The following is a 144,179-nucleotide window of genomic DNA, read 5'->3' on the forward strand; positions in this document are numbered from 1 at the left end:
CCAGTCAGAAAGGTAACCACTATTCTGACTTCTGTCTCTGTAGTTTGGTTTTACCTGTTAACACCTGTGTGATGTACCTCTATGTACATTTTATTTAACAATTTAATAAAAAGTTTTGCTTAATAAAAAGGATTATCATAGAGCCAGTCAGAAATAACCATGCAGTGTCATGATTTCCAACTGACAGAGGGCTAAGTGAGTAGGGTCAGGCTGGAGACAGACTCAGATTTTGTGTGTGGATGGACTCAAACTTCAAACTCTCTCCTCCAGGTCTGTCCAGGTTCTTGAATCTCTGTGTGTGCATGCATGTGTGCATGTTTTAAGACTTTACTTATTAGAGAGAGAGAGTTCGAGCAGGCATGAGTGGGGGCTGGGCAAAGGGAGAGGGAGAAGCAGGTTCCCCATTGAGCAGGGCTCTATCCCAGGACTCTGGGATCATGACCTGAGCAGAAGACAGATGCTTAACAGACTGAGCCACCCAGGTGCCTCTTGGATGTGTTTTTAGATTAAAATTTTTTTCATCAAATTTGGGGAAGTTTTCAGCCATTCTTAAAATGTTTTCTTTTTCTGTCTGCTTTCTCTCTCCTCCTGATGCTTCCATTCATTATACATACGTTAGTTCACTTAAGGGTATCTCACATTGCTTTGAGGTTGTTAATTTTTCTTCATTTTCCCTGTTTTTCAAATTATAATCTCAGTTGGTCTTTATTCAAGTTTACTGTTTTTTTCTTTTTTCTTCCCTCAACTCAAATGTATGATCCCCTCCAGTGCTTTTTCTGTTTGGTGATTGTACTTTTCAATTCCAGAATTTCCATTTGCTCTTTTTATAACATTTATCCCTTTATTGGTGTTCTCTGTTTGGTGAGCATTGCTGTCATACACGTTCCTTTAATTCTTTGAACATGTTTATATGTTTGGCCAGTGTTGGAGATTTGTTAGAGGTTCTGTCTAAGCTCTTTGAGCTAATTAGACTTCTGCTCTTTGCCAATGATCTGCATGTGGCGTAGAGAATGCTTTCAGGTCCGCTCCATGTCCCACTCTTTGCTCCTGAGTGGGTGTGACCCAGTCCCTCCCCACAGTCTCCTGGACCCCAGCAATAAATGGGATCCCAGGACAGCTCTTCCTATCTCTCTTTCCCTGATTCTCAGTTAAACTTCTGGCTGGTCTGCCATTTTGCCTTTTGCAGCTCCTATCACGTTGCTAGCCACTGCTTGCCACCAGAATCCCCACTGTCTTTCATAATCCCCGTAGCACAGATTCTTCCGTTCTTGGTACCAAACAGTCCCTTCCTGCAGAGATGCGAGCTACTAGTTTACAGAGCTGCCCCTCCAACCCACACCTTGGGCTTGGACAGTGTCCTGCTTGTCCTGGAGCAACACTCCTCCATGAGTTAAATGCTGGATAGGGAAGACTGGTATTCTTAGCAGAACGTGCCAATATCATTGTGATAAATGTCTTCACGCAATCCTACTCCTAGAAGCATGGTAGCCTCAGATAGCCCCTCTTAATTGGAGACCCCACCCTATGGGCAGTGTGGTTCAGGAGTGATCAGAGCCCCAGGATTTGCAGACTGTCATGCTTGGGGCATAGCCCTAGACCAGTAGGAGGAGCCCTTCCCTTCTTGACTGCACTTGCCCAGAGTAGAGCTGCTGTCTCAGGAAACTGGGAAGGGGTGGGGAATGGGATTAGTCCATGGCTCAAGTGCCATAGACCCTCTCTCTTCTTCTTAACATGTAGATTTTCCCAAATGTTTCTCCATTTGCTGCACACCTTTAGGGTGATTTTCCAAGATTTGAACATATTTATTTGGTATGCATATATACCCACCCCCCCAACACACACACAGTTTTCCCAGTTAAATGGTTGTCACACTGGGAAGACAGTCACTGACTTCTGCACACCACCATCCTGCAGCCCCCCAACTTTGTTCTTTGAGCCTTGGCTGGGCTGCTTGGGGTCTAGCCTCTTAATGTGTGGTTCAGGTGTCAGCCAGAGATGGATAGGGTTTTCATACAAAGAACTTGGGTTTCTTTTTCATACCATTTCTCCCCTTAACTTTCCAGATGTTATTTGTCCCAAGCTCTGGCCTCTGGCTGTTCAAGCCAGTAAGACTGCAGACTTTCTAACAGAGTTTTAGCTCCCCCTTTTGGGGCCTGCTTTTGGCTAAAAGCCATAAAAATGGGAAACCTACCCATTGCCTTTCCCTTCTTCAGGTGTCCACTGCTCTCTCAAGTATTCCTGTCTTGGATCATACTCTGGTGTTTTCAAAAGTCTTAAAATACTTTGTCCAGAAGATTACTGGAGTCCAGTAGGAGCTACTTACTAGAAATGGAGATCCCCCTTCTATTAATTTAAGGTCAGGTGTGTTCAGTGTATCTGTGGTTCTTATGAGGAACAGGTAAGGTGTTCCACAATGACATTTCCAAAGCTTTCACCTTTTTGTCTTAGATTTTGTTATTTTCACTTTAAAAAGCACAACTCCAAGAATGCTTTCATTTTTATAATATGATGTAGAAGGCAAGAGAACTACTGAGCCATGGAGTTCTCAGAAGGCCTGTCTCAGACATCACCATACACTTCTTATGTGGTCCAGCACTCAGATTAAGAAACTGACTTCACACATGCTCAGCATGGCTGGGACGTTGGTGGAAATCAAGTCCCAGCCATGCTGAGCATGTGTGAAGTCGTTTTATGTACTACACCACCTTAGAAAACTAAGGACAAAAGTCACTATTGTTAGCATTCTAGAAAGGGGCACAGGCAATGCCCTAGCTCACAAATTGGCTCAGTGCTTTCCAACTGTACACCGTGACTTCACAGATGGTTTTACAGATGAATGCCAAGCTAGGAGCTTAAATCATTAAGATTTGAGAGCTGGGAGTTTCTCTCTTTTTCTCTCTCTTTCCTCTCCTTTCAGAAACAACAGAGGCTTCCAAAGCAATGCCCTAAATTACTGGGGTAGTGGGAATACACAGATGAGCAAGAGGTCATCTCTGACCTCGAGGTGCTTGTATCCTTTCATGATCCTTCACTTTATGGACGAGAGGGCAGGTTGGGGTAGGATAGGGACCCATGGCAATGGGAAAGCCTTGAGCTCTTTTTAAAAGAAGTGACCCCCCAACTGCCTTCACTGTCATTAGCTCATATTCTGCTGCTCACATTCTGGAGTTTCTGTTACTGCATCCAATGCAGAGCATTAAATTCTGAGAGAGAGAGTTTGGGAGAGAGAAACAAAGAGAAGGGAGCCCAGAAGAGGTTGTGGTACTGATGGAAGGCTTTCTTTGAAATGAAAGGTGTGATGGATCTACGTGAATGCTGCCCCAGCCTGTCTGAACTTGTCCTTCATATAGTGATCAGTGGAACATACAATAACGTGCCTTATACCGCAATGCTCAGAACTTCGATGTTTAATCATTATTTCACGCACTGTGTGTGGCCAAGGATTTTGTTCTGGATAACTTTATTGTAAGCTATATTATCTTGCTCTAGGTCTTACATGACAGGAAGCTACACAGTTGTAAATGCCCACTCTTCATTATCTCATGTAGTTTGGGAAACTCAAGATCGTGATGTGTTAATTGCACTTAAAAATTAAATACGTAGTGAAAGAAAGGTACATGTATAAAGATGTCATTCAAAAGGATTTTTACACTTGGAATTGCCCTGCTTGATTATGAAAATTCAACATCATCTTCCCACCACGGGTTTACAGAAGGGTTCCCTCCTTCCCTGGGACTGAGCTAGTACAAAGGATTAAAGGGTTTAAACAAATGCAAACATCACTGAGAAGCACAAGAGGAAAATTTCAGCATGGCCGGTGGAGACCAGACACAACACTGCCTGGTGGAGAATGAGAGTGTCTAAATCCGTGTGTGTCACAAGCAGCCGTGTGGGCTTCAGATGTCTTTCCCGCAGTCAGGGCACAGGATGTCATCTCTTTCTGTGAGGAAGCCTCGCCCCACCAGTGAGAGGGAGCACTTCTTACAGTTAAAACAGTCGTTATGCCACTGCCGTTCCTCAAAGGAGATGTACTTTGTGCCACCAAGTCCTGTTAACAGAGAAGAAAGAACACCAGGGTGGAAAGAGAAAGGGACCGTGGCTGGGGAGAACCAGGCCTCTGGGACCAACGAAGGAATTCTGGTTTGAGCCATTTCAAAGCTGGATTTTGTAGTCTGGAGAGTGTGAGTTTCTAATGGCTGGCGATCCACAGGTCAATCAGACACCCTGCGGAGCTCGTACTATGCGCAGGAACAGATACACAAACCAGCTCCAAAACGACATGATCAGAGCTCTAATTATGGAGGGACGATTGTGTCTGTCTGTCTGTCCGTCCCACCAGAATGAAACTCTAGGAGATCTGGAGCTGGTGTCTCTTATTTCTTCCCTGGGTGCCTCGTGTCCGGCGCTCAATTATTTCGTGATTTCATGAATGAAGTGCAGAAGGGACCTAAGAGGTAAATACGCACTTTCTCTGGAATGGCCAGGAAGGGCCTCACTAAAGAAATGGCATGTGGATGTGGGGGGTGGCCATTCTTGAAGAGCGAATATCATGAGATAGGCCATAAAGTATGAACTTAAGTGTGAGAAGGGGAAGGTGGGCTGCTAGGGTGTGTGGGAGCTCATTCCGGTGTGTGGGCAGTAGAGAGGACCAGCTTATTATATTTTAAACAAGAGAAGTAATAACTCGGTTCGGTGCTTGATTCTTGTTTGATGACGAATTCTCATCAAATGCTTAAGGTACACCGGCCGCCTATTACCACATGGTTGCTTGGTCCCGCCCCTGAGCCACCTGAAATCAACTGGAATCAAATACCCAGGGTTATTAGGAGTCATGATCCATTCCGCTGAACTCTGGATCATGAATTCCAATTACAAAGAGTTCTTTCCAGAAATAGTGGTTCAATCTGCCACAGTAAAAAGAAAGCAACCGCCTTGACTGCTCCATTTATAAGGGCTTAAAGTCTCAAGCTATCCACATGCTAGCCTGAAAAGTCTGTTATGCACCAATCAGGTAGTTCCTTTTGTAATAGCGCTGGCTAGGTTGACGTGGGGCTTTCAGTCTTTCACCTAGGGGAGACCTGCAAGCTAGCCAACCCCCCCAACTCCCCAGCTAGTTAGAAAATGCTTCAGTTCAAGTTCAGTGCTCCTTCCACTGTCACCCTAGCCCTGGGGCTGGTGGGGTATGCACTAGCACAGCTTTTCGACTCTCTTTTCCCACAGCTTGAAAAGCAGAGATACCCTCAATATTCACTAAAACACTGACTGCCTTTACGCATCCCGGACCCCTAAGGGCTGTGGTCACATAGCTTCTGCGCTGGGCCTGCAGCGGCACCAAACCTGTGATTTAGGCCCATGGGTCTCAAACTTTCCTGCAGATCTGAATCACCTGGGGAAGATTTTCAGGCTTCAACTATCACCCAGGTCATAGCCCCTGCCAATTAAATCGAGACCCAGGCAGCAGTCATTTTTTTAAGCTCCCCAAGGTGTTTCGAATATGTAGCCAAGTCTGAAAACCAGAGGTTTTTGGCAACACTTGATTTAGCGGCAGGGACTGCAGAACAGTTGAAAGGTCATTTTTTGTTTTTTGTTTTTTTGTTTTCTCAGCACTGAGCAAACTGAAAAGCCAAGAAGCAGCTGGGATGCCCCAGCATTTCTGCCATTCCATGTCTCTCCTTTGTCTCACCTCTGATTAAATCCTGCTACACTGGAGATCTGGGGCCAGGAAGAGCCCTGGCAGGGACAGGATAAAGAAGGATGTTAGTGGGAGGTGCTATGTCGGGTGACGTCCCAGGGGATAGCCTCCTTTTAGAAACTCCACTGTTTCCTTGAAATAACAATCAATGGGGCAAGTCACAGAAATGAGAATCAAAAACAGCCCAAGGAGGACGAATGCTCCTAAAGGGGAGAGGCATACACAGTCAACTATTGTCATTTGAGGTTTATGGCCAATGGCCCCAGAACTCCAGCCTGAACAGAGCTCACCTAACAGGTGCATTTTCTCCATAAGGCACCTCACAACCTGCCTGTGCTTAGGAACACAGACAGCCTGTCCGCACTGCCCCTTGGGAGCCACTTTCAGCAGCGAAACTGCCAACAAAAAGCACAAAAATGCAAACAACGTGGCAGTAAATAGTCCGTGAAGAGGACCCTTGGTTATAAGATGAGAATCGAAATGAGGAGGCAGAGTGTCCCCTCACCTCACCTCCGCCGGGATTGTATGTGTCAGACGACTCAAAATGTTTTGCCATTCTGTGCGTGTCTGGGAATGACCACGAAAGCAACTCGAGTGCTGATTTTGGAGTTACAAATAAATGTTAGTGAGTAGGTGAATTTGTAGGTCTGGACTCTGAGTAATGAAGACTGACTGTATTTGTGTGTGGATTTTGCATCACTGTGCACAGAATGCGGGAAAGTAGAACTTCAGATTTACTTACAAAAATCATTTAAATTGTTGCTAAAGAGAAAATGCTAAGTAAGGATCTATTAAAAATCCAATCTAAAGTCACAATCTCATACAATTGTTTGGGGATTTGGCTACAAGTACATTTTAACTGCAATTTCAAAATTCCTCTGTAGGTTCCAGAACATTAATCTCTGCGTTCCAGAGAAGTAACTTTCCTCTTTTGAAGGAAAGTGTCCATTGTTTTCTTTCTTCTTCTTCTTTTAAAATTTTTTTTAGTGCTACCATGGGAATAACACATATCTGATACTTTACATTTAAAAGTGCTTTTATCTAAATTACATTGCTTTATAAGGTTTAATTTTATAAACATTTACTTTCATAGGCATTACCATGAAAACAGCATATGTTAGGGGAAAAGACTGCATTCCTTCTCCGTGAATGATTCCAGTCTGGTATATAAATGGCTGGAATCAGGCTAACGGAAAAATTTAAATGCTGTGCTTCTTTTCTTTGTATTTTAATTCCTTATGGAAATACGAGCTCTGGATTACCCAGGAAAGGATGATTTTAGTGACCTGGGGCTTCCTACATCAGGGGCATTGGCTGAGGTGAGTGCGCTCAACTCTAGAACCCAGGAAAAGGAAAGTCAGGGACAAGCACACACGGGCTGTAAAATGTCTTTGTGACCACACAGTGGCGCCACACAGGGATTCCAGGCTGCGGTGCTTAGATGACACGTGTCGGCCACCTGCCATTGACAGGGATCAGCCAGTCACCTGAAAGTGGCAGAGCTGGGAATCCCATGGCCCAGAACTCTTCCTGTGTCCTCACGGAATTCTCTTTCCCTTCTGGCCCAGTCACGGATTTGTGTGGTGATGCGTGGTGCACGTTTACAGGGCTGGAGTCTGACCAGCTGTCGGCCCTCCACGATCGATTTCTTGGCAAGTCCAAGAGTTTGGTGCAATGCCGGTCTGCAACCAGACTGCAACCAACCAGGCTTTGGGCTCTCGGTCTGCCCCAGCCTTTGGGGGTAAGAAAGAACCGCCTAGAATGTTGTATTCTGCCCTCATGTAGCTATGGCCTTATGGTTGACAAGTCCCTCTAAGATGCCAGGGAGCACCTTTATTATCCTTTTTTTAAAGATTTACTCATTGATTTTGAGAGCAAAGAGAGAAGGGGAGCACAAATGGGAGAGAGAATCTCAAGCAGACTCCGCACCGTGGCGGGGGGGGGGGGTTATGGAGCCCCACATGGGGCTTGATCTCACCACCATGAGATCGCCAAAAGCAGGAGGCAGTGCCCCTAGAAAGCCCCTTTAGAAACGCAGCCTGGCGGCTCAGCCCGGAAATGCCAGTTGCGGGGTGCTTACCCGCAGGCCATATGCGCACGGACCGCGGTTTTGGAGAAAATCCAGCTGAGGGCAGAAACAAGACCCCTTGAGAACAGGCCACGTGGTTCCCAGGAACCGGCTGAGCTGCAAGGGCAGTGCTACCTGCGGCGGCGGTCCCCGCCCGTGTCACAAGGCCAGGCGAGCGCGGCCGCAAAAACACCGGCTCCGTCCGGGAACCTCAGGGAGGCCCCCCGAGTCTCAGTTTCGGAGGGGAGGCAAAGTCAGGGGCCGCAGTCGTGCCCCTGGTCCAACCCTGACGGTGGCCCCGTGGGGAGGGGCTGCTGCCTCGCGCGCGCCCAGCGGGAACCCTTGCCCGGGAGCCCGATCGGGACACTCACCGCTGATGGGGTGGGTGCAGCCGGCACACTTCTTGGCATACAGGTCGCAGAAGCAGCTCAGGCAGTAGGGGAACTCCTCGCGGGACGTGAAGCGCTGGCCCGACAGCGGCTTCTTGCACGCGGTGCACACGAAGCACTCCCGGTGCCACGGCTGCTCCCGGTATGTGACGCCCCCGGTGGTGATGGGCTGGAGGAGGCAAGGAAGCCACAGTCAGCGTTCCAGGGCCACCCCGGGGAAGGGTGGTTCTGGGTGGCGCGAGATCCCCCTCCTGAACCCGACGGGCGTGTGTGGGAGAAGGCACGGAGAAATGGCATGGCCGCCCCCAGCGCATACAGAAGGTGCCGGGGGCACCGCGAGGGCCGTGTCTGCGCCTGCGCGCACTTCTGCTAAGCACAGCGTGGGACTGCCTGGTGGTTTTCCTCTTATAATTTCCTAACGTTTTCTTTGTTCTAGCTTACTGTACTGTAAGGAGACAGTACAGGATACACAGAACCTACCACATACGCGAGCACTGATTATTTATGCCATCAGCGAGGCCTCTGGTCAATCGCCTGCTCTTACTTACTCAAGCCCAGCTCCCTGGGATCATGACCGGAGCTGAAGGCAGTCACTTAACCAACTGAGCCACCGAGGCGCCCCAACAGCCTGCTCTTAGTAGGTAAGCTTTCCGGGAGTCCAAAATTCAATGTGGATTTTCAAGTGCGCAGGGGGCTTGGTACCCCTGGCCCCCCTGTTGTTCAAGGATTGACTATATAAAGGCCCTTACATTTTATAGACATGATTTCCATTCTACAGGTGAGTAAACTGAGACCCAGAGAAATGCAGGGACTTGCCTAAGAATTCATAGCTAAAGAAAAAGCAGGTGCCAGGGTTCAGGACTCTTTCTCTTATATTCTTTTCATTAAACTATAAAGTAATAATGATCATCCTATAAATATCCCCCTTGGATCAGAATGTATGCAAAATAAACTCGGCTGTAAAGTATCTGCTGGATACAGAGGGCAGGTATAATAAGAGGTTTGCTCTGCCTGGCACACGCCCTTGTCTTCCCTGTGTCTGGATTCCATGTCCCCCGGCTAGCTCAGACCTGCTCCTGGGTGTTACTGTCTCAGAGCATCTCTTCCTAAACACCAGCCTGGCTCCCACTCCCAAGTTCATTCAGATCATGCCCGTATACACTCTGCTGACTCTGTTCTCCTCCAAGGCACACTTGTCGATAAGCATTTGAATGTTGCCATTGGACTGCATTTCCCCCCAGACCCTAGTAGCCCCAAGGGCCTCCCTCCCTTAGCGGGTAATGGATGTTTCTGGCATGAAGGCTTTCTTGCGTGAACACACACAAGGCCATGCTTCTCAGAGGATGGGCTACCTTCACTTCCGCGGCCAAACAAGGCAGCCGTAAGGTTGGGAGGAGCACAGTGGAAGAAAAGCAAATGACATGAACTTTCCTTGGCTCTTGATGACAACAGGCAGACCAAACAGAGGGAGTGAGAGGAGAAGAGGTTTGCTGACATAAACACAGGAGGTTTCTCGAAGGAGGCAGTAGATAAACAGCAGATAAACAGTATAATCTTAGCGCAGGAACTGGGAGAAGGGGAATTTAAGATTGTAGTTAGTGTGCCACTCTGCCCTTTGAAGAGGTGCTGGCAGGACGGGCACTTGACGCCCCACTGACCTTCGCACGGAACAGCAGCCAGAGGCCAGACTGGGCCCCCACAGGCCCAACAGCAGAGTCCGTAATAGAGCCGGAGCCAAATAGTGTGCAATTGCTCTACAGTGGGCTCCTTTTCCCTCTGTAACCCAACAGCCAAGACAGGAGGTCACCGGACCGAGGGGGCAAGTGTGCAGCTAGCAACCTGTCCATGGGGCACAGCCTCCCTTTGCTCCTCACATCCCTCCCTGGAGTTTTCCTGTTCACTGATGGAGTGCAAGGGTAACGGGATCGCTTTGGGATAATAAGTTTTCCTTGCCTTTAACATATGTCACAAACAGGAGCAAGTATTTGGCAATGTTCTAGAAGGAGGGAGGGACACAGGATTTTATCTCTGGTCGCGTTGTGGGAAGAAGGCCTGGAGTGGGGGGTCCGTCCGGGGTAAATGCACACGCGCACAAGAGAATTTTGGGATGGGGGGCCAGCCCGGCAAGACTCCTGTGCCCTTCAGGTACCACAGGTGTCGTCACTTGGGGGAAGGAGGCCTGAAGCCAAGGGCTGTGGAGGCAAATGGACTGGAACGGATAAGGTCCAAGGGAGGATGAGAGATACCTTTTGGCACTGAACGCACTGCAAGGCGTACTGTTTTTCATAGCATGGCACGCAGAAGTTCTGGTTGTCCTTTGGGATGAAGCTCTTGGTGCCGATGGGCTGCTGGCAGCGGCGGCAGACAAAGCAGGTCTCATGCCAGCTGCTGTCTTTGTACTCCATCTTGCGGGTACCTGTCATGAGAGTTGGGAAGAAGCAGCAAAGGGCAGAGCTGACGACACGGCTGGCTCGGAGTCCCTGCTGTCCACGTGGAGAACCTGCCCCCGGGCTAGTTTGGTGACTCCAGCAAGTCACTTTAGCTCTCAAAGGCTCGCCTCGAAATGGGTCTGTTTTGGAGAGGGCAGGGACTCTGTGTTTCTGGGTTCGCTGCTGTACACCCAGCTTCCAGAACAATCTCTGTGCATACTCAGTATGTAATTTGTCCCGAAGGAGGCTAGGAACATGAAGTAGAAAAAGTATCTGTCTCTGTCTCTCCGGACTGCAAAACAGAGAATTCTGGCAGGGCTCAGACTATCTGGACAGAGTGGGAATTCCAGAGCTCAGTGGCCCATTAATGAATACTCTTCTGTTTTGCAGTGGGATGGAAATTGGTGGCGCGTACATGAACCTGGAGTCTCAAGCCGGAGTCCGCGAGGAGCCTCCATGGCACTCGCTTCATGTGACCTGCCGTGGAAACCAAGCCGTGATATGTCGTAGCTCTACCATTAAAAGTGATGACTGAGTGCTATCATTAAAAGCCACATGTGGGGCACCTGGGGGGGCTCAGTCTGTTAAGCGTCTGCCTTCATCTCCGGTCCTGATCCCAATCTCCTGGGATTGAGCCCCCGTGTCGGGCTCCCTGCTCAGCAGAGAGTCTGCTTCTCCCTCTCCCTCTGCCCCTCCCCTTGCTTGCGTGCACTCTCTCTCTCTCAAATAAATACATTCTTAAAAAAAATAAATAAAATCCACATGTGACACTCAGACATCCCATTTAGCAATTTTCTGATCTGATCTCGCATTTCCTTTCGAGTAACTTATCATTTGATATGTTTACATGATTTCTTCAAGGAGCTCAGGAAGTCCTAGAGAACCAGAAACACTGTTTGGCTCATCCCATCCCCCACCACCAAGCCGGAGTCACAGTATTCAGTATTTGTTAATGATTTTCCATACTTTTTCAAGAGAATAAAAGTATGTGTATTTATAGAAAGAAATGGTTCAAGACAGGTCGGTGTGCAAACCCCCTTTGCATGCAACACAAGGCAAGTTTGCGGGGAAAGGAGGGTAAGGAGTGAAAAAAAACCCCAAAATTCTCCAAATACTTGAGTGGGCTCCAGGCTGGGCACCCCGCCTGCAGCCCATGCATGGTCTGCACTACCTAGTGTTACAATCAGGGTTTTCCTGGGGCACAGCTCCACCTGTTCCCTTACTTCAATTGTCTGCGGCTGCTTTCACACTACAATGGCAGAATGGGTCATTGGGACAGAAACCATGGCCCTCGAGACCCCAAATATTTGTCTGGTTCTTTCTGGAAACATCTTAGCCAACCCTGGGCTCACTGCAAGTCTGGGGCTGAGGCATATAGGATGCAACGGTTAGACGTCACAGTGGGATCAGGCCATGGGGAAGTGAGGGTGCAAGCAGGAGCGCCGGCTTCGAACCAGGGCTGCCTGGCATAATGCAGGCAGCCAAAGAGTCTAGAAACGCGCCAAACTTTAGCTTAAGTCCAAAGATGATATATATAGTCAAAATGATGGGCTTAAGGGCTGCACTTTGTCTGCTTGCAAGGTTGACAAAGAGCTGTCCATCTCTTGAGAAATGAGGATATGTGCAGAGAATCGTCGCATGATTATTTATTCGCTGTCACTTTCGGGTCACTTTATCCGCTTCCTATACTTCCAAGCCAGGGCATTTGGGCACCACCTCCCGTAGAGTACGTACAATACTCAGGTTGTGTGCAGGTGCTGGAAGCTAGGGATGGGGGGTATACATGGTGGGGGAGGCACATAACAGTCTTCAAAGCTGCAGAGTCTAGTCGTGGGGTGATGAGCCCTGACACAGGGAGAATTACACTGAGCAACAGAATGTCAGGTAAAAATAGTGGAAGATTGGTGATCTAAACCTAGAATGATTTTCTTTGTCTCCAGGGGTTTATCTTCCCACGCGTATTTTTGCCCCTTGCTCTTTTACTCTCCCACCTTCCCTTGATAAAGCCGCTCAAAAACCAAAGGATCTTGTCAATGAACACAGGGCAACCGTATGCTCACTGAAGACGGCAAGCAAGACCACGTGAGTTCGTTCTTGGCGTGGTGGGGAATAATGGTCTTTTATTATCACCAGTCAGGAACCCTGGGGAGCAGGAGGTGGGGTGAGGGGCGGCACTTGCAGCCCTTTTGGGTGGTTTCCAGCAGCCTCCAGACACCTGCCGAGTTTATTGTACAACATGGCCAGCAGGGGGCAGCAAAGGTCCTTCTTCTACCAGACCTTGCTGCTTCTCCGGCAGATGGGAGTACAAGGTCCTGAGGAAGGGGTGTCTTTTTTCTCTTTCAAACAAACAAGTGAGGAACCGACAACAGTGGTAAAGGGTGAGTTCCTGTGAGTCTGCTCAGAGGCAGTGGTGCTCCTGCAAGGGTCCTCTGCAAACAGAGGCTCATTTAGTAGCCGAGAAGCCGGGGAGCCTCAACCGTATGGCTTGTGGCGGTCTCTAGGTTCCTGGCTACTTCTGGGGGCTTTTGTCAGGTTTGAGTTTGTCAGTCAGCACAGGCCTCATGTTTTGTTTTACTTAAATTCATTGCCACAGCCAAGCCGACGACCTGCACGCCCACACATCGTGATTTCCTGGTAGCACTTCCAAAAATCAGACCAAAGAAAAGTAGCACATGCTATGATTCAGCACATTTTTTTCCTTTTTTTTTTTCCTTTCTTTTCTTTCCCATCCCTTCCTTCTCCATTCCCCGCTCCTGCCCTCCCCTGTCCTTCCCTCCCCTGCCCAACTTCTCTCCATCTCAATCTGTCTCACCAGGCATCTACACACACTGCCTTTGGTGCTGAGCCCATGTCCTCTGCCAGAGGGCCCTCCTTTTTGAGACTTCTCCATTGGTCGAAGAAACCCAGCTCATCCTCTAAGACTGGTCTAATGTGACCTCCCCAGGGTCCCTTCCCGACCCTGCCCTGGGCCCATGCCTCCATCATGGCGGGTACAAGACGGGCTTCTCTAGTCAAGTCTCAGTGAGGGGCAACGACTGGTGAAAAGTCACAGCCAGGAAACAGGAAGGCTGAAACCCCAAGCTGTCAGTTTCTAGGTTTTCCCTGAGAAATGGTTCAGGGAAGGAGTGCCACAGTGAGGGGGGAGCCAGGACAGACACCACAGGGCGGGAAAATGGCTTCTGTAGGACTGCTTTTGAATTTAAAGCGACGCAGACCAGCAGGGGTCGGGGTGGGGAAACCAAGACTCCCCCAGCTCCCAAGTGGTTGTGCTCACCCAGCTACTGCTCAGCAAAGAGGGACACCCCACCCCCTTCCCATCTGCGTCCAACTCACTCGGGCTACACGAAGATGTTGAACAGGACATGATGCCAACACTGCTGTTCTGTCCTCCTCCTAGGAAGGCCCTGAGCATCCCATTCCGTGAAGGTTTATCCTGGGTGTCCTATTACCCCACCTTGTGAATGAACCACCATTCACACCCGCCAGCTCCTGGTCCACCTCCACCTTCTCTTATCTAGTTGAGAAGGTAGCTCAAAGCTCTGAGACCGGAGTTCTGGACAAGGTCCTAATCCTGGCTGGGCCACTGACAATAGCCCAGGGGTCCGCCCCAGAACTTCCTGGTCTCTTCACTGCGGAGACAAGACAGGTGAACTTTAAGGTCCTTTAAGTGCAAAACTGTCAATGCTCTTACAATTTCTTTTTTAAAAAAAAAAAAAAAAACACAAAAAACTTTTCATCTGAACAGGTGGTAAAACCAGGAACAGTCAAACCGTTACCAAATTAGACCCACCCATAGAAATATACTATCCACCCACATATTTTCCATCAAAAGCTTTGTCTGTTTTAATCTCTGAATCTTTGAGGCGCATTTGGTCACAATATGTTACAAATATCTGTGTGTGTGTGTCTATGTGCGTGTCTGTGCGTGTTGTGTTTTTACACCATGATATCATATGTTTGTGGGGCACTATCCTAAAGCTAGTTGATAGATGAGGATGACACAGAAACAACCCAGTGCCCGTAGGACAAATGCACGCACTGGGTAGAAATGAGAGAGGAGGGAGGAGTTCAGTTCTACCGAGGTGGGGGTGGGGGGGGTCCACACTGATCACTGATCACCAGTCCCACTTCTGACGGTTCATTTTCGTCCCGCTCCTCGTCACTGTCGAAATCACGCACGACAGGCTTGGCTTTTCCCCGATGCGGCCTCTTCTTGCCTTTGCCTTTGTCCCGGGCTTTCTCGTCTTCCTTATTGAGCTTGATTTTCACCTTAACAGATTTGGCCTCTGACTCGGACTCCTCCTCCTCTCCCTCCTCCTCCTCTTCATGCTGTCGTCCTCACTCTCTTCCTCTTTGGCGATTTTCTGCCGATTTCCATGCCCTTCCACACCTCCCTGGGTCCCCGGCTGCCAGAGACTTCTGCTCCCCAACAGCGGGCTCTTAGGGCCCACTTTCTTCTTGCTCACTGTTTGCCTTTTGTTTGGTTTTGCTTGCTGGCCCGTTTGCTCCCCCTCAGCAGTGCACTGGCCTTTGGCAAGGAACCCTTCCGTCTCACCTGCCTCCCTTTCTCTCATTGGCAGACCTGGAGGACCAGGTGGGGACAGGGTCCCACTGCACTAGAGCTCTGGGAGGCTGTGGGAGTTCACGAGTATCCCTGACACCCGCACCTGTGGGGCTGGCCCAGGACCCTTCAGACACCTGAAGGAGCTTACTGTTTGGATAGTTCACCATGGAGAACTGAAGCCCGCCCCCACTCCCAAACTCAGGCACTTGTTACCAGAAGCAGCTAAATCACACACCACAAAACTGTAAGCTTGGGTTCCTTATCCAACTTATCTCCCTAAAATAATACTTCCCGCACATCAATCTCTTGCTCAAAAACCCTTCAGCATCTCTTCACTGCAAAACACCAAGCAAACCAAAAATCAAAGGAAAATTCTGGGCCGTGGCAAGGAGGCTTCCGCTAAAGAGTTTGGCTCTAAGTGACCAGGGAAACCCTAATTCCTGTCGCACGTCGGCGTGAACAGAGCTACTGCGTGAAATACTGTGACTCCGCTGGCTGCCAGGGTTCTAAAAAATCAACACTCAATCTGTTGATGCAACCAGCTCAAAACCCTCAACCCCAGCTCCTCTGACACATCTCATCACGGCATGCACAAATACGGTGAATTTTTAAAAATCACTCCTAAGGGACCTCTGTGTTTACTTCTATTTATTAAGGTACAGACCTCAAGTCCTTTTTCTTTTTCTTAATTTAATTTTTTTAAGGTTTATTTATTTATTTTAGAGAGAGAGAGATTGAGAGAGCAGGCACAGAGCGAGAGAGAGAGTGCATGCGCTCACATGGGGAGGGGCACAGGGAGAAAGAGAAGCTCCCGCAGACTTCCCGTTGAGCTTGGAGCCTGACGTAGGGCTCAACGCCACAACTCTGAGACCATGACCTGAGCCCAAACCAAGAAATGGACATTAAACCGACCGATAAAATCAGGTGTCCCTGATTTTATTTTTTGAGAGAGAGAGAGAGAGAGAGTGTGTGTGTGTGTGTACACATGCATGAGTGGGGGAGGAGGGCAGAGGACAAGGGAGAAAGAGAATCTTATGGGGGCTCGATCTCATCACCTTGAGATCAGGACCTGAGCCCAAATCAAGGGTCAGATGCTCAGCTGACTGAGCCACTCAGGTGCCTCCAGACCTCAACTCCTTTAGAACAACACTTGAAAGCTTCACGTGTTTGATCCCCTTTTAAAAAAACCTCAACCAACAAACCAAACCTCAAGGTCTTAAGTGATTGTTGTTGAAACGAGTTAAGCTTGTGAATAGGACAAATCATCAGATACCCTGAGCACCACGATAGGCGATAAATTAAGGAAATTCCCATTCGAAATCACAAGCCTAAATCACGTACACTCTAATTTACTCCTTAGACCACTTTTTTTTTTTTTTAAACCTTCACACCTGCTTCATCAGATTGAACACACTATTACTGTGGGGTTGATGTCTTCCTACATCGGCCCTTAATTCCAGACCTCCTTGGGATGAAGGATGCTTCCCCGCTGCATCCTCAGGGACGGTCCTGTGAGTGGGCACCCCCCGCCCCATCCCTGGGGGAGCTGGCTGGAGCTTCTCAGCAGCTGGAAGGCTGGGCCTGACCAGTGCCCCTCCCGCTCCCTGAGCCTGATATGGGAGAAGCTTGGTCGGCACCCACCGACCAGAGGCCTCAGGGCCGCATCTCTCCAAGCCCTCCGTTTACTCACTGCAGGCTGGGTCCCCAGCCACCTGACTGGACTCCAGGGGCCTGGCCAATGCTTCATGCGACTCTGCCTTCAGCGAGGGCCACATCTCTAGCAGACGTGCACTGCATAGTGTTTTCTCCTGGGTCCCTAGGACTCTCTGGTAGGGATGACAGCTTCAAAACGTCCCACGTGGGCCAGAGACTAAAAAATTACCTATAACTCAGACTGAACCGCGAGTCTGTATTTTTGTTTTCTGACTCCGGCAAATCTCCCCTCTGGAGCATTAACTGGTCACGCAGACGACAGAGACCATGGGTCGTCCGCGGCCTGTAAGCCAGGTGTAGCCGTCATGCCTATCTCTCACCTGCCCACGGTCCACATCTCAGGCCCTCCTCTGGGTGGTTAGTCACCTTGCCCTCACTTTTGGATGTGCCTATCAAGACTTTTTGCTGCCGGATTTAAAAATTCTATACACTTTCAATCACCCAGCTTTTTAAAATAAAAGCTTCCTGTCTCCCACAGAACAGAACCAGCTAACTTCGCCCAAGAAACAAAGGACACCATGCCATCTACCCCGTAACAGCCATCTCCCCCGTAACAGCCAAGCTCCTTATTACTTAACACTTGACCCGGCTGCGATCAAGTCTGCATGCGTGCCAAATGAACATCGTCTGGCACACAGAGTCCAGGAGGACGGGGGACGGGGTGAGCCTCCTGGGTTCACTACTCCGAGACTGCCCAGCTCCCAGCCCAGCGCCAGGCATGCAGCGGGGCCCAGTGCCTCTTTGCTGAAATAGCCCAGCGAGGACGAATTCAGCAAGTGGAAGGGAAGAAAAGAGTAAGCATGCACTGTGGCACCGTGAGGAAGGAGGGCGCGTTCCTGACCTGGCATGATGGTCTTCTTGCATTCCTGGCACTTGGAGGAGTACTCGTGGGAGTAGCAGTCCGTGCACAGCAGCTGGTCCTCCTTGGCAGCGAAGGGCTTGTCCACCAGCGAGCTCTTGCACCGAGAGCACTGGAAACAGGCCTCATGCCAGTGTCGGTCCTTGTAGGACAAGTCCTGTAGACCCAGAGCATGCGACACAGTGAGAGGGTGGGGGAGGGGATCGAAGCTGCTCAGCTCGACCCACAGCCCCGGCGAGTCCTACACATCCCGGGGCAGAGAGGGAGCAGAGAGGGGCCGAGGCCGGTGGGCATGCCTGGACCGTGACCTTGCTTGTGAAACGTGGAGGGCTGGGCTTTCCTCTGGCTGCATTTTGGAACAACCATTGAGATGTGGGAAGGTGTGTATCTATGTCTCAGAAAGACGTGCTTTCCAGAAACACATGGGTTTCCCTGAGGTATGTGGAGGTATGTGTCTATGTGTCAGAAAGACGTGCTTTCCAGAAACACATGGGTTTCCCTGAGGTGTGGTCTGTAAGAAAGAGGAACATAGAACATGTGACTCATTACTGCTTCTCATTGGCAAAACTGGTGAGAGAGAAACAGAGCACAGGGCTTAGCTCAGAAGGAACTCAGCAAAACCAAGTATGAGAGCAGAATCACAGGGACACCGGGCAGGCAGAGAAACAGCTGTGAGGACAGAGACAGGACTCTGGTTTCAGATGGAGTGAAGGGGATCAGAAGAGACTTCTGGTACACCAGCTGAGTGTGTATGGCCCATGGACAGCAGGGAGGTGGGCGGAGGGGCTGGAGAGGGACTTTCAGACAGAGACAGAGCATGAACACAGCAGAGAGGTGAGAGAGAGGGGTCCCTAACAGAGGTGTGGTCAGGCTGGAGGGACAGCCCAAGGCCCAGCAGGGGAATCCAAGCCCAGACTGGGGCCAGAGGGCCCTTATAATTCTGTACAGAGATTAAAATGGTCCTGAAGGCAGCAGAGAGGGGATGAACTATTTAAATGGGAGGGGGGAAAATCACCCTGTGCCTGACTGGTTATTTTGACAAATGAAACAAAGTATAAACTGCTATAATTCCAGTTAGAGACTATATAGGCAAACTCATTATAAACCATGAAGCCTGTATTTTTCCAGGAAGAAATCATTATTTTTCTCTTTCTGACACCAGTCAGGGATACTCATTGCCAGGCTGTGAGTTTGGGCACTTTGCAGCCCTGCAAGGTAAGTATTATTTTGGAAGCTCAGAGGAGCTCAGTGACAGGCACACAGTCACACATGGGCACGTAGCTGAGCCAAGCAGGTTCAAGTTCACGTCCCTTTGATTCAGAAGCTATTGGCAGTGCGCTACTCCAGGTAAACTCCTGGTTGAACCTGTGTTCGACCTTTCAAAAACCGCACCCTTGATGAGATCTATACATATCCATTGAAAACATTCAGAAATAATGCCACATTTTTGTATGTAATGAATGCAGCTCAGCATTGCCTTATGTTGAGACTTTGAATAAAGTCAAACAAGCCATTAACTCCTTGTGCGATAGGAACGGGAGTCAGCCTCCTGTGAGAAGAGTTGGGAGGTTTTGATCGTTATCACTGTGATACTGCTGAACTACGGAATAAAGGCATTTAACATTTTTTTGTTACAGAAGATGGTACTGACAGTTCCTCAAAAAATTAAAAATAGGATTACCATATGATCCAGCAATTCCACATCTGGGCATTTGCATAAAGAATCAGACCTGTAGCCATAGTAGCATTATTCGCCGTCATCAAAGAAGAGGAAGCAACCCAAATGTTCATCAAGGGATGCACGGATAAGAAAAAGGTGGCACGTACCCACGAGGGAATATTATTCAGCCCCCAAAAGGAGAGGAAATTCTGACGTGCAGGAGGCCTAAGGACATTACACTCAGTCAACTAAGCCAGACGCAAGAGGACAAGTGCTCTATGAAGACACTCATACAGTGGGAGCCAGAGGCTGGGGGACGGGGACAGAGAAGTAGTGTTTCCCGGGGACAGAGTTTCAAAAGCAAGGTGAAGACTCCGGGAGGTTGGCCACAGGACAACGTGAATGCATGTGGCACTACTGTCCTGCGCTCTTCAGAAGGGTGAAGTTAGTATGTTTCAGGTTATGTGTATTTCACCACAATTAAAAAAATAGGTTTTGACTATTATGCAGCAGGTGGGAAAGCCTTTGCCGATGTTAGGTGGGTTCCCTCTGTGCAGACCAGACACCTCGGAAGGACAGCCCTTGTGGAAAAGCTGCTAGCATTTTCCATGCTGTGACTCGCAAACCACCTGGCTGAGTGGAGAAGCCTAGGAAGGGCCTGAGGGCTGAGGGGAGACAGTCCCAGGCCCAGCCCTGCGTGTGGGCTCTGACCAGGACATCGGCATCGACAGACAGTGGCTACACAACGTGTTAGTGAAACAAGAAGGAAAGGAAATATGGGTTCAAGGAAACTAGACTTCCTAGGCTGATCTTCAAAAAAACGGAGAGAGGAAGCTCAGCGAGCGATATGGTGACAGCAAAGCCACCAGACGTCACCACAGTCTCCACCCTGCTCAGTCAGGCCCCAGATGGAAGGAAAGAGTAGCCGAGGGTCGGCAGTGTGCATGGACAGTCGTGGAGAAGCTCGTCTCAATGCTCCCATGGGTGAGAAGCACTGCAGAAACCCATTTTTTCGCCAGCGAACCTGAGCACATGGCAGCTACAGGTAAACGGATGGGTTGACAGTCATGAGACACTAAAACGTGCTCCTTTCCACGCGGGGGACCAGCCACATGGCTTCACTAGACCTCAGGCATCAACGCAAGACTTCTGGACCTTCCAAAACCTGGTGCCCAACCCATCACACCACTGAGCCCTCGCCCATGCCCGGCCTGGCCTTGGAAGGCCCTTCGCCTCCTCTCCAGCTGGCAGAACCCTGCTCAGCTGTATGGCCCAGCTGGCGGGCCACCTCCTCTGCGAGCTGCCCCAGCCAGGACAGGGGGGGATGTCACACACCGTCCCCAGCGAGCACGCTGCGACCACCAGCCTGTGTCCACACCGTTTTCAAAATCATGCATGGAAACCCTTATCTAACTCATTATGCTATCAGGTTTCCCTGTAATTCTCCTTGGGCTCTCGGCTTGGGCTCTCTTTGGAAGTCAGAGCTAAGCTAATAAACTCAGGTCACAGCTTCCTCTTGGACTCACTTCTTAAGAAAGCCCACAATACATAGGAAGTGAGAAAAGATTTTATGGCAAGAGGAAGGTAACTCAACACTGCCGGCTTGGCTTTCTGAGGGCACGCTGAGGTTTCTAGCCAAGACGACATTCTCCTCTGACTCTTGGCATGGGGCAGGATTTTAGCTACAGGGGTCCCCAGAGCTGAGAGGTGGGCTGGCAACTACCACCCAAAGACCCGGATCACTTCTGTGTGCCTGGCCCTGAGCTTCACGTCACACTGAATCCTTCTCTCAAAGTCTTGGTACCCGAAGGCCCGTCTCCTTTCCTGTGTGCGCAGCTTCAAAGAGATAGTTTTGGTTCTTAGGACCGACCTAGTCCATCCAGCTTAATTCTGTTATGTATGGAGCACGTTGTGAGGTCCCCAAAGGACACGGTTTCGATGCTGGTGGTACAAGATTAAGAAGTATAGACTCACTGACTTTGAACCTCAAAATGTCCTAGAAATATCATAGTTCTAAAGTCCTCTAGGAAGAGTGAAGGAGAAGGAAAGACAGAGTAAAAGAGAGCAAAAGAGAGAGAGAAAGTAAGAAGGATAGATCTTTTACACATCCCAGAAAACATACCAAGGCTAATTTTGTGCTCACGGAAATGTCATAAATTGCAGTAAAATGTTGATAAACAATGTAAGATTAGGCCCAAACACTTCCTTTGTGATTTCATTATTTTTCCACGTCGGAAACATTCCTAATATGGGAAGCGCTCCTTGGCTCTGAACTTGCCCTCTCTGACACTCCAGCTGAACCCGCGGGAGGGGCTGGTGGCCTGGCTGGACCCTTGCCCCCTCGACTGGCTCTAGGTGGCCCCAGGCAGCACAGTGGCTCTCCCTGAGGATGGTGCTGGCGCCACCCCTCCGGGCTGGGGCGGGGGGTAGTTCAGAGGCAGATTTCCCAAATCCAAGAGATTTCACTTGATAGATGGATTTTCAGAGCCCTTCACACTCTGCAGTTTGAACAGACGTCCTATGCTTTGAGACCACCAGGGTGTCATGTTTTCAAGTGAATGTTCCTTCAATTACTTAAGAACAAAGGTCCCGAAGAATGGACGGTGGCAGAAAGGACAGCACTCGCTGTGCAGAACCCCATCTCAGGTGTCCCAACCGTGGTAACTCACTCAATTCCTGCCACAGTCGCAAAGCAGGCAACCCCGTTTTCGGAAGGGGGAAAAGAGGCTCATAGGCGACATAAATGTCTCCACATCTCAACTGGCGGAAGGTGAACCCAGGCACGTGTGGCTCGAGACCCCCCTTGGGAGGGGGTGGTGTTGCTGCTGAGTGTGGGGTGCCTTCGGGAGTGTGCCTCCCTGGTACCCCTTTGGTTTTTTCAGGGCCTGAGCGGTCCTTTCTCCGTGATCCACCTGGTCAGCCTTGTTCCCAGCTCTGAGGATGCTGCTTCCTTCATTTCCCTCTAGAAATAGATTTGTCTCTTATGGGAGGAAATCCAAATACATAGACATATTTTCAGTGTTCATTACAAACTCTGCGGACAAATTACATGGAAACTCTACAAAGATGATTCATTCACTAAGCACTTAAAAATCACCTTAACAAATAAAAAAGTGCTGGGTGTGGGAGTTGGACAGTGAGGACGTGTCTGGAACATGTCTGGAAGAGTAGCCCTTCCCACATCGGTGGGCGGGGGAGGCCTGCATCCTGCTCCAGGGCAGGACGAACAGGTGTTTCCAATCAGACCTCATGCTTCCTACACTGGCTGTGGTCAGGAGCCTTCTAGAAGTACAGCACAGACAGTTAGATTTCCTGTGGAGGAGTAAGAGTCCTCTCTCAGTGCCCTGGCTGCTTTCTGCCCAAGGAACCCAGAGATTTTCTGATCTTTGAGAACTTTATAGATGTCCACTGAGAAACTTATAGTTTGGTGGGTGGGCGTGTGCCAAATTGAGTATCCATTCCATGTTTCCCATGTAATGATGCAAAAGCTGGAAAGTATGTTCCAGAAACACACTGAGCTAGCCACGCATCCCAGAGTTTGTTCAAGTCTCTGATTTGTGAAGCTCACAGTATGGGCAGCCATCTCTGGGTTATGGGCCCCCCATACATGGTCCTTAGTTTCTTGACTTTTTTTAAAGCCCAGAACATAAGTAGACCCATCCAAAAATATCTGTCATTAGACCAATTTTTTTTTCTTTTGCTCGTATCTACAAATGTCCAAGAAAAATTTAAGGAGCAGGGTAATGTTAGGGGAGCATGAAATTTTATTTGCATGACCTGTTCTCCCCTTTTCCACTGGTCCTAAAATGAATGATTTCTCCACTTTGAGAGGACATTTCCTCAGAGTTACTAAATAGAAATAGCAAATACAACAGAATGAGTGCGTAGAAACGTTTTCAAACCTATGTGAGCTAACTACTGAAATGGGTCCTAAAGTCCCATCTATATAACATAAAAGTCTCTCGATGCCAGCAAATTGAGCCTGATTCCATCGGCATGCCAAGATTTCAAATCTCTACGCATGCGCGTATCCTTCAGAAGAGGAGCTGAGCGGGGTTCCCGGTGCCTCTGCTGCTTTAAGCCAAGGGAAGGGCCAACAGATCTGACAGCTCCATGGCCCCATGGAGGGCCCTCCTGCCAGGACTTTCGGCTTTGCTTCCTGACATAACAGGAATGTTTTTCCTATCCTTGCTTCCTCCCCAAAGTCAACAACATCATTACTTCTGAAAGTCAAGCAAACCATCCCAAATATTCAAGAGCCCCAAAGAGCCAAGTCAAAAAAGCATCTCTTTTCCTTCCACAGTGCAGAAAACCACAAGGCATAACTCCATGCATAGTAACCGTGCATCAGGGTTGAAAAGTTCAGCACGATTAATGCCTGGCTTTGCAACAGTCTTGTTGATTTTGGCCCCGCTCATGGGATTCTTGTTTATCTGCTCATCAAGTGTGTGTTGAAGGGTAACTAGTTTTCAGGGTCTTTGCACTAAATCATATTGGAGAAATGAGAAGGGACTGCTGCTTTGTTTTTACTTTAGCCGCTGGTCAAGGATGACTAGCCCCAAATATCCAAATCGTGTCCTCTAAACCAGCCTCATTCTTTGTCCAAATTATACATGAGCCTCTCACCTACTTAAGCCCATTCCAGGTTAAATTTTTATATAAGGGATCATTTCTCCCCCCTCTGTCTCTCAGTTCTTCCTCCAACCGGACATTTTTATTGATGTTCCCATAATGCAAACAGATCGAGAGACAGGGCGAGGCTTCCAGGGGGTGTGTGTGGAGGGAACGTGCTGCAGAAAGAATAGGGAAGTAGTCCGATGGCGTTTACGAGATCATCAGCTGCTATTCAGAGTGCGGAGGCTCCTATCCAGAATGTAACAACCTCATCATGCTGGCACCTGTTTTATCTGCCTTTCCTAAAGGGGAAGATGGGCACAGAGGGGTCAAGTAATCAGCGCAAGCTCACACAGCTAGTGAGACACAGAGCCGGGACTGAACGGGGCAGTTTGGGGTCGGAACACTTATGCCTGGCCTCGTAAATAAAGAAACAGGCACTAAGAGCCTTCAAAGAACCCATGAGGGAGAGCGAATCATTTATCAGACAATGCTAGAGACAGGACGGTACCTCCTTTTTAGACAAGCAAGATCGGCCTCCTCTTTTTCAGGGGGCCTTGCCTCTGCACCTTCTGAAGTTTAGGCAGGCCTGCTGCCACTCGGTTTCTTTTAGCCAGGCCGCCCCAATTCCATAGCCAAAAGTTCCGTGGCTGCAGCCTGGTTGCTGGTGGCCCGTTCTGCAGATGCTTTGTCTCTGCTCAGGGCAAAGGCTTCCCTCTGCACAGGATGGAAGTCATTCCCCAACCATCACCAAATACCCAGTAGCACAAACGGGACTGTACTGCCTTCTGCTTCCCGCCTTTCCTGGGAATGACGTAATAGAGGAAAGAAATGTCACACCCGTGCACTGGCTGGATCACCACCCGCTTCCCGGTGGCAGGCATGGCCCGACATGATCGGGCAGCAGCTACGAACTGATGTTCGTAACCACGGGGGAGACAGGCAAAGCCTCCCGCAGAGTGCAAGGGAAGAAAGTGGAAGAGAGACCCCAAGATGTCCCGCATCACCTTGAAGTCCGTAAGCTTCAAATTCCTTTGGAGGTCCCCAAGGGACCCCAGTATGTACCAATTCCACGGCTCTGAGGAGGACAGTCCCTTAAAGTCTTGTCAAGTGTGTTTTAGCAACTGGTTAGCAGGTGAAGATGTCAGAGAACTTAGCAACATGGGTGAAGCTCTAGGGGGATTTCTGGGTGGTCCAGGTTGGAATAAGAGGTGCTGAGAAGCAAGGACCAGGGTCCTCAGCGCTCAGCCCCGGCTACTCAGCATGAATGACCTGTGGCCTCCTCTGAACCTGTTGATGTCATCCACAGTGGGAAAGTTGGTCATCATCCCTCAAGCATGAGCTTTTCCCCTTGAAAAAGAAACACTACTAATCCTGATCTTCTCCCATTGAGAAGAAAAGAGCCCCTAAGTTTCCAATGAAGTTAGTGCTTTACAAGCCCATTTATCTGGGAATCAGTCCCGGGCCACTCATGTGCCCATTCACTCACCCAGTGCACAGGCAAACACGAGCAAGACAGCACTGCCGTCTGGAAAGCCACAGTACTGGGAGGTGGTGTGGGGGTGGGGGTGTGCAGTGTTTGATCAGGACACCAACAGCCACAATGTAAGAAGTATGCTCAGGACACAGCAGGGATGTCCTGGAAATGCACTCACCATGCATTATGGGATTAGGAGTGGGCACAGAGCAGCTAGAGGGAGGAGGCTCGGAAAGGCTTCTTGGCTGGAGGAGACAAGCCCATCAGAGGAGGCTCAAGACACGGAATTTCAATGGGCACTAAGGGTCAGAGCTCTGGCACACACCACACACAAGCCCGTGGTTTCTGGGGTGCACGGAGGGACCCCGGAGTAATGGGCACTGCCTGGGGGAGGCCCCGGGGGTACCTTGCAGTCACAGCCGATGGGCTTCCCGCACTCCTCGCAAGTGCTGGCATAGAGGGCCTCAAAGCACGCCACACAGTAGGGGCTGTCCTCCCTGAGGATATACTTCTTGCCGAAGAGAGATTCTTCGCAATGGTGGCAGTCAAAGCGCTCGGTCATCCTGACGCCCAGCCCTTCAACAGCCTATCAGCAAGAAGAGAAAGAACATTCCAGTGAGCACACAGGGATGCTGTCCTGCTGTCTGCTGTCATCTTTAGCCAAGGGGTGGGATCCCCTCTGGGTGAAGAACTGAAACTCACCTTTTCATTAGCTGTGATTTTTCAGTGCTACTTACCAAAAAAAAAAAAAAAAAAAAAAAAAAAATTTAGCCTGGGGGCAGTTTTGTGGTTTGCATGCATTTCACTTCCTTAAAAGTTCATCCCCTGCCTGGCTGTTGTTCACGGTGTCACAAAAAGCCATGTGGACTTTGGATACAAGGAGAACCAGGAGCAGAGCTCTCATCCTGGCAAGGGCTTTGTGTCTTCTTCAAACATGTGACCCTGCCTTACATCTTCCCTTTCTCCCTGTCCCCAAAATAGAAAGGCCGGGATAGAAACAATATGTTCATTTCTATAAAAAGATTTTCCATGAGCTCCCCTTTATGATGCAGAAGTTTGAAGAGTAAAAAACCACAGTGTCCAGAGGGAGGGGGTATTGGAGTTGGTAAACCTGAGAGGCCAAAAGAACATTACCCTTGACCTTGATGTGACATTGGGAAGTGCAACCTACACTTGCACTAGAAAAACTGCTGTATGTCCCTGGGGGCGGGTCACTTCTTCTCTATGAAGAGATGACCCTTCAGCTGCCCAGGTGTCCAAATACAGGATAAAGGGGAAGGCTGGCTTCCAAGAACAGAGATTATCACACAGGGGGAAATGCAGTGACCACGGTCAATGGCTCTTGAGGCAACACCTCAAGCCTTCCAGAGAGGAACAGGAATGCATCTCCGTGCTAGTCACCCTGCATTTTTCCCAGGGTGCACATGGAGTGTGCACCGGCTGGGTGGGGAGGGGATATGAGAAGGAGGTGAAGGGAAGGGGGAGGAGCTTCTCAGTCTCAGGTACTGTCCCCATACAAACATGCTGGAACTGGTGGAAAGAATGAGGCCACCATGGGCGTACCTGGTATGGAAACCTGCCTCCGCGGTGCTGAAAACACGGACTCGGTCTTCTTCAGGAATATGTTCTCAAGTGGCAATATTTCATTTGCTAAAAGTGAAAATTTTTAGAACCTGTTAACTAGGGACACTGACTCTGTAACTCTGAGCCATGTTTTGCGAACTCTAAATACACTCGGCTCGATGTTCGGTGCTTTCAAACCATTTAAGAGTGAATTCCAGGATAGCCCAAGGTGCAAATAAAGTATGGCTGCCTGGTTTATGACAACAGCAAATTTGATAGTGTTTATTAATTGTGTGCTCTTTTGTATACAAGGTCCTGACAACGGTAAGCAAAGAAAGAAACATCCTTCAGGCTTTGGTACTTGGTGATTTCTGTGTTTACAGAAGAATTTTTTTCTTTTCCAGGAGTATTAAACATGCGGCTGGACCCATGTGGCAGGATCCAGCCTTCTAAATTGCTCTTCCCGGAGTTAAAGAAAACATTGTCTGGATATTCTTGTGATAACATTACAAGATGAGGCTCTTGTGCATTTGAATTATCCTTCTGAAACCCAATGTATAAATATCCTTTGTACTCAGGCCATCTTGGGTTGCTGCAGCTATATTGTCAGAAGATGCAAACGTTTTCCTGTAATTCCCTAGTTATTGGCCCTTGAAAGTCGCAATTGTTTATGTCATCACAATCCAGAGCTGTTTTTCCACCATATATATGTTTCCAATAAAGATCGCCATATACCTGCTGGGGAACAGGACGCTGATTGGCTGTTCTTCTCACAAAATATGTATGAATAATGATTTGAGAATGTGAACTATGACTAACAAAAGGAGACAGAACTATAAAGTAGAATTTTAAAAGCTGGAAACCATTCCCAAGATTATCCATGACAACCGCCTCGTTTTATGGATGGAGAAATCAGAGCCCAAGAATATTAGTGGAAAAAAGAAGATCCACGTGAGCATTCCCCCAGAAGTCATCTTATTTAGAGAACACAAAGCCGAGATCTAACAAGTGGTTCCGTGGAGACCCGGACAAAGCGCAAATCCTGCTAGGGGAAGGATACAGATTGTACAGGGTCATCTCTTCAGAGACCATTTCTATGTTCTCGAGCCAGTGAAACGGGGAACTTTTTCCATCAATGTCATGATCACGATGTTACTCATGTACCTGGCATACGTGTGTTTTCTACCTCCTTGTTCCATGGGGCCGGGATAGAAATAATCTAAGGGAGTAAACTCTGAGAACAAGGAAGGCTCTGTGTCTGGTCAAAGTATGACAGAGTCTCTCTGGGGACCAATGTCATCAGCCCTGACAGGACAAGGTGTTGTGGTGGCCTCCTGCCCAGAGGAGCTGAATGAGATTCTCATGATGGTGGCTCTCTCCCCCATCTGGTTCCTTGTCTTCTCCAAGAAGTCACGGCAACTCTAAGGATTAGGAGAGCGCTCCTGCCAAACCAAAGGGTTAAGGTGTAAAATGAGCACCCATTCCTGAGGAGGAACAGAGTAGAATACGCTTGATCGGAGAAGGTCCTTTTCCGGATTCCTAGAGACTTTACAAAGCACAGACCCTGAGGGTCAAAAGAAGTAGACTAAAAGCTAAAAAGAAAATGAAGGGTTTCCCTTCCCTTCTATCACAAAGTATTAAACACCAAGTCTCCCTTAAGTAGATGCTACCAAACAGAATATTCCTTTTTCAAAAAGTGTGTATGGGAAGGCAGGGCAGGCTCCCCCGGGGGTGTCTGCCTGTGCTGGACAAGGATAAGCCAGGCGAAACTGCGGGCCAGCAGGCAGACGGCGGAGGCCTGATGACGAGCAGAGGAAGATGAGCCTGGGAAGCTGAGAAGGTAGTCAAAGTCAAAGAAAAGAGGGCCTGTACTCTTGACCGTGGACTTGGCTCTGCCCTGTAGGTGGCGGGTGTCATCATGAGTGAGGCTCAGCTGAGAGTCTACTGGGTGAAGCTCCAGTTTTGCCATGTGGAGGTGAGGAAGACAAAACTCAGGGTGTTTCCAGGCTGTCGGGGTCTACGTCTGAGTCATTTCTTTCAATAAAAATCAGACCTCTTGGCTCTGTAAAGATTCTCTTTCAGCCTACTCGAGTGCTATGGCCTCCCCCGTCTGAAGCTCCGCCTCCTCCTCTCGGGTTAGACCTGGCTCCTGGCCATCAGTGGCCATCACTGGCCATCACCTGGGACCCAGAAGGGCTTCGAGAAGTGAGCAGGCGCCCTCCGGCAAGGAGCCACCTGAGGGCGAGGCGTGGCTGCTGACTTGCTATTTCCTTGAACTGGCTCCAAATGACTGTGTCCAGGAATTCTCCTCCCCCAACTCCCTGCACAGGACTAACTCATTCTCTGATGTCATTCCCCCTTCGGCTCTGAGCGAGCAGGATATTTGACAAAGCTGGCTGGTAGGGGACAGGCTTGGTTCCGGTCTGGATGAGATGAGTGGGGGTGGGAGGGGTGGGAGGGGGGGGAGGGTGGGGTGGGGGAGGGGGGGGGGGGGGGGGGGGGGGGGGGGGGGTGGGAGAGTGATGGGGTGGGGGGGTGGGTACTGAGAACGGGGCTGCAGGCAGGGAGGCGCCTGTCTCAGGGTCTCCTGCGGGCCCAGCTTTGGGGCAGGTAGGAAAAGAAAGGCTCTCTGAGCCCTGGAGCTGTGATGCATAGGCTCACCTACAGACATTACTATTATTTTAAGTCCTCAGGCTAATAAATGACGGTTATTTTTATCTCTGCAGATTTAAAAACCGCAAAATTTGTTTTGAGAGGGAGGAAGTGTCAGAGCTGGGAACAGGGAAGAGAAACACAGAGAAGGGGAGGGGAAGGAGAGAGGAAGAAGTTGAGAGATGGGAAGAGGCAGGAGAAAGAAAGGAGGGTAAAGAAGGTAGAAAGACACAAGGACACTAAGGAGCCAGGAAGCTCATGCATTTTCTTTTTCTTTCTTTCTTCTTTTTTTTTAACCCAAGAGATAGAGAGATGTCTTGGGTATACAGGGAAGAGGCTAGCAAACTGGCCAGCCCATGACTGTGAGGTACCTGCCCTGTTCTTCCCAGAGGGAAGCCCGATGGGTCCCAGGGGCTTGCCTAAAGAGGCCAGAGTTGCAAAGGGATCTCCCTTAAGCATCGTCTTCACAGCTCCCTTTATTCAGCTCCCTATATTTGATCTGAGCCCAGAGAGGCCATTTTCTCCTCCTTCTCCTCAAGATGCAAGTATTTCTCTATATCAACCCTGCTTTACAAGCCATTTCTAACGTAGTCAGTTCTTAAAGAGAAATCTGCAAATACTCCCAACTCCTTCCCACAATACAAGCAGCAGAACCCGTCAGTCTCTGCTGAAACCACAACCATCTTTTTTTTTTTTTTAAGATTTTATTTATTTATTTGACAGAGAGAGATCACAAGTAGGCAGAGAGGCAGGCAGAGAGAGAGGGGGAAGCAGGCTTCCTGCAGAGCAGGGAGCCTGATGCGGGGTGATCCCAGGACCCTAGGATCATGACCTGAGCCGAAGGCAGAGGCTTTAACCCACTGAACCACCCAGGTGCCCCAAACCACAACCATCTTTAAATGACCCCCGTGAGGGGCACCTGGTGGCTCAGTGGGTTGAGCATCTGCCTTCAGCTCAGGTCATGATCCCAGGGTCCTGAATTGAGCTCCACATCGGGCTCCTTGCTTGGCAAGGAGCCTGCTTCTCCCTCTTCCTTTGCCTTTCCCCCCACCTTGTGCTCACTCTCTCTCAATCTGTCAAATAAATAAATAAAAATCTTTAAAAATAAATAAATGACCCAGGTGGAAAATTCCATTGCTTATCAATAGTCAGGACTTTTCAGAGAGAATTCAGATAATCAGCCTGCTGCACGTGGGCTCTTTTCAAAGAATGTATTTAAAAAGGCAACGTTTTCACAACACCGTGAGACACGGCGACCGCCTGTGTCCCCCACGGAACCAGAAGCCCTGTGAAGGTGGGCACATTGCTGTGGCCTCACCACCCGCTGACAAACACAGGGTCAGCCGCTTGACAAATACTTGGGGAATGAACGGACAAATGGAGGAGGAGTACAAACATGTGGGCAAAAATCAAGAATGAAAACGAGGCATGTTTTATGGGTACCGTCCCCACTGCATACCAAACCCGCAATGTAATGTGGTTTGGCGTCCGACCTTCTGCAGATTCCTCATGTAACAGTTCCCGAGCTTCATTTCTTCTCCTGTGTCTCTGGCCTCTTCCCTCATCCAGATAAATTGCTGCTTCCATAGCAGATAGACTCTCTCTTATTGTGTTTGGACTCTGCACCCTGGGGAACACACAGCTGCACCATCCACAAGAGGCCAGGTCGGCCCAAGGAGCAAAAACCAACCAGATGCTTCCAAGCATCTCTGCAAAGAATGTGCTAGAGCCCCCGACACAGGCTCCAGGTATTTGGGACAGGCCCTGCACGGACACAGCTTGCCTAGAAGTCCAAGACCCTCTGTCTCAGTGCTTGGGCTCTCCCCTCTGTGACTGTTGCCAGAGAGCACCCTACATACTTTGCTTTCCTGTGCAGAGAAGTATGGACACACACACATACGGCTCACCACTAACACTCCATTAGTCTAGCTCAACTGTTTCTTTTAAACAAAAATTCTGGTGAATGAAAGAGAGGTGCAAGTTCAAGGAGTTTGCTATTTGAAAGAATACAGGTATGCACTTAGAATCAATTCAAAATGGATTTTTAAAAAAATTTATTTATTTATTTGAGAGAGAGAGGGAGAGGGAGTATGAGTGGGGGAAGAGGCAGAGGGAGAAAGGAGAGGCAGTCTCCCCGCTAAGTAGGGAGCCCAACACAGGATCTCAGGACCCTGAGATCATGATCTGGGCCGAAGGCAGATAAGCTTAACAGACTGAGCCACCCAGGTGCCCCTAGAAGTTGATTTTTTGGTGTTTGGTAAGGTGCAAGATTGGTTAGGCCTACTACTATGTGTTAAATTTCTGGATTGATTTAATGAGCCTTTAACGAGTATATGGGCAGGAGTCTGGGATGTTTCATAATCTGATGCAGAAAAACAGGTAACTTTCAAAACCTTAAAAAAAAAAATCTTAATTTGTCTCTGATGGTTTTATGAAACGTTCTGTGAGAGGGGCGCCTGGGTTGCTCGGTTAGTTGGGCCGCCTGCTCTTGATTTCGGCTGAGGTCATGATCTCCGGGTTCCGGGATGCAGCCACAGCATCGCTGGGCTCTGCTCTCAGCAGGGAGTCTGCTCAGGGATTCTGTCTCTCCCTCTCCTTCTGTCCCCCACCCTGCTTGAGTGCCCCCCCTTTCTAAAATAAATAAATAGATCTTTAAAAAAAAAAAAAGGAATGTTCTGTATAAGAGACAATGCTTGACTAATGTAAACCGCTATCTTCCAAATTATCTTTGGAACACTGAATAATGACAAGAAATGGGAAAATAATAAATGTAAGGTTTCCCACCTTAAGTCCATGAATACAAGAATGATGATACTGGTTTGATGTCCTATAGGCTTTTAAAACCAGTCAGTAAGAAGGTATTGAGTAACCACTATTCTCTGCATATTGTTCTAGGCCCTGGGAGATTGGGAAAAAACAGAGGATCTCTAAAAGGATACCAGAATAGTTCTAGCTCCAAAGAATTTCAATCACCTTTAAGAGACTCTCTTGTCATTTAATCTCAAAACATGTCAACTCAGTCAACGCAAGATAAGTATAATTATGTGGGCTAGCATGGCGGGCTGACCTGTGTGGGGGCTTTAGTGAAGCCCTCCCCCACCCTATAGCTCTACCCACCACCTTCCTGGGAACATGGGAACACATTATTTATGCTTTGTTTCCACAGGAACAAAATGAAATCGGCTCACTCTTTCTCAGCAGTCTCCCCCAGTCTCTGAAAGGCAGCTCATTGTTTACTTTCTGTCTGCCTGGCCTTCCATCAAGAGCCCCAACCGGCCTCTTCCTATGGCAACGCCCAACATCCCTGAGGGACTGGCCCCTTCTCTCTCCCGGTCCTGTTCCTTCATGGTGTTGCTTTAGCGTGCTGCTTTGGGATCCTGTCAGGACCATCTTGCTTATCCCTGGCTTCCTTCTTCATTGACTCGCTAATTGTCTGTGGTTCCAAAAGTTGTATCATCGAGCATGGACAGATCCATTTTCTTTTTGATTAGAAAACTAAGTATCTCCAGACTTCAAGGATGCCCTGTGACATTCATTTTCTTTACCCATAAAAACAGGGCAGCTGCTTCTCTCACTGGCGCAGACATCACCTGCCTCACTTAGTACCATAGCCTGAGGGTCTTTAAGCCACAGACTGACTCAGGGAAGTAAACACACGGTGTGTGAGGGCCAAGGACAAGTGTGATGACACAGGATGTTCAAGTTCAGACTTGGTGTGAGAACCACTCAGGACAACGGAACTGATGGCAGACACACCAGATGCTGCCCCAGGCCTCTCAGTAGATCTCCGGGAAGGCAGCTGTATTTCTTAAACTTAAAAGGAAAGGCAATACCACCAGTGGCAAAGCAGTCATGGCATCTTTAAAAGGCAAGACTGATTGCTGGTGGGAGAATTTCTTTTAAAAGATTTTATTTATTTATTTATTTGAGAGAGAGAGAGAGAGTAAGCGAGGGGCAGAGGGGTGCAGGGACAGAGAATCGAAAGCAGAATCCGTGCTGAGAGCGGAGCCGGACATGGGGCTCAAATTCACGACCCTGAAATCATGGCCTGAGACAAAACCAAGAGTTAGGCACTTAACTGACTGAGCCACCCAGGTGCCCTGTTGACAGGAGAATTTTTAAACGAGGTTATTAGAGAACTGTATTAGGTCCTCCAGAGAAATAGAGCCAATAGGATATATACATATGTATACATATATACACACATACATATATATATATATATATAGAGAGAGAGAGAGAGATTTATCACAAGGCATTGGTTCACACTCTTACGGAAGCTAAGAAGTCCCCAGATCTGCAGAAGGTCAGAGAACCGGAAGAGCCAATAGTGTAAATTAGCAGTTCAAAAGCCAGCAGGCCCAAGACCTAAGAAGAGCTGAGTTTCAGTTCGAGCTCAAAGGCTGGAAAGGACCGATGTCCCCGCTTTGCAATCAGGCTGGGGGAGTGCCCTCTTACTTAGTTTTCCTTTTCAGTCTGAGGCTAAAGGCTATAAAAGGCTGATATCCCAGCCCAACGGTCAGGAAAGAGGAACTCCCAGTTGCTTGGCCTTTATGGTCAGATCTTCAACTGATTGGATGAGGCCCACCCATATTGGGAAGGGCAATCTGCTTCACTCAGTCTACAGATTCAGATGTTTTGTCATCCAGAAACCCTCTCACAGATATACCTAGAAGTAATATCTGAGCAATTGTCTAGACATCCTGCAGCCCAGTCAAACTGACATAAAATTAACCATCACAGGGGCCAAAGTAGAATTCCACAGTTCAAGACAACAGAGGTGCCTGGTGACTCGCCCCAAAGTCACAATGCCTGCATGGTCTCCTGGAAGACCAGGCTCTTGGTCACCAAGAGATGATCCTGGGCATTTTGCTCAAGGTGGTTGTGTTCAAGAAATGGCTTCTCAGTATAATTCCACAGGATCAATGGGCTTTGATGGAATTCTCCTAAGAAAACTACACAGGAAGTATCCAATAGCTCTACCTGTTCACTCAAGCTCAAGGAACTTCATATCTCCTGGCCTCTGAGGCAGAGAGAAGCTTACCTATTCCAGCCCCCTTGTTGACAAATGAAGCTGCCCTAGCCCTAGAGGCTGGGTAGTACATCCTTAGATGCAGAACAGGGATAGAACCCGGGCCTCCTAGGACACCTGGGGGGCTCAGTCAAACATCAGACTCTTGATTTCAGCATAGGTCATGATCTCATGGATCATGAGATCAGCCCCATGTCAGGCTCCTGGCTCAGCAGGGAATCTGCTTGAGATTCTTTCCATTTCCTTTTGTCCCTCCCTCCTCCCCTCATTCTCTCTCTAATAAATAAATAAATCTTGGGGGCGGGGGGGACTCCAGACGTACAGCCTAATTATTTTCCGATATCCTATAGGGTTTTGTTTGTTTGCAACTCAGACAAACTCAGACAAACTCTTTCCATACCAGAGGAGGTTCAACAAGCAATTGTGGGTCAAAATATGCAGCAGAAGGCCTCTGTGAAATATTCAGTTATGTCCCCAGTATTTTAGTGATCAGCACTGAGGCTCTCCAGTCAAGCTGCCATTTACTGGCTGGGAAACCTTGAACAAAAGTTACTTTTGTTGTGCTTCAGTTTCTCTGCAAAGACAAGGATGGTATCAATATGTATACTACTTATGACATGCAGGCTTGATGACAACCCTTCAAGCAAGCCATGATCACCTCCCTGTTTCCCAACTGAAACGCAGGTACCCGGAGATCAGGTGACTGAGTTCAGGCTGCACAGCTAGACGTGAAGGAATGTGACGTCAGGCATCCTTGCTCCAGGCACACATGCCCACTAGCCTCTCACACCTGTCTCATAGAGTATTTGTGAGGATTAAATGAGACTGTGAATTTAAGTGCCCCAAACAGTGCCTGGTCTATAAGAAGCCGATTCAGCCGTTATTAATATGCTGCTGTGTAAAAAGCATTTTAAAGCACGGCATGATAATAAAAATTGTGGAAACCCGGTTCTGTATACAGATGGCCCTCCAACAACTCAGGTTTGAACTGCGCAGGTCCACATGCAAATTTTTTTTACATAAATACATCACTGTGATGAATGTATTTTATGATTTTCTGAATAACGCTTTCTTTTCTCTATTGTAAGAATAGTGTACAATACATATAACATAAAATATGTCTTGATTAACTTTATACGATCAGTAAGGCTTCCTGTCAACAGTGATTACATTTCTGGGGAGTAAAGACTTATACTTGGATTTCCAACTGCTCAGGGTAGGGGGCGGTGGGCATCCCTAAACCCCACATTGTTCAAGGGTCAAATGTATTAATTGATAATCCTTAAAAATTCAGAGAGAGCAAATTCAGAGGAAAACATTGAAAAAATTTTACAAAAATGCACAATGAGGGGCGCCTGGGTGGCTCAGTGGGTTAAGCCGCTGCCTTCGGCTCAGGTCATGATCTCAGGTTCCTGGGATCAAGTCCCGCGTCGGGCTCTCTGCTCAGCAGGGAGCCTGCTTCCCCCTCTCTCTCTCTCTGCCTGCCTCTCTGTCTAGTTGTGATCTCTCTCTCTGTCAAATAAATAAATAAATAAATCTTTTAAAAAAAATGCACAATGAACTGTTCTTCATTGTGTTTGATTCTATGGAAGTTTAAGAGTCAGACTAGAAATCCCGGTACTTGCCTCAGATGTGGCTTGGTGTAAATCACCTTCAGGACATCAGAGCTTTCCCCCTCTAACATATTATTACAAAACACAGGTAGGTAGAGCTAGCCAAAGTTGCAAGAAGCATATTGCCTGTGTTTCAAACACAGTTTTCCTGATTATAAGCCCCATCTGTGATTTATTTCCTCCCAAAGTGCAAGGAAGTCCACACGGTAGGCGCACATCGCACATCATGGAAGGCAGCCTTATACATTTCATTTAACCTAGGTTAGACTAGTTCCGAAGGAAACCCAAACTGGGATCTGAAAAGAAGCATGACTGATTCTTTTTTTTTTTTTTTTTTAAGACTTTATTTGACAGAGAGAGATCACAAGTAGACAGAGAGGCAGGCAGAGAGAGAGAGAGAGAGAGAGAGAGAGAGAGAGAAGCAGGCTCCCTGCCGAGCAGAGAGCCCTATGTGCGACTCGATCCTAGGACCCTGAGATCATGACCTGAGCCGAAGGCAGCTGCTTAACCCACTGAGCCACCCAGGCGCCCGCATGACTGATTCTTGATTTTAATAGGAAACGACAGGGGTGCCTGGGTGGCTCAGTGGGTTAAAGCCTCTGCCTTTGGGTCATGATCCCAGGGTACTGGGATGGAGCCCCACATTGGGCTCTCTGCTCTGCAGGGAGCCTGCTTCCTCCTCTCTCTCTCTGCCTACTTGTGATCTCCGTCTGTCAAATAAATAAATAAAATCTTTAAAAAAAAAAAATAGGAAACGACATTTAACACTTTCTTCCCCAAACCGCAGGTATGTTAAAATATCACCCATCTATCACTTAAGAAGATCAGAATTTCTCTCCTTTAAAATAAGCCCAAATTTTAAAATCTGGTAGTTTAGTCTTTTAAGTTCTACACCAGTCAATGCCCAAGGCCACATGCGGAGCTCCATAGGGAAATGCTCCCACATGGCCCACAGGCAGATGGCAACCTGGTGTTCACACACTCCCAAGTCCTGGCCCCCAGGAAGGACAGGGGCGGTCACCTTCCCATTCTTGGACCCTTGGCCAGCCTTCGCCCAGGGCTCTCCTGTGGGTGGCAGTGACCCTGTTCCCACCCCGAGGTGACCAGCCTGGCCAAGACTCAGGCTTCGGTCTTCTCTCCCGGCATGGGGTGGTGTGTCCCTCCTGATTCACAGCGCTCCCCCTTCCCCCACCCCCCCCAGCTGAGCTCTCCCCAACATGGTTTGGCTCCCCTCCCCATCGCTCACCCCCAAGGCTCGGCTCCCTTCTCCCCGAGTGTCCCCAAGGCTAGTTCCCCTCTCCCAGGTGTCCTATCAGTTCGGGTCCCTTTCCCCCTGCCTTTTAGGGGTATCCCCCTTGGCTCTGGGTCTTCCCTTCTCCCTGGGTATCCCCAAGGTTCTGTTCCCCTCTCCCTCGTGTCCTCGGGGTTCTACACCCCTTGCCCGGGTCACCTCTCAGCTGCGCTCCCCTCTCCCCGGATCTCTCCAAAGGTTCAGCTTCCCTCTCTCGGGTCTCCCCGGTCTCCGGGTCGCCTCCAAGGCCTGGCTCCCCCTCCCAAGTGTCCCCACGGTTCTGTTCCCCTCCGTCCCCGTCGTCCCTAGGCTCCGTCCCCCTTTCCCGGGGTCTCGCCCGCATCTCCTCTCCCCTCTCCTGGGTCTCTCCCACGTCTCGGCTCCAGTCTCCCCGGCTCTCCCGGGGCTAGCTCTCCCCCGGTCCCCAAGGTGTCGGCTTCCCGCGGGGGGCGCGGGCGGAGGGCACTCACCGCGCGGCGCGGGCGGGCTCTGGGGACCGGGCGGGCGGCGGGCGGGCGTCCCGGGCCGGCGGTGGCGGCGGCGCAGGGCTGCGGCGGGGAGGCGGGCCGGGTGGAGCGCGGCGGCTCCCGCCCGAGAGAACCCCCGCCGTGTCATTTGACCATATAAGGAGACGCACGCCTCCGAGACGCCGGCGGCGCGGGCTCGGCGCGCGGGCAGCGGCGTGGGGGCGCGGGGGGCGGGCGCCCGTTGGCCTCCAGGTGGCCCGGGCCCTCGCGGACCCCGACCCTTTGTGTGCTTTGGGCTCGGATCCCCCTGGGTCTCTAATGCGCAGGGGTTACCGGAGCTCCGTGCCCGGCGTGGGCTCACAGGGCCGAGTTGGGGGCAAGGGCCTCCCCACGCCAAGGCGGAGTGACAGGGGTCTCCACGCCCGCACTCTCCGCTGGGGGTCCGGGGAACGCGACGCCAGCCAAAGCCTGAAAAGCGGTTGGGGGGTGGGCTGGAGTGCGGATCCCGGACCGCTGATCGGGTCTGGCAGCGGCGGGAGCCACGCGTCTGGGATCTATTTGCACAGTGGGCTTTTTCTCCTTACCCCGCGGACCCCTCTGCGTAACGAAATGAGCGGAGCAGATGGCCAGAAAGAATGGATAATGCCAGGCTCTTTGTTCCACTAGGCAGGGGCCGGGAGACTGTTTAAATGATTCTGTTGTTCCCTTCAGGGCGAAAAACAAAGGTGAGCTGGAGAGAGTGCCTCCCGCCTTGAAAGCCCAGCCCCTGTGCCTGAAATCCACACTTAGTGGGGACAGATGGCACAGGGATAGAAATGTTTGCTCTTGAGTGGGTGGCAGGCTCCCCTGCGGACTGGGGACAGGGGAGAGATGAGCTGATGGGACGACAGCAAGAGAGAGAGCTAGGATACCGTGGGCCGGCATGTTATATTTAACAATCAGTGGGCCTCAGAAAGGAAGAGCTGTTTGAGTCTTTTCTCTGGGTTGACGCTCAGTGTCTGGGGTATCAGAGACTCTCGGTCTCCGTCATGGCATCACAGGACTGGACAGTCATATTAGCTACACTCATTGAGCACTAGCTCTACATATTGTATTGTTTGATTCTCACTCCTTGAAGATAAGGATTAATACTCAGTTTTAAGGTGAGGACATTTCAGCTTAGAGAGATTGGCTCTAGGCCTCCTGAGACTAACTATACCAGCTGAGATCTGACCTGGAGTGTGTCGGATGGCAAAGCCATGCCAGGTGCTTGCAGGACAGGAAATGCTCCTCATCCCACCAGTCACTCTACTGCCCTCCAGAAGGCTGAGACCGGCCACAGCAGTGAGCCCAGTCAGAACTGGATGTGGGGAATCCAGCCTTCTCTGCCACCCCCCCATTCCTCCCTGAACCTGACAGGTTCTCACCAAGAACAGAAGTAGAAGTGTGGGTTTCAGACCTGTACTCCCACAGATAGTCAAAGCAGGCCAGTATCTTGAGCAAAGTGTGTGGAGACAAGCCTCTTCCCTCTGACAGTTCTCTGGATTTGTTGTCTGTATAGTTGCAAGTTATAGAATGATCTCCCAGAGAGAGAGCTGCGGGGAGGAAATCCAAAGACTGGACTAGCTGCTATGAATAAGATGGACTTAAATAGATTCTGAAACAAAGAACACACTATTTCAAAAATAAATTCTAGTGAGGCAGTTTGGGGAAGTATGACACTAACAAGGTAGTAGAAGACACAGATAAGTTATTATGAATTTATTTGAGGTGTGATAATGAAATGGTACACACACACACACATGCACACACATATTCTTAAAGCCCTTAGCTTTCAGAAATAATGCCAAAATATTTACCAATAAGATAACATTGTTTGAAATCATTGCAAAATAATTTGAGGTGGGGGAATGAATAGGGCCGATATATTTACGAAATAGTATCAGCCATGGAGTAATGGTGTGTGCAAGCTGGGTGATGGGCGTGCAGGGGTTCATTATACTGGTCTCTTTCCTTTTGTAATGCTTGAAAAATTCTGGAATGGAACATTTTTTAAATTACAAATGCACATACCATTTGATTTTGACCTGCCACTTCCCTTACAGGAAATCATCTTACCAATAGACTTGCTCACATGTAAATTGATATACATACAAGGGCAGTCCTTGTGGAATTCTAAATCATAGCGAAATATTGGAGCGTGTTATATGTTCATCAACAGGGACCAGTTAAATATCATATGGTCATTTTAGAGTTATTTCTATATGCAGCTATTAAAAAGAAGGTAACTATATTTATTGATTTGGCATGATCTCCAAGTTATGTCCATGGAAAAAAAAAAGTAGATAGTAACCAAAGATTTGTGTTGAGAAAGGAAGGGAGGAAGACAATGTATACATATAATAGTAGTTGCGTCTGGGAGAACTGGGGAGCTGGGGGCCAGGAGTGGAAGGGAGATTAAGTTTTACTCTATACCCTTTTGTTTCTTTTAAATTTTGAGCTATGTATCATTCATTCAAAAAATAAAAATATTTTAAAAATTAAAGCAACACATGCTCCTTCAGGACAAATAAGAAACAAAGTTTGTTAAACTGACTATATAGAAAATCGAGGAAGTTTGCTAGAAATAGAAGCAGGAGGAATACGATTCTGAGCTGAATGGATGTACTTTTTGGAAGACTTTGAATCAGATGACAAACTTTTTTTTAAGGTTTTATTTATTTATTTGATAGACAGAGATTACAAGTAGACAGAGAGACAGGCAGAGAGAGGAGGAAGCAGGCTCCCCGCTGAGCAGAGAGCCGGATGTGGGGCTCCATCGCAGGACCCTGGGATCATGATCTGAGCGGAAGGCAGAGGCTTTAACCCACTGAGCCATCCAGGCACCCCGAGGACAAACTATTTTAAAGTTACAATTTGGGGGCACCTAGGTAACTCAGTTGGTTAAGCATCTGCTTTCAGCTCAGGTCATGGCTCAGGTCAGGATCTCAGGGTTCTGGGATGGAGCCCCTGTGGGCTCCTCACTCAGAGGGGAGTCAGCTGGAGAATTCTTTCTCTCCCTCTTCCTCTGCTCCCTCCCCCATGCTCTCTCTTTGTCTCTCAAATAAATAAAGAAAATCTTTAAAAAACCAAATTTTTAGGAGCATCTGGGTAGCTCATTTGGTTGAGTGTCGGGTTCTTGATTTCAGCTCAGGTTCTGATCTCTAGGTAGTGGGATCAAGCCCCATTACAGACTCCTCCTGCTCAGCCAGGAGTCTGTTTGTCCCTCTCCCTCTGCTTTTCCCTCTCCCACTGTTCTCTCTCTCTCAAACAAATGAAAATATACATAAAATCTTTAAAGTAAAATAAAAACTATTTTTATAAGATAATCTGGTAAAATGTATTTTGAAAAGTTCTGTCTTTTATACCATTGTATTTGCAGGGCCAAACTATAAAGCATGACACATAGTATGTGTTTAATAAGAACAGGTGATAAATGGATGGATCACAGAAGACTTGTTTAATATATGGCAAGTCTTTCATTTTGTAACTGACTATTTTGTAGTATAGCAGATAGAATATTATAGAAAATAGAACCCTATGACAATATAACTTGATCTCTGGAATCAGGTCTGGATTTTAATCCCTGTCCTACCTAGGACTTACTGAGGTGACCTTGGGCAACCACAAAATCTCCTTAACCTTTAATCTTTACTCACATGTAAAATGTACTTCGCAAAATTCTTGGAAAAGATCCTTTGAGATGGCTCATGTAAATCATTGAATGGCACATTCGTAGGCCCTCAGTAAATATGAGCTTTTATTCCATGGTATTTTGTTTGATGGTAAAGGGGAGATGAATTCAGAATAAGAGGAAAATATCAAGGTGGTGAAAAGGTACAATTTTCCAGTTATAAGTAAGTCCTGGGGAGGTGATGTACAACATGGTGATTGTAGTTAATAAATCGGTATTGTATATTTGAAAGTGGCAAAGAGAGTAAATCATAAAAGTTCTCATTACAAGAAAAAAAAGGAACGGTGATAGATGTTAACTAGACTGACTGTGGTGATCATTTAGCAAAATCTATGATTATCAAATCATCATGGTGTGTACCTGAAACTAACATAATATTATATGTTCACTGTATCTCAATAAAAAAGGGAAGGAAACAGACTTAATTCTCATCAGAAGGAAGGGTTAATGTTGAGATTGTATTCCAAAGATAAAAGATTGTCTTTTTGACAGATGAATTCTCTGCTATGGGTAAGAGGTTGATTCGTGGAAGCACAGAAATTAAGAAATCCTATTTCCTAGGAAATGAATAGAGGCAACTCTGATAGGAAATTCAAGTAATCCAAGCTTCTCTTGTTAATTTCAGTTCTGTAATTCCCTCACCAGCCAGCGCCACCCTGACTTTGTCCTCTCTTATGTGGGGCAGTTTCAGGGATGGGGTAGCTAGGAAGCAGGGAAAGAAAGGGATGGCTATATGGCATAGGCTGGTGGTTCTCTAAGTGTGGTCCTGGACCAGCAGCATCAAGATCACCCAGAAACTTATTAAAGTAAAACATTCCCTGTGTTTTAACAAGCCCTGCAGGTAATTCTGATGACTAGTAGTGCTTTGAGGTAAAATACTCCCCAGGGATACCAACTCTGGACTCAGTAATTTACCAGCAACCTAAAATGTTAGTTTCTAGGGAGGATGGGGGAATGGAAACAGATACACTAAACACAGACTGGGCTACAGAACTGTAAAATCCAATTATAAGTATTACTTACTCTCCCAGGTAATTCACCAGAGGGAAGCACAGGTAGAAATGAACTCTAAAATCCAATCCCAAGTATTACTCTGCCCTGTACTTCATGGGAGGGAAGCACCAATTAGAAAACTTAAAAGGCAAATCCTTGCAGCCCGTGTCTCTGTGGTACCAATGCTGAAAACTTATTCTCTCCTCCGAGAAGCCCAGAGAGGAAAGCGGAGTTTCTAGAAGTGTGGTCAGACCTGGTGGTGGGGGAGCTGGTGGGCAAGAGGGAGGTCAGGCCGGGGTCTCCTCCTGACCTTGGCCACCTCACCAACATCCGGAAAGAAAGGGAACCCGTGAAAACAGGGGTGGAAGTTCAGACCTCCCTACGTCCCTTACCCTAACTGACCATTTCAATGAGGCTCTTTTACAGTCCTCCTCCCATTTCAGAAGCAGAACTTCTCACGGGCAGTTCTGCCCACTCAAACCCTGGGCAGGAAGCTGTTGGATGATTTGCCCTTGATTCAGAGGTAATCATTCTTAATTGCCTCAAATGGTTGGAGGGTGAGTGTCTAAGATCGTAAAAACTGGTGGTAAACCCTGAGTTATTGCTCTGTTCCCGGGAAGGGATCAGGGTGGGGAGCAGGCCTGTGCACGCCTCCCCATGATATAGCACCACCCCAGTATGTTGTCTCAGACAACCTGGGCTCACTTTTTCTAAAAGCACGATTTGCCTGGATGGAGAAGGAACACTTCTATCAAAGATGATGACCCTGCAGATAGGGTGCTCACTTCCTGGGCCCCTGAGCTTGGTGCCCACGTCTCCTGGAGCAAACCAGAGGAGTTTGGTCCGGGTACAGCTTTGTTCCTGTAGGTGCCCAAACGTTGCCCCTGTGCCTGTTAAGACTTTCAGGAAAAGTCCAGCCCTTCAGGATAAGCAAACTCTTTTCCTTCCCCTCCCTGCCTGCCCTCCCCTCCAACCCCTTACTCTAGTTAGGGGGGGAAAGCTTGGCTCTTTCTTAAGACTCGGAGTTCCCATATCCCATTTCTTTGTTCTCTCTTTTTCACAAACTGATTTAATAGATGCAAATAGTCACCGTGTTCAAAACCTAAGAAACATGCCTGATTTTGAGCCAAATCCACAAAAAACTCCATGATTTTCTGAGTTTACCAGCACTGGTGAAAACTGATTTGGAGCGTTTCATACAAGTTTCCATTGCGGCTTTGATAACTCATTTAAGAAAGGTTCTCTTTGGCAGCCTCACGGCCAAGGAAATGAAACCGTTCACACTGCGGTGCATTTCTGGGAGGCTGGGAGGCCAGTTGCGGATCATAAAACGTTGCTGGACTGTTGGAGATGAAAACTATTTCTCATGGGGTCCCTGGAAATATTTGCTTCTTCTCTGAGATCCTTTTGTCTCTGATGTCTGCCCTTGTCTGCAATAATCCAGTCGTTTCTCTGTTTGCCAACAGTTTTACTCTATTTTCCCTCTGTCTGCTCTTCCAAAACCCATTGAAAAGAAGTGCGAAATGCCCGAGGTCTGCGCAAAATAGCAAAATCCCATTTTGGATGAACCGTGTTTGGTGCCTGTAAAGTCCCCGAAGCGCTTTTCCGGGTGACCTCCGCTAGTTCTTCCCGGAGCGCCTAAAATGGGAGCATCTCATGCCCACTTGGTTCTCAGAATGTGGGTTTTGAACCACGCTGAAGTCACAAGTATTCTTTGTGAATTAACTTAATGAGTCAGCACTGTAACTTTTAAATCCCCATGGCGCCCTCCCTGCCACTCAAGTCCTCTCAGTGCTATTTCCACTTTGATCAGGGTCCTTAACAGAAAATCCTGTGGTCTAGCTAGGAGGAGTCTGGGCAGCCAGGAGGGGAGGGAAGGACTCCTGCCCAGGCGCTCCTTACACCACCTGGGTATGTCCTCTTTACTTAACCTCTGAAACAGAGGATGGCCTCTCCTCTCACCTTAAAGGGTTATTTGAAATTATTTAATCCTTCTTCAAGTTATTTTTATGGTTCATCCATCCCATCCCTGAAAAATTCCTAAAATTTCCCATACCACGAAAATGATTGTGCAAATGTGGTATGTGACGGTAGTGTGTGACGATGAGCTGTATTTTATGCGGCTTTATGCTCTCCTAAAAACACGACTGAAAGGCTGGTCTTCTACCTGTTTCAAAAGGTGCTTTAACATGGGGCCTGAGAGTTACGACAGGGCTTTCTGGGACAGCCAGGCTTTGTCGGACAGCATTGCAATGGTTCTTGACTGCTGGGACACATGTTCCTAAAACGTCTGACCTTCGCAGGATGCCGGCAATACTCTTTGCCCCCCCGAAGAATCTTTTCAAATTGTGGGCCATCCTAACCGCACATATTTTTGGAACTTCTGCACAGTTAGAGATGCTGAGGAATGACTCTGTAACTGTTCCAGATTAGTCATTGCCTCCTGCAGGGATGGAGGGGCTCCAGGGGCAAATCATTGTCAGAAACCCAAATTGTTCATTAGCTGTCCTTAAACTCAGTAAATACCTCTTCCTTTCCCTTCCTGCCTGCCTGCCGCCTTCCTTTCTCTCTCCCTCCTTCTCTCCCATTCTCTCTCTCTTTCCTTCTTTCTTCCATCCTGCCTTCCTCCTGTCTTTCTCTGCTTTCATATCAAGTATCAATAATCTGAAATTACTCTTTCCTCTTGCTGATGGCCTTACCACAACATGGCTCCCTGACCTTGTTAGCATGTTAGGGACCTGGTTCTGTCTCCCACCCTATCTGTGTGGCATGCCTATTTCCCTACATTGTCACGGGTCCCTTGAGTTCCCAGGTCAGGCTGAAAGCAGAGGAAGGAAATGCTTGGAGGTTTTCTGTTTTGAAGAGTATGTTTGGAAAGTCATGAAGTCAGGACAATAGGGGCTTCCCACCTAAGTCGGGAGAGCCTTCAAACCCCTTCCCACTCGGTCTCTTGGCTCCCACCTGCTCTGCCTCCCCCTCTGAGCAAAGATGCCTTTCCATACTCTGTTCTGTCCCATGAACTCCTGAAACACAGACAAAGCGTCTCCCTTGGGAAAGCTGCGTGAGTACCCTTCCCTAGCCTTGTTTTTGATTATTCCATATGTCTCACCTTTCCCTTGTTCATAACAACAAAGGAAAGAGTGGGAGCCTGTTCTGGGCCGGGATGGACACATCCATTTCTGTATTCTCTGCAACTCCATCAGTATTCACTGGATTCAATTCAGGTAACCTGAAAATGCCCAAACCAATATAGGGCTGCCATACAAGGGCTCATGTGGGCCTACTTGAACCAAACAAATCAACCCTATTGCCCTTTTGGGCAGTTCTGTTAACTGGGCTTTGCACCGAGATCCGACTTGCAAGCAACTTGCATTAAAGCTCAGTGGAGGGGGACGTCTGGGTGGCTCAGTTGGTCTAAGTGTCTGGCTTTGGCTCAGGTCATGATCCCAGGGTCCTGGGATCGAGTCGCACATAGGGCTCCTTGCTTAGTAAGGAGCCTGCTTCTCCCTCTTCCTGCTGCTCCCTGTGCTTGTCCGCTCTCTCTCTCTCTTTCAATCTCTCTGTCTCTGACAAATAAGCAAATACAATCTTTAAAAAAAAAAAAAAAGCAAAGTGGAGGGTCTGTCCTCTCAGGCAGGGCAGCGGGAGATGGGAACCAGACATTAGCTGGAGTCTCCCTGGCAACCTTCTTGGGGTAGCGCCTCTGCCTCTGAGTGCCTAGCTCTCCTGGAGAAGCGGGCTGCTGCTCTGGGTCTGCCCCTGCCACCCCCTGCCTGTGCTCTCCTCAACCCTGCAGAACGCAGCTCACCGAGGGGCAACCTAGAAGTGGTCATGCCAATGGAAACCATGGCCTTCGTTTTCAGCAACCAAATGTAATGAATTCATGTCTTAAATATGGCTGACGCATGTCTGACTCACTATGAAACGCTTTAAGATGGTCTGTCTACCCCAAAGGGAGCATACAAAACAAAGATTCTGTCTCCCAGGGAAGCTGGCGAAGGCTCTGTCTCTGTAGCTGCGTGAGTGTGTCTGGCGGGTCCCGTTGTGGGAGCCTCTTTAGGGATAACAGCTCTGCTGTAGCTTTTGAGAGGGGTATCCTCACCCCTCAAAGCAGGCCCTAGATCCGCAGGCTGCAGAGAAGAGCCCACGTAGGAACCCACAGCTCATCCCTTTGGAGCCATAGCTGTTCTATGGTGGAGTCACTCGGAAAGAAAAACTAGTCTATTTCCCTCATTCACTCATATTGTCAAGAGATCATCCTTCCCGAAGGTAGACCAGATTCACAAGCTTGTACTTGCCTTCACTCTGGCCACCCGCACTTCCAGAGACGACTATGCAGCTTTCCAAGTTATGTGGTCCTAGTTTTGACGTGCACATCATGGAGCGGTAAGAGGGGACATCCCCCCTCCGGGCCGAGATGGGGACCAGCACCCTGTTCTTGCAGAATCATGCTTTCACTTGGGAGAAGCACCCTTTCGCATGGCCCGGTGGGCTTGGCGTGAGGACTCCTTTCCTTTGAATGGGTCTTTCTTGCTCCCTTGCAAGGGGCATGCTCGAGCAGAGGGAGGACAGAGTCCTTGCTTGAGCAGAACTAATCGGGCTGATAGTTAATGAATGTCAACTTGACATCCCGGAGTCTGGAATGCAGAGTTCAGAGGAGCTATCCGTCATTATCACTGTTACAACAAATGTTTTCTTTTCTTTCTGTCTTTTGTTTTTTTATGGCTGATATGGTGGCATTTTTGTGTGTGTAGGAAAGCGAGGTGGGCGTGGATTTAGATATACAGCCTTTGGAAGAATCATTTCTTTCTGTCTCAGACTCTAGGAGGAGACGTGGTTTAGGGGGCTTTGCACCCCACATGGTATGGGGAGGTGAGGAGACCCTGCGGCAGCCCCCAGCCGGGGGGGGGGGGCACCTCCCCAAGGGCCAAAGAGGCAGAGAGGAGGCTGTGGCTCACAGGAAGAGAATGTCTCTGCAAAGAAGCTTTGGGACAGAGACAAGAGGCTGCAAAGGGGGGAGGAACAGTCCCAGTGAGAATGAAAGGACACTGTCCTTAAGAAAACAGAGAAGTGAGTGAGAGAAGAAGAAATAGACAGTAAAAGCAGGCTTCCTTCCACCGGGGAAATAGGCAAGGGACAGGCACTTGGCTGCTTAATTCATGTGGGCAAATAACGCTCAGGCTAGTAATCCCTGGAAGACGGGAATGGTTTCAGAGGAAGAAGCTGAGGTTACCCCCAAACTCTCCCCATGAGCTAGCTGTACACTTAGCTTGGGCCGTGCGGAGGGAGGCTACGGCACTACAAGCCCAGCGAGGGAGAAAAGCAGGGAAGGGCAGGGGAGGCTTCGTAGGTCAGCCTCTGAGCTAACGGGAAATTGCACAGTTTGTTCAAGACTTGTTCAAGTCGTTGTGTTTGGACTAGCAAAAGTTACCATTTGAGCCACTACCCTAGAAAGTCCGATTTATAATGTACAGTAGATAATTAGATGTTATAGTTTAAACGCCTCTTGAGGCTCTTGGTCCCAGGAAAGGGGAGGCTGAGGGGTGAGAGCAGAGTCCCCCAGGAGCTGCCTCTGGTCGGTCGTGGACTCCCCTGGCGGCCCCGAGCCGCCTAGGGAGCAGCTCACTCTTCCCTGGGAGCAGGTAAGAAAACCAAAAGCCACAGCTCAGCAGGAGCCTCAACCTCTCCCCCGCCCCCCACCATGTCTCTGCCAGGACAACAAGCCAACTCCTGCCTCATTCCGACCACAAGGGCCTGAGGCCAAGTTAACCAGAATGAAGGGACATTCCAGAGGATGAGGAACGCCAGGATCCTTGGCCTGGTTACCAGGCTGGGGTGGGGACTCCCAGGCGGGGCTTGGAGCTGCATGTGCAGTTTGCGGGGCAGAGCCCAGAGATCAATGCTCTCGGCAGGGTCAGGACACGGGGAAGTGGGAGGGTGGCATCAGAGTTTTGTCTCCCAAACAGAACGGCTTTTCTCTGGGAAGGAGACCTGAGGGGTTTTAAACCCTGGCAACTCCTTGACCTTCTAGAAGCCCTGCCCGTCGGCCTCCTTTCATGGTCCTGACAATAATGGACACGTGCGCTGATGAGGGAAATAACCCCAGATAGAACAGGGGCCACACAGCCTGTGAGTGTGACTGGTGGGTCTGGTCATGCAAACGATGGTAGCCACTGGCTCGCGGACTTCTGAGGTCGATGCCTTTCAAAGTCTATTCCAACTGTGCATCTCTGGGGAACATGTCACCTATCAGGACACTGCTAGCTGATGGTGGTGTCTAAGCCTGACGTGCTAGATTGTCTTACTCAGACCAAGGATTTCTTGGCACAGGTAAGAAGAGCAAGGTTTACGGTGTGTGTGTCTTCTTGCATGGGCTTGTGCTTCTGGTATACTGGCAACCAGAGGGGTCTCCACAGGACTAAGGGAAGGCTGAAGCCCTCAGGAGAGGAGCAGTGAAAGGAGTCATTCAATGGGCCAGAAACACACCGTGCTACACAGCCAGACACAGGAGGCATTCGTCACAGTTTCAAGCATTTAAAGTTTACACAATAGAAGCAAGCCTTGTTCTTTTCGGGAAGTGGCACTTTGCAGAGGAAACCAACCTCAGGTAAGCCGTCGCAGTTATGCAAAGGAGATTTTTATCCTCAGGTTCCCAAATTCCATTTCATCATTTATAAAACGTCCACCATTTTGGCCCCGACCCTGGGTCTTGTTGATGAAATCCTCATGAAATTGAAAGCAGGGTGGTGGTGGGGGGTGGGGAACAGTCATACGAATGTCAATGGAAGAATTACAAATGGACCCACAGGAGCACAGGTATGCATATTGCCATCATCCCTTTAGATGTTCAGACTCATTCATTCTCATTTTGCTCGCTGCAACTGATCCTAAAATTAAGGCCAACCACCTCCCTTTGTGTCCTAAACTGTAGACCAAATTAGAGGCCATCAGCATAATTTCCTAGTAGTGTCTTTGAGTGTCTTTGAGTTAAAGTCCTAAGATGTAACTTTTAAAAATAAAAACATTATAACTTTGGAAAGAGAATTATCAATGACCAATGCTGTCCCACTTAGAGCAACTTTTAAAGAAAACAAAGTGTAAGGTGCAACATTTTTTTTTTTTTCCCAATTCTTTCCAAGCACATCTTAATAGCCCCTGTCTCTCCCTCATGGTTTTAGTAAGAATCCTTTTTCCCAGCTCACCCAGAATTCCAGTCTTTGACATGGAGACTTTGTGAATGATCCTGGAATGTGGGACTATTCTGATACGGAAAACTCATAATGTCGTTCCGCCTCAGAGAAATCAGATGGGGGGTGGGCACAAGGAAACTCCTGGGCAGGAAATTGTTTTTTGCTGAGTGATTCACCCTCATGCTGCCAGCTGGATTCCAGCTCAGCCCCTCCTTTCCAAAGCTTAAAGTCCAGTGTGACCAGAAGGAAGGGAGCCAGCTAGGTCAAGAAGAGATTCCAGAAAGATCTGGTCTGAGTTGAGGTATGGAAAGTGTATCTCGATTCCGGGTATATATCCAAGAATTAAAAGCCATGTCACGAAGGCATTTCTATGTGTAAGTGTTCACAGCAGCATGGTTCACAGCAGTTAGAATGTGGAAGCAGCTGCGTGTCCGTCAATGGATAAATGGAGAAACAGGATCTGGTGTCTGCTGTATGCACAAAATGGACTATTACTCAGCCTTAAAGGAGGAGACGTTAAGGTTGAATATTATTCAGCCTTAAAGGAGGAGAAAGGAGGAAACATTCGATGACGTGGATGAACTTTGAAGACATTAAAGCTATGTGAAAGAAGCCAGACAAATGCTGAATAATCTCACTTACATGAGGTTCTTTGAGTCGTTCAATCCATAGACAAAACGAAAAAAAATTCTTGTTGTTGCCAGGGCTGCAAGCAGATGGAAAAGAGACCGAGGAGTTATTGTCGAATAGGTATAGAGTTTCAGTTTTACAAGAAGAAATGTCCAGGAGATCTGTTGCAATGTGAATACATTTAACACATTGAACACTATGGAACTGTACACTTGGAAATGGTGAGGATAGTAAAAAAAAAAAAAAAAAAAAAAGAAAAAAAAATGATAGAGAATTTGTAGGTGTTGAAAGTGATGGGAACATAAGAAATGCCCTTAGATCTGGGATGGTTAACTTCATGGGTCAAGTCAACTGGGCCACGGGGTCCCGGATAGTTGGTCAAACATTATTCTGGGCATTTTTGTAAGGGTGTTTTTGGATGAGATTGACATGTTAGTCAGTAGGCTGAGTAAAGCAGATTGTCATCCCTAGTGGGGTGGATCCCATCTAATCAGTTGAAGGCCTACATAGAACAGAAAGGCTGACTCTTTGCAGAGGAAGAGAGAATTTTTTCTTCAGGGTTTCCCCCCCCCCTGCTTTAGGACTCAGAATGAAACATCATCTCTCCTAAGAGTCTAGATTGCCTAGTCACCCTACCAATCTTGGGACTTCTCGGCCTCCATAATCCGGTTCAGTTTCTCTGGACAACCCTGCCTGGTTCAGGGTCTTAGGAAGTCTTCCTGGAAGAGGTCTCAGTAGACCTGAGCTTTGACAGAAACCTCAGTAATATAGCACAAATGGGACACAGAGGCCCCTGTGACATGTTGAGGTGTATGTCAAGAATTAGGACACATTTCAGCTTTACTGGAGTCAGTGGTGAGGCTGAGAGGAGGTGAGGCCGGCCCATGGAGAGACTTATGAGCTATGCTGAGGAGGTTTACCCTATAGACCTACACTTCCCACCCAGGTCTGCGGACGGAGGTGTGTAAGAGATACTTCCCACAAGGCACATAGCAAACATTCAAGTCAAGGTCAGATAGGACTAGTAATTCCCTGGCTGAACAAGTGAATGGGTTTCTTTACTGCAGGACTTTTCAGAGGCTTTAATGAGCTGGTGTGCAGCATGAATCTTCAGGAGACCATGCTGTATTTTAACACAGACACCCTCCTCTTGTCTGGTTCTGATACTTACTAGGATGGTGAAGTAAGCCAGTTTCCAGAGAGGGCTGCTAAGAGCTTAGAAGTCACTGAAAGGGTTTAAGTGGGAGACTGACCTGGCCAGTTCTTTGATTTTAATAGATAAATTTTGTTAAAGTCTATAAATCTGCCACTGGTTCATTTAGGTGGCATAAGGTGATGGTGTCAATATTCTGCCTAGACCATGCTGGGTCTCTTTGGATCCCTTTGGATCCCTTTAACTATTTCTGTGTGGACTACCCTTGGGCTACCGGGGCCCATTACTCCTTCTCCCAGGGTGTCCTTGGCAACAATTGTATGGTGAGGGAATGGGAAAGCCCAGGTCCCTTCCTTAAGTTGGGTCAAACCCAAGGCAGAATCTGTACTCAAGAGTGCCTCTGTGGGGCCAGCCTGAGGCTGGCACCGATCTGAAACCTTGTCCTTCTCTACCTTCTTCCTCTTCCCTGTCCCATTTCCCCACTTCGTCCCAGACTCTGCTCCTAGGAAACCCAACCTAGGACTGCAGGCTGCTGGGCTGGTCTTGTTAGAAGAAGGCAGGGTGGTAGTAGTAGGAATGGGGAGATCATCTCAGGTAGTAGGAATGGGGAGACAGTCTTAGGTAGTAGGAATGGGGAGACAGTCTCAGTTTCAAGAATATTTTAAAGATGTCAAAGCAGCAGAAATTGATATAGATGATTAGCAACAGAAGATGAGCCCAAGATAATTTCAGCCTCCTAACGTAGCTACCATCATCTCCAGGAAAATAGAAAAAGTCAAATTTGATGAATTCTGTTTTGACCTACTAAAACTGAGGCTCTCTGGGGGCAGCTATACAAAGAGCTTTTTTAACATGTGTATGGACACGAGATTCAAGGAGGAAGGTGAGAACTGTAGATATGGACATAAGAACCATCAGCCAAAAGGTCATGGTGAACAAACAATCAACAAGCAAAGTAGAATGAGTATGACACCCAAGAGGGTTTGAGGATTGTGGGGAGTGGGTTAAAAAATCAAGTTCCTGCAGCCTCTCAGGTTTAAGGGACAGGCAGAAGAAGAAGTCTGTAAAGACTAAGAAAGGCTCTCAGGGAGGTGGTGGGGGGGAGGGACAGGGAGAAGGTAGGTATATTGAGCGCGGAAGTATTTTTAGGAGGAAGGCCAACAGCATTGAATTAGCTAGGGATTGCTGAGGATCTGCTTGACAAGGCGATATGGAGGCTGTTGGTTTCTTTGAAAAACCATTTTCACGAAGTGACAAGAAAGCCAAGTTTTAGTAGAGTCGATGGCCTTTTAGAATGTGGAGTTGTCCGTGTTAAAAAGTCTGATGGGACTAAAGGAAACAACATAGGTGGGTTTCACAGGTGAGGAAACTGAGGCCCAGAGGCTAACTAATGTGCCCAAAGTCGGACGCAATGGTGTGGCCGGCATTCAGATCAGGAACACATTTGACTGAGGTCCTGCCTGTCCTCTGGCTTTCATCCGGCTGCCTCCTGAGTAAGTCATTTCGCTCTTAGCAGTTTTTGAACACTCACAGCGTCTCCTCTGAGTCTATCCTTTTTAACTAGCACAAGAAACAAATCTCAAAGGTGAAAGGCAAAACCTCTCCATTGTGCCCTTTCTCTCCAGGTTCTCCCTCTTGCTTCACCCTTTGCAAAAATGGACAGAAATTTTCCAAGATCAAGAAGCATAAAATCTGTTTTGTTTTTAAACCTTGTCAGAAGAAGGAAACTTTCCACTCTTTCTAAAAAATTTCCACTTGCTTTTTTTTTTTTTAAAGATTTTATTTATTTATTTGACAGACAGAGATTACAAGTAGGCAGAGAGACAGGCAGAGAGGCAGAGAAAGAGGAGGAACCAGGCTCCCTGCTGAGCAGAGAGCCCGATTCAGGGCTCGATCCCAGAACCCTGGAATCACCCAAGCTGAAGGCAGAGGCTTTAACCCACTGAGCCACCCAGGTGCCCCAAAATTTCCACTTGCTTTTTTTTCTTTTTTTTAAAGATTTATTTATTTATTTGACAGACAGAGATCACAAGTAGGCAGAGAGGCAGGCAGAGAGAGAGAGAGGAGGAAGCAGGCTCCCTGCAGAGCAGAGAGCCCCATGCGGGGCTCGATCCCAGGACCCTGGGATCATGACCTGAGCCGAAGGCAGAGGCTTTAACCCACTGAGCCACCCAGGCGCCCCTCCACTTGCTTTTTAAAGAAAAAAAGAAAACCCAGTCTCCCTGGAAATACTCTAGCAGTTAACAACTAAGCTAGATGCTGTTGACCATAGCTTCCTAAATGCCCAGTAGCCTCCAGCTTTTAATTTTCTGTGATACAACTGTAATTCAAGGGATGTCATATTACATATATTAAACCTGAAGGCTGTACTGGTATATATTTATTGTACACAAAGCCAAATGCAAAAAGATTTTTAAATTCTATTTATTTAAACTAGAAAAAAAAAACCCAAAGCAATTCACATATTTCTTTTACTCCCCACCTCTGACATGCACCAGTATATTCTCTGTGTCTATAAGCTTAGTAGATAGATAGATAGATAGGTAGATTTAGATATATATAAAATATATAAATAATATAGTATATAAAAATAAAAATAAATATACAACATATTAAATATATATATTTAGATTCCATATATAAGAGAGATCATATGATATTTGTCCTTCTCTGTCTGATTTACTTCACTTAGTAAAATGCCCTGAAGGTCCATCCATGTTGTTGCAAATGGCAAGGCTTCCTTCTTTCCTATGGCTGAATGATATTCTGATGTGCATATAGACCATAGTTTTTTATCCATCCATCCATCAGTGGCCCCTTAGGTTGTTTCTGTATCTTGACTATTGTAAATAATCTTGCAATAAGCATGGGTGTGCATCTATCTTTTTGAATTAGTGTTTCTGTTTGCTTCAGATAAATACCCAGAGGTAGAATTATTAGATCGTAGGGTCGCTCTATTCTGAATTCTTTGAGGAAACTCCATACTGTTTCGCACAGTGGCTGTACCAGTCTGCATTCCCACCATCCATGCACAAAGTTTCCTTTTTCTCCACATCCTCGCCAGCATTTATGTTTTAACTTTTTTATAGTAGCCGTTCTCACAGGGGTGAGGTGATATCTCATTGGGGGTTTGACTTGTGTCTCCCCGATGATAACTGATGGTGAACATCATCTCACGTGTAAAGACTCAATTTTGACCCCGGGTGGGAGCAAACCCTTGCAAGTCTGCGAGGTTGTCCTGTGGGTACAATGTATGCTTTGAACCAGCTTTCAGTACGTGCTGCTTCCTCACCACTGGCCAAAATACATAGATTTCAGGGTAAGAATAAGGGTGGTCCATCTCACGATTAGACCTAATGTCTGAAGGGCGGCCGAATAAATCACTCAAAATATACCACTTTCGCATAAAAATTATTTTAAGCAAAGGCACTTGGAAAAGAGCAGGTGCAAAAAGAATGCTCAGATCTGTTTTCTTCCTGAAAGCAGGAGATACACCCCCTTGACGGAAGCTACCTAATTTCTTCCAACGGAAAATAAGCCCTAGGGACCCCTGGGTTCAACACCACCAGCAAAAACCAAGAGAACAATAGGACCTGGTGATCAGGTAGGTCAGAGCTGTAGCTATCAAGAGAACTGGGTCCATAAAACCAGACCCTGTTATCTGTTCATTATAGGTAGGCTGATGCATGGAGCACATTGAGCTGCACACTTGGCTGAAACTTAGTGTCTCAGGGTTCTAGAGATTGGAAGCCCAGGACCAAGGTGCTGGCAGGATGGGGTCCTTCTGAGAGTTCCAAAGGAGAATCTGGCTCTTGCCTCTCCCCTGCCTTCTGATGCTTTGCTGGTAATCTTTGGTGTTCTATGCTTTGTAGACACATTGCCTTAATTTCTGTCTTCGTGCTCACATGGCATTCTGTGTGTATGTGTTTTTGTGTCCAAATAAGCCTTTTTGAAAAAATAGGGACACCAGTCCTATTGAGTTAGGGCCTACCCCTAATTTATCTAATCACATCTGCAACAAAGGTATTTCCAAACAAGGTCACATTGAAGGTACAGGGATTGGAACTTTGACAATGAATTCTGGAGAGACACAATTCAACGGGTAACACCTCTACTAATAATAGAAGCAAATTGCTCATAACTAATAGTAACATGAGGACGAATCGGAGGGACCCGGGCAGAAAGCAGGATGGCTGAGGAGGAGCTAGAGGGGTAGAGTTTGGGAGAAAAGGGGAAGGCATGTCTCTCCCAGAGCTCCTGAGCCACCCAGCTGCGGAGCCCCATTCTTGGGGCTCTTGGGGTGGTGCAGAGCTAGTGGTGGCCACACTCATGGGACAGTTGTAGATTCTGGTTATAACAATCCACATGGTGTGGGCTCCACTGATCAACAAGGCTCTCAAGTGAGAATCCAGGTAGTCTCCCTGTCCCAGAGTTAGCTAGCTTGTTAGCAGCTTGGAACAATGGCCAGCTTCACATGGAGTGGCTCGGACAGGGTCCTCATAAATTTGATTTGGTGCTGGTGATCTGGGGCTTTTTGGTGGTGGTCTGCACTCCTTGAGGTTACAGGCGGTGGCTTAAGAAGGAGGAGGCCAGCGTGCCTGGTCATTGGATGGGGGCTATTGGGTAAGAACGGTCACAGCAACTTCAAAGAAAGCCAATACATCTGAGCAGCAGGCAAGTGTATCCATGCCTCGTTATGTGGATATGGTACTTTTTTTTTTTTAAAGATTTTATATATTTATTTGAGAGAGAGAAAGAGAGCACAGAAGGAAAGTGAGAGGGAGAAGCAGACTCCCCAGTGAACAGGGAGCCCGACGTGGGACTCGAACCCAGGACCCTCAGATCATGACCTGAGCTTAACCAACTAAGCCACTCAGGCACCCTGGATATGACACGTATCTACCGTGCAGAAGGCTCGGCTCTGTGCTGGCCTCATAAACCAGAGTCCCTGCCACAAGGACTTGAACGTGCTAGGATCTAATTTTCCAGATTTGTTTCTTTGATTTAATGGAAAATACATGTCTGTTTCCTCACCACACTATTTTTATATTTGGACCAGAGTTAGGTACTCCATCTTCTTGTTACCGTCGGCTTGCTGCTTCTCCTAGAGCCCTGTTGCTGAGTGAGTGTTAGCCAGAAGACCTGCTCCAACGCAGAACAACAGTGCTATTCCTCCCAGCACGGGAGCAATGTCCCTAGCCCCAGGTTGGCCCAGCAGTGAGCCAGGCCCAACAGGATCGAAAAGGAGAGGCGATAGCAAGAAATGGCTGTCTTCTTGGCTTAAAGTCGTGTTGGTATGCTCACGTGTATGACTTGCTTGCTTCCTTCCTTGGGCTTTTTCAGACCCCCATGTCGCTGGCAAGAATAACATGGAGTCCTCTGAACTATAGCTAATTCCTGGCTTTCCCCAGGTTGTTGGCCAGTGGGGTGTAGAGATGAATGGTATGTATGGCCACATGCTCGGGGATTGCTGGGACCCAGTGCAGATGGAGCACAGGTGCTTCTAGATAACATAAAACTACCAAGAGAGTAAAACTGCTATGGGAACAATGGGTCGCATATAAGAACAAGCATGATTTTTTTTTTTTTATTTATAGTTTCCTCATGGTTTGATTTACTTCTTTTTTTTTATTACAGGATTGTAACTCTAGATTAGACATGAATCTAGAAACTGAACCACAAGCCACTTAAAAACATCAGGACTAGTAAAATAAGTTTTTCTGATGATTATTTTTTTGTCCTGACAGATGTGACTTATCTTTGACAACCTAATGGCCCAGATGAAAGAAATCTCAATGAAATGAAATACAGATTGCAGTGTGATATTGACACCAAATGACATCTTTAGGTTGCTGTTTGTGTCCTCTTTGCTTGATGGACTGATTGATTGGTTGAGAAAACAATTGTCTAGATCTGTCACCAGGGCCAGATACCAAAACCATTGCAAAAGGACTCTTCTTCATTCTGATTTTTCTCACTCAATAGACACCATGCTTCCCAGACAACTAGGAAACCAGAATAAAGGTTCAGTCAACAGTGTTGGGGCACTGATTTTTTTCTCTTTCTTCTTGACTTTTCCTGCTGCTTGGATGACCTGGGAAACCCGCGGAGTCCCACTGTAGGCTGACACAATTTGGGGAGAAGGTGAGGTTTTGCCCTGGGCCAGACCCAAGCCCAGGACTTCCCCTCCCCTTCTCTCTCTGATCTCTGCCCACAGAGGAAGGAGGATTCTTCTGTATTCTACCACAGCATGGAGGTATCCGGTGGTACCCAGATGTTGAGAAGGGCCAATGTAGCAACACAGCTCCAGCGAAAGGTCTGGGACAGCTTCTGAATGATTGGAAATGGTAGCCTAACTTTCAGTTTATTAGACGCCACTTGAAGATTTCCAGAGCAATTTTCATAACCTCTCACAATAGCTTTTTTCCAGTATAATTATCTGTGGGTTAGAGGAATAGAGATTGTGGTACAAAGAGGAAATCCTTGCTGCCGAGCTCAGATGAATCCACCCCATTCTGTAGCAGGAAGACTGGTTATCTGACGTCCTGTCCCTCCGTCTGCTCCCTCCTGGGCAGTAAAATGGCCACACCATTTTATGCTTCGCGCTGCCTTTTCATAACAGATGCATGGTGTTCTGGACTCTTGGAAACAGACATTCTCCACTCCCATAAGGAAGAGGGAACAGAAAACATTTCAAGGCAACATGTTTTCTGTCTTGGCCACTTAACATCATCCTCAGTCTCACCCAAAAAAGTCAGTATTCACATTGATGTATGAAAGCAACTGCATCTAGATTACCTTAACCAAGAGAGAGTCCCATAATTCAAGTCAAAAGTAACCAAAAAGAGAATGAAAAACATATGGCAGAGAATGGAAACAGCACGTCTATTAAAATACCTTCGCAATTTGCTTTATCTCTCCTTCCAGACATCCTGCCTAGAGTGGTTTCCTTCTGCTCTGCACCAACATCCCCTCTTCCCCCTTTCTTTAGGCAGCAGTCATGAAAAGCAGCCTTTGATGTGGGGCTAACCACTCACCCACCCCCCAGCTCTTCCGCCAAATTACAGGACTAGGCTGGAAGCCCAGGGCCCGCTGCAGAGACCCTGAAACAAGGCAAAAGGGGCCAGTCCTCAGGCTGTGATTTGTCTTACATATTCTGTGGCAGGGAAGGGAGGTGGATTTGACCACACTACACGAACAATCTGCACTTTCTCACTTAGACACAGATGTGGGGGGGCGTGGAGCCCAGTGCAGGGCTCAATCTCATGACCCTGAGATCATGACCTGAGCCGAAATCAAGATTCAGATGCTTAACCTGCTGAGCCACCCAGGCGCCCCTCATTTTTCTTTTATTTCACAAGGACTCACAGTATTAGTACAACTGATCTGGTAGGTAACCATTTCATTGGTTCTAGTGTAAGGGGATTATGTAGCGATCTGCAGAGAGTAAAGGACGTCTGAGAGGCTGGTAGGAGGAAAGGAGGTGCCCTGGGCACTGCAAGGGTTTAAGAGAAAGGAAATTCTGCAAATACGGTTTACAGCAGTGAATCTCTAAGGCTTTGATAGAGATTCACCTAGATTCCACACTAGGAAGTGCATTTGTAAGTCCTAACCACAAATGACAAAGTGTGCCATGAAATAATTCTTATCCTCATGATGTGAGATGATTCTTTTTCTTTCGCTTTTTTCTTTCTTTTTAAATCTCATCAATGTTATGTCATTGTTAGGAATATGCAGGTCTCAATACATTACAAAGGTATCGTGGCTCACTATGAAATTATGAAATGGACCCTCATTTGGACAACTTGCATTTACAGCACACTCAGGCAAGGGAGAATTTCTTGTGAACTCATGGTTCTCATATGAACTTGGGGAGTGACAACAGAGAAGACAGGCACCCATTTTAGGAAAATGTCACAAAGGGAAGTCAAGCTCCAAGGTGGGGTGTGGGGCTCTCAAATGCTGATCATCTCTGGAAGAAAGAAGCACCTGTGGCTGGGGTGCCTGGGTGGCTCAGTCATTAAGCATCTGCCTTCGGCTCAGGTCAAGATCCAGGGTCTTGGGATCTGATCTCCACAGGTGTGGGGCTCCCTGCTCAGCAGGGAGCCTGCTTCTCTCTCTCTCCCACTCTCACTGCTTGTGTGCCCTCTCTCGCTGTGTCTCTCTCTTTTAAAAAATAAGAAAAGAAAAAACACATATGACTTTAACTCAGTGGCCTGTATCTAGGCCACATCCTAGTACCTTATAAGAAATCCCACTTTGGGGTTTCTTATCTTCTCGGTGAAAGGAATAAAAATGTCTGAGGTTTCAGGAAGCTTCTCCACATTGAATAATCCCTCTACAGGGTTATGTTTCCAGCTAAGGCAGCTCCCACAGGGACCTCGGTGCATGTGACTGAAGCCTGGGGTTCAGAGGCTGGAACTCTGTTAGAGCTGTTGACCTGGTATGCTCAGTAAAAGCATTTTCTTTCCCTTTCAGGTGGCCCAGTTTGGACCATAATTTCTACGGTCAGCCCAAGATGGATAATTTATATTATTATTATTATGTCACAAAACCATAGAGTCTATGTGTTTATTCAACTGATTTCTAACTTGTGATGTATACTTTAAGTGTATTTAAAGTGTCAGAATAATACAAATGGGTACCTGCTTCTAAAGTTCAAGGTCATGGTGGTCAGGACCTGTCATGTGGAAGTGTGTTTGCGGCATTCTCCTCAGTCCTGCCTACCTGGAGGCCCTGAGCCCTTCCTACCCTTGCAGCCCCCGAGCCGGCCTCAAGCAGAAGGAGGGAATATGCAGTATATTTTAGGGACAGCCCTGTGCCCCCCGAGGTGAGGTCTGGACATAGTTCAACGACCATAGATTTGAGAGTCTTGCTGAGCTGTGGCTACCTCCCCAAACTGCCATCGGTTCCCAACATCCAGTCTCCTCCTACAACGCTGCTGCTTCTTTTACCCACAGAAGGCTTCCACCTCGCATCCTTGCTTCCCCGGTGGAGTAGGGCTGTGTCCTGAACTGTCTCATTTTCGGGGCCATGGAACTGCCTGCCAGCTATCCTCCAGACCCTGAGAGGTGGAAACTATCAGAGGCCACCAGCCCTACTTGGGGGCCGGCCCATGATTTCCTTGTGTGGCTGACACGTGGTCTCACTGGCCCCGTCCCTTTGCCTCCTGGTGCTCTGCTGCTTGCTGACATTTCCACAGTCCTTGTTGTTGAGACCTGGGCCACCTCCCTTCCTGTCCTAGGTCATCTGTGTCATGGGTGGGGTGTGCCTCTCTGGAGCACGCTGAGCTCGGTCCCCCCTGGCTGGCCCAGCACCTGTGGGGTGTCAATAGGCTCTTCTTCACCTGCCCTCTTACTGTGGGGCATCCTGGCTCCAGGTTTACCCTGAACTGCCTGGGCCCCTCATCCCCATGGGGTGGGTTCAGCCTGTCTTCATGCAAGGCTTTCATTTCCACTTTGCAACCTACTTTTATCAAATGTCTGTGGTTTCTTGAAAGTCAATAATATGCTTGAGGACGAGGTGAGACTGATTATTTTTAAGAGAAAATGACTAGAGTGAAGTCTTTGGCATCCTACATCTCAGGGGAGCTGGGCAAAAGGGGGCAAACCTTCCTGTTTCATGACCTGTACAAAACCCAAATCTGGGCCCCAATCTTCCCATTTTCCCTTCATTACAGCAAAGGAAAAAGTTTTGATAAATACTAAAGACCTTGCTATGTACTGCATTAGGGTGAGGGTCAAGAAATCAGCTGGGATTCAGATCCCAGGTCTGCTGCTTTGTTGTTGTTTTTTTTTTTTTTTTTTTTTTAATATTTTTGTTTATTTATTTGACAGATCACAAGTAGGCAGAGAGGCAGGCAGAGAGAGACAGGAGGAAGCAGGCTCCCTGCTGAGTAGAGAGCCCGATGCGGGACTCGATCCCAGGACCCTGAGATCATGACCTGAGCCGAAGGCAGAGGCTTTAACCCACTGAGCCACCCAGGCGCCCCCCAGGTCTGCTGCTTTGTAACTGGTACATGGAATCATGGCCTCCCGAACCTGTTCACACCCTAATGTCCAGAATATATGAAGGGATTTCACAGATATGATTAAGTTAAGGGTTTTGAGATGGGGACATTATCCCAGCATATCCAAGTGAGCCCAGTGTAATTATAAGAGTCCTTATAAGGGGAAGAGGAAGCAGGAGAGTCAGACTCAAAGAGAGACTGAAGATGTTACATCGTTGGCTTTGAAGGTGGAGAGAAGGGCCATGAACAGGTGGATTCAGGCGGCCTCCAGAAGCTGGAAGAGGTAAAGGAACAGATTTCTCCCCTTGGGTCTCCAGAAGGAGCACACAGCCCTGCAGAAACCCAGATTTTAGCCTAGTGAGACCCACATCAGACTCCCAACCTCCAGAACTGTGAGATCATAAATTTGCATTGCTTTCAGACAATAAACTTAGGGTAATTTGTTACAGCAGCGAGAAGAAACTTACACATCAACTTTCATCTGAATTTCAATTGGTTTTCTCATCTGTAAACTCCACACCACGTGGTTGTTGTGAATAATACTGCCCACACCATGTGGTTGTTGTGAAGACAGGACAACATGAAGCAAGTCAGATGCACGGTCTGCTCTCTGGCACATGGTATGTGCTCAATTAATGGTTACTGTTACTATTATTATTGCCTTGTTCAATCCTTACAAGTACTTTAAGAAGTTATTGCTATTAGGCCCATTTTACAGACAGGGTTTCAGGAGTTGCAATCTTGCCTGAGTTCCTTGCAAGGGGCAGTGTTAAAAGCCAAGCAAAATCAGCCTGACTCCCCAGCACCTGCCCTCCTCCCTTAACAAAATGCAGGTGTGCTGGGAGTTTTTGCAAGGACATATAAGCTGTGGACCCGGAGAACTGGACTTAACCCCTACCATGAATGCTTGACGATGGCTAATGGCATGAATTACAGTGAAAGCGTTTCTAAGCATTCAAATGAAATACATAAAATGGGGTTATGGAGACTCCATCCTTCAACACACACTTATGAAGCACCTACTGTATACCACCTACGGTTACAGATGATGGGGCTACCTCAGTGAACAAAACAGAGAGCCTCTGCTTTCATTGGAGCTCATGTGGTATTAGGGAAGAGACAGACACCAATATCCATGGTGTGTATATGTGTGAGATGATAAGGGTTTTGTAAAGAAAGTAAATCAGGGGTGCCTGGGTAGCTCAGTCGGTTAAGCATCTGACTTTAGGCTCAGGTCATGATCTCAGGGTCCTGGGATCAAGCCCTGTATGGAGCCCTGGGTCAGGCTCCTCAATCGGCAGGGAGTCTGCTCCTCCCTCTCCCTCTGCCCCTCCCCCACTCCTCCTATCTCTCAAATACATAAAAATGCATTAAAAAGACTTTTTTAAAAAAGAATAAAAGTAAATCAGGAATAAATCAGGGCAACAAGCTAGAGAGTATAATTTTAGATGGGCTGTTCAGGGGTGGCACTGGAATTGGTGGGAAGGAGGTGTGTGATTTTCTGGGAGGAGCACCTGATCCATTGGTGGCACCAGCAAGTGCAAAAGCCCTGGGGTGGGGCAGCTGCTTGGCGCAGTTGTGGAAAGGCAGGGTAACTGGAGCATCCTCCAGGGGGGCAAGAAAGGCAAGAGATGAGGTCAGATTTCAGGGCCCGGCTCATGCCAGGCTCTATAGGTTAAGTAGCAACAGGATTTTATTTTGATTTGGGAAGCCACCAGGGGGTTTTGGGCAGGCAAGGGACACAGCCTAATTTAAGTTACAAAAAAAGATAAATTTTAAAAAGAACCTCGTGGTCCAAGTGAGCTCATGCTGGCCTCGGGAGCTGCCTGAGCTGCTCCTGCCCGAGGCTGGCGGAGGTTTGCAGACGTTTCCCAGGAAACAGTGAAGTGCCGCGTTGGAAAGTAGAAACAGCTCAGGGCGGGCTGCCAGGATCCTGCCTGAGCTCATTCACAGCCAGACTAGAGGTTCGCTACTGCGACTTGTTAATAATGGTGTCTGAAGGGTTTATCAATACTTCTATCCGAATTCGATTCTTTAACTGATGTTGAACACACCACTGTGAATTTCCAAATCTCCTGACTTGTTGAGAATTCTCTTTTATTGAGAAGATTCTCAGTCTGCCCTCCTTGCTGCCCTCTGAGTTTTCCATGTGAGCGTATTTTAGACACGACATTGTGAACATCTCTTCCCTCACCTGGAGGATGGCCCATCCTGGTTAATTTGAGCAACCACACATTAGCAAAACTGTTCATTGGATTTTTATATTTTCAATTTGCAGGAGTAGAGAGAGGGGTGCCTTAAAGGAGTCTGTCTTAGGCACTTTGAAAAATCTCTGGGCTTTCTTGACATTGCTTGCATATCACTCTTTTTTTCACAGGACCTAACTGGAGAGTCTCGTTGACCTCTGTTGATTTAGGGATTACAAGGGCATAATAACTGGTTTGTTATTCAGTGTAAATAAAGTTAGGATTGTAAAGTAAGGAGAAGTTTCTCTCTTCACCCACTTTTTGTTCACTAAATTATATTTAAGATTTTATTTATTTATTTGAGAGAGATCACAAGCAGGCAGAGAGGCAGGCAGAGAGAGAGAAAGGGAAGCAGGCTCCCTGCTGAGCAGAGAGCCCGACGCGGGGCTTGATCCCAGGACCCTGAGATCATGACCTGAGCAGAAGGCAGAGGATTTAACCTACTGAGCCACCCAGGCGCCCCACTAAATTATATTTAAAGTGAGCAGAATTGTTGTTGTTTCCCAACAAATTAACCATGAGATTCTGATCAAATTTGGAAAGATTCTGAAGAAGGAACCTCATATCTAGAATTCATTTAGCATCACCAATCCTCTTTCCCTTCCCTCAACACCCACACCAGACACTTACACACACGTGCTCTCGTCACCCACACACCACACGGACTGTGGTGAATAAGAACTTCCAAATCAAAGAATTTACTCCTTAAGGATATATTATCATCAAATATTAGTGTTCATTTCCCAATGAAAATCCCATTTAAAGAGGCATTATTTGAATCATGAGTTATGTCCTTGTGCTGTGTATCAATGATGAAAAAGGACTATTAAACTTGTTTCCAAGCCAGTATCACAGAAGGGAAAAGTACTAGCCAACAAGGAAAACTTCTGGCTCCCTTCCTATGTATCTTAACACTTCTTGCTCCTGAATTAAACACTGCAATTTAGTCCAGCAAATATTTATTGGGTACCTGCTGTGCGCAAGGCACCGTGTTAGCCTTCAGGGTCTGACTGAGGAGATTAACACCTTTCCCATGTTCTTGCAAAGGTGCTGGGAATAAAGGAAGAATTTTAAAGAGAAAAATAAGGGGTAAGTGGAAAGCCTTCACTCATGCTATTTTAAAGATTTTATTTATTTTTGCAAGAGAGAGAGCTAGCTCTAGTAGGAAGGGAGAGGTGCAGAGGGAGAAGCAGGGTCCCCGATGCAGGGCTCGATCCCAGGACCCCAGGATTATGACCTGAGTTGAAGGCAGATGCTTAACCTACTGAGCCACCCAGCCTCCCCTCCCTCCCTCATTTTTAAGACGAGTTTCTTTCTTCATAGTGGGAACTTTTCTAGCAATCTCGGGTGAGGTTCTTGTCAGTCCTGGCCCTGTACTGCCTGGGTTCCGATCCCAGCTTCTCCACCTGTTGGTTCTGAGCACTTTACTTCTCAGCACCTGGCTGTCCTCACCTCTAAGCCACAAACCAGAAGCACTCCTCCCGGAGCTGCTCCTCGGATCACACGGGTGGTACTCACAACAAGCCAGCACACAGCGAGCACCCAACAGCAGCTCCTAGCACCTCTCTAGCCCAGAGCTTCATTCTGTTTTAAGGCTGGAATTGAAATTAGTCCCAATTCAGATTCTTGGCAGAGAGGTTTGTTTTACTTTTTCTTTTTTTTTTTTTACTTTTGGGAGCCAGTATACCTCTTCCTCATTTTCTCTTAAAGATTTTATTTATTTATTTGACAGAGAGCCTGAGAGATCACAAGCACGGGTGTAGCGGCAGGCAGAAGGAGAGGGAGAAGCAGGCTCCCCTGCTCAGCAGGGAGCCCCATTTAGGGCTCAATCCTAGAACCAGGAGATGGTGACCTGGGCTGAAGGCAGACACTTAACCTGCTGAGCCACCCAGGTGCCCCAGGACACATCTTCATTTCCTCTTACAAAATGCGGGTTTATAGAAATATTCAAAGAAAACAAAGAGAAGAATTGTCCTTAAGTCATTACTGTGATGTCTCCTTGCCCAACACACATGTTTAGCTCATCTTGGACCCTAGGACACGCCCTTCAGTCTCTATAGGTTAAGTAGCAACAGGATTTTATTTATTTCCCTCTCCTACTTTCATAATTCCTTACTTCTGTTGGCTCCATACACTTGTCAGTGCAAACTTTACCCCCATATATCTTTCCTAGAGGAACACCTCCCACCATTCCTACAGGGTGCATGCCTGCCACTCAGACCACACTACACTGTTCATTGCCTATGGCCCGAAGACTGCTCTTTTGTTATTCTAATGCCAACTGGAGGGTCTCGATAACCTTTTGCCATGGGTAGCAGGGTTCTAAGCCAGGTTCCTTCCCTGAAAATAGGGATAATGCCTGTAGGGTGGCTGGGAATGTTATTTGAACTAATACTAGTTCCCAGAGAGAGTGTTCATTCCATAGATTGTAGCTATTGTTTTCTGAAAAGCTACCCTTCTGGTTGTTTATTTATAGTTTTTATAATCAGCAGCAAAAATTACAGTGCTTTATTTGTGCATGGAATTTTGCAATTAAAAAAAAAGTCCACGATTAGTCTCTGTGTAGGAATTTAGCAAACTATTTTAAATGTAGGGAAAATATTGGGGCACCTAGGTGGCTCAGTAGGTTAAAGCCTCTGCCTTTGGCTCAGGTCATGATCCCAGGGTCCTGGGATCAAGCCCTGCATCAGGCTCTCTGCTCAGCGGGGAGCCTGCTTCCTCCTCTCTCTTTCTCTGCTTGCCTCTCTGCCTGCTTGTGATCTCTTTCAATTAAATAAATTTTTAAAAAATTGAAAAATATTTATAAAATGTAAGGAAAATATAAAATTACAAGTAATCTTATCCCACAGAAACAACTTTGTATATTTTGGTGTATTTTTTCAATACGTATGTATACATGTATATAATACAGTGAAGATCCTATATTATAAACATAGCTTTGTGTTTAAAAATTAAAAATTCTTTGCAACCTTTATTTCCAATGATTGTATGTATTTCAAACAATGCCTGTATCACAATTTTTTAACCACCCTGTACTCGAGCAGTTGTACTGTTTATCATTTTAATTAGACACATATGTTGTCATATACCCCTTCGTGCCTTCCTATTAGCCAGTTTGTCTTACTACGAAGGGTATGAATTAGAGAGAAATAGAATAATCAACATCACGGATTTTCCTTTTTTTTGTTCATGCTAAACCATGAACTAACATTTTGAAATTTGCCTAGATTTATCAGACAAAACTGAGCCCAGGCCGAAAGCACTCTGGTGCCTTTTGCTTAAAGTTAAAATAGATTACCACCCCCCCCTCAGATACCCATACGCATTCATGCTGATTAGACAGGTCCTGGGCAAGGAAAGAAGGCTCATTTCCTAAAAACCAAAACGAAATTTTTGCACTTTCCCCTTAAAATCTAACTATACATGCCTTCTTGGTAAAACACATGGACTATATTTTATGAGTCGTTGGCTTGATATGGTTTCACTTCAGTGTAACTTTTTGGTATTACTTTTTAACTGTAACGAAACTCTTTTGTTAGAATGAATTGTTATTCCTCTTCTCTCTGTTTAAAATTTATCTTTTAAATTCAACAAAGCCCGGAATTACAAACATGTACTCAGAGTTAAAATTGATTTTTGCAAGCTTACACTTAAGATAATTAATGATATTTATGAAATACAGCTGTCAAATATCAAACTGCTCAGGACTTTGTTATTTCCTTTCTATTCTTCATCCTTGTTTTGGTATATTGGAGACTAAATGATAAAAGGCTGATGAATCAGTGATAATGAAAAAAATCAGTAAAATAAGTTTGTAGGGATCATGTAGGTCAAGGCACAAAACGGTCATGTAATTTTTACTATGCAGTAGATCACATTAATAGTGTAGAAGTTAGCAGATTGTACTTTAAAACTAGTTATATTCTGATAAAAATTGCTTATCTAAAGCTCAGTTTATGTTTTTTAACATCCCATCAGTGTTATTCCCAACTATTATGGGTCTTTTAGTATTCTGGCTAAATGAAAGAAGTTACAATGTCATATAAAGATAACTAATTTTCAAAGAATTAAAGTTTAAAAAAGAAGTAGGTTATTACCAAATAAACTGATTATATATATATTTCTTTCTTAATTATAATTTGTAGTTCCCCATGTAATTTGCTTTTGGATTCATCTTAAAACACAGCAATCTGGGCAATATAATGAGAATTTTTTCCCACCCTTGTAAAGCTAGTATTAAATTAATGGTTCGTCTTAAAATCAAGGACCTCTTAGAATCAAGAAATAGTTAAACAATAAATGTAGTAAGACTACACAAAATGTTTCATTTTCTTCTCTCTGTTGGTCTGTATTTTCTATGGCGAGCATGTATTTGTACAGTAAGAAAAAATAAAAGAAAATATAAACATTATGAATATCATTTCACCCTCTTGCATGGCGTTAAAAACAAGACAACAGGCCCCAAATGGAGTCACTTACACTAAACTCTGTGTCACCATACAGACCCGACTTCATTATAATTCTGGTCTTTTCCAGAAATGGGATTTTGAACCAGTCAACTAAGAATCACCTGATCAGTGTTAGGTCATCTGCCTGAGAGACTCCTGCCATTCTCTAAAGGAAAGTGACCTTGCAATAACCAGTGCACTTTTTTGTCTGGTGTAACTTCCTTGTTCTTGTCCCGTCTGTCTATGAAAGTTTTCCATTTTGCGCAGCACCTCAGAGCTCCGTTCTGCGTGCTGGATGAAATGCTGCCCAATTCATGAATCATTGAATAGAATCAGTAATATCTTCCCAATTTACTCAGTTGAATTTTGGTTTTGTTGACAGTGGGGAGAGGATGATTTGTTTATTTATTTTTTAAAGATTTTATTTATCTGTCAGAGAAAGAGAGAGAGAGCACAAGCAGGGGGAGAAGGACAGGGAGAAGCAGGCTCCGCACTGAGCAGAGAGCCTGACATGGGTCTTGATCCCAGGACTCCCGGGATCATGACCTGAGCTGGAGGCAGACACCTAACTCACTGAGCCACCCTGTGCTCTGGGAGAGGACAATTTAAACTCAGTTTCATGGCCACCTATTTTACATATGAAATATTTTAGATACCAGTAGATAGTGTGTTAAGAGCTATGAGATTTCAGAGAGAACTATGACATGGCCTAGCCTCGGGGATATGGAACCAATGGAGAGCTCTGGAAGCCCTAAATGGGGTGATGAACTCTAATAGTGCAAAATGTATTAAAAAATAGGTGAGATTGAAGGAGCAGTCAGGGAATCTTTTAGGGGAGACAATGCAACTCTTCGTGGAGGTTATACATTGAAATATTTTCTTAGTATTAGACAAGACAAACATCATCATGTGAGTTGAGGAGTGGGCTCCTTCATTAAAAACAAAAACTCCTGTAAGATTGGATGGGGCTCAAAATGTAATATATTCGGTGATAGCACAGGTTATGAACCCAGCAATAAAACAAAATTCAAATAACCTTCCTCAAGAAACAGACAGAACAAGAACAAACCTATAAGAACAAGTATGTGATAAAACGACATCAATCAAGCCAATAACGCAGATGTTGATACTATCTTTTGACCCCAGAATTATTTAAAAATAACTGATCTATTTTATATATACATTTATTAGATTGGACCTAATAAGGTGCCTTGCAGAGAGTAGGTCTAGAGGACGTTTTTATGTCTGACACCTATTATCGTAACATGTCATCCTATCGGTATTAATGTTATTACGCAATTGGCCCTAGAATTACTCAGTACTGTGCCTTTGCTCATATCCTGCTCTAGGAATTAGTAAACTATTAATGCATTTCCTTTAAGCACACAACAGCTATCCGTCCTTTTGAACCATCAGCCGGAACAAGTCATCTTGTAGAAACATACTTTCCCAGCATAAGCAGACCCGCCAGTAATTTGTCTTCTTACCCCCAGGTCATCCAGAAATTCTGTCAGGGAGCAAAAGCTCCCAAGCACTGTGGTTTCCCCTCTTCCAATTTTCACTTTATAATTTTTTTTCCTCCTAAAAACAAAGCTTTCTGGGGTTCACAACTCAGTGTCATTGCCGATTTGCACTCAGAGAGGGTCAGGTGAACAAAGGGTCCTCTCCAGGTGCTTCCTATTCCCGGAGGCACCTGTAGTAGCATTGCAGGGGGCAGGTTCTATCACCATCCACGCCGCCTCCCCCCCAACCCCGTAGCCATGGGGCAGGAACTGACTGCAGCAGGAGCCCCCTGCCTGGGGCTGTGCTTGGGGTCTGCAAGTCCACGTGCCAGAGAGCTCCCTCCCAGGGCACAAAGGCTGACAGCTGGCCTTGAAGCCCGTACAGATGCAGGGAAGGAAGGTTGGCCAGAGAAAGGAGGAAGCTTACCTGTCCTGTCTTCTGCCCTCCAGCCGGACCAAAGAGGACAGTGGCAGTGCAGAGCCAAGCACTCTGTGTATGCAGCTGCTGGCCAGCTGCCGCCTCTTGTCAGCAGGGCTATAAATAAGGTGCTGTCCAGAGCTCTGGAGATAAGAACCCAGCCCCTTGCTCTCGAGAGCCTTTTAAGGTATCCAAATTAAAGGAGCCTCGGCCCCCAGATGGGTAGGGGCTGCCAGCTCCCCATTTGGCCTGCCTGCCTCAAGGACATCGCAGGCCTCACACATATTCCAGCTATCCCAAACAGCAGGGGAAGGGGAAAACCACAGCGCTGGGAAGGGATCTCACTTGATCAGACAAGTGCAGAGCCTCTGGGCGGGCTGCCCATGGCTTCACTGCAGGGAGCCCCTCAGATTAGGAGGCTGGCACTGAGGCACAGAAAGGGGAGGAAACTCCCCCCAGGCCCACACAGTGCCTCTGTGGTGTGGTGTGGATTTTCAGAACAGCCTCTTGGAAGGAGCACGCTGACCTTCTATCCAGGCTTCAGGGCATTTGTTTGGGTGAAAAAGATTCTAGGGAAGATTCTAGGGGGTTGGCTGCATGCTGGACATCAGGGAAGCTGGGAGTGGAATGTACTTGGAGATGCCCGTTCTCCCCATTATCCCCGCTCATGCATGATTGGGGGGATTTTTGGGGCTACAAATCACAGAACTCTTATGGAGTTTTTTAGAACCATATGCTTGGGTGCCTGGTGGCTCAGTTGTTAAGTGCATGCCTTCAGCTCAGGTCATGATCCCAGAGTCCCAGAATCAAGCCCCGAGTCGGGCTCCCTGCTCAGTGGGGAGTCTGCTTCTCCCTCTGCCCTTCACCCTGCTTGTGCTCTCTCTCAAATAAATAAAATATTAAAAAAAATAATAAAACCATATGCTAGAAGAGGAGACAGAAGACTACTTTGGGGGAGCTGCCATTCCTGATTCACCCCTCAATTTCTTATTTCTGGAAGGCATTGCATCCGTGACTGGGGGTGAGGGGAATGGCCAAGCAGGGTCAGCTGTTTGGCAACTGTTGTCTGCTTTACCAACAGACGTTCCATGTCTGAGAACTTATCCTCAGGAAAGAATCGGAAACGTGGGCAGAGATACAACTCCAGGGACAACTTTCACAGCTCTTTCAATAATTGGGGAAAGTTGAAAACAACCCAAATGACTTAACAACAGAGACTGGTAAAATGAGGAATAGTGTTGCCATAAAGAAAACGCTGTAATCTTTGGAAATGCCACAGAAGAATATTTAATAACATAGAAACCATATTATGACATCGGTAGTAAAAATGCAGATCAACGTGAAGGGAAAGTCGATGGACACACAGTTCCTTCCCACATACAATCTGAAAGGATAAGCGTCCAGCGTGGGAATGTGCTTCTGGGGTGGGATTATGGCTGATGTTATTTTCTTCTTTGGCTTATATGTCATCTCTAAATTACTCTCAATGATCTTGCACTGCTTTTATAATAAGAACATTAATTTCATTGAAAACCCACGTTTCTGAAAATCAGAAAAGAACTTTCTTTGTTTCTGTATAAATGGACCCACATTTAAGATTACAGGATTCCTTGGGGGTCTTCCCAGGCATGTTGGCATTAGCAGCTTTTTTTTTCCTCATGCCAATATCAACAATATGTTGTAGAAGGCTCATGGAGTCCCTGAGTGCTCCTGTTGAGGCAAAAGTAAGCCAAGCAGAGATGAAATGAAAGGAAAAGAAAAGCACAACGAGAAAGAGGAGTCTGAAGTAAGAAAATTTAAGGAACAGAAGTGACAGAAAATACCCATATGCCCAGCTCACCTTTATCTGACCTAACGTGCCCCAAGTTATGCTCTGGACGGGACATAACAAAGGTTCTGTGCATATTTAAAGAATATGTATGTCCTGAAGATGCCTTCCTTTTTGATTACATTTGACTTAAGGAATGACCTCCAACCGTGAGTGTGCGATAGGGGAGCACATACCACTGATGGGTACAATTGGAAGAGGGGCTCCCCTCCCACTGGGCTCCCAGGGCTACAGGTATACAGAAGGACCCTAAAGTTCTAATGGTTACCCTTCTGCATCCAAACACTAGAGGGGGGGTGTCCCCTCTATGAATAAGACCTGGTCGATAGCCCATGATGGCATAGTTTCAAAGCTTTTTGCTGTTTATATCAGACATCACCCAGGGACAGAGCCTGGAGTTGAAGGCTCAGCAACCCTCTGGACCGTTCTTTGGAACTTGGGGTGCCAGAGATTTTCCTGGATAGAAGAGGTCAGCCCTGGCATGGGGGCATACACTTTCCCCACACAAGGGAAGAGGTCATTGCGATGGAGGCTTGAAGGGGCTTCTCTTGGACAAAGCCAGGCCTGAGGCCAGGCACTGAGGCCCCCATAACAGGTGGCCTGTCAAGGCTGGTGTATGGGCCCACCCGTCTGTGGGGTTCTCCCTTGAACTGCAGAAGAGCTGCTGGAAGTATCCCAGTGCGACATTTTCCTGTCTCCATGCTGACTCACCCCGCCCCATCACAGGATCCTACTGCATGCACACAGTCTTGGGGTGGGTGGGACATGGTGTACCATGCCTGTTGACAGTCACCCCCGAAGCAGACATGTGTAGCTGGGAACAGCATCTGCTTTCAGGGGCTGTGGCCCAGGACCTGGGCTGTAGTCAGGACTAGGTGTGACTGGGAGAATTGTCATGTATGCAGGCCTTGCTTCTCTTCCACAATATCATAGAGAAAAGGCTGACAGGTGTTTCTTGGTCCTGTTGCCAAAAACTCAGAGAGCCAAACCAAAGGACATATGGATCTGGAACAAACATTTTGATTCGATTCAGCAAATAGGCATTGAGTCTTCCTCTCAGGAAGCAGGAACTGGAAGGCACAGAAAGAAGATGGGAGGACCTCAGATGGCCTGAGAGTTCTAGGAGCTGTCCCTGGCCACCAGCCTCGGTGAGGGCACCCCACCAGTGCCATCATCTCAGCTCCCTGGGCCATGCTTACAGGGCTTTTGCACATAGGGTCATGAAAGCTCATCAGTACTATTTAATCTCTCTCTCTCTCTCTCTCTTTTTTTTAAAATAAATATTCATTGAGGTTCTTTCGTGTTCCAAGCCCCATGGCTAGATCGGAGAGCCTCAGCTCTGAACAAAATAGAAGAACCTTGAGGAGCTTGCAGTCTATCATGTGCTGTATTCACACATCATGCGAGCCTAAACCCTTCACCTTGAATCTGGAATATCTTTCTCTCCTGGTCACTATAGATGACATTTCCTGTGCTGCCCCATAGTCATCGTCACCAGTGTTCCTTGCTTCATGTTATACAGCTTGATCTTTCCGTGAAGCTGGTTCTGCTACTCTTGGAGCCTACTGGAGCTGAGTTTTGTAAGTGGGATGGGCCCCGCTGCTGAGCCTGGCACTGCGGAGCCTGGAACAGGAAGTGTGTGCCTCTCGTGTGAGCAGGGCCAGTGAGGCCCACCTAGCCTGATTGTGGCCGGAGCCCCCTTTTCCTCTTCACCCTCCCTGGGGTGGGAAGGCACAGGATGCCGATGCACTTGCCTCTAGCTGGAGAGAGCTAGTCTTTTTCACCTCTACAGATTTTTCCCTTGTTGGATTAGTTGACTCCGTGACAGAGGAAGGTGAGCTAATCAGGGAGCCAGAGAAGGACGAGGAGATCAGGAGAGGAAGAAGCAAGTCAGGAGAGGCAGAAGTCTGGAGAGAATGGTTTCTGGAAAGAGAACACAGAACAGCATCAACTCTTGTAGCTGGGAAGAGTAAGGGGGAACGACCCTTGTTTTTCCACCCTGAGAAGCCCTCAGATGCTGACTCAGTGTGTCAGGGGTGTAACGGAGAGTGGTTTAGGAAATGTGTTGCCTCCAAAGTGTTTATCCACAGAAGCAAGGCTGATGAGCCTGATACGGGCTGCCATGTCCTTGTTTTCAAATGAATACTTTTCGTGTTCTAACTACTCCATTTGCTATCACTGAAATCTCTATATAAACATTCCGTCTGCACTTCCCAGAATCATAAACAGGCAAGAAAGGCTGCAGAAATGTCCCACGGTATAAATACATCTGCAAACTGCTCTGCAAAATTTCAACCTGAAAAATAGCATCACCATTTGTTGAAGTGACAGAGTCCAGGCCTCTCTTCGTTCTGAACTTGGCTTATGCTGAACGAGTTTGGATGTTGAAAGAAACCCAGTTACCCAGTCAGAAAGCAAACGCAGCAGTGACTGGGGTCTCAGGGCCCCGTTGGCTCGCAGAGGTGCAAGAAGAAAGTGGGGACAGTGAACCAGCCTGCGCTCTTCTCAGCTAAGATCCCCTGGATCCAGCCCATCACTCTGCTTCAAGACACATGACAAAAATATACACAGAACGCAGCGCAACAGTGTGCCGGGAGGCAGGCTGGCATCGTCCCCACACTTCAGATGCCGTGTGCCTGCTTTCTCTCCCCCAAGTTCCTAGCAGGTCTGCTCTTGGCATTTTTATCCCATGGTGCACATTGTTGAGAACAGCTTGGCCATTCTTTGCCTAAAGTTACCAGTGCTCCAGTGGGGATCGACATTTTCAAGCAAAGGGGCAAAACTTTAACCAGTGACAAGTCAAGTCTTAATTAGAAGGTGAAGGAGAATTGGGAGGCCTTCTGAGCCCCCACATCTACACGTGAAGCCACACCCAGCGGTGCTCTATTGCTGTAGGTAATGGGCTGTCATCCAGTCAGCAAGCCTATGATTCTAGAACTATCTAGTTGGCTGATGTGAGCAAGTATCAAAGGGTTTCTTTGTTCTCTGGCTTCGGCTTGTGTTTGGCTAATAGAAGGAACCAGCAAGACATCAGAAGACAGGACAGGGAGGTCAGGTCCTCGGTGCTTGGATCTTCCCCACAGGGATGCTGAGGGTTAGCTGTCTCCCTTCAAGGAAAGGCCATAGCACCTGCTGGGGCTTTTTCTGGGCTCTGATAACAGTTTCTTCTCCTTGACCTAAGGATGAAGGGCATCATGACTTCCCACCGTTGCCGGCTCCAAGGTTCTGCACCATCTCTCAGTGGCTTCCCTAAATGCTGCCCATACCTTGGTAAATAGCTACTTTGTTAAAACTCTCCTCCAATTACCTTGGTTGGATGTGGCATCTCTTTCTGCCTGGGTCCCCAGTGGGTCCCCAACACGTGCAGAGGGAAAAGATCAAATTCTTCGAAAGCCGTTGGAGACAGAGACTTAGTTCTATGTCCCACCCCTAGCCCTTACCCCATGGAACTGTGAATGGAAGGGGGGTGGGTGTGGGTTCTCTAAGGTGGGGGGACCTCTGTGCTGCTGCCACCAATGTGGCCAAGAGATTGCCTATCATCATAGGATTGTCTGGCACTCCCTGCGTGGGCCACAGAAGCTTCCAGATTCTGATGGCATGAAGGACAGGGGACAAACCAGTAACGCCAAGGGACGGTGACAGTGGGTACCCAGAATCCTAATGAAGTTGCTTTTAAGGCAGATCAAGCCATATTTCTTGTAACGTGCCTTTCTAGACCTCAATAGTCACATGCTTTAATCATAACATACCTGCCATTTATTGAGCTCTTATGATGTGTGAGACACTGTCTAAGGGGTGGGGGTACAGCTGGAATGTGGTAGAGATGGGGCAGGGAACATGTGGCCTTGAAACCACATCCCCCGATTGCAAATGCCATGTTGTCTGTCCCCTTCTCTCGGTAGACATGTGGAGCACCTCTAACAATTGTCACAGTAAACTAATATTTGGGAAGCATGGGGTTAATGTTCAGTGTTAATACTACACAGTTATGCTACTCTATTTGTTTATTCTTCTTCCTCCGGGGGGGGGAGGGGGTACCTCTAAGATGCAGGAATCTGAGAATTGGAAGGCAGATCCAGCTTGGCCCCAAAGACAGGGGTTTCCAAGAGCAGGAAGCTGGCCAGTTGACGGGCACTACCCAGGCTGCTGGGAATCTTCTATTTTCTTGACTGACATTGTAAAACCCGACTCCCAGACAGAAAACGTAGAGGGGAGAGACAGCGGACCTTCAGCCAACCTGCCCCTCAGCGGAGTGATGCTCACTTTCCCACTGCTGAGCTGGCCGACCCTTTGGTGCTGCTCACTCATAAAGTGGAAACTAAACAGCACAAAGGAAGTGAGGAAAAGAATCATTTGTCTCCTGTTCCCTCACTCCATTCCTAGATGACTAATTTGCTATTAGTGTTATTAATGCGGTGTCAGTCTAAGTGTGACCAGCTCTCCTGGTCCCGATCTACCGAACTACTGAAGTGGGTCTGCCTTCCTTGGGATCCGGGGTAGTATCACCTTCTTTCAAAAGGCCAAAGTGTCCCATCAATTGTAAAGCAAGATTGTTTTATGAGTCACTCAAAGCACAATGACCCTCTGGACTCATACTGGACTTCCAAAGGTTATTTTGAAATGTCCCAATGCTGGGATTTATGGATGCAAGTTCCAGGGGAAAACCACTAGATTAAGAAAAATATATATGTGTGTGTGTGTGTGTGTGTGTGTGTGTGTGTCTGTAGGGACAATATGTATATTGTTCCAACAGAGCTTTATATTAACATATAATGTATCATTTGTTTCAGGGGTACAGGTCTGTGATTCATCAGTCTTATATAAATCACAGCACTCACCATAGCACATACCCTCCCCCAAGTCCATCACCCAGCCACCCTATCCCTCCTCCCCACCCCCCAGTAACCCTCAGTTTGTTTCCTGAGATTAAGAGTCTCTTACGGTTTGTCTCCCTCCCCAGTCCCATTCTGTTTCATTTCCTCCCTTCCCCCATGACCCACTGCCTTGCCTTTCAAATTCCTCATATCAGAAAGATCATATGATAATTGTCTTTCTCTGACTGACTTATTTCACTTAGCATAATACCCTTTAGCTCCATTCATGTCATTGCAAATGGCAAGATTTTGGTTTTTCTGATGGCTGCATAGTATTCCATTGTGTGTGTGTGTGTGTGTGTGTGTGTGTGTATATCTATATCTATATCATCTATATCTATATCTATATCTATATCTATATCTATATACATACCACATCTTCTTTATCCATTCATCTGTTGATGAACCTCTAGGCTCTCTCCATAGTTGGTTATTGTGGACATTAAATATATATTTTTCAATCTTAATTTTTTTTTACTGTAGTAAAATATGCATAATATGAAATTTGCCATTTTAAGTGGACAAGGCTCACCTTATTGTGCAAACATCACCACCGTTTACTTCCAGAACTTTTGGCTGAACAGTGACCTCCACCGCTGCCACCCTCCTCCCACGCTGCCCCTTGTTCCCCTCCCCCAACACTCGCAGCCACTGTTCTTTCTGTCCCTATTCTTTCTGTTCCTGAACTCAGGACCTCATAACAAACAGAATCCTATAGTGACTGCCTAGAGGGAACAAACTGATTGTTTTTTTTTCCTTTATATGCTCACACAGCACTTTACTTTTGACACCAGATGTGTAGGGTTTTCTCCACACCAACCAGTCCCCCAGTTCTCTGTGACCCACCAAGTGTCCCGCAACCAATTTAGTTCTAACTCTGTCCACCCAGATTTAATGCCAGATCCCCCAGGTTAAGGGCTCAGTGCCACCAGACTGTCCTTACTTCAGATGCCAGTCACAAGGCTGGGCTACCTACTAATTTCTGACCCACAGGCTGTAACTCAGAAGTTCCTATGCCCTTCTCCTTGGGTTCTAGAATTTGCTAGAACAGATCACAGAACTCAAAGAAACACTTAATGTTTATCCCTTTCTTATAAAGGATTCAACTCAGGGACAACCAGATGGAAGAGATGCATAGAGCAAGGTGTGTAGGAAGGGCACAGACCTTCATGCCCTCCCTCTCCAGGGACACCAACCCCCCAGCACCTCCTCGGGGGCATCACCGCAGAACATCCCTGAACCCCATCCTTTTGGGATTTTTCTGGAGGCTTTGTTATATGGGCACAACTGATTAAATCATGGCCCTAGGGAATTCAGTCAAGGTCCAACCCCTGTCTCTCCTCAGAGGTTGGGGGTGAGGCTAAAAGTTCCAACCCTCTAACCACCTGGTGGGTTCCCCTGGCAACTAGCTCCCCTCCTCCCACCATCCTTAGTGGCTTTCCAAAAGTCACCTCATTAACTTGAACTCAGGTGTGGTTGAAAGGGGCTGGTTATGAATAAAAAAAGATGTTCCAAAGGAGCTAATTCAGGAACTGAAGACAAAAAACTAAATTTAATAAGGAAAGACGTTCCTTTTGCTGGTATCACTTAGAAATGACAAGGGCTTTAGGGAACAAACAGCTGGGGGACAAACACAGTGACTTATTTCACGTAGCATATGGTCCTCAAGGTTCATCTGTGTTGTAGGCATCCGAATTTCTCTCCTTTTTAAGGCTGAATATCATTCCATTGTATGGATAGAGCACTTTTTGTCCATCGACTCATTGGTGGATGGACATTTGGGTGGCATGAGGTAAATATTTGCTTTCTTCATTAAGTCGTCTCATACTCCTTATATTTATTTATCCATCTATTTATTTATTTATTTCGGGGACATGGAGAGAGAGACATTTTCAAGCAGATCCCCACTGAGCATAGAGCCGTATGTGGAGCTTGATCTTAGGACCCTGAGATCATGACCTGTGTTGAAACCAATAGTCGGGGCTTAACTGACTGAGCCACCCACAGACTCGGATCTCATACTCTTTAGAATAAACATGCATGTGTATAACTTAAGAATCAGAATCAGCCACCCTTGTGGCTCAGTTTGGATGAATGTTAGAAGAGGGCGTGTTTTGGGACTATTTCCCTACCTTAAAGTCTCCAGTACCAGTTAGGGAACAGAAATCAGTTTGTTTAAAGACACACCGTGAGGGGCATTCTCTCTAAGACCTTGCCTATGTGAGTACTGTGCAAAGGGAGGTGAGACTGCCATTTTTTTCATACCACCCGACATGGAGTGCTCTCTGGCCCCCTGCTAGGCCCAGGGGCGGAACCCGAGAGGAGCCCTGGCCCCACGCTCAGGGAGCTTGCCGTGGCCTCAGCGTCCCACAGCCTGTTGTCCGCATTGGTCCAGGCAAAGAGCTGGGGCTGGATGCCCAGGCCCGCTCCTCAACCCTTCCCTTGCTAGCTCTGTTCTGCTGCACCAGGGCTCAGTCCAGTTCTCGAGGGGCCTTTCCCAGCTCCCGTCTATAGTTGTTGCTGCTTCCAGGGGCTCAGCGTGGGGGAGGCGGGAGCCAGGAGCCGGCTGCAGGAAGAGGTGGGGGCAGCCGGCTGCAGGAGGAGCTGGCTATAGGAAGGGAGAGCAGGTGTTTCTCCCCCACGCCTGTGGCCGCGTCTCAGGCAGCAGCTGCAGCTCTTGCTCTCCGTCCCAGCGTCTGCTGGGCGTCCACAGCTCCCGGGTGTCCCCTGCTCCCAGACGCCATCTTGTTGCGCCTTACAGAGGCCCACAGCGTCCTCTTCCCCCCATCCCAGTCCAGTCTCAGCTCCTCCATCGCCCTCCGCATTATATTCCCTCTGTTGAAATTACTTAATGGAGATTCTGCTTTCCAATTTAGGCCTTTTAAACTGTTTTGAGGAGGACACACATTTTCTGCTAACTAAAGTCTCATTATATACAAATGTCTGGACAAATTAACTAAAAATGTATCCCAGTCCTCTGAGCCGACCTCATTTATTTTTTCTGGTTTAAGTGAGCTCCTCCTCCTCCAAGACAGGAAAGAGAAGCTTTGACAAGGCCAGTTACTTTCTTAGCCCTAATCAATGACTAGTACCTTGTGGGAGGAATTAGCTAAATGTATCCCAAATTAGGGAGGAATGGGGAGGTGGGACCATGTATCTGGAAGGAGCAAGAGTATGTCGAGTTGAAAAAAGCTGCTCAGGTGGTTTTAATGAATCTTTGCTGCCACATTCAACTTCTCCATCAGAGAACTACTCTCAAAGGCATTTAAAACAATCCTCGCTTAAGAAAAAACTATAGAGTAGAATCCCTCATGTTCCTTTATCTTGAACTGCTGTAGTACCTACATTAGTGAAGCCTTAATGTATCCAATAGTAACATAATTTGAGTGTTTTGTTCCTTCCTTCCTTTGTTCATTCATGCGTTCATTCATTCAACAAATTCATTCAGATTGCTATGTCATTACACATGACCCTCCCCATTCAATTTGCACAGTGGCTTCTTAGCTTCTAAATCTGTTTTTGTCATATTAAGGAGAAATTTCCAGATGAAATCCATATTTAGTGATTCATTCCTGACCCCCACCCCTCACCCCCGACTGACTTGGAATCACCTTTTCTCTTTTTGTTTTCTCTTTATTCACTCTTTCTCACTTTGGTGGAGTAGAATGAAAAGTTTGGTCTAGTCTTGTTTGGAAACTATCATCTCAAGTAGCTGAAACAGTTAACCAAGAAGCAAAGAGCTTTGAACTGGCAGCTTTAAAGTCCCAGGAGGGCTAACCTTTCAGACTGCCATCCTGGACATCAGCTTGTGCTCAGCACATGTGCGTGGTTCCAGACGTGTGGACCCAAGTGGGAAAGAAGTCTTGGAAACACAGCTCAACAGCTGTTGCTCTGTTAACTGATGTTTATTTTCTGTGACCATGTCGCAGTCACTCTTGGCATCTGTGACCCCAGGCCCTGGCACCGGCCTGGCCAAGCCCTGATGGCAGGCTTCTAGAACTATGGCAAGAGGAATAGGTTTATTTTGATCTGCTTAGCACTATGAAGAGAATTTATGAACTGGAGTGGAGACTGGTTCAAGAGGTGAGCAAGAGAATGAATGGTGAGTTACCAAGCAAAACACACAGTATTTGAATTGAAAGCTGGATGTCCAACTAATTGTTGGGTGCTGAAACTCATCCAGGGGGTCTCTGTTCATACTATTGAGATAAGGGAACACATGAAAAATTGAAACTGTAAAAGAAAACACTGAGTGGCAGAAAACACTATATGTGGAGGTTAAAAGGTAAACACCAACTGAAGGAAATATTTATAATTGATATGATAAAGTACTGATATCCTTAAAAGAGACTTTGAATAGATTAATATGATAAAGGGTAAACAGTCCAATAGGAGAGTGGGTCAACTCCATAAAGCTGGTCATGGACCACGCAACAACAAAGGGAGAGTCAATAGCATTATTAAACTGTGCCTGAACTCACTCCTCAAAGAGAAATGCAAATAAAACTCAAATGGATATGTCATGTTTCTCTATTAGATTGGAAAAAATCAAAAGTTCGTCCTACTTAGGGCACCTGGCTGGCTCAGTTGGTGGAGCGTGAGACTCTAGAGCTCAAGCTTGTGAGTTCGAGCCCCACACTGGGGGTAGAGTTTCCTTAAAACTAAAGTCTTAAAAAAAAAAAGGAAGTTGGGGGCAACTGGGTGGCTCAGTCGTTAAGTGTCTACCTTTGGCTCTGGTCATGTTTCCAGGGTCCTGGGATCGAGTCCTGCATTGGGCTCTCTCCTCAGCAGGGAGTCTGCTTCTCCCTCTCCCACTCCCCCTGCTTGTGTTCCCTCTCTCGCTGTGTCTCTCTCTGTCTAATAAATAAATAAATAAATATCTTAAAAAAAAAAAAGATGGCATGACTCAGTGTCAATGGCACGAGAATGAAATGGCAAACCCTGTGCATTGTGGGTGGGAGTAGAAATCAGGTCAGAGTTCTGGAAAGCAGTTTAACAATGTTAAGCTGTAACATGAGATGCCATTTAGTGTAGGTAGTCTTTTTCTAGTGCTCTGCTCTAAGGAGATGTTGGATCATTTTGAAAAGATTTTGATGCAAGGATTTTCATCATAGACTTAACCCACAGTAGAAAAAAGTAGGAACAACCTAAAAAGGCTCATCAAGAGTTTTACTTAAATGAATTACTACACATCAACAATGTAACACCTCAAACACAATTCAGTTCTTTTTTTTTTAAAGATACTATTTTTATTATTTATTCGGGAGAGGAAGAGAGAGAGAGAACATGAGAAGGGGCAGGGTCAGAGGGCGAAGCAAACTCCCCGCTGAGCAGGGAGCCTGATGTGGGACTTGATCCTGGGACTCCAGGACCATGACAGGAGATGAAGGCAGCTGCCCAACCAACTGAACCACCAGGGGCCCCCACAATTCAGTTCTTAAGATGAACTAGAGCTATATATACTGACTCAGTATAATATCGGCAACATATATGAAGTAAAAAAAGCATATTTTAGCGAAATAAGTCAATCGGAGAAAGACAACTATCATATGATCACCCTGATATGAGGGAGAGGAGATGCAACATGGGGGGTTAAGGGGGTAGGAGAAGAGTAAATGAAACAAGGTGGGATTGGGAGGGAGATAAACCATAAGTGACTCTTAACCTCACAAAACAAACTGAGGGTTGATGGGGGGAGGGGGGTTGGGAGGGAGGGTGGGGTTATGCACATTGGGGAGGGTATGTGCTATGGTGAGTGCTGTGAAGTGTGTAAACCTGGCGATTCACAGACCTGTACCCCTGGGGATAAAAATATATGTTTATAAAAAATAAAATTAAAAAAGCAAAAAAAAAGCATATTCTAAAATACCATGAAAATCAAGATTCTGCTGATGTAACAGTGTCTTCTCTGCTGTGTGTTTCCATGTGTCCAGTAGAGACAGCTGTCCAGAGATGGGTCCAGTAGAATGGGAACATTCAATCCAGTGGATTTTCTGTAGAAGATGGAAAACTGGGTAGATTTTATTTTATGCTTTATCCTTTTCTGAGTTTTTATTTTTTTATAATGAGCCCATATACTTTTTGATCAGAAAAAATGGAAAGTTATTTTAATCAAATAATAAATCCTCATAGAGAGTCAATGGCTGGATTAGAATGTAACATCTACTTCCTGAATTCTCTGTCCAATCTTTTCCCCATATTCTTACACTGTTGCTTTACCTTCCATTGACAACCCAAAACCTCAGGTTCTGCCTCTGAGTGATTAGTATGGTGGGAGGTAAAGTATGCTACACTAGAAACTTCTGGAGCACACTTGGGGAGCTACCAAATTTGCTGTCACCAATGGATAAGGAATTTCAGTATTTTAACAACCAGATGGTACGCCTTGATTTTGTGTTTGGATGCTGTTTTCCATCTTACTGTCATAACTGTACAGTCACCAGGCTTGCATTTTAAAAATGAAGACTGCATTTCTTTTTTTTTTCTTTTTAAAGATTTATTTATTTATCTGAAAAAGAGAAGGAGGAGGGAGGGGCAGAGGGAGAGAGAGAACCCCAAGCAGACTCCACACTGAGTGCAAAGCCTGATGTAGGTTTCAATCTCATGATCCTGAGCTCAGGACCTGAGCTAAAACCAAGAGTTGGATGCTTAACCAACTGCATCACCCAGGCATCCTGAAAATCATATTTTTCATTCAGATTTTTCACTGAGTACTCAGTAGGGAATCTAGTCAAGTAGAATGAGTATTTGGATCATTTCAGAGAGTGTGAGTCAAATGGATCTCAGCAACTTGGATCATTAATTGGAAACTTGGAACCACTTCCTCTAATTGTGGTCACTAATCTTAACACACCATATATTTGCTTTACGTTTTCAACACATCGAAACCTACAAGCTCATGACATTAGGCTGGGACTGAAAGAAGTCAGGTGGTGGGTAGGCAAGTGTTTTAAAAACAACTGAATCTATGATCCATAACCCTGACACATGATCTATCTCCAACATCCCCAAAGATCACGGATTGAACAAAAGAAGTTTCTATTAAGAAATGTCTGTCTTTGTTTGTTCAGCCCATTATTCCATGTTGGTATCCTGTTTTGTTCATTTCCTTTTAAAATTGTGAATCCTTACTTCATCCCCACCCCAGCTTTATTAAGATATAATTAACATACGTACATTGTGTAAGCTTAAGGTATACAATGTGATGATTTGATATAATGTAAAATGATGATCACAGTAAGATCAGTTACCCATCCATCACCTCATATGATTGTCTTTTTTGTGTGTGGTAAGAATACTTATGATCCATTCTAATAGCAATTTTCCAATATGAAATATAGTATTGTTAACTATAGTTGCCATGTTGAACATTAGATCCCCAGAACTTATTTGCCTTATAACTGGAAGTTTTTACCCTTTGACCAGCATCTCCCCACTCCCCTCCACCTGCTGGCAACCATCAATTTATCTCCTCTGTTTCTCTGTTTCTATGAGTTTAGCTTTTTAAATTCCACATTAAAGTGATATCACGCAGTATCTGTCTTTCTCTCTCTGACTTATTTCATTTAGTATAATGCCTTCAAGGGTCATTTATGTTGATTTTCTTTATCCATTCATTCACTGATGGACACTTAAGTTGTTTCCATGTGTTGGCTGTTATGAATAATGCTGGAATGAACACGGGAATGCAGTTGTCAACTTGAGATAATGATTTCATTTCCTCAAAGCCTTTATAAGTTAATTTTTAAAAAGATTTTACTTATTTGACACAGAGAGAAATTTTAAGTAGGCAGAGAGCCAGGCAGAGAGAGGGGGGAAGCAAGCTCCCCACCAAGCAGAGAGCCCGATGCGGGGCTTGATCCCAGAACCCTGAGTATGACTTGAGCTGAAGGCAGATTAACCCACTGAGCCACCCAGGTGCCCTTAGAAGTTAATTTTTGTGAGTGGTGTAAGGTAGGGGTCCAGTTTCATTCTTCTGCATGCAAATATCCATTTTTTCTCAGTACCATTTACTGAAGAGATATTTTTTCCCCATTGAGCATTCTTTGCTCCCTTGTCAAATACTAGTCAACTGTATATACGTGGGTTTATTTCTAGGCTCTCAATTTTATTTCATTGTTCTATGACTCTGTTTTTATGGTCAGTACGATACTGTTTTGATTACTTTCACTTTGTAATATAATTTAAAAACAGGAAGTGTGATGCCTCTAGCTTTTTTCTCATGGTTCCTTTGGCTATTTGGAGGTGTTTGTGGTTTAATACTAATTTTACAATTGTTTTTTCTACTTCTGCGAAAAATAACATAAGTATTTTTATAAAGATTGCACTGAATTTATAGATAGCTTTGGGTGGTATAGACATTTTCCCAACACCAATTCTTTCTATCCATGACCACAGGATACTTTTCCATTTATTTCTGTCTTCAATTTCTTCCATCAACATCATAAAGTTTTCAGTGTATAGATCTTTAATTTCCTTGTTTGAAGTTATTCTGAATTATTATTGTTTTTGATGCTATTGTAAATGGGATTGTTTTTTTTTTTCTTTCTCAGAGAGTTTGCATATAGATACTCAACATAGTTTGGGAAGTCCTGGCCAACCAATTAGGCAAAACAAATGAAAGGCATCCAAATTGGAGAGGAAGAAATAAAATTCCCTCTGTTTGTAGATGTCAGGATCTTAGAGAAAATCCTAAAGATTCCATCAAAAATCTGGTAGAACTAATAAAGAAATTCAGTCAAGCTGCAGGATACAGAATCAACTTAAAAAATGAGTTGTATTTCTTCACTTCATTTTTATTCTCCTATCTTCAGACAGCTATCCTAAGGGCCATTCACCCTTTTCCTATATTTCCATTCTTGACATTTCCAGCAAGGGTGTTTATCTTCAGGGCAGGGTCGTCGGCAAGACACACAGGAGGTGAAAAGTTGCCAAGCACCAGGGAAAGACTCTCAGTACTTTCAGGAAACAAATGTTAATAATGAAGCATTAGTGTGAATGATTTTCCTTGGACTCCTCTCTATCCTTTGCCTCACCTGTCCTTTTCAATAACTGCTTCAGAGGACAGAGATCTGGCTGTTAGCCATACCAGAAAGAGGAGGTAAGAGGACAAGAATTAGATTCTTTGAGGATTGGAGAACAAAATCCTCCCTGGGATTACAAAGTTCGAACTACCTGGGGATAGTCCTGGGCCCCAGGTCACACAGTGACATTCCTCTTTCCTAAAATTGGAGTAATTGTGCTAAAATTTTAAAGTCAGGTTTTGGCCCTTTTGTGGGATCAGGGGAAAGGCATGTTGGATTCATGGATATATGGGAATGGATAGAAAAAGTTCTATGTGTTGTAGGTGTATGCATGTACTTTCGTGTGTGTGTGTGTATACGTGTGTCTAAACACACACACCTCCAGAGTACAAAGGAATGCTCAGGATTTAAGTATGAACCCTTTCCTAAGTGTGTTGTTGGCACACATAAAAAGAGCATTTTGACCAAAATCACTTTCCATGAACCTGCCAGCCAAGGGATTCTGGCAGGAAAATACACTTGCTGGCGGAGCCTCAGAATCTTCCAGAAGGACTGAGCTAGCCAGTCAGCTGGATTGTTAAAGAAGGGTAAAGTTAGATTCAAGACTTTGAGTCTATGGTAACAACCACCTCCACTCAATTAGATGCACAAAGATTTCCAATTAAATCACAATACTTAAGGGAGCAAAGGGCCATTAGGAGACAGGCTTGATGGGCTGTGTATCTGATGATCTAGCTGCCTTTTCTTAGTCATGTTTTTTATATTCTCCAAAGACACCATAAAAGGTGAAAAGAGGGTTGAGGGTTTTTGACAAGGATCTGTATATCTACACAGGAAAATTGTTAATCTGAGTTTTTAGGTACATAGGTCTTGAGTAATAGTAACATGTTAACAGAATTGTGGAACTGTTAGGCAAGGAGAGTATTGAGCTGGCCAGCATGCAAGATCTAAGGGAATGGTCTCCATCAGGCAACACATATTATGTATAATATATTGATCATTTAATATATGTAATATATTTATGTATATAGAGATGATTATAATGTACATAATTATGTATACAATTATTTATATACTATACATGTATGCATATTATATATAAGATATAATTATGTATATATATGTATGTGTATATATATGTATATATAGATATATATAATAATCGAGATAATTATAAACTTGCTTGGGAATTTCATGTATGCACACTTTTGAACCAGAGGAAACAGAGCAATTTTGTCAAACTCAGAAACCTCTTTAATCATGTTGGGAGCTGGCATGAAACCACAACTGAACTTTGGAGATAATAGAATTTATTTACCCTTAGTAAAATATGATTTCCTGTGTAGGGGCCTGAGAGGAGGAAAGACTTTTAAAAGAAGCTTATTAAAATCTCAGAAAGTTTCTTGGACATTAAAAAAAAAGTTGGCTGTATTAAGTACAAATGTACTAGAAACATAGAGGTTATATTTCACCTAAAGTACACTTGAATTAGTAAATGCAGGAAGGGAGAGATTTGGTTTTGCTAAACGAAAATAGTTGAAAAATAATTGGTGACATTTGACAAAACCAAGATGTTACTATATTTTGTCAACTTCCCCTTGAACTGAGTCTCTTCCCTATGTAAGACCAGAGGCCTTAATCTCTAAGTCACTTTATAGCGACTTATGAAAACATGGAAGGTTTAAAGGCACCACAAATTCACTGGTGAAACTCTCCAGACACACAGGATGTGACCTTGGCATTGACAGACTCTTCAACATTTGACTGGTCCTGCAGTGAAGACATTTTAATAGAGGCACAGAGACCTGACCTTTTACCCAGGGTGGTGAGGGATGGGTGGTGAGAAGAGGTTAGCAGTCATTTTGGGTTGGACCTCCACCATCAGGAGGGGAACTGTGGACTTAAATTCTAAGAAGAGAAGTGGAGGTGTAGAAGAAAGGATGTGGGGGAGGAAGTGGGAGTGGAAGAGGAGAGGATGGGGAGAGAACAGAGGGAGGGAGCTGAGGGAGTAAGAAAAAGAAATGGAAGTTGTAGAGCTAGGAGGAAGTGGGACCAGAGCCATCTCTTCCTGATTTACAAGGTAACCATAAAATGAAATGTATCAAGCAAATTCTATTAAATTCCCCAACCGTTAACTTAGCAAGAAGATGAGGCTGCTCATCAAAGAAGAAATAAAAAAGATAAAGGAGATAGAACCTTTCTAACTAAGGGTATGGTTAAGGACTAACCCAACAGGTCCTCCTTTCTCCACACACCCTTGTGCGGTTTCGTACTGTGTCAAAAAGCAGGGCAGCAAGTTAGTAAGAGTATATATTCTGACACACATACTCTGAAAATGCACAATATTTTACCCTGTGTTTTCACCATCGTCAGGTTTTGTCCTAAAAAAATCATGAGGGAAGAGGCACCCTGAATTACTATTCTATTTTGGTCTGGAATCAGCGAGACTTTGAGCAAGGAGTCACCATTTGTCTTCCGTTGTGAAGAAATTCATTGGTTTTAAAACCCTTAGGGTTGGCAGGATGTAGAGGAAGGAGATCAGATAAAAGCAAAACAACAAGATGAAAACATCTTATTTTTTTCTTTCGAAAACCAGTCTCTGCAGAAAAGGTTGGGCACCCAGCCATTGGTGAGTTTGAGCAGCATGGCTAGGGGTCACTTCCGTGTGCTTTACAATCCAGGATGGAAAAGCCAGCTAATCTGTAGAAAAGTGAGGCTTTCCCTGTTTGGTATCAAACCACACACCTTACCATGATAAGCTGGGTGCTCAGTTTTGTATTTTTTAAAAATTTTTCATTTCATTGTGGTAAGAATGTGTAACATGAGACCTACCCTCTTAACAAATTTTTCAGTGTACAATGCAGTATTGTTGCCTAGAGGTACAATGTTGTACAGAAGATTCGAGACCTTATTCATCTTGCTTGATGGAAATTTTATACCTGCTGCTAAGTTAACCCCTATTCCCGGCCCCTGACAACCACCATTCCACTCACTGGTCTTATGAAGTTGACTCTTTGAGCTACCTCATATAAGCACATGTTTCTGTGACTGGCTTATTTCACTTAGCATAGAGTCCCCAAGGTTCAACTGTATTGTCACATGTGGCAGGAGTCCCTTCTTTTTTAAGGCCGAGTAATATTCCATTGAATGTATATTGCACAATTTCTTTATCCATCCATCTGCTGATGAACATTTAGATTGCTTCCACACATTGGCTATCGTAAATAGTATTGCAATGAATAGAGGAGTGCTGATATTTCTTCAAGATCCTGATTTCAATCCTTTGAATAAATACTGAGAAGTGGAATGCTGAATTGTATGGTAGTTCTATTTTTGTTTGAGGATCCTCTATGCTGTTTTCCTTGGTAGGTGTATCTACCAACAGTGCACAAGAAATCCAGTTTCTCCACGTTTCTTGCCAACACTACTCTCTCTCTGTCTTCCTCTCTTTTTTGAAAATACTAGCCATCCTGACAGATGTGAGGTAGTATCTCATTGTGGTTTTGATTTGTATTTCCTTCATGATTAGTGACCTTAATTGTCTTTTCATATACTTATTGCCTATTTTTGTATGTTCTTTGGAAAAAAATATCTATTCAAGTCTGTGGCTCATTTCTTTTTTTGAGAGAGGGAGAGAGTGTGTAAGGTGGGGGGGAGCAGAGAGAGAGAGGGAGAGAAAGAATTTTTAAGCAGGATCCATGCTCAGCACAAAGCCTGACATGGAGCTCGATCTCATGATTATGACGTGAGGTAAAATCCAGAGTTGGATGCTTAACAGACTGAGCCTAACCGGGTGCTGCTCTGTGGCATATATTTTTTTTAATTGGGTTATTTTGTTTGTTTACTATTGCATTGCAGGAGTTCTTTTATATTTTGGAAATAAACCCCTAATCAGATATATGGTGTTAAAGAGAAAACCACAGGCCTCAAACGGTGTTGCTTTCGTAAGGCTCCACGGCAGTAAACCAAGGCTTACTACCTAACTTAACTATAGTTTCAACCTCTTCCCCTATCTAACCTCCCCCCACGATCCCACTCCCGGCCCCTACCCCCAGCTAGAAACATCACAATCTCTATCTAACCAGCCAAACTGGAATTTCCTCTTCCATTCTCCTTAGGAAGGCAACTTGCCCGAAACAATGCATTCCTTGCTAATAAATTCCTTTTCTCTGACTCCTCTTTTCTTTTAAAAACCTTCCATTGTGTACAGCTCCTTCCAGCTCCCCTCTACTTTCTAGATGGGATTCTGCCTGATTCAGGAATCTTAATAAAACCAGTAAGATCTTCAAATTGACTTGGTCAGATTTTGTTTTTTTTTTTTAATCAATGATTTGTAAATATTTTCTCCTGTTCCATAGGTTGCCTTTTCACTTGGCTGATGGTTTCCTTGGCGGTGCAGGAGACTTTTTTAGTTTGATATAGCCTCAAGGAGCTTTTTATTTCTATTTCCTTCTAGGAGTTTCACGGTTTAAAATCTTGCTTTAAGTCTTCAAGCCATTATGAGTTCATGTTTGTGAATGGCTTAAGATAGGGGTCCAATTTCCTTCTATGGGTGAATATTTGTATTTTTTAAAATACAGTATTTTTTAAAATCCAGTTTTGTATTTTTTAAAATCCAGTTTTCCCAACATCATTTATTGAGGAAACAACCTTTATCCCACTGAGTGGTCTTGGTACCCTTGTCAAGTACTAGTTGACCATTTATGCATGGGTTTATTTCTGGGCTATAAGTTATGCTGCATTGATCCATGTGTCCGTTTTTACATCAGTACCACATTGTTTTAATTATTTTAGCTTTGTAATTTAGTTTGAAATCAGGAATTGTGATGCCTCTAGCTTTGTTTTATTTTTCCAGGTTGTTTTGGCCACTCATCATCTTTTATAGCTCCATACAAATTTTTGAATTTTTTTTTTCTATTTAAAAAATGCTGTTGTGATTTCGATAGGGGTTGCATTAAATCTATAGATTGCTTTGAGTAGCGTGGACATTCTAATAATAGTAAATCTTCCAATCCATGAAAACGCAATGTCTTTCCATTTATTTGCGTCTTGCTTAATTACTTTCATCAATGTTTTGTAGCTTTGGTACACAAGTTTTTTATTTTCTCAGTTAAGTTTATTCCTAGATATTTTATTCTTTTTTTTTTCTTGGTGCTATTTTTTTTTTTTTAAAGATTTTATTTATTTATTTGTCAGAGAGAGTGAGCACAGGCAGACAGAATGGCAGGCAGAGGCAGAGGGAGAAGCAGGCTCCCTGCTGAGCAGGGAGCCCGATATGGGACTCGATCCCAGGACGCTGGGATCATGACCTGAGCCGAAGACAGCTGCTTAACCAATTGAGCCACCCAGGCATCCCTCTTGGTGCTATTTTAAATGAAATTGTTTTCCTAATTTTTTTTCCAGATAGTTCATTGTTATTATGCAGATCTTTTATGACTTCCAATTATGTCCCAATAAGTCAAAACCTAGTCAAGTTGTAAGTCAAAATGCATTTAATATACTTACGCTACTGAATATCATAGCTTAACCTAGCCTACCTTAAACGTGCTCAGAACACTTCCGTTAGCCTACATTGGGCAAATCATCTCATACAAAGTCTATTTTATAATAAAGTGTTGAATATCTCATGTAATTTATTTAATACTGTACTAAAAGTGAAAAACAAAATGGTGGCCTGGATACGGAATGGTTGTGGGTGTACCGATCTTTCACCCTTGTGGTAGTGGGCCTGACTGGGAGCCGTGGCTGGCTGCTGCCACCCAGCATCATGGGAGAGGATCATACCTATATCAGTAGCTTGGCAAAAGATCAAAATTCAAAGCAGAGTTTTACGGACTGCATATCACTTTCACATCATCATAAACTTGAAAGTCATAAATCGAAGGACTGTAAGTCAGAGACCATCTGTATAGCAAAACAACTGATTTTTGTGTGTTGATTTTATATCCGGCAACTTTAGTGAATTTTTAAATTCCTTCTAACAGTTTTTTTTAGAATGGAGTCTTTAGGGGGTTCTGTATATAAAATCATGCCTGCAAACAGGGACAACTTTAATTATTTTTTTTCTGATTCGAATGCATTTTGATTCTTTTTCTTATCTTATCGCTCTGGCTAGGACTTACAGTACTATGTCAAACAGACATGGTGAGAGTGGGTATCCTTGCCTTATTCCTGATTTTAGAGGACAAACTTTCAGTTTTTCATGAATATAAGTGATGTTAGTAGACTTTTTATGTCCTTCATTTTATTGAGATAATTCCCTTCTATTTCTAGTTTGTTGAGAGTTTTGTCATAAAAAATGTATTGAATTTTATCAAGTGGCTTTTTTGCATGTATTAAAATGATCATGCATTTTTTACCCTTCTTTTCCTAATATAGTGTTTCACATTAACTGATTTTCATATATCAAGTCATTCTTACATCCCAGGGATAAATCCTACTTTGTCATGGTGTATGATCCTTTTAATGTGGTCTTGAATTAGATTTGCTAGAATTTTGTTGAGGGTTTTTCCATCTGTATTCATCAGAGATATTGGCCTGTAATTTTCTTGTGGCATCTCTGTCTCTTGCTTTGGTATCAGGGTAACACTGGCCTCATAAAATGAATTTGGAAATGTTTCCTTCTCTTCAATTTTTTGGGGAGAGTTTGTGATAAAGAGAATCATAAAAGAGTACTATGAGCAATTGTATGCCAACAAATTGCAAAGCTAGAAGAAATGGATGAATTCCTAGAAACACACAACCTAATAAGACTGAATCATAAAAAAGTACAAGGTCAGAACAGACCTGTAACTAGTGTGGGGATCAATGACTGAATTAAATAAATTATTGGTTGCATCAATAATCAAAAAGTTTCCCAACGAAGAAAAGCCGAGGACCTTCACCGGTGAACTCTATCAATTAGTTCTTTATTCTGGAGCTTTCTATCCTCCAAATGTGCTAGCACGTTTTAAATGGGTAAGTGAGGTTTCAAGATAAGTCATTTTTACTGCTTTAGTCTTTTGTTTTGTCATATTTTGGCATAAGCAAAAAGGGGAATTTAAATCTTGAGGGTCATCAACTTCATGTTCTTTATGTGAGTAATACATATAGTTTTTCCTCTTTCCTTTGTCAGTGGACTCTGGAAGGATCATGGATTGCAAACTGCTTTGGCTTAAAGAATTGTGCTCAATTCTCTATAACTATGCAGATTGAAAAAGATTGTGCGCATTGGATAATCATGTCCCTGAGAAAGTCAAGCAAAGACAAACAAATTAGGAATGTCTGCAACTTTCCAGTTATCATCTTCCCTCGTTTGGAATTTATGGAAAGTAAGATTTCTGAGTAAGCTGTTTTCTGTAACATTCCCTAAACAAGAAACTCAAGGTCTGTTTTGCTTAATCTGAAAATAAAAACGTAGGAGGGAGGGGAGGAGGGAAAAAAGTAGAGCAAACAATTGAGCACCTAATTTGGTAGAGCTAGTTTCTGTGCAAGGTTTTGTCTGGAAACCTTGACTTGCACTGTTGGAGCCAATGCCTCCAATCCTGGCATGGTTCTCCAGTGACTTCATGATCTGAATTGATCAGACGGGTCTTGGATTCTCCTCCAGGGCTGCTTATCTACAGCGAGAGGACTGAGTCCTGCTGCCCATGGTTTCTGTAGTTCTATCTGTCCAGCTCAGAGGCTTGCCACTGTCCCGGGTTGCCTTAAGCAGTCTGTTTTTTATATTCGTACATCTGCCTAGCTGCTGGGGGCATATGAGTTTGCAACCCCTGGACGCACTCTTGAAGGCTGTAAGCTTGGTAATGAATTTAATTAAGCTTGGTAATGAAGCTTCCAAAGGGACACACAAAACAGGGACAGAAAGTTATTTGCTTCCAAAACATCCCAGAGCTACCTGGGCTCCTAGCTGTCAGGCTTTCTTGCACACACAGCTTTGATTTCATCCAGTTGATCAAAACACGCACGCCTACCCACAATGACTCCTAGCCTACTCACCCTCTTGGCATGAGAATTTAGAGGATCCTCTGGAGACTCTTGGGATGAAAGAGTCTGGAACTAGAACTTTTCTTATGAACTAGAACCAACACCTCCCGTCCCACCTGCCACAGCTACACATACAGTCTGAATGTTGATCGACCCACATTGATTTCCCTCCTATCAATAATGGACACCTTCCATAACACCCATCCTTCCAGTCAGGGGTGGTTTCAGACTCTTACAGAGATACAAAGACCACAGTGGGGACCCTATTGTCTAGGAATTTGGTAGAAAAGGAGTTTATGGGAAAGTAGTCATTCAAAGCTTTGACTTGTGTCTGTGACCAGGGCATGGCCTTCAAGCATGAGCTGGCTCTACAGCTTGAGAGGGGTATAGAGTGATTTCTCACCACTGCCTGGGTATTGGCAGCTATCCATGCCCTGGCTCTGTTGTCACTCATTACTCCCATCCAAGAACCATAGAGAACAAACTGATGGTCACCAGAGGGGAGGTGGTGGGGGGGATGAATGAAATAGGAGATGGGGATTAAGAAGTGTGTGTACCATAATGAGCACTGAGTAATGTACAGAATTGTTGAATCACTATATTGTACACTTGAAACCAATATAACACTGTATGTGAATAATATTGGAATTAAAATGAAAAACCTAATTAAAAAATCTCATACACTGAAAATTTCTCTCCCTGAGAGAAATTCTGGTACTAGCTCTTAAGATAAAAATCTTTTTCTGATTCTAAACGTGATTTTTTCTGATTTACTTTCAGAAATTGAAAATGCCAACGTTCTCCCCATCCAGAAGTAGCCATTATTAACAGTGTTTTTCAAATATTTTTTGTAACGTGTTATAATCAGATATGTAAAGTATACTGGAATCATACTATACAGTACAATTGGCTGCTGAACAACACAAGATAATTAGGGGTGCTGACCCTCCCCAATGCAGTCAGAAATCCACATCTAACTTTTGACTCCTAGGGTACCTCAGTGGCTCAGTTAGTTGAACATCTACTTGGGCTCAGGTCATAATCCCGGGGTCCTCGGATTGAAACCCACATCGAGCTCCCTGCTTAAGGGGTGTCTGCTTCTCCCTCTGCTGCTCCCCCTGCTGATGCTCTTCCTCTCTCTGTCAAGCAAATAAATGAGAAAAATCTTTAAAGAAAAAAAAAACAAAACAACTTTTGACTCCCAAAACTTAGCTACTAACAGCCTACCAGTCACCAGAGGCCTTCCTGATAAAATCATAGTCAATTAGCACATATCTTGTATGTCATATGTATTGTACATTATATTCTTACAATAAAGTAAGCTATAGAAAAGAAAAAATTAAAAAAAATCACAAGGAAGAAAATATACATTTATAGTACTGTATTGTATTTATCAGAAAAAAATCTGTGTATACCTTGAACTTGTACAGTTCAAACCAACATTTGTGCGGTGTTGTTCAAAGGCAACTGTATTCTGTTTTAGATACTGTTCTTTCCACTTAACATTTGGTGAATCTTTTCTTTTTAGAAAATAAGACTATAATTATGAAAGCAATAAGGGCAAATCGTTAATTAAAAATCCAGTAAAATAGAATGCTAGTAAAGAAAAAATCAAGATATCTTGCTTTTGCTTGAATCCCCACTATACACACAGTAGCCTTCCCCACAGACAGACGTGTTTACGTGTTTGTTGTTCTTCTAAAACAATGAGAAAGCACGTGTTTATTCCTCTGTCTGCTGATTTTATTAGATTTAGCCTGTATCTGTTCATTCCCTATAGTGTAGGTAAGGGATTTGACTCTGTAACATTTCTCCATCTTTAAATGGAGACCCATTTAAAAAATATTTATCTTTAAACAAGTATCTATTCTACTTTTATAACTTCAACAATGTACCTAAGTGTCAAGTTCTTATTCCATTGCATTTCCTCATTTCCTCCTGGTTTTCCATGAAGTAAGTGGACATGAGTCTTCATAAACATATCTTGTTGATATGACTCTTATCTTCCATTAGCTCTCCCATATATTTCTTAGTCACTTCCCTGTTATTTACCACCCCTTGAAGTCAAATGCCCCTTAACATATACTGTTAAGACAGTATATGAGCTCCAAGTCTAACTACTTTTTTGTTTTATTTCTTTTCTATAAACTTTTCTCTGAATGTAAATATTATTAAAAATTGTGTATCTTTTTTCCTGTTAATCTGTCTTTTGCTTGTTTAGTTTGCAGGCCCCAATCACCAAACCAAAGAGGGCAGAGAAAAGGTTTTTCTTCTCTGACACTATCTTCTCTCTATGTCCTTTTCTCTCATGACCTTTTCTCTGTGTACACACATCTCTGGTGTCTTTTCTTCTTCCTGTAAGGACACCAGTCCTAGTGAATTGGGACTTTACTCATATGACCTCATTTAATTTACCTCTTTAAAGGTCCTGCCTCCAAATACGGACATATTGGGGGGTAGGGTTTTAACACATGAACTTCAGGGACACAGTGAATAACAGATGGTGTTCAATCTGATTCTGATGTTTGAAAAGTTGTTCAGTGCCCAACAGGCAGACATCTAAATAATAAGAAATTGTGTTTATTAAAGAATGAAAAAAATTATTTTTTCTTCCAATAAATCAGTATTATTTTTTCCAAATGTCTATTGTGTTGTTATGGCATGAATACTTACCAAGGTTTTTTTTTTTTTTTTTTTTAAGATTTTATTTATTTATTTGACAGAGAGAGATCACAAGTAGATGGAGAGGCAGGCAGAGAGAGAGAGAGAGAGAGGGAAGCAGGCTCCCTGCTGAGCAGAGAGCCCGATGCGGGACTCGATCCCAGGACCCTGAGATCATGACCTGAGCCGAAGGCAGTGGCTTAACCCACTGAGCCACCCAGGCGCCCCTTACGAAGTTTTTTAAACAAACTACTTAATAAATAGACAATTGGGTATTTCTTTGGCTTAGAGCCACCATGAAATCATTCCTGGGACTCTGAAGGTGCTGTGAATGAAGAATGTTTGGGTGGAGTCTTACAGGTGATCTCTTCTTGCTTGTGTGGATGGCATAATGTAAGGGCATGTCCTGGCACCAAGACTTGGGTCCCCACCTTTGCTTTAGTGAACTTCCTTACTTTTGCCCCAGGGCTTGTGCTTCACACAGACAGACCGCCAAACATGAGTCACCATATCAGAAAAGCAGGCATGGTGGAAGCCTGCGTCAAAGAAAGACAATTCTTGATTTTTAGTTAAAAAATGAAAACAAAACCAAACCCAAATGAACTCCACCCAGGTTCAAGAAAGGAAAATCTGTGCAATCAGGTAGAACTAGCATGTCTCCTAACTACACAGCCCCCTTGATTCCCAGGTCCAGAAGAAGTGAAGGAAGGACCAGCGAGGAGAGGGGACAAGAAGTTAGATGCTGATGCAGAGTCCTTGTTAAGTCATCTTGGGGAATAGACTGCCAGTAGATCTGTAGGTCTGTGGTCAGGGTGCCCTCACACCCAGTCTGAGAGATATCCCAGGAGTCCAGACAAGACCCCAAAGACCCTACTAGGGGTACAGAGCCCACCAGGACTCTGGATGAGAGCAGATGTGGGAGGGATTGGGCTGGGCATGGGAGTTTTAACTCAGAGTATTTCAAGCTAAAATGGAAAAGAGGAAAAAAGCTGAATTTACCTGGACATAATCCCCTACTTCTTCTCTGTTAGGTGGAAGGGGAGCTCAAGGTCAAAATTTAAAATCATATCTAAGAAAATAAAGGAAGATACATCTTTACCTCTTTGTGTTTACAGATCAAAAATGTCATTTCTCTGTTGGTTCCACCAACTTAGGAACATTGTCTTTCTAAGAAAGACTTGAAGGACTGAAAACTCTCTGGGCTCCAATAGATGAATCTCTAGTAGCTGTTTCAGGTACTCTGACAATGTAAATTTCAAGGGAGATGTAAACTTATTGAATCACGTCTACCAGAATGTAGCCTTGTTTGGAAACAGAAAATTAGTTAAAGATTCTGAGATCCCAGATTTAGGGTCAGCTTCAAATCCAGTGACTGGTGTCTTTATAAGAGGAAGGAGAGACACAGAAGGACCCATGGGAGAAGGCAATGGAGGCAAGGATTGGACTTGTGTTTTCCTAAGCCAAGGATGGCTAGAAGCCATCAGATACTGGAAGAGCCAAGGTAAGATTCTCCCCTAGAGCCTTGGAAGGAAATGTGGATCTGCTGACATCTTGATATTGGACTGCTTTCAAAAGCCTGTGAGAATATTCTTCTGCTCTTTTAAGCAAATTTATGGTTATTTGTTAGAGCAGCCTTGGGAAGTGAATCCATGAGTGAAGCACTCACTTGTGCATAAGTCTGTGCTCTGTGGGGGCACTGCAGGAATGAGGACCCATTTACTCATTCTTTATTTCCGTGAACCTTTCTTGAGTGCCAGGCACTCATCTGAATGCTCAGGAGAGAGAAGAAAATGGCCCAGATCAGTACCCATCTTCATGGACCTCAAAGCTTAATTGAAAGACCAAACCCCAAGAAAACAAATCATAGAATTGAGAGAGTGACATGTATGTGGATGGAGTGATGGAGTGAAGAAGAGGGAAAGCAGGAAAGTATGGTGCCCATAAAGCCAAGCAGTGGAGGCATTTCCAGTGGAGGGATGGATCAGGGTGTCTAGTGCTACAGAGACGAGGACAAAAGACAGGGCATGAAATATAGCAAAGTGGAGGGCATCGTGACCTTGACAAAGGGGTCCTGGTAGAAATGTATTGATGGCAATCTAGTCAAACTGACAAGTGAGGAAGAGAAGAAATGGGCAGAATCAGCCCTCTTGAAGTGTTCTACTATTGAGGGGAGTAGAAAAATAGAGAAGGAAGGACTTCTTTGATGAGTTTATTTATTTTTATATTTAAACCCACAACAGAGTAAGCATGCTAGTGGGAAGAACCAGTAGAAATGAAAGACAGGATGATTCCAGAGATGGGAAGAATGCGGGGTGAAGTCCTGGCATAGGACAGAGGGGCTGGGGCTTGGCACACCCCATGAGGGGCTGAGTAGGAATAGAGCAAGGTCTCTCTCTAGCAACCAGGGTCAAGAAGCAGGTGGTGGGGAGACGTGGTGGCTCCCTTCTTAATGGCTTCTCTTTTCTCACTGAAATAAAAACCAGGGCAATCAGCTGAGGACATGGAGGAGAAGGAGGGCTGGAGAACAAAGAGCAGAGGCACCTCACTCCCGCCCTACCATGCTGGTGTGCTCTGTCGGATGCCTGAGGTGCGAAGTGGACACAAGGAAGAGAGAGAAATGCTGGATGACAGAGGTGATCTGGTTAACCCATCCATCCCATAGAGCTTCCATCAGAGTGTCATTCCTCTGTTTGAAACCCTCAGAAGGGGGCACCTGGGTGGTTCCATCGCTTGGGCATCCAATTCTTGGTTTCGTCTCAGGTCACAATCTCAGGGTCCTGAGATCGATCCCCACATCTGGGCTCTGTGCTCAGTGGGGAGTCTGTTTGAGTTTCTCTCTCACCCTCTGTCCCTACTGCTCATGCTCTCTCTCTCTCTCAAATAAATAAAAATAAATAAAAATTAAAAAAAAATCCTCAAATGGCTTGGTTGCCTCCACAGATGGGTCTAGATTCCCAGGTTTGGGCTAGATGTCCTCTTTGACCAGCGCCCACCCCCTGCCCGCCCGCCCGGAGCAGATTGTCCCACCTTCCTTCACACTGCCAAGCAGGCAACTGTAGGAGAAGGAAGAGGTTTTCAAAAACCTCTGGCCCTCCACCTTGGTCCTGCATCCTTCTTCCTGGTCAGAAGTGCACCCACACTGTTTAGTTACAGTACATAGGATGACTCTGCCACGGCCTGGAGGTAAGGCACAGACCTCAGCTGGAGTGGGGTGATGGGGTGAGGGGACTGAGGGCAGTGGGGCAGACAGCCTCTCCTCCCTTCTGATTCTTTTCTGCAGACAGAGGGGCCCACTGTTATCAATTCTTCTCGTGTGTAGAGAGAATCCGGACATCCTGAGTGTTATGCAAAAACTTGTTTTTAAATAGTGTCCTAAATGTTTCAAAAATACTCCACTGGCAGAGGCAAAGCCATCTGTGGGCTGGGTTTGGTCTCCGAGCCACAGGTTTACTGCCTCTGGATGGGAGCTGCTGCTGTCCCCCCTTCAGACCTTGAATGTTCTCCTCTTCATACTTAGAAGACACACTAATATCCCAGGAGTGTTGGGGGAACGTGGGGTGAGCAGCCCAGTCTGGCAGGAAAAGGACCTGGGTGCCAATACCAGCTCTGCTTGTTATGAGCCACTAACTTCCCTTACAGATTCCTGGTGTGAACAGAGCAGCCACTTTTTTTTTTAAGATTTTATTTATTATTTGACAGAGAGAGAAAGAGAGAGAGAGAGAGCACAAGCAAAGGGAGTGGCAGAGGGAGAAGCAGACCTCCGGATGAGCAGAGAGCTCAATGTGGGACTTGATTCCAGGACCCTGGGATCATGACCTGAGCCAAAGGCAGACACTTAACTGAGCCACCCAGGCGCCCCGAGCAGCTGCTTTATAACCTAGTTGAGAGGCAGTCATCTGAATGCAAGGTTAGCAAGACTGGGGAGGGTGGTGGCACGCTGGGCAGCAGTGAGGGGGTGCTCCCCTTCAGGTGCCAAACTAGCCCTTGCACGAGCCTGGGTTGGGGGCGCCTCCTTCAGTCCAGCACCCTGGGCTCCTAGCTGGCCTCCCAGGACCCTGGCTGGGTGAGTAAAATAATAGCCTCTGAAAGTTCTCAGTAAACAGTCTTTTTTTTTTTAATATAATGTTCAATGATTTATTAACTGAGTATATTTGATATTTTTTATTAATATATAATGAATTATTTGCTTCAGGGGTATAGGTCTGTGAATAACCAGTCTTACACAATTCACAGCACTCACCATAGCACATACCATCCCCAACGTCCATCACCCAGCCTCTCTATCTGCCCATCCCCGCCCCCTCCTGCAGCAACCCTCAGTTTGTTTCCTGAGATTAAGAGTCTCTTATGGCTTTTCTCCCTCCCTGGTCCCATCTTGTCTTATTTATTCCCTCCCTGCCCCCCATGGCCCTCTACCCTGCCTCTCAAATTCCTTATATCAGAGAGATCATATGATAATTGTCTTTCTATGATTGACTTATTTCTTAGCATAATATCCCCTAGTTCTATCCATGTTGTTGCAAATGGCAAGATTTCGGGGGTTTTTGATGGCTGCATAGTATTCCATTGTGTGTGTGTGTGTGTGTGTGTGTGTGTGTGTGTGTGTGTGTATCAATCACATCTTCTTTATCCATTCATTTGTTGATGGGCATCTAGGTTCTTTCCATAGTTTGGCTATCGTGGACATTGCTGCTATAAACATTCAGGTGCATGTGCCCCTTCGGATCACTACATTTGTATCTTTAGGGTAAATACCCAGTAGTGCAATTGCTGGGTCATAGGGTAGCTCTATTTTCAACATTTTGAGGAACCTCCATGCTGTTTTCCAGAGTGGTTGCACCAGCTTTCACTCCCACCAACAGCGTAGGAGTGTTCCGCTTTCCCCACATCCTTGCCAACATCTGTTGTTTCCTGACTTGTTAATTTTAGCCATCCTGACTGGTGTGAGGTGGTATCTTACTGTGGTTTTGATTTGTATTTTACTGATGTCAAGTGATGTAGAGCACTTTTTAATGTGTCTGTTGGCCATGTGGATGTCTTCTTTGTAGAAATGTCTGTTCATGTCTTCTGTCCATTTCTTGATTGGATTATTTGTTCTTTGGGTGTTGAGTTTGATAAGTTCTTTCTAGATTTTGGATACTAGCCCTTTACCTGATATGTCATATGTGAATATCTTCTCCCATTCTGCCAGTTGTCTTTTGGTTTTGTTAACTGTTTCCTTTGCTGTGCAAAAGCTTTTGATCTTGATGAAGTTCCAGTAGTTCATATTTGCCCTTGCTTCCCTTGCCTTTGGTGATGTTTCCAGGGAGAAGTTGCTGTGGCTGAGGTTGAACACATTGGTGCCTATGTTCTTCTCAAGGATTTTGATGGATTCCTGTCTCACATTAGGTCTTTCATCCATTTTGAGTCTATTTTTGTGTGTGGTGTAAGAAAATGGTCCAGTTTCATTCTTCTGCATGTGGCCATCCAATTCTCCCAGCACCATTTGTTGAAGAGACTGTCTTTTTTCCATTGGACATTCTTTCCTGCTTTGTGGAAGATTAGTTGACCATAGAGTTGAGGGTCCATTTCTGAGCTTTCTATTCTGTTCCATTGATCTATGTGTCTGTTTTTGTGCCAGTACCACACTGTCTTGATTGCAGCTTTGTAATAGATATTGAAGTCTGGAATTGTGGTGCCACCAACTTTGGTTTTCTTTTTCAACATTCCTCTGGCTATTAGGGGTCTTTTCTTGTTCCATATAAATTTTAGGATTATTTGTTCCATTTCTTTGAAAAAAATGGATGGGATTTTGATAGGGATTGTATTAAATGTGTAGATTGCTTTAGATAACATAGACATTTTCACAATATTTGTTCTTCCAATCCATGAGCATGGAACATTTTTCCATTTCTTTGTGTCTTCCTCAATTTCTTTCATGAGTACTTTATAGTTTTCTGAGTATAAATTCTTTGCCTCTTTGGTTAGGTTTATTCCTAGGTATCTTATAGTTTTGGGTGCAGTTGTAAATGGGATTGACTCCTTAATTTCTCTTTCTTCTGTAATGTTGTTGGTCTATAGAAATGCAACTGATTTCTGTGTCCTGATTTTATATCCTGACACTTTATTGAATTCCTGTATGAGTTCTAGCAATTTTGGAGTGGAGTCTTTTGGGTTTTCCACATATAGTATCATATCATCTGCGAAGAGTGATAGTTTGACTTCTTCTTTGCCGATTTGGATGCCTTTAATTTCTTTTTGTTGTCTGATTGCTGAGGCTAGGACTTCTAGTACTATGTTAAATAGCAGTGGTGATAGTAGACAGCCCTATCCTGTTCTTGACCTTAGGGGAAAAGCTCTCGTTTTTTCCCCATTGAGGATGATATTTGCTGTGGGTTTTTCATAGATGGCTTTTATGATATTGAGGTACGTACCCTCTATCCCAACACTGTGAAGAGCAAGAAAGGATGCTATACTCTGTCAAATGCTTTTTCAGCATCTATTGAGAGTATCATATGGTTCTTGTTCTTTCTTTTATTAATGTATTATATCAAATTGGTTGATTTGTGGATGTTGAACCAACCTCGCAGCCCAGGAATAAATCCCACTTGGTCATGGTGACTAATCCTTTTAATGTACTGTTGGATCCTGTTGGAGAGTATTTTGCTGAAAATTTTTGCATCCATTAAAGGGGGTGTTAAAGTCTCCTACTATTATTGTATTATTGTCAATGTGTTTCTTTGATTTTGTTTTTAATTGGTTTATATAATTGGCTGTTCCCATGTTAGGGGCATAGATATTTAAAATTGTTAGATCTTCTTGTTGGACAGACCCTTTAAGTATGATATAGTTATAGTCTTTGGCTTAAAATCTAATTTAACTGATATAAGGATTGCCATCCCAGCTTTCTTTTGATGTCCATTAGCATGGTAAACTGTTTTCCATTCCCTCACTTTAAATCTGGAGGTGTCTTTGGTTCTAAAATGAATTTCTTGCAGACAGCTTATCAATGGGTCTTGTTTCTTTAATCCATTCTGATATCCTGTATCTTTTCATTGGGGCATTTAGCCCATTTATATTCAGGGTAACTATTGAAAGATATGAATTTAGTGCCATTGTATTGCCTGTAAGGTGACTGTTACTGTATATTGTCTATGTTCCTTTCTGGTCAGTTACTTTTAGGCTATCTCTTTGCTTAGAGGACCCCCTTCAATATTTCCTATAGGGCTGGTTTGGTGTTTGCAAATTCTTTTAGTTTCTGTTTGTCCTGGATGCTTTTTATCTCTCCTATTTTCAATGACAGCCTAGCTGGATATGGTATTCTTGGCTGCATATTTTCCTCATTTAGTGCTCTGTATATATCATGCCAGCCCTTTCTGGCCTGCTAGGTCTCTGGGATAAGACTGCTGCCAATCTAATATTTCTACCATTGTATATTACAGACCTCTTGTTCCTAGATGCTTTCAGGATTTTCTCTTTGTCACTGAGACTTGTAAGTTTTACTATTAGATGATGGGGTGTGGACCTATTTTTATTGATTTTGAGGGGAATTCTCTGTGCCTCCTGGATTTTGATGCTTTTTCCTTTCACCAAATTTGCTATAATTTGCTCCAAGATACCCTCTGCCCCTCTCTCTCTTTCTTTGTCTTCTGGGATCCCAATTATTCTAATATTATTTTGTTTTATGGTATCACTTATCTCTTGAATTCTCCACTCATGGTCCAGCAGTTGTTTAATCTCTGTTTTTCTCAGCTTCTTTATTTTCCATCATTTGGTCTTCTATATCATTAATTCTCTCTTTTGCCTCATCCATCCTCACAGTAAGAGCCTCCATTTTTTACTGTACCTCATTAATAGCTTTTTAAATTTCAACTTGGTTAGATTTTAGTTCTTTTATTTCTCCAGAAAGGGATTCTCTAGCATCTCCCATGCTTTTTTCAAGGCCAGATAGCACCTGGATAATCGTCATTCTGAACTCTAGTTCTGACATCTTATTAATGTCTGTATTGTTTAGGTCCCTAGCCATCTGTACTGCCTCTTGTTCTTTTTTGTTTTGAGGTGAGATTTTCTGCCTTGTCCTTTTATCCAGATAAGAATAGATGAATGAGAGAACAAAATGCTAAAAGGGTAGCAACAAACCCAGAAAAATATATGTTAACCAAATCAGAAGAGACCCAAAGCTGTGGCAGGGGGAAAGAAAGGGGGGGAAATAAATAAATAAATAAATAAAACATATATAAAATATATATATAACAGAAATATATATATTTCTGGATGTATTATTTATTTATTTATTATGTTATATCTATTATATACCTAATTATGTTATATATATAACATATATATATATGTATATGTATACATATACATATATATATATCACAGAGCCACACACTTGATTTTGGGTGTATGGGTGTATTTTGGTTTATTAGAAGAAACTGCCTTCCAAAATTTTAAAGAAAGAAACACTTATACAAAAATAAAGGTAAATATGATGAAGAGATGGAATATGCCTGTAAAGATGAAAATTTTAAAAGATTCTAAAAAAGATTGATAAGAAGTTGGTTAAAAAAAGAAAAAGGAAAGAATGTGATCAGGCTGGAGACTAGAACAAAGCCATGTGCTAGATTTAGAGTATATTTTGATCTGTTAAAAGAAACTGTATCCCAAAATTTTAAAGAAAGAAAAACATATATGTATACAAAAAAAAAATACAATGAATACAATACAATGAAGAGATAGAATATAACAATGAAAATTTTAAAAGATTTTTTAAAAAGCTATTGATAAGATAAAATAGAAAAAAAATGTTAGAAGAGGAAAAATTTAAATAAATAGAATAAGAAAAAAATAAAATAAAAAAAAATTAACTTTGAAAGACTAAAGAATCGTGTGAAAAAAGCCATGAATTCTAGATGTTGCTTTCCCCTAGCTCTGGAGTTCCTCAGTTCTCGTTCGGTGGACTTGGTCTTGGCTAGGTGTTCTTTCTGATCTTCTGGGGGAGGGGTGCAGTGATTCTCAAATGTCTTTGCCCAAGGTGGAACTGCACCGTCTTTGCCAGGGGCCAGGCTAAGCAATCTGCTCAGGTTCATGCTGGGAGCTTTTGTTCCCTGAATGCTTTCCATATAGCTTTGGAGGATGGTAATAAACATGGCAGCCTCCCAATCTCCAGCCTGGAGGAGCTGAGAGCTCAGGACCCCACTCCTCCATGCACCCTCAGAGAAAAGCAGTCAATAGCTCCCATCTCCCTGGTCATCAGCTGCACTGCATACTCACCCAGCCTGTGACCGAGTGTTTCCATCTTTAGTGCACAGCCCTGTTTGGGGTCTCCAAATATAGCAGATTCCCACCATGCACTCCCGCACAGCTCCTCCTGGAAGAGGAAGGTGAGTCTTCTGGGATCTGTCACTTGTGATCCCTGCCTGCAGAGCAGTGGTCCAACTGTGCCTCGGATCATGGTTTAAGGTAAACCCGACCTGAGAGCCCCTACCTTGGCTCCATCTGCAGCGGCTTCCCTGCTCTGATACCTGGGGGCTCTGCCACACTCAGGCACCACTGGTTTTTCTGTGACTCTGAGCATCCTGAGACCACACTGTCCCCGAGAGGGCTCCATCCCCTCGCTTAGCTTCTGGAGCAATGTCCCTCAGTGGAGCAGACTTCTGAAAGTTCCAATTTTGTGCTCTGCTGCTCTACCACTTGCCAGGAGCCGCCACCCCCTCTCTCCCTGTGGTCTATGGTCTATCATTTCATATGTCATGTCGAATTCACTTCTCTGCATGTCCTACCTTCCAGAAAGTGGTTGGTTTTCTATTCCTAGAATTGCTGCTCTTCTTCTCTTCAATCTCCTGTTGAGTTTGTAGGTGTTCAGAATGGTTTGATGACTATTTAGCTGAACTCCTGGACCTGGTGATACTAGGACCCCTGCTCCTCTGCCATCTTGCTCCTCCCTTCCGCAAACAGTCTTTATATTCATCACCATTCTCACCGGCCATCTGAGGCTGAGACGGCCAGTGGATCATTTCCTGGGGAGGGCCTGGCTCATCTGCCTATGGACAGGACCGCTTGCTCCCTCCTTTGGGCCCCCTCTGAACACTGGACATCACTTACTGTGGCTTCACTGGTGTGGTAGAGCGTGTCTTCATTTATATAGTGGTGGAGGCTACAGGTCAACCAGACCCTAAGGCCCGGAATGCTGGGCCTGAGGCTTATTGGTTTATGAATCCCTGAGACTTACCCAAGTGGGCACATGGCATTGACTGAAGGATTTCATGTGACCCCTGGAGCCATCACAGATGTGCTTTCTGAATCTGCACTAAGTCTCCCTTTCCTGTGTTCTGGCCCTCTGTCCTATGGCAGACAGGTTCTCTGGCCTTGGATCAAACTTGCAAAACTTCCCTAATTGAACTTCCACCTCTCACCCCTGCCCCAACATTTTTACAATCCCTTTGGGAGTAGATGGATTCCAGATAACCCGATGTCAGACAACACTTGGTAGGAAAGAATTTTTGTGCTAACTGTTCTATTTTGGTTCTGGTTCTCTTCCTCTCTCCACCCCCCAGCAAACATAAATTATTTCTAAATCTTTGCCAAGAGGACAACCTGCTTAAACAGAAGCAGAGAGACTAGTGCACAGTGGCTAGAGGGGGAGTCTGTGGGATCATTCCAGAGGTGCCTCACACTTTGGGTTTTGGGGGTGCCTACGGTCGCTGGTAATAGTGTGCAGAAATTGGCCCTATGGCAGCAGCCCGGCTTTAAGAGAAATGGTGAAGGTCAAGCACAGTGGTGAGTAGAAAGGTAGGGCTTGGTCTTCCAGGTCAGTGACCTGCTCACCTGTTGCTCTGTGGTGGGTCCACATCTGGTTAATTGTCCTGCAGGGCTGTGGGGACGAGTGACACACCAGACTGCGTGGCCCCTAAGAGCATCCCTCTGGAGGCCCTTGTGAGAAGAATGTGGCCTCCATCCACGAACGAGTGGCAAGTGCTTGTTTGCTTCGTGCACTTTGAAGACATATTTAAAACCTGTGCTTTCTCTCCTTCAAAGGGGCATGGGCAGCAAGCCGAAGACACCAGACTCATCTTTTTCAAAGCTGCACATCATCTCGTTGTGGTATGACTGTAACAGAAAAAATGGGAAAGAGCTTAAACTGGATATTTAGTAATATCCAATAATAGGAAATGTCTAAGTAAATTACGATACATGCTTCAGATAGGAGCCATGTGGCCAGCAGCATAAGAATATGCTTGCCAGTTACATTGAGTGGAAAAAGCTGGAGATCAAAATGGACACAGAGCACAATCTGTAAAAGCACTCGGGCATGTGTGCAGAAAAGGGACTAAGAAGATTTGCAGGAAGATCTTAAAAATGTCATCCTTGGATGATAAAGTTGTAGGTAATATAATTTTTTTCTTAACACTTTTTTCTGGGTTCCTTTCTTCAACAATGAAGATTTATTATTTATATGACAAAAACTTATTTTAGAGAATGCAGATGACTTATCATTATATACAGTTTCATGGAAGCCAACAGGAATAATTACAGATTTTCGGGAATATCTCATCATTTGTTCTTTTCCGGATATGAAGATGGGCCCATTTATAACTGAATTCTATTCCATACTAAATACCACTTGAGGCAACTTCTTAATATGAATACGTGTACCATGTTCACACAACAAAGAATGTGTAGAAGCTTCCTGTGCTGAATCTTTTCCCTTTCCCCCTCCAGATCCCTGCCTCTCCTGATCCCCAGCCTGGTCTGTGTCTGGGGGGACAGGCCTCTGGGCACTAACTCAATGGACTCCCTAAATCTGGCTGCCAGTTGGGTGTGGCCCCTGGGGAACCCTGGCTGGATGTCAGAGAGAGTGAAATTGTGGGTTTTATTTCCCTCTCTGCCAGATTGCTGTTGTTCATTCTGTATTTCTTTATGGAAAGTCCCAGCTCCTGCCAGAGGTGACCTTCTCTGCCACTAACAGCTCTCTCTCTGGGTGCTGACGATCACTTCTTCCCTCTCCCCCACCCCCACCCAAGTGCTGGGGGGTCAGCGCTTTCCCTGAGGAACTTCACTGTCCCTTCTGAACATCCCTCTAAAAATATTTCCTTTATTAAGCTCACTGCAAATCACCCTCCTTCAGAGTGCTCTCTGCCTCCTGCCTACCCCCTGACCGACTCGGTTTCTCCTGTGCCTGGCTCTCTGTCATCCCCTCTGTGCTTCTCTGCGGTCTGGATCAGGCCCCTCAGCATACATGCTCTGCACAGGGGGAAGGTGGCTCCACTGAATGTAAAACTCATGCTACACAAGGACACATGCCTCGTAGGAGGCTGGGCAAAAGAAGAAAGTAAGCCACCTTTCTGGGTACAAATTTTAATCCAACCCGAATCCATGGACATACAGAGCGAGGCTCGGGAGCTCCCCCTGATATCCAGCTCTCCTTCAAGGGGCCACTCCGAGTCCTCTCTGAGTGCTGATGGAAGTCATCATGACACTCTTTCAATAGATGTCTTCTTTCTTTCTTTGGTCTGTAGCGTCCAGGATCACCTGACTTCCAGGGATATATCTCAGCACCTCTCATACCCACCAGGTACCCCGTAAATGCTAGCTGCTTGGCTGACAGGTGATTTGTCCATGGCCCAGGGCAGCAGAAAGAACACCTGGACACCACTCGGCGCACACCAGCTGCTGTACTGTGAGTCAACATCCTTATCTCATTCCATCCTGACAAAGATCTTGTGAGCTAGGCAGTTCCCCTTTTATAGATCCAGAAACTTGGCCTTGGAGACGTCCAGGGACTTGCTAATAGTCCCAAAATCATACATGGTAGAGACTGAAACCCAGTTTCTTTTTTTTTTTTTAAGATTGTATTTATTTATTTGATAGACAGAGATCACAAGTAGGCAGGGAGGCAGGCAGAGAGAGAGGAGGAAGCAGGCTCCCCGCGGAGCAAAGAGCCCGATGAGAGGCTCGATCCCAGGACCCTGAGATCATGACCTGAGCTGAAGGCAGAGGCTTAACCCACTGAGCCCCCGGGCATCCCTGAAACACAGTTTCTTAATGTTTCTGCCGTTCTGCCCTTTCTCTTGGGTGACCGTCCCCAGGCCTCAGTATGAATGGTGGTCGTTTCAGTGAACTGTTCCATCCCTTGGGGTGCTGCAATAGACCACTTTAAATGAAATCAAGAGAATCTGAGTTCACAAATGTCTACACTGGTGAGGGGAATAACAGCTCTTGCTCAACATTCTTGTCTGTGTAGGCTGCCTTCCTTGCCCCCACTTGACCTTGCCCCGTCCCATACTCAGTTCAGCCTGCGTGAAACCAGAGGGCCCATCAACTCCTTCTCAAGGGGCCCTTCCTGAACTCTTCCCAGACTGGAGCCAGCCATTTTTCTCCAGGCTGGCCCTCTGCATTACTTCCCATTAGAAGCTCCTTTGAACTTCCAATTTTAGAACTCAACAGTAAGGAGATAATTCCAAAATTCTGTTCACTGTGCATTTTGGGCCAAGCAGCCCAAGGGCATTTCCGTGGTTCAAAAGCAGCCCCTACTCTGTGCCTATTCCATTATCCAGTATTCACACTCGGATCAATAAAATGAGAAGAAAATAGCTCTTAGGACTCATGAGTAAAATTTGGACCGCAAAACCACATAAAGTATTGGGTCACCAAATACTTTTTTCCGAAGCCCTAGCATGGAAACTCTGACTCCAAGTTCATTGAAGAGGTCCAGAGATTTTAATTTTCATGAAAAGAGCATGCTGAAGTTGAATCACGGTCAGTGTTCTGTCACTGAGGGGTGTGAACATAGAAATCCTGACACGGGGAAGGGTGTGAAGGAACCGCCAAGCGACACATACGATGCCCTTGATGATTTCTGGCTGGTTAAAATTAGTTATGTCTGAGTATCAGACAGAGTCTGAGGAAAAGGACTTGGCAGTTTTCATTCTGGCCTTCATCAATCACATTCCTCACACTCAGAAACATGGAAATGCGTGCAAAACGTTCGTTAGTTTTTCCCAGAACAGGAAGGAATTCTTTGAGATGGAAAGTAAACAGAGCTATCAAGAACATTGACCTAGATTCACTCCTCTATTTTTAAGTAAGTGAAAGAAAAAATATATTGCCCTTTTTACTTCGCTTGCTTGATGAGAAGAGTGCTCAGAGGAACACGCGCTTCCCTCCAGATCCATCTGTGGGACATGCTCTCAAGTCCGTGACAGCCGCACAAACATCTGTGTCCCAAATGAACTGAGAGTCTCATCAGTCATACAACCCCCTCAGTCTGCTTTCAATTTGTGGCTTTTCCAAATTACGGTAAAATATATGTAACATAAACTTACCTTTTCAAGCGCACTGTCAATGGTATTAAGTATCATGCAAGCATCACCCCTTCCTTCTCCAGAAATTGTTCATCTTACAAAACTGAAAGTTTGTACCGTTGAAAGAACAACTCCCCATTTCTCCTCGCCTCAACTCTGGCAACCCCCATTCTACCTTCTGTCGTTATGAACTTGACAAATTTAAGTCCCTCATACAAGTGGAAACAGAACAAATGTTTGTCCTTTTCTGACTGGCTTCTTCACCAAACATAATGTCTTCAAAGTTCATCCATGCGGCAGCCTTTGTAAAAACATCCTTCCTTTTTTTTTTTAATATTTTATTTATTTGACGGAGAGAAATCACAACTAGGCAGAAAGACAGGCAGAGAGAGAGAGAGGAAGAAGCAGGCTCCCTGCTGAGCAGAGAGCCCGATGCGGGGCTCGATCCCAGAACCCTGGGATCATGACCTGAGCCAAAGGCAGAGACTTTAACCCACTGAGCCACCCAGGCGCCCCCATCCTTCCTTTTTTAAGACTGAATGATTTTCCATTGAAAGGATAGACCATTTTGTTGGTCCATTCATCTGCAGATGGAAATTCGTGTTGCTTCCATCTTTGGCTCCTGTGAATAATGCTGCTGTGAACATGGGTGTACACTCATACCTGTTTGAATTCCTGCTTTGGACCCTTGGAGCATATACCTAACATGGAATTACTGGCTTCTGTGGTAATTCTATGTTTAACTTTTTAAGGACCTGCCATACTGTTTTTCATAGAGGCTGCACTTTGGTCTTTCAAAAGCAACAAAACTCAGGATGTGCTTTAAATGAGGTGACCAGGGCACTTGGGTGGCTCAGTGAGTCAAGCATCTGCCTTCGGCTCAGGTCATGGTCTCGGGGTCCTGGAATCAAGCCCTGCATTGGGCTCTCTGCTTGGCATGGAGCCTGCTTCCCCTCTCTCTCTGCCTGCCTCTCTGCCTCCTTGTGATCTCTCTCTCTCTGTCAAATAAATTAATAAAAATCTTTTTTTTTAAAGATTTTATTTTATTTATTTGACAGAGAGAGATCACAGTAGATAGAGGCAGGCAGAGAGAGAGAGAGAGAGAGGGAAGCAGGCTCCCCACTGAGCAGAGAGCCCGATGCAGGACTCGATCCCAGGATCCTGAGATCATGACCCGAGCCGAAGGCAGTGGCTTAACCCACTGAGCCACCCAGGCGTCCCTAAATTAATAAAAATCTTTAAAAAAAAATAAATGAGGTGACCATTCTACCTGGATTTTGAGGGACTTTTCTAGCAAGTCATGGAACCTTAAGAACATGTTTTATAAACAAGAAAAAATGGAAAAACTTGCAGGATAGATGAAAGTGTAATGAAGAGATAAAAACAACTAGGAAGAGAAAATTTTAAAAAAAATGAACATGGTGGTGGCTTAGCTAATGGTTTACACACCCAGATCAGGGGCAGCCTCAGAGAAACTTCACAGTAACTCCAACACCAGGCACGTTGTGATGGACTCTGAATTACCAGTAGCCACTGCCTGATATTGAGTCAATGTCCTTCAGCAGTGGCTCTGGAGATAAAATCCTCTCCCTTTCTTGTTCAGGGCACACCTCCAGGGAGGATCATTAATGATGCTGCACCCAGAATGGCAAATCAAGGGGCAACGAGTCCTCTGCTATACTGTGAGGAATTGTAGGACACACACACAAAAGGGCAGGGCATTTACAGGAGAGTACCTGTAAAGAGTATGGTTCTCTACTTGTAGAAGCAACTCCCTTCTGTCTACCTCTTGTTCCTCCAGACTTCCTAAAAGCAGAGAGTGTTAACCCCTGGTGAGCACTTTCTGTCATATCCCCCCACACTGTCACTGTGGGATGTGAGGCTCTGAGAGGAAGTATAGCCCAGGAGGTGACCCAGATGGCACAATGGAGCTGAGTTTTGTTCTGCTGGCTTGGCCTTGAGGGACGAGTGAAGCTGGAGGGGTCCCATGTCCCTCCCAGGAACCAAGCCAACTCCTGCCCTACCCAAGACCTAGAAGGTTCGTGCTCCAGTTTGCCCCTGAACTTGAATTCAGTAGCTCTGGGTCAGAAGACAACACAGGACATTTGTCCCACTAAACTTGCGTGACTGTATCTAGAACACAGTTTATGATGCCACTGGAATTTAAAGAATCAGCACTGTTCATTTACACCAAGCTGGTCTACAGAACTGGATCTTTCTGCATCAAGTCCTCACTTATTTTGCTGCCATTAATTAGGTTTTTAAAATTGTTTAAATTAAGCCATTTAACTTTTAGCTTCTTAGGATAATGGAACATGCCTTCTTTTTAACACACTTAACTGTGCTTAGTATAGGTGGTTTATTAAGGAAAGGCTGATTTTAAGTCCCGAGTAGTCTCTGGGGCCCCACGCTCCACAGCCACGTTTTCTTCCTGCCTACCTTACACGGGTACAGGTCTGTCATTTCCTCTTAAGTCTAGATCAGCAAAGCCCAGAAGCTCAATCAGGTAAAAATTTGTCCTCTTTGGTATGTAATATAATCATACAGCTACCTTTGGATCTCCCAATATAGAGATTTGAATGAATTACATTTTCATCACCCTGTGTGTCTATACATGGATGTAGAATTATGGTAACCATGATGTAGCAAAACTTCCCCTGAAGTTTGTCTCTAATGGATCACTAGATCTAAATCGGTTGTACAAATTAAAATAAATCAGTAAGCTTGGACCGTGAAAACAGATCTATCGATTTGTATTTCATTTGCTAGGGCGGCCACAGCAACGTGGCACAGACTGGGGAGCTTGTTAATAGCAGAAACTTATTTCTCATGGCTGTGGAGGCTGGAAGTCTGAGGTCAGGGTGCTGGTGTGACTATGCCCTGGTGACAGCCGTCTTTCAGGTGCGGAGAGCCAACTTCCCCTGGAGTCTTCCCATGGCAGAAAGAGCCAAGAGTGGAAGCCTGATCTCTTGGGACTCTTATAAGGGCACTAATCCCGTTCATGAGGGCTTCACCCTCATGACCCCATCTATGCCTAATTACCTTCCAAAGGCCCCATCCCCTAATACCATTACTTTGGGGGATAGAGTTTCAACATATGAATTTTGGGGGGACACAAACATTCAGTCCATAACACCTGTTTTTTTATACAGATTCTAGTCATATTGGATTATGGGCCTACCTAATGACCTCACTTAACCATCATGACCTCTTTAAAGACCCTATTAGACTTACAATCATATTCTGGGGTACTGGGACTGAAGTCAGGAGTTCAACATATGAATCTGGAGTGGAGGGACAATTCAGTCCATAACATAATTCAAATATAGATACAAGGGCGTGCATGGAACTAGAGAGTATTAGGCTAGGACAGCCAGAAAAAAATACTGTATGATTTCACTCATATGTGGAATTTAAGAAACAAAACAAATGAACATATGGGAAGGGAAAAAAAAAGAGAGTGAAGCAAACCATAAGAGACTCTTTTTTTTAATTTTTCTTTTAAGATTTTATTTATTTATTTGACAGGGAGAGAGATCACAAGTAGGCAGAGAGGCAGGCAGAGAGAGAGAGAGAGAGGGAAGCAGGCTCCCCGCTGAGCAGAGAGCCCAATGCAGGGCTCGATCCCAGAAGCCTGGGATCATGACCTGAGCCGAAGGCAGAGGCTTTAACCCACTGAGCCACCCAGGCACCCTGAGACTCTGAACTATAGAGAACAAACTGAGGGCTGCTGGAGGGCGTTGGGTAAGGACGGGCTAGATGGGTGGTGGGCATGAAGGAGGGCACTTGTTGTGATGAGCCCTGGCTGTTGTATGTAAGTGATGAATCGCTGAATTCTACTCCAGAAACCAATACTATACAGTATGTGTGAACTAACTGGAAGTTAAATAAAAATTTGAAAAAAAAATAGATGCAAGGGAACTTTAACAACAACAACAGAAGGATGACAGATCTCCATGATGTCCAGCTCCAACAGACACAGAGAGCTGAAGGAGCAAGTAGGAAGTGTTGTGTCATGGCAACGTGTGTCACTCAGGCGTCTGACAGATGTGGGTCCAAGGTCCAGCTCCCCTGTTGCCAGCCACAGGCAGATGGACGGTCTGCTGAAAAGAAACACATGAGAGGCTGTTTTCACATCTATTAAATGCAGATAAGAATAGTATCTCCCTCACAGAGTCATTAATGAGTATTCAAACAATGAGTCTCAGCCACCATGTCTCAAACTTTAACTTATATATGAATCATCTGGGGCTCTTGTGAGAAAGCAGGTTCTGACTCATCAGGTGAAACCAGAGATTGTGCATGTCCAGCCAGCTCCCTGGTGATGCTGGTGATGCTGATCTGGGGCCTTCCCTTGGAGGACTGTGAGTCTAAGTCACTTTACCCAGCACCGGGTAGGTAGTGGGCTCACGGTCAATGACAGCTACTATATACACTGCTGTGATGTCTGTGCTTAGTCCCAGTAAAAACTCACCCTCAGATTCCCTTAGCAGTATGGACAACTCATTTGTCTTTGTTTGGGCTGCTCCTTTCTGGAGATTGCTGGCAGGACCGCTTTTCCAGCCCCAGGTATTTTCTTAGTGAATTAGAAAATAAATCCTTTGGGCTCTGAATTTCTGATAGCATAATAACATTGGGTCCCAGAGTTTTGTTCATTTTTTTCCAGTGATGATTGACAAGGACCAGCTACCAAGTCCCATCCATTCACTTGGATCAGCATGTGCTTCAAGGGCAAAGTAGGACAGAACACTAGGCTCACCATCTGGCTTCCCTCCCCTCCACCCACAGCCCCTGATTTTGCTCTGTCAAGTCCTCATTGTCTGGGCAGCTCTCAAAGGACTCCAAATACATTTTCCTATATTTTTTCCAGCCTTTTTGTATCAGTAGTAGTGTGAGCCTGAACCATCCTAGTCTACCATTGCTGGAGAATGTAGCGTTACCCACTGAAGATATAGAGATTAGTAATTCTTGGGATGCAAACTGTGGCTGTGCCATTTTTGAGGATTTCCTTAAATTAAACAATTGTCAATTAAAAACATCAGTGATCACCTAGAAGAAAAGATCCCATCTTTCCTCTCTTAGTGAACATGCAGCTTAAGTCCCTCAGAAGGAGGCAAACAATATTACTGATGACAAATATCTATATAAATTGAAGGGTGAGGGAGTTTTGGGGTGGGAGAGGGAATACCACCACCTCCAGCCGTAGTAGAGTAGCTAGTATGGAACTAACCCTCTTGCTGAAAAAAATTAAAGCTGGAAAAAATAAATAAGCTCTTTGAAGGCATTGAAATGCAATCAGTGCAGACAGGACTAAATGTGGGGCAGTCCCTGAGAGAAGGGGCCACAATGGGGGGAGTTCCACTGTTGGCCTGCTCTTTCCTGACAGCATCTGCAAGCTGTCTGCGTGCGTGGACAGGGTCATGCATTCAGTGAGTGTCTCACTGCATTGAGGACACAGAGGCTGGAATTCAGGGTTACAGAAGTGGTCACTTGAGAGGCAAAATTGCATAAAGAAAGGACCTGTAGAGAAAGGAACCAAAAATTCTAGATACATTTTTCCTGGAGACATTTGTCCACTCTTTTTTTTTTTTTTTTTAAGATTATGTATTTATTTATTTGACACACACACAGAGAGAGACAGCAAGAAAGGGAACACAAGCAGGGGGAGAGAGAGAAGGAGAAGCAGGCTTCCCACGGGCAGGGAGCCCAATGTGGGTCTCGATCCCAGGATCCATTTGCCCACTCTTAAGGCAAGCATGCATCAGGCACACCTGAAACCAGCAGAAAGTTGAAGTTTGGAGAGATGACCAGGGATTTCAGCAGCCACATGGTACTAGGGAGAGAAAGACTGGAGTTTAAGACCCATGAAAGAGAAGAGGCATTGGTCAATAATAAAGAATATTGATTGAGCTTCCAGAAGGACCCAATCTTAGGAATAAAGTCTATGTCACATAAGAAAGGACAAAACTTAAACTGACCAAGCCTGACAGCATAAAATCAGCCCATGACAGAATCATGGTGATCAGTGATCTGTCTGCCAGATGGAGTATCAATACAACTTGCAGGAAAACGTCTTCCAGAGTCTTTCATAGGCCATGTCCAGAACTTGAAATAAACCACAAGACATCCTGGGGCACCTGGGTGGCTCAATGGGTTGAACCTCTGCCTTCAGCTCAGGTTGTGATCCCAGGGTCCTGCGATCGAGCCCGAATCTGGCTCTCTGCTCAGTGGGGAGCCTGCTTCCTCCTCTCTCTCTGCCTGCTGCTCTGCCTACTTGTGATCCCTCCCTCTCTGTCAAATAAATAAATAAAATTTTAAAAAATTATTTAAAAAAACCCCACAAGCCATGCTAAAATTAAGATCAAATGACTGAAAACTAAAAAAAAGTATCAAAATAAAAAGTCTTCTGAATTATTTAGATATTAATTTATCAGACAGAGATTTTAATATAACTATGATTGACATCCTGTAGGAAACAGTGGAAAGACAGAAAATTTTACCAATGTGTGTGTGTGCATACCATTTCCATATATCTCAAATGATTATTCTAAAACTGAAAAAAATACTCTAGGTAAAATTAATAGCTCAATGAGTGGTTTAACATGAGATTAGAACTAGCAGAAGAAAAGATTGGTAAGCTAAAGAAAGGACAATACAAATATCCAGACTAAAGTACGGATGGGAAAAAAAGATGGAAAAAAATAAAATGGGCACAAAAGACAGGACACATGATATAAAGGTCTGATGTATGGATTGGATTCCCAGAGAAGAGGACAGAGAGAGAGAGTGGGACAGATGCAATATTTTTGAAAGTAATTGTTTTTAAAAATATGGTCTACACAATTAATAAAGACATCAAACCATAGATTCAAAACATTAGAGAATGTCAGCAGATAAATACAAAAATATCCATGCTGAGTCACATCACAGTCAAAGAACTGAAATTGAAAGATGAGAACATTTTGACAGCAAGCAGAAGAAAAAGATGTATTGTCTTCAAAGAAACAGTAAGTCCAATGGCTGATTTTTTAATAGCCAGAGGACAATGGAATGACATCTGTATAGTATTGAAAGAAAAACACTTACAGAATGCTTTCAGACAAATAGAAATTCTCATTTAAAAGTACTAAAGAGAACTATTCAGAAAGAAGGAAAATGATCTCAGATGGAAGTACAGATATGTAGAAAGAAATGAACACCGCATATGGATAAGTATGAAGGTGGATAAACATTAATAATGGATTACAGGCTTTAAAATAAAGTTAATATATATGATGGGGCTCCCAGGTAGCTCATTCTGCTGAGCAGCTGACTTGATTTCAGCTCAGGTCAAGATCTCGAGGTCCTGGGATTGAGCCCTTGACAGGCTGTGCATTTGGTGGAGAGTCTGCTTGTGGATTCTCTCTCTCCTTCTCCCTCTGCCCTTCCCCCCATTAACACTCACTCTCTAATAAATAAATAATTTTAAGTAATTTAAATGATATTTAAAAAACAGATTGCATGGAGTACTGGGTGTTACATGCAAACAATGAATCACGGAACACTACGTTAAAAACTAATGATGTGGGGCACCTGGATGGCTCAGTGGGTTAAGCTTCTGCCTTTGGCTCAGGTCATGATCTCGAGGTCCTGGGATTGAGCCCCACGTCGGGCTTTCTGCTTGGCAGGGAGCCTGCTTCCCTCTCTTTCTTTCTGCCTGCCTCTCTGCCTACTTGTGATCTCTCTTTGTCAAATAAATAAAAAAAAATCTTAAAAAAAAAAAACTAATGATATACTCTATGGTCACTAACATAACAATAAAAAATAAATAAAATATAGTAAACATATATGAGAACAATAACACCAAATTAAAAAAACAAAAAAACAAAACAAAACAAAACAAGAACTGGAGCAGTGTAAATGCAGTTAAACTATTTTAAGTTTCCTGCACTATTCAGGAAGTGATCAAAGTACAAAATAAGGTGGACTACACCAATTCAAGGATGAATTTCTAATCTCATGGATTATCACTGAAATAATAATAAAAGAATGTATAAGTAACAGATTGATAGATTAAAATAGAATAATAAAAATGTTTGATTAATAAGTAAAACAATAAAGGAAAAATAGAGAGAGAACATAGAAAAAATTAACAAGATGATAGATTTGAAACTAAATATATCAGTAATCTCATCAATTATCAATGGACTAATACTTAAATGAAGAGATGCAAATATCAGACTGGAATAATAGCATTATTATATGTTGATTATAGAAGACACATTTAAGTATAAAAACATATAGAATGAAAGTAAGCAGCTAAAACAGATACCAAGCAAGCACTGAAAGTTAAGGTAGTATACATATATTACCAACAGAGAAAGTAAAGTTTAAGAGAAAAATAAATTATTAGAAATGAGGTATTTCAAATGATAAAAAGATCAACAGGAAAATATAACAATCCTAAATTTCTAGGCACCCAATTATCACTTAAAAATATATAAAGAAAAGGTGACAGAATTGGAAGGAGAAATAGAGAAACATAATCATAGCTGGGATTTTAACACACATTTCTCAGGGACTGTTAAAAGCAGACAAAAAATCAGTAAGGATGTAAAAGATTAACAATATAAAAAATGACTTCATCTATTTGATATCTATATATAACAACACAAAGAAGATTAGACAGACTGTGTGTATTTTTTCACAGACACAAGGAGCACGTACCTACGTAGATCATATTCTGTGAGTCATTCTGTAAATCTCCACAAATTTCAAAAGACTGAAATCATACACAATAGGTTCTCTGAGCACAGTGGAATTAAATTAGAAAAAAAAAAAAGATAACTGGAAGATCTACATACATTTGGAAATTAGGAAACACATTTCTAAATAACCCCTGGGCACAATAAAATCTAGGAAATCTCAATTCAAGAAGAGCAAAATATTTTGAAAGAAAAGAACTAGGAAGGAAATTAGAAATACTTTGAACTGACTCATAACAAAAATACAACATATTGAAACCTATGAGTTTCAGCTAAAGTGGTGTTTAGATGAAAATACATAGCTCCAACTGCACGTATTAGAAAGAAGAAAGAGTGAAAATCAACCATCTGACCCTTTTTCTCAAGAAGCTTGGACATACACGTCAAACATAAACCAAAAATGCCTGGGATTGAATGTATATATATTTAAAAAGCAGAAATGTCAAAAAATCAATGCTCTAAATAGAAGAAAGAAAATTATAAAATAAGAGCATAAATAAATGAAATGTAAAACAAACATGGATAAAGAAAAGCAACAAGGTCAAGAGGTGATTTTTTTTAAGACTATTTATTTATTTATTTGAGAGAAGGAGAGAAGGAGCATGCACAGGAGCTGGGGGGCGGGGGTGGGCAGAGGGAGAAGGAGAAGCAGACTCCCTACTGAGTGGGGCTCCATCCCAGGACCCTGAAATCATGACCAAAGCCGAAGGCAGATGCTTAACTGACATGAGCCACCCAGGTGCTCCCCAAGAGCTCATAATCTTGAAAAGATTTCTAAAGTTAATAAACCCATGACCAGACTGCTCTAGAAAAAAAAAACGAGGCCTTCTGTTTTCATTTTGTATTGGGTTCTGAAAATTATGTAGGTGGTCCTGCTCTTGGGCATTTTCATCTTCAAATGGCTCAAAGATTAGGTCAGAGGTTTTCAACCTTAGCTGCACATGAAAAAACCTGGGTGCTGGAGAGTCTGAGTTAATTGGGTGGGGGTGAAGCCTTAGCTCTGGGAGTGTCAAGCTGGGAATGACTGATCTAGTTGGATAGGCTATGCCAAAGGTCTGGTTTGCAAAACATGTGGAGTGCTTGGAGGATGGGGAGATCACTGTCAGCCAGGTGGTCCGGGGACTTCCATCAGAGAGATGGAGCCCAACTAGAGTTTATGGGTAAGGACCAAATGTGAAGTCTAACAACATTACAGGAAAGGGCATCATGTGGCCTAAGAGCTGGTCCTTCTGGCCGGAAATGGTGCCCACAGCTAGCTCCCTGGCCAACTTCCTTATTCTCTCATCAGTCAGTACAATCCCACCATTGCCTTCATGATGAAGATATAATACATATGAAGGATAGAATGAAGAACTTAGCACCAGCTGGTTTTGAGAAGAGAAGGGCAAAGGCTCTCAGGTGTTGGGTGTCTGGCTGGGTGGCCACTGTAGAGGAAGGAGCACTGAACAGAAGATGGAGTTTTTAGTTGTCATCCTGTCCCCAGCTACTCACATGGTGCTTACTCCATTCCCTGGGGTCTGCATTCTCATTCAAAAATTGGATTGATTTGATAACTTAAGCAATTTTCCATTTCCCGAAAGGCTATAATTGAATCATTTGTGCATCATTTCTTGGATGTATATGTTGTCTCATAAAGTTATAAGTTGTAGATTTTTTTTAAATTGAGGTATAATTAACATCCAACATTATATTAGTTGCAGATATACAACATAGTAATTCCGTATTTGTGTCTATTGCAAAATGATCATCATTGTACACGCCTACAGAATTTTCTTTTTCTCGTAAAGAGAACTCTTCAGATCTACTCTTTTAGCAACTTTCAAATATGCATTGCGTCCTTATAACTTATTTATTTGATAACTGAAAGGTATTTTATACCTTTTTAATATCCCTTCACCCACTTGACCCACCCCACCACCCGCCTGCCTCTGGTAATCATCATCTATTCTCTGTCTCTATGAGCTCGGGTTGTTGTTGAGAATTTTTTTGCTTATTTTTAGATTTTACATATAAGTGAGATCATGTGGTATTTGCTTTTCTCTGGCTAACTTTCACTTAGTGTAGTGCCCTCAAAGTCCATCCATGTTGTTGCAAATGGCAAGATTTTGTACCTTTTTTATGGCTGAATAATATTTCATTATATGTAAATATATAAAGATACATAAATATATATTATATGTAATATATGTCTTGATAAAGAATATGGGGTATTCATAAATATAAAATATATATTACATACTATAATATACATTATGTTATATACATATTATAATATGTAATATAAAATAAATATATACTATATAAATACAAATAAATATATAATATATAAATAATTATATGTATATATTATAATTATACAATGTATATACATTATAATAGATAATAAAATAAAACATCAGATATACTTATTAACATATAATATAGATTATATTATAAATATATTACAATATAAATGTACACACACACACCACATTTTCTTTATCCATTCATCTATTGATGGGCACTTAGGTTATTTCCATATCTTGGCTACTGTACACAATATTGCAATGAACATACTGGTTCATCTGTGTTTTTGAGTGAATGTTTTTATTTCTTTCAGTATATACCAAAGTGGAATTTCTGGATCATAGTCTAGTTCTATTTTTAACTTTTTGAGGAATCTCCATACTGTTTTCCAGAGTGGCTGCACCAATTTACTCTCCCACCAACGGTGCACAAGTGTTCTCTCTCCATGTGCTGGCCAACACTTATTTCTTGTCTTTTTGATAGCGGCCATTCTAATAGGTGTGAGGCGACATCGCACTGTGATTTTGATTTGCATTTCCCTGATGCTGAGTGATTTGAGCATTTTTTAAATGTACCTGTTGGCCATTTATATATGTTTTCTCTGGAAAAATATCAATGCTGTTCTCATTTTTTAATTGGATAGTTTGTTTTTCACTATTGAGTGGTATGAGTTCTTTCTATATTTTAGCTATTAATCCCTTATCAAAGAGATGCTTTGCAAATATTTTCTCCCATTCTGTAGGTTGCCTTTCCATTTGGTTGATGCTTTCCTTTGCTGGGCAAAAGCTTTTCAGTTTGATGTAGTCCCATTTGTTTACTTTTGCTTTTGTTGCCTTTGCTTCTAGTGTCAGAATAAAAATCTCATCCCCTAGACTGATGTCGAGTAGCTTACTACCTATGTTTTCCTCTAGTTGTGTGGTTTCAGGTCATACATTCAGGTCTTTAATCCACTTGGAGTTAATTTTTGTGTTTGGTGTAGATAGTGGTCCAGTTTCATTTGTTTGCATGTGGCTTTGCAGTTTTTCTAAGACCATTTATCACAGAGATTGTCTTTTTCCCATTGTGTATTCTGGCTTCCTTTGCTGTAAATTAATTGACTATATATGAATGGGTTTCTTTCTAGGTTTTCTATTTTGTGCCTGAATCTATGCATCTGTTCTTACACCAGTACCATATTGTTTTGATTACTACAGCTTCACAATAAAGCCTGAAATCAGTGTGATGTCTCTAGCTTTGTTATTCTTTCTCCAAAGATTATTTTTATAGGTCGGACACTATAAAGCAGAGGTCCATGGGCAAAGTCCAGCCAGTGGACATGTTTTTAGTCTCAATAATATTATTCTAAAAATGTTTTGGCAACATTATGAGATTTTACTTAAAACTGTAGATTGAGTGAGTCTTGAAACAACCGGAGATCTGACAACTGTGGACCTGCTTGGAGCATTCCTGCAGACACTGGCACTGAGGAGGGTTGCCCTTTGAGCGAGAACATGAACTTGCCAGCTCACCCCACCCCCATACCCCTATTATACCTGCTTCACTTCACTGCTGTACACCACAAGTCAGACCTTGCGGTGGTATCTAAGTCAGTGTGGGGCTGGGTATCTAGTGGGGTCTCTGTGAAGACTCCTTCAGTAGAATATTCATCGCCTTGCCTCTTGTTATCTTAGAATTAGAATTTGGATAGTCCAATGATTATTTGATGTTCTTCCATTTCCTTATTTGTCTTGTCTGACTGGGACCTTGGAGCCGTTTTTCTCTCCCCAGCCTCAGAGAGGATGACCTTTCTTCAGACATGATTGGTTCTAAGAAAACAGATGAAGACTTGGTAATTGGGTGTTGTAAAGGAATGTGTGTTCCTATCCATCTTCCGGGAATCCACTGCATTCCTCAGACCCTCTGAGTCTCCTAAACACTCAGGCCAAAGGATCCTGAAGCTATTTTCCCAACCACAGTTATTTAAATCCTGTTTACTTTTTCCTTTTCTTTCCAAGTATTCAATTTAAATCACTCGGGTTTTGTGCGGGGGCTGAGTATAAAAGCAGGTATAAAACACCGTCATCTGGCTGTCATTTTTCCTTGAAGGCCATCCAGTGAGGGAAGATGTTAGTCAACTGCTTTGACATTCAGCACCATGAGGTGCTGCCAGGACCACCTTATTCCTTTCTTCATCCTGAGGATGTGCCTGGTGAGGCGTGCAGAGGCCTGGAGAAAGAAGCCAGATTGTTCAGTCTCCTGACTGGTCACTGGGGGCAATCTGTCCCATGGTTCTTCTCCAGTGTGGCCATGAATGCCTCCCTGAACCCTCAACATCTACCGTGCATCAGACATCATTGCTATCAGAGAGACCTTGTGTGGGCAGAACTCTCAAAAGTCAGCACCTGCCAGAAGGATAGTGAAATGGTGCCCTTTGCTTCATTGGTGCTTTGATAAGAAGTGTACCCTGTTTCCAAGTCTAAAGTGAGCCTGGCAAATTCCATTTCATGATTGGATGTGAGAAGAGTGGATAAGAGGAACATTTTGGCCTGTGGCCTATTCCAGGAAGAGAATCCAATGTTCTCTTCATCATGTCGACCAAATCCCCTCCAAGCCGCCTTAGTCTTCAGAACTCATCAGCCATTACTCTGTCATCTTTCTGAGAAAGAGTCTGGAGGGACAGCAGGTTCTTTTTCTCCCACTCCTTTTTAAAAAAAGATTTTATTTATTTATTTATTTGAGAGAGAGAGAGAGCACAAACAGGGGGAGGGGCAGAGGGAGAAGTAGACTCCCTGCTGAGCAGGGAACCCAATGAGGGGCTCAATCACAGGACCCCAAGATCATGACCTGAGCAGAAGGCAGACACTTAACTGAATGAACCACCCAGGTGCCCTAGCACCTTATTTTTTCTTATAAATACAAAACTTTTGCCTCAAAAGGAGACATACCCTTATTGAAAAAGTCTTACAAGGTAACAGGAAAATAAAAACCAGAGATACTTAAGCCATGTTGGGGAAGAGGTGGAGGGTGTAAAATGTATTACAGGACCCAAAGGTAAGATGGCTTACCAATATAAGAGGCTCCCTGAGCCTCTTTCTGATGATTTTCTCGCTAGTTCCCCCTGAGGTCTACTCACTTATAGTGAGGCAATATTCCTGTTTTTCCAGTTGTGAAAGCTGCTGCAGACCCCCTTCTGGTTCAGTCATCTAGCAGAATTGACACGGTGCTGTTATCAGTCACTGAAGTGATGTCTCTCTAAATAGGCTTTTGGGACGTTGGGTATTGATGTCCTCAAAGCTCAGTGACACAGACAGCTAAGTGTTCATATAAAAATAGACAGCTGTGAGTGGTCTGCACTTGCCCCTGACACGTACTCACCAACTCCTCTCAGCTGTCAGCACCTCTGTCCTCTGATTTCCCACCTACTCCCTATTATCCACCTCCCTCTTAACTCCACTTGCTTTCCTCCTTATGGAAGAGCTCCTGTATGAGTCCCAGACAGGGCACAATAAACATGGCCATCAGATTTCTGAGTTTCTGGCATTTGGGAAACTAAGGCACCTCACATTTCTTATGGACTCATTAGAAAGTTGTTATAGGTATGTAGTGAGTCTACATGCATATGTACATATGTACTCTACATATGCAGAGTCAACACCAAGGTTAGGATAGTACAATGGAACTTAGAACAGTCTAGCAAATAGGTTGATTTTAAATTTGATTACATTCTGAGGTAGCTGGTTGTGGTTATTGGTGTTGTTTGCCTGGGATTTTGATACCAATCTCCCCTTTCTCACTTCCGAGCAGGTATAAAACACCGTCATCTGGCCAGCCTCTAGTCTCACCAGGACCACCAGGACCTGCTGTGCAGAATGAGCACTGCTCAAGGCCAGAGGGCACCTGGCCCTCTGTAACTGTGAGATTCATCGTAGTCTCCTGGGTTATATAATGTGGCAATCCTTCCATCCATAATTTCCTTCATCTCTTTCCCCCAATTCTTCCTGTTCTTAAGATCCTGATTTGGTAGATAGGAATGGCAAGGACTTCAAGATATGGGAAGTTTGAACCAGAAGGAGCCTTTTCGCACCTTCCTTCTGCCCTATTTCATGTTGTGTTTGTCATCCATGCCCCTCCCCCACTTCCCCCTTGATTAATCTCTGCAGTAATTGGTCTCCTTCTGGGACACTGGAAAGCTCACTGAAGGCTATTGACAAAAGTGAGTTCTCCCCTGCATTCATAGTTTTTCCCCCATCTGGTGTCCTGCTATCCATCTACCTAAGAAAGGTAAGGATATAGAAGCCATTAGCTATCACAAGAGACTCCTGAGTCTAACACTGACAGAGCCAAAACCCGCATTAACTGAAGGTTCCTTAAATTGGAAGAAATCTTAGAGGTCACTCAGTGAAGGACTCCAATTCCTCTTAATTACTCCAGTGACTAAACAGTCATCATCTCACCAGACTATCTAGTCCACTGTTGGCTTCTCTTGCTGTTTGATGTTCTTTAAGTCCAAATCTACCCTCTCCAGACTTTCAAGTGCCTGCCATGCACCAGAAATGGTGCTGGCCACTGTGGACGTGAGGGAGAGTAAAGCCACGTACACTGCCTTGCAGAATGTTGCAGTCAGCGATAATGATACGAAGTGATGGCAATGACATAGATAGGCAGAGGACTAGAGGAGCACAGAACAAAGTCCTTCACTTGGCTTCCAGTTTGGCAGGTGCCTGAATGGGGTTTTGCATTTCTTGTTTTCTGGAAATAATTGTCCCAAGTTATTCTTTGTTGACCTAACAGCTCCATAATTGTTTAATACAATGATTACATCATACCATCTTTTTGTCTCCAAGTTTAACATCCTTATTGCCTTCAACAAAGAACTTTCTTATCACAGAAGTTTTCCCATCTATGTTTCTTTGGAAATATTATACCCCAAACCAACACAGATTCCTATGTGATCCAATGGCGCCATTATTTCCCTTGATCTTGATGTTCTAATAATGGAACCATCGAGTACATTCTTTTTTTTTTTAAAGATTTTATTTATTTATTTGACAGACAGAGATCCCAAGTAGAGAGTCAGGCGGGGTGGGGGAGTAGCAGGCTCCCCACCGAGCAGAGGGCCCAATGTGGAGCTCGATCCCAGGACCCCAAGATCATGACCTGAGCTGAAGACAGAGGTTTAACCATGGAGCTACCCAGGCACCCCCATTGAGTACATTCTTGTACGTTAGAAATCATTATTTGATGGTCAAAACCCAAATTCCTACCCAACTTTTTTTTTTTTGAATGAACAGCAAACTCAGGAATGTTACTTATTCTTTACATTAAAACAATTTAGAATTAACTGATCATCTCCCCTCCGCTTGGCACTTCCTGTTCTTGTGCTGTTCAGTACTTCCCAGGAAGGCATCTAAGTGCCCTTGGGCTTAGAACTTGAACCACACTATTCTCATTACTGTGACTCTTTCGTAGAGACCTTTGTATCTGAGTTGCAGATCTAATGTCTCCTTGGCATATATTGAAGTATACATCACAACCCCTGATTTAATTCAGGAAAACACTGTTGGAAAAGAAGTATGTTTGTTCTGATGTGACTTAAAAAATACATTTTAGAAGATATTTTCCAGCTGAAGTTCGCATTCCTTGTAATTTGCTAGTTATGTTATTCATTTGTAAAATTAAATCAACTTTTTCTTTTTCATAAGGTAATATATGTCTTAGAAATACTATAATTTTACATGGTTTATAATAAAAAAAAGACAATCCCATGCTTCGCTCAGACTTAACCGCACTTCCCAGAGACGAAAACTTCTAAATCTTTTACCTGGTTCTTCTCGTACTTAGGTTCCTATTATCATATAGCTTGTTTCAGCCACTTTCCTTACTTTTTTCATTTTTCAAATCCTTCTTGATTTTTTTTTAATTTTATTTTTTATAAACATATAATATATTTTTCCCCCAGGGGTACAAGTCTGTGAATCGCCAGGTTTACACACTTCACCGCACTCACCATAGCACATACCTTCCCCAATGTCCATAATAACCCCACCTCCCCCAACCGCCCTCCCCCCAGCAACCCTCAGTTTGTTTTGTGAGATTAAGAGTCACTTATGGTTTATCTCCCTCCCAATCCCATCTTGCTTCATTTACTCTTCTCCTACCCCCTTAACCCCCATGTTGCATCTCCACTTCCTCATATCAGGGAGATCATATGATAATTGTCTTTCTCCGATTGACTTATTTCGCTAAGCATGATATCCTCTAGTTCCATCCACGTCGTCGCAAATGGCAAGATTTCATTTCTTTTGATGGCTGCATAGTATTCCATTGTGTATATATACCACATCTTCTTTATCCATTCGTCTGATGATGGACATCTAGGTTCTTTCCATAGTTTGGCTATTGTAGACATTGCTGCTATAAACATTCGGGTGCATGTGCCCCTTCGGATCACTACGTTTGTATCTTTAGGGTAAATACCCAGCAGTGCAATTACTGGGTCATAGGGTAGCTCTATTTTCAACATTTTGAGGAACCTCCATGCTGTTTTCCAGAGTGGTTGCACCAGCTTGCATTCCCACCAGCAGTGTAGGAGGGTTCCCCTTCATCCTCGCCAGCATCTGTCATTTCCTGACTTGTTAATTTTAGCCATTCTGACTGGTGTGAGGTGGTATCTCATTGTGGTTTTGATTTGTATTTCCCTGATGCTGAGTGATATGGAGCACTTTTTCATGTGTCTGTTGGCCATCTGGATGTCTTCTGCCCATTTCTTGATTGGATTCTTTGTTCTTTGGGTGTTGAGTTTGCTAAGTTCTTTATAGATTCTGGACACTAGCCCTTTATCTGATATGTCGTTTGCAAATATCTTCTCCCATTCTGTCAGTTGTCTTTTGGTTTTGTTAACTGTTTCCTTTGCTGTGCAAAAGCTTTTGATCTTGATAAAATCCCAATAGTTCATTTTTGCCCTTGCTTCCCTTGCCTTTGGCGATGTTCCTAGGAAGATGTTGCTGCGGCTAAGGTCAAAGAGGTTGCTGCGTGTTCTCCTCAAGGATTTTGATGGATTCCTTTCTCACATTGAGGTCCTTCATCCATTTTGAGTCTATTTTCGTGTGTGGTGTAAGGAAATGATCCAATTTCATTTTTCTGCATGTGGCTGTCCAATTTTCCCAACACCATTTATTGAAGAGACTGTCTTTTTTCCATCGGACATTCTATCCTGCTTTGTCGAAGATTAGTTGACCATAGAGTTGAGGGTCTATTTCTAGGCTCTCTATTCTGTTCCATTGATCTATGTGTCTGTTTTTGTGCCAGTACCATGCTGTCTTGATGATGACAGCTTTGTAGTAGAGCTTGAAGTCTGGAATTGTGATGCCACCAACTTTGGCTTTCTTTTTCAATGTTCCTTTAGCTATTCGAGGTCTTTTCTGGTTCCATATAAATTTTAGGATTATTTGTTCCATTTCTTTGAAAAAAAATGGATTGTACTTTTATAGGAATTGCATTAAATGTGTAGATTGCTTTAGGTAGCATAGACATTTTCACAATATTTATTCTTCCAATCCATGAGCATGGAACATTTTTCCATTTCTTTGTGTCTTCCTCAATTTCTTTCATGAGTACTTTATGGTTTTCTGTGTATAGATTCTTAGTCTTTTGGCTAGGTTTATTCCTAGGTATCTTATAGTTTTGGGTGCAATTGTAAATGGGATTGACTCCTTAATTTCTCTTTCTTCTGTCTTGTTGTTGGTGTAGAGAAATGCCACTGATTTCTGTGCATTGATTTTATATCCTGACACTTTACTGAATTCCTGTACCAGTTCTAGCAGTTTTGGAGTGGAGTCTTTTGGGTTTTCCACATATAGTATCATATCATCTGAAAAGAGGGATAGTTTGACTTCTTCTTTGCCGATTTGGATGCCTTTAATTTCTTTTTGTTGTCTGATTGCTGAGGCTAGGACTTCTAGTACTATGTTGAATAGCAGTGGTGATAACGGACATCCCTGCCATGTTCCTGACCTTAGCGGAAATGCTTTCAGTTTTTCTCCATTGAGAATGATATTTGCGATGGGTTTTTCATAGATGGCTTTGATAATATTGAGGTATGTGCCCTCTATCCCTACACTTTGAAGAGTTTTGATTAGGAAGGGATGCTGTACTTTGTCAAATGCTTTTTCAGCATTTATGGAGAGTATCATATGGTTCTTGTTCTTTCTTTTATTAATGTGTTGTATCACATTGATTGATTTGTGGATGTCGAACCAAACTTGCAGCCCTGGAATAAATCCCACTTGGTCGTGGTGAATAATCCTTTTAATGTACTGTTGAATCCTGTTGGCTAGTATTTTGGTGAGAATTTTTGCATCTGTGTTCATCAAGAATATTGGTCTGTAGTTCTCTTTTTTGACGGGATCCTTGTCTGGTTTGGGGATCAAGGTGATGCTGGCCTCATAAAATGAGTTTGGAAGTTTTCCTTCCATTTCTATTTTTTGGAACAGTTTCAGGAGAATAGGAATTAGTTCTTCCTTAAATGTTTGGTAGAATTCCCCCAGGAAGCCATCTGGCCCTGGGCTTTTGTTTATTTGGAGATTTTTGATGACTGTTTCAATCTCCTTACTGGTTTATGGGTCTGTTCAGCCTTTCTATTTCTTCCTGGTTCAGTTGTGGTAGTTTATATGTCTCTAGGAATGCATCCATTTCTTCCAGATTGTCAAATTTGTTGGCATAGAGTTGCTCATAATATGTTCTTATGATTGTCTGTATTTCTTTGGTGTTCGTTGTGATCTCTCCTCTTTCATTCATGATTTTATTGATTTGGGTCCTTTCTCTTTTCTTTTTGATAAGTCTGGCCAGGGGTTTATCAATCTTATTAATTCTTTCAAAGAACCAGCTCCTAGTTTCGTTGATTTGTTCGTTGATTGTTTTTTTGGTTTCTATTTCATTGATTTCTGCTCTGATCTTTATGATTTCTCTTCTCCTGCTGGGTTTAGGGTTTCTTTCTTGTTCTTTCTCCAGCTCCTTTAGGTGTAGGGTTAGGTTGTGTACCTGAGACCTTTCTTGTTTCTTGAGAAAGGCTCGTACCGCTATATATTTTCCTCTCAGGACTGCCTTTGTTGTGTCCCACAGATTTTGAACCGTTGTGTTTTCATTATCATTTGTTTCCATGAATTTTTTCAATTCTTCTTTAATTTCTTGGTTGACCCATTCATTCTTTAGAAGGATGCTGTTTAGTCTCCATGTATTTGGGTTCTTTCCAAATTTCCTCTTGTGATTGAGTTCTAGCTTCAGAGCATTGTGGTCTGAAAATATGCAGGGAATGATCCCAATCTTTTGATACCGGTTGAGACCTGATTTAGGACCGAGGATGTGATCTATTCTGGAGAATGTTCCATGGGCACTAGAGAAGAATGTGTATTCTGTTGCTTTGGGATGAAATGTTCTGAATATATCTGTGATATCCATCTGGTCCAGTGTGTCATTTAAGGCCTTTATTTCCTTGTTGATCTTTTGCTTGGATGATCTGTCCATTTCAGTGAGGGGAGTGTTAAAGTCCCCTACTATTATTGTATTATTGTTGATGTGTTTCTTTGATTTTGTTATTAATTGGTTTATATAGTTGGCTGCTCCCACGTTAGGGGCATAGATATTTAAAATTGTTAGATCTTCTTGTTGGACAGATCCTTTGAGTATGATATAGTGTCCTTCCTCATCTCTTATTATAGTCTTTGGCTTAAAATCTAATTGATCTGATATAAGGATTGCCACTCCTGCTTTCTTCTGATGTCCATTAGCATGGTAAATTCTTTTCCACCCCCTCACTTTAAATCTGAAGGTGTCTTCGGGTTTCAAATGAGTTTCTTGTAGGCAACATATAGATGGGTTTTTTTTTTTATCCATTCTGATACCCTGTGTCTTTTGATTGGGGCTTTTAGCCCATTAACATTCAGGGTAACTATTGAGAGATATGAATTTAGTACCATTGTATTGCCTGTAAGGTGACTGTTATTGTATATTGTTTCTGTTCCTTTCTGATCTACTACTTTTAGGCTCTCTCTTTGCTTAGAGGACCCCTTTCAATATTTCCTGTAGAGCTGGTTTGGTGTTTGCAAATTCTTTCGGTTTTTGTTTGTCCTGGAAGATTTTAATCTCTCCTTCTATTTTCAATGATAGCCTAGCTGGAATATAGTATTCTTGGCTGCATGTTTTTCTCGTTTAGTACTCTGAATATATCATGCCAGCTCTTTCTGGCCTGCCAGGTCTCTGTGGATAAGTCTGCTGCCAATCTAATATTTTTACCATTGTATGTTACAGACTTCTTTTCCCGGGCTGCTTTCAGGATTTTCTCTTTGTCACTAAGACTTGTAAATTTGACTATTAGGTGACGGGGTGTGGACCTATTCTTATTGATTTTGAGGGGGGTTCTCTGAACCTCCTGGATTTTGATGCTTGTTCCCTTTGCCATATTGGGGAAATTCTCTCCAATAATTCTCTCCAATATACCTTCTGCTCCCCTCTCTCTTTCTTCTTCTTCTGAAATCCCAATTATTCTAATGTTGTTTCGTCTTATGGTGTCACTTATCTCTCGAATTCTGCCCTCGTGGTCCAGTAGCTGTTTGTCCCTCTTTTGCTCAGCTTCTTTATTCTCTGTCATTTGGTCTTCTATATCGCTAATTCTTTCTTCTGCCTCATTTATCCTAGCAGTGAGAGTCTCCATTTTTGATTGCACCTCATTAATAACTTTTTTGATTTCAACTTGATTAGATTTTAGTTCTTTTATTTCTCCAGAAAGGGCTTTTATATCTCCCGAGAGGGTTTCTCTACTATCTTCCATGCCTTTTTCAAGCCTGGCTAGAACCTTGAGAATCGTCATTCGGAACTCTAGATCTGACATATTACCAATGTCTGTATTGATTAGGTCCCTAGCCTTTGGTACTGCCTCTTGTTCTTTTTTTTGTGGTGAATTTTTCCGCCTTGTCATTTTGTCCAGATAAGAGTATATGAAGGAACAAGTAAAATACTAAAAGGGTGGCAACAACACCAGGAAAATATGCTTTAGCCAAATCAGAAGAGATCCCAAATCATGAGGGGCGGGGGGAAGGGGATATAAAGAGGTTCAGAAAGAAAAAAAGAAGAAAAAAAAGAAAAAGGAAACAAATAAAAAAAGAAAACCAATAATGAAAAAATATAAAAAGGAAAAAAATATATATATATATTAGATAAACTAGTAAAAAACGTTAAAAAAGAAAAGGGTAGAAGTTAAAAAAATTTAGCAGAAGAAGAAAAAAAAATTGAAAAAGAAAAAAATTAAATTAAGTGCTAGGCTAAAGAATCATGGGGAGAAAGCCATGAGTTCCGTGCTTTGCTTTCTCCTCCTCTGGAATTCCGCTGTTCTCCTTGGTATTGAAACTGCACTCCTTGGTAGGTGAACTTGGTCCTGGCTGGGTTTCTTGTTGATCTTCTGGGGGAGGGGCCTGTTGTAGTGATTCTCAAGTGTCTTTGCCCCAGGCGGAGTTGCACCGCCCTTACCAGGGGCCGGGCTGAGTAATCAGCTCGGGTTTGCTTTCGGGAGCTTTTGTTCCCTGAGCGCTTTCCGTAGAGTTCCGGAGGACGGGAATGAAGATGGCGGCCTCCCAGTCTCCGGCCCGGAGGAGCCGAGAGTCTGGGGCCCCACTCCTCAGTGCGCCCTCAGAGAACAGCGCCCAATTGCTCCTGTCTGCCTGGCCTCCGGCCGCGCTCCGAGCTGACCGAGACTGAGACCGGTTCAAGGTAAACCCGAGCTTAGAGCTCACTCCTCAGCTCTGTCTCTGTAGCCGGCTTCCCTGTTCTAATACCTGTAAGCTCTGCGACACTCAGACACCCCCGATCCTTCTGTGACCCTGCGGGACCTGAGGCCACTCTGGCCCCGCGTGGGCTTCACACCGGTTAAGCCTCTGGAGCGATGTCCCTCAGCGGAACAGACTTTTAAGAGTCCTGATTTTGTGCTCCGTTGCTCCGCCGCTTGCCGGGAGCCGGCCCCTCCCCCCGCAGTCTATCTTCCCGTCCCTTTGGATTCACTTCTCCGCCAGTCCTACCTTTCAGAAAGTGGTTGATTTTCTGTTTCTAGAATTGCTGTTCTTCTTCTCTTCGATCTCCCATTGGATTTGTAGGTGTTTGCAATCTTTAGATAAGCTATCTAGCTGATCTCCCGCAACCTGAAGTAGTCTCAGCTGCTACTTCTCCGCCATCTTGACTCCTCCCTACTTCTTGATTTTTTAAAAGTTTTGTTTAGTCTTGCCTACTGTCTTGTTCCTGTGGAAGATAAGGTATCAATTAATTTAAACCTTACCACTGCCCCTGCACTCACTTCTTTATAATGCCTTACCATCCTTTTAATGTAGTTTTGTCAAAAATTTTATTAAATATGGATGCTTAGGTGGCTCAGTTGGTTAAGCATCCAACTCTTGGTTTCAGCTCAGGTCAATATTTCAGGCTTATGAGATTGAGCCCTCTAGGTCGGGCTACCCTGCACAGCACAGAGTCTGCTTGAGATTCCCTCTCCCTCCCTTTCCCTTTTGCTCTGCTCCTCTCCCTGCTCACACTCTCACTCTCACTCTCTCTCCCTCCCTCTCTCTAAAATAAATAAATAAGTAAATAAATAAGTAAATCTTTAAAAAAAATTTTTGTTAAATAAATATATGGTGGCATACATTTTAAGATTTCAGAAGCCTTAGGTAAATCCCCTTTATTCCTCATATCATTAGCTGCTATCACTTATTTTATATTAGCAAAAATTACCTGTGGTGAAGAAAATCACATTCTATTTTTTGATCCATTTTAATTCAATTTTAATTGAATAGTCAATGTCTGGTACTACATTTAAAAAACATTTTAAGAATCATAGCTTCCATTTTTAATAGTCTGAGTCCATATTTCTGGTACCAGACTCTAAACTGTTCATAAAAATAGGTATTCCTGGGGGTGCTTGGGGTAGCTCAGTCAGTTGAGCCTCCAAGTCTTGATCTTGGCTCGGTTCACTGTCATGAGATCGAGCCCTAGGTTGGGCTCTGTGCTCAGCGTGGAGTCTGCTGGAGAGTGTCTCTTCCTCCCCCTGCCCCTGCTTGTGCGCTCTCTCTCAAATAAATAAATTGATCCTTAAGAAAGTATATTCCTGGTTGAACTTGAACATCTTAGTCTTAATTGTCAGACATCATCTTGCAAGAAAGCATGGTGTTGGTCACTGTGGAAAAGAAGAATAGAATGGGAAATGGGAGAGAAGAGAAGGAGACTGGGTGGGGAGAAGGCTTAGAAATTAGCTCTAGGAATGACGAGAGGGACGTGGCTTGCCTGGATCAGAAGGCTCATCCCCATGTCGAAGTGGGGTAATTGTTTTATCATTAAACATTTACTATGTGCCTGCCACAATGTGTGATACGTTTCTTACTTAGATTATGTCATTTTTTTCTTAGAATTTTATGATATATTTTTCTTATTTTGCAGATGAGAAAAGCTCAGCTTTGAGGAGTGAAGTAAAAATGCTTATTTTTACCTAAGAAGTAGTAAGACAGAATTGGCTGTCAAGCCTAGTTTTGCCCAAGTCCAACACCCATGGTCTAGAACACAGGCTAGCCTGTGGACTGCAACATAAAATAGGTTTCTATACTGTGGACCTCAGGAAGAACTAGAAATAGACCTGTGGTTTTCAATACGATTTTTTACTCAGAAAATAACATTTTCATACTTTTTGCTTCTGGGATTTTGGCCCCATTCAGGCCATACCGGCTCTTCAGCGAGTCTACTGAAATACCATACTCTTCCTATTTAAGATGCAGTTTTAATTATAATTATGCTTCATCTCTCTCCTAAGGCAGGCAGCGGGGTTTTATTGTCTGTTATCTCGGGTGTTGTTTTCACAAATCTACACTCTGTGGGCCCTGCACCAGCAGCGGGATCCTGGGAGTTCTCAGCCGGGCGCTTTCCTGATGGTTCTCCGAGGTGATGACAGGTGCCTGAAGGCCCCCTTCAGACCCTGGTCCAGTGAGGTTATTACCAACTAAGGCATAAGTGCAGAGGTTAGAGACTTTTCAGGGCTCTCATGCTCTACTCAAAGAAGTAAAGTATGGAAATAGAGACCCATGTTACGCAAAGTGCTTGAAATTTGGAAATACCAGAGGGACAGTGGAAAATAGGTACAGTTTTGAGTTGGTTTGTATTTTTGTAATTGTATTGTAATTACCAGGTTATGTGGAACTGAGGTCAGCATCTTGAATCATAAATGGCAGGGGATTGGCTGGCAAAGGAAGGCATGATAAACCCCTTTGGTGAGCATAAGAGTTCCTTCTGTGGACCGAAGTCTTAAACATACAACTGTGTCTTAGTGTTAAGATTCCACTAGAGAATGATCCTTACTGGCCTCTTGCGTTCCCCCAGCCCCTGCAGCAGAAACCAGCCTTGTTCAGGCCCGTGGAGAGCTCGAGAAAGCACGAGGGATGTGAATGGCTGGGCTCCCCCGGAGAGTACAACTGCTGACCCTCAGGGCCCACTGACTATGTCTTCCTCAAAATTCAGTTTTTCTCAACAAAATCGGAGCTGCCGGGCCCACACTTCCAGGGAAGCATTTGCAGTTAGAATCTAGGGCCTCCTTCTTCCTCAGCAAGTGCAGCAAACACCTCTCACCCTGTCTGGAGGGGTAAATGAGTGCTCTTGACCTTGCTGCTAGGCCAGGCCCCTGGGGAGGTGATGGCCTTGGGGGTTGTTATTATTATAAATAGTCAGCCTCCCTCTCCAAATAGAGGCAAGTGTGGTTATCTCAAGTTGCACGTTAACAGACTTCTAGAGAAAGCAGAGTTTCCAGTCGCCTTTTTGATAAACACATTCTTGGAAAGGGTGGACTGCTGCCTGAGGGACCCTGAGGGGGAGATATTTTGAGCAAGTCCAAGGCCATCTGTCTGTACTCATGCCCACAGAGAGAGGCCCTCTCTAGTTCAGTTCTCAGGAGGGACAAGTGAGGATCCCACTAGCAGTTTTCATCCACACCGGTATGACCGTCTAATTTTGAATCAGGGGTTGCTGGATCCTTGGAGGCAGAACTTTCTGGGGCCTTTTCTCAGGCATGCAGTTCCCTGCTACCATCCCGCTTCTGGCTCTAGGGATATGAGGAGAAGGAGTAAGGAGATCTTCAACGCCCACAACCCTGATTTCTGCCCTGTTCCCTTTCACTTGCCTTTTTGTCTGAGCTGTCCTGTCCTTTGACCCCCAGACACACACTGGTGGCCTTTCACTGGAGGGAGGAAATCTTGAGACACAGTTTATATAATGGGTAAGCTACATGGCCCCAGTTACATGGTACCTGAGACGTTGCTGGGAGGTGGTGTGAGTGTGTGTTCAAGGCCCTGTTGATCTCCATCATCTGTTTGACCCCTCTTGGGGATGGTGTTTTTCCTTCAACATACTCCCACTCTTGAAATTTAGATACTTCTCTCCATTCACGAAGTTACCATATTCATAGGGATTTTTTCTCACGGGGCTCCAGATCCAGCCTTCAATTTCAGAAGTAAGTGACTCTCCTGAAACTCTTTTCTGCTTTCATTCCCCTTGTGTTTCCCAAGTTAAGTTTCCATAAAATTTCTGAACTGACTTTACCATTATTATGAGTACGCAATCCCCTGAGTGGAGTGACCATCGGCACTTATAAGTCTGTAGCCTCTGTCTTCCTTTACCCCTCTGCCTCCTCCTCCCTCTGCCCCCTTCCTACCTATTTCACTTTGAATGCAATTATGCTGAATTATGAAAAGTGTCATTTCTAAAGATCAGAATGGTACAATATTGGGAATTTCATGTGGTTAAACCTAATTTTTTGTCAACTGGTTGTACTATCTCTAGATTCCTTTCAATCTCCCATTAAAAAAAAGCCTCTCTCTCTTTCTCTCTCTCTCTCTCTCTCTCTCTCTCACACACACACACACACACACACACACATCAAGCTATCTTTCTAAGGAATAATATTTGAGAACTTAACTCAAATAAATGTCAGAAAAATTTTACATCATAATAATTTAATTATGGTTCACTCCTGCTTACTCCCTCCCCAGCCAAGTGATAAACACCTTAAAATCCAACCAGATTATTTTTAATGCCCCACTGTGATCTTCAGGATCACAATGTGAATGATTCTGTTTCTTCATGTAGAGCTTTAGCTACATAGAAAAGGAAAAAATGGGGGTATGTTGGGAAAACCTAAGGCAAAATCAGCACTGAGATGGTCAAACAAATTAAGTAATTCACAACAGCTCTTACATTGTGAATATGCTTTTAATGGAAAATAGTTTCACTGAGAAACAATATTTACAAAGAAAAAAGATGAGAAAGTTTCACTTGGAGAACACACAGAAGACAACTGATTGAAGGGGGTCATTGAGGGGGCGCCTGGGTGGCTCAGTGGGTTGGGGCCTCTGCCTTCGGCTCAGGTCATGATCCCACGGTCCTGGGATCGAGACCCACATCAGGCTCTCTGCTCAGCGGGGAGCCAGCTTCCCCCTCTCTCTCTGCGGGGCCTCTCTGCCTACTTGTGATCTCTGTCTGTCAAATAAGTAAATAAAATTTTTGAAGGGGGTCATCGAGAACCCAAAAGAAAGCATTTCAAAAGCAGTGTGCTCCATTATTACTCTAGCACAGGGAAGTGGGAGTGTGTGAACTCGCTTGCCAATGGTCACCCTGACCAGGAGAACCGCATTAGGAAGAGCTACTGGCTGCCATCCCGAGGAGGCAACTTTCTTGTCAATTCTGTACTCTTGAAGGTCCTGACATGGAAACCGAGGGGAAATACATGGTATCAGGGAGCACAAGTAGATTGTTTGGAAGATAGGAGAAGCTTTGGACTTCCAAGGTATGCAGATTTGCACCCTAGCTGGGTGGCCCAGAGTGTATCCATTCACTTTTTAACTTTTTTCTTTTCTTCTCTTTTTTTTTTCCTGTTCTTTTGTCTTTTTCTTGTCTTTTCATTTCCTTTCCTTTTCTTTCTTTCTCACTTCTTTCTCTCTCTCTCTCTCTCTCTCTCTTTCTTTCTTTGAGAAAGAAAGCATGAGTGAGCTTGAGCATGGGGTGCAAGGGGAGGGAGAGAATCTTAAGCAGGCTCCGTGTTCAGTGCAGAGCCTGACATTGGTCTCCATCTCGCAACCCTGAGATTATTACCTGAGCCGAAATCAAGAGTCAGAAGTTTAACCAACTGAGCCACCCAGGCACCCCCACTTTTCAGTTTCTTCATCCGAGATTCTGGTTGATAATACAGTTGCCTCAGGGTTATTATGATGTTGAGATAAGATAATATAGGGTGCATTTGACCCAGTGCCTGTCACATTGGTCCTGAAATGCTTGTTGAATCAAGATTCAGTTAGAAAAGCACTTGTATCTACTCTTTGATGCAGCTGAAACTTAGCAACTTCTCAGTCCACTTTGCTTGGAAATAAGACACATTTTCATAGTTTAAGGGATACTCTGAGCTAATATATTGGAATGTCTCTCAGATGTCATGTCCATACTCCTATAGTTAAAGGGAATTAGGGGAGGCTGAAGAATCTTGGAGGCTTAGAGTTTAAAAAAAAAAAAAAAAGGAAAGAAATAAAAAGACAAGAATGGGAACTAACCATGAAACAAACAAATGGAAGTAAAACCACAAAACTATTAGAGAAAATACATAGGATAGTGGCCCTACCACTGAGGCACCCATGCTAGCCAGATAATAAACACCTAGAAATTATGATTCAGATCTAGGATGTACCAAAAACTGTAATGTCTTTAATTTGCCTACATGAAACCTGGATTTCTCCTGCACTCCTACTCACAGTTAGTGAGACTCAGCTATTCCACCATCAAATCAGGTTAAAGATGAGTCTGATCCAATTTTAATCAGTCTGTTTAGGAAGTGTTTACTCTCTTTGTAAAATTCACGTCATCTCATGTAACTTCTCCTTTCCTCTTCTGCTTCTCTGCAGGAGTTGGAAGTAGCCTATGTAGCAACCTCACAGCATGGTGGGAAACCAAGGTGGTAGAATCTGGGGGCACTCTCGTTTTGCCTTCTGGTTGCTGGGGGATGTATCTTGCACCTGTTTGCTGCATGACCTGTGGATGTCCATTATTTTGTCCACAGTAGTGTAATTTGTGATCTGTTTCTCGGGTGGGACTTGGACCACTCAGTATTTTCTCAACTCCTACTACAGACAGCAGGACCTGAAGAGCAACACAGGTGAGGTTCTGAATTTTCTTTTGACCCATTATACCCCAAAGCAGGTGCTGGAGAAGCTGGCAATCCAGAAACACTGACGAATGAGGACCAAAACCCTCAAGAAAAGCCTGCTTTCTTTAGCCAAAGGGCCGGTAAGAGTTGTTTTAGCAAGGAAAAAGGATAAAAAAGATATACAGTGCAAACATCAATTTAAAAGGCAGGGGTGGCTGCATTAATATGAGATAATATAGATTTCAGAGCAAAGAAAATCATAAGGAACAGGGAGATAAAAAATTATGATAGAAAGGTTAGTCCACCAAGAATATAGTAGTCTTATGTGTGTGTACACCAAAGAGTAGTGCTGCAAAATATATGAAGCAAATATAGATAAAATTGAAAATAAGAAATGGACAGATCCATAATTATAGTGGGAGACTTCAACACCTCTCTTTCAACAATTGAAAGAACAACTAGACAGAAAACCAGCCAGAATATAGAAGAACTGAACAACATCATCAACCAAGAGGATCTATTTGACTTTTATAGAACATTCCATCCAATAACAGTCAAATACATTTTCTAAAAATCACCCAAAGAAGGTATGCCAAGACAGACCATATCCTGGGGCATAAATAAATCTTAACATGTTTAAAATAATGAAAATTATATAATATGTGGTCTCTGACCTCAGTGGAATCAAACTAGATACCAATTATAGAAATACAATTAAAAAATTTCCCAAAACTTGGAAACTAAATATAGTACTTCTTGATAATCCATGGGTCAAAGAGTAAGTCTTGAGGGAAATGAAAAATCCACTGAACTGAATAAAAATGAAAATATAACAATCGGTATTTATAAGACACCTCTAACACTGCAGTAAGAGGGAAATTTATAGCACCAAATGCATATATTAAAAACAGGAAAAGTCTCAAATAAATAAGTTTATACCTCAACAGACTAGAAAAGGAAAAGTCAAATAAACCTAAAGCAAGGAGAAGGAAGGAAATAAGAAAGATAATGGCAGAAATCAATTAAATGAAAACAGAAACAATAGAAAAATCAGTGGAACAAATAGTCTTTATTTAAAATTTTTTTGTTTTGTTTTTATTTGAGGATCAATGCAATGGAAAAACCTCGAGCAAGACTAACAAGGACAAAAAGAGAGGACACAAAATATCAGGAATGAAACTGGAGTTATCACCACAGACCCTGCAGACATCAAAAGGAAAATAAAGGAACACTACAAATAACTCAACACACATAAATTTAACAACTTAGAAAAAAATGGACAAACCCCTCAATAATCACAAATACCTCAAATCACCCAATATGAAATAGATAATTTGGATAGCCTTATAACAATTAAGGGAATTGAGTTTGCAATTTAAACTCCTCCAAAATCTCTAGACCCAGATGGTTTCACTGGAGAATTTTAGCAAATGTTAAAGAAAAAAAAAAAAAGAAGAATTAACACAAATTTGGCACAATCTTTTCCAGAAAACACTAAGAGGTAAAAACATTTCCCGACTCATTTTGTGAAGCCAGTCTTACTATGATGATCAAACCAGAAAAAGACATTACAAAAGGGAGAGAAGGAGGGAGTGAGGGGGGGTGCAGAAAAGAAAAAAAACTTCAACAACATATTAGTTTATAAAATTTATAATATACAAAAAGAATTATATATCATAATCAAGCAGAATTTATTCCAAGGACGAAGACATTTGCAAATCAATTCATGTAATTCATCAAGTTAACAGGGTAAACAACAAAGCCTTTTAACATTAATTGATAAAACAAAAATTTGACAAAATTCAATAGTTATTCAGGATAAAAGTCTTCAGGAAACCAGGAAAAAAGGGAAATTTCCTCATCTTAATAAAGAACATCTATAAAAAACCTAGATCTAATATTGTTCTTAGTGGAGAATGATGGTGTTCCCCCTACAACCTAAAATAAGGCAAGAATGACCTCTCTTACCACTGCTATTCAACACAGTACTGCAAGTTCTAAACAGTGTAATAAGACAAATGAAGGAAATAAAAAGCATACAGATCAAGAAGGAAGAAATAAAATTATTCCTTTTTTAAAAAAATTATCTATTTTCAGAGAGAGAGAGAGAGAGTGCACAAGCAGGGGGAGTGACAGGCAGAGGGAGAAGCAGGCTTACCACTGAGCAAGGAACCCCGTGTGGGACTTGATCCCAGGACCCTGGGATCATGACCTGAGCTGAAGGCAGTCACTGAACCAACTGAGCCACCCAGGCATCTGAAATAAAATTATTCTTATTTGCAGATGACATGATTGTCTATAAAGGAAATCCTAAGAAATCTACAAAACAAACAAAAGTCTCCTGAAACTAATAAGTGAATTTAGCAAGGTTTCAGTTTACAATTTCAACATAAAAAAAAGTCAATTGTATTTCTTTATCTTAGCATTGAAACTGCGAAAACCAAAATAATAAAAAGACAATACCCAGTGCTGGTGAGGATATGGAGAAACTGGCTCTTTCATACATTTCCAGTGTAATGTAAAATGGTAGAGCCACTCTAGAAGCTCCATTAGGAGAAAAACAGTATTACTTTTTTTTTTTTTTTTTTTTTTTTTAAGATTTATTTATTTGAGACAGAGCGAGAAGGAGAGGGAGAGAGAGAATCCTTGAGTAGACTTCCCGGTGAGCTTGGAGCCTGACGCAGGGCTTGATCCCAGGATCCTAAGATCATAACCTCACTGAAACCAAGAGTCGGACACCCAACTGACTGAGCCACCCAGGCTACCCCAAAGATAGTATTATTTTTTACTTAGACCACATATATGACAAATTATTTATGGATATTTTAAGCTTTTTAAAAATAGCGAAGTCAAAGGTTAGTGCCTAATTGCCTAGTTATGGAAATAAAACTTACTAGATAATTGCATTGCTTTCTTTTGGTGCGAATTTAATACAGATTGTCCAGATATTTGACAAATATTTATTGAATGTCCAAATTCTAGACACTGTTCTACATCCCAAAATTAAATGGTGAACAAATATATCCTAAGGCTTTTTCACAAAAGTGACACTTGAGCCAGCTAAGCCTAACCTTGGAATCAGCATTGATCTAGAACCACTCAAGTATCTTGAATCTGTATGCTTTATATCTACTGATATTTAATATATTTGAAATTTAAAATGAGAAATGTTTTAAAAATATTAATTCATTTAAAATGATAAACCCATTATGTGTTTATATTACATAATTTTTTTTTACAAAAACTAAGTATATTTTATTTATTTATTTGAGAGAGAGAGTGTGCACACCTGCACTTGAGCTGGGGGGGCAGGGAGGGCAGAGGGAGAGGGAGAGAGAGAATCTCAAGCAGACTCCATGCCCAGCGTGGAGTCCAATGTGGGGCTTGATCTCATGACATTGAGGTCATGACCTGAGCTAAAATTAAGAATCAGAGGCTTAATCGACTGAGCTACCCAGGTGCCCTTAAATATCTTTCTCAAAACAAAAATATTTAGTTGAAAGAATGGCATTGTAATCCACTTTTTGCAATGTCTGGCTTAGGAGAAGACAGCTAGATTTTCATACCTGATTCTACACTTAAGTTTGTTGTGATATGTTGTTTGGCTGAAGTAACTGAAGAAAGTCTGGGCTCACATGGATATTCAGTTGGAAGAGGGAAGAGTGTTTTATTAGTCTTTTCACATAATTGTGGCTAATATGCTCTGATTCTACATGAAGACTTGACCAGTGTCATTTTGTTACAGTTAGCCCAGTGTGGAAGTGAAAGCTGTATTAATGAGCTTTTTGTACTCTATTGCATTAAAACCCATTGGCCTGTCATGCATTTTAAATAGATAGATCTTTTACCCATGTGTGATTTCTAACTTCATGTGTTGCCCATCTGGGAAGATACTGGTTTATGAGCTATGAAGATAGATATAATATCAAAAAATGATAATCACACCAT

At 44.3% G+C, this 144,179-nt stretch overlaps 1 protein-coding gene across 4 annotated transcripts; it reads right to left on the reverse strand.

Annotated features, from left to right (window-relative positions):
- Positions 1–3,443: 3,443 nt before the first annotated feature.
- Positions 3,444–70,501, reverse strand: FHL2 (four and a half LIM domains 2). 4 transcript variants are annotated; one of them, XM_032842436.1, is made up of 7 exons: positions 70,394–70,501; positions 27,029–27,115; positions 25,872–26,051; positions 17,697–17,871; positions 10,396–10,565; positions 8,132–8,318; positions 3,444–4,048 (listed from the first exon to the last, which is right to left on the reverse strand). In XM_032842436.1, the coding sequence occupies exons 3-7, from the start codon at positions 26,025–26,027 to the stop codon at positions 3,897–3,899; spliced, it is 840 nt and encodes a 279-aa protein (XP_032698327.1). In that variant the 5' UTR covers positions 26,028–26,051; positions 27,029–27,115; positions 70,394–70,501; the 3' UTR covers positions 3,444–3,896. The 4 variants fall into 4 exon arrangements, with proteins under 4 accessions (XP_032698327.1, XP_032698326.1, XP_032698328.1 ...); XM_032842435.1 differs by lacking the exon at positions 27,029–27,115 and having other exon boundaries at positions 70,394–70,495; XM_032842437.1 differs by lacking the exons at positions 27,029–27,115; positions 70,394–70,501 and adding an exon at positions 38,417–38,468.
- Positions 70,502–144,179: the final 73,678 nt, after the last annotated feature.

Source organism: Lontra canadensis, unplaced genomic scaffold (assembly GCF_010015895.1).
Source record: "Lontra canadensis isolate GAN:19392208 unplaced genomic scaffold, GSC_riverotter_1.0 scaffold130, whole genome shotgun sequence".
Classification (NCBI taxonomy): Eukaryota; Metazoa; Chordata; class Mammalia; order Carnivora; family Mustelidae; genus Lontra; species Lontra canadensis.

Coding starts and splice junctions, on each gene's coding strand:
- FHL2 (XM_032842436.1), bottom strand. CDS start 26,027: ATGACCGAGCGCTTTGACTGCCACCATTGCGAAGAATCTCTCTTCGGC. Junction 10,566..17,696: donor CAAGAAGACCATCATGCCAG/GTCAGGAACGCG, acceptor CTCTCATGACAG/GTACCCGCAAGATGGAGTAC. Junction 4,049..8,131: donor CTGCACCCACCCCATCAGCG/GTGAGTGTCCCG, acceptor CTCTGTTAACAG/GACTTGGTGGCACAAAGTAC.